The 144,179-nt window shown below is 41.2% G+C and overlaps 5 protein-coding genes across 6 annotated transcripts; 2 read left to right on the plus strand and 3 right to left on the minus strand.

Moving 5' to 3' along the window:
• Window positions 1-59,375: 59,375 nt before the first annotated feature.
• stxbp6l (syntaxin binding protein 6 (amisyn), like) lies at window positions 59,376-69,643 on the minus strand. Of its 2 annotated transcripts, XM_030047143.1 has the most exons (7): window positions 69,512-69,643; window positions 68,183-68,350; window positions 64,901-65,031; window positions 63,890-64,208; window positions 63,702-63,800; window positions 61,171-61,328; window positions 59,376-59,820 (listed from the first exon to the last, which is right to left on the minus strand). In XM_030047143.1, exons 2-7 carry the CDS (start codon window positions 68,334-68,336, stop codon window positions 59,797-59,799), a joined length of 885 nt encoding a protein of 294 aa, XP_029903003.1. In that variant the 5' UTR covers window positions 68,337-68,350; window positions 69,512-69,643; the 3' UTR covers window positions 59,376-59,796. The 2 variants fall into 2 exon arrangements, with proteins under 2 accessions (XP_029903003.1, XP_029903002.1); XM_030047142.1 differs by lacking the exon at window positions 59,376-59,820 and having other exon boundaries at window positions 60,706-61,328.
• A 1,050-nt stretch (window positions 69,644-70,693) lies between these two features.
• On the minus strand, window positions 70,694-91,219 carry ddhd1b (DDHD domain containing 1b). The gene is made up of 13 exons (XM_030047126.1): window positions 90,170-91,219; window positions 89,121-89,297; window positions 88,284-88,412; window positions 87,376-87,523; window positions 87,121-87,230; window positions 85,509-85,615; window positions 80,052-80,308; window positions 79,488-79,563; window positions 78,274-78,423; window positions 77,364-77,428; window positions 76,706-76,884; window positions 74,474-74,740; window positions 70,694-74,253 (listed from the first exon to the last, which is right to left on the minus strand). The coding sequence occupies exons 1-13, from the start codon at window positions 90,912-90,914 to the stop codon at window positions 74,069-74,071; spliced, it is 2,595 nt and encodes an 864-aa protein (XP_029902986.1). The 5' UTR covers window positions 90,915-91,219; the 3' UTR covers window positions 70,694-74,068.
• Window positions 91,220-92,182: 963 nt separating this feature from the next.
• cgrrf1 (cell growth regulator with ring finger domain 1) lies at window positions 92,183-98,018 on the plus strand. Its single transcript, XM_030047140.1, has 6 exons — window positions 92,183-92,372; window positions 93,464-93,600; window positions 94,269-94,446; window positions 95,766-95,913; window positions 96,366-96,473; window positions 97,455-98,018. Exons 1-6 carry the CDS (start codon window positions 92,269-92,271, stop codon window positions 97,776-97,778), a joined length of 999 nt encoding a protein of 332 aa, XP_029903000.1. The 5' UTR covers window positions 92,183-92,268; the 3' UTR covers window positions 97,779-98,018.
• A 1,409-nt stretch (window positions 98,019-99,427) lies between these two features.
• psmc6 (proteasome 26S subunit, ATPase 6) lies at window positions 99,428-107,412 on the minus strand. Its single transcript, XM_030047136.1, has 14 exons — window positions 107,275-107,412; window positions 106,725-106,804; window positions 105,464-105,503; window positions 105,321-105,373; window positions 104,523-104,590; window positions 104,121-104,235; window positions 103,800-103,887; window positions 102,769-102,830; window positions 102,563-102,686; window positions 102,108-102,169; window positions 101,281-101,401; window positions 101,080-101,160; window positions 100,495-100,566; window positions 99,428-99,892 (listed from the first exon to the last, which is right to left on the minus strand). Exons 1-14 carry the CDS (start codon window positions 107,357-107,359, stop codon window positions 99,774-99,776), a joined length of 1,170 nt encoding a protein of 389 aa, XP_029902996.1. The 5' UTR covers window positions 107,360-107,412; the 3' UTR covers window positions 99,428-99,773.
• Window positions 107,413-123,835: 16,423 nt separating this feature from the next.
• LOC115356123 (splicing factor 3A subunit 2-like) lies at window positions 123,836-125,880 on the plus strand. The gene is made up of 2 exons (XM_030047145.1): window positions 123,836-124,275; window positions 125,147-125,880. The coding sequence occupies exons 1-2, from the start codon at window positions 124,135-124,137 to the stop codon at window positions 125,720-125,722; spliced, it is 717 nt and encodes a 238-aa protein (XP_029903005.1). The 5' UTR covers window positions 123,836-124,134; the 3' UTR covers window positions 125,723-125,880.
• Window positions 125,881-144,179: the final 18,299 nt, after the last annotated feature.

Here is a 144,179-nt window from a genome sequence, read left to right on the forward strand (position 1 = left end):
TATATCTCTCATCTCAAATATCTGATATATCTATTAGCAATGTCATTGTTTTGGATGCCTGTGCTCACACCACTGACCTTAACCTAAGTGATCACTCCTTCGCTTTAGCTGAAGCAAGGCAGCACCTGCAGACGTGCGGCCGCAACTGTGACTTCTTTGGCTTTCTTTCTCTTTGATTTTTTTTTTTTTTTTTTTTTTTTTTTTTGTACACCCAAGCGGCCATTTCTTTCATTTGTGATTTTTTTTTTCTTTATTTCATGTCATCAAGTGCCATACATGTACATAAATATATAAATTAGATATATATCTATATATAGAGAGAGAATAATATAACCTTTATCCAGAGATATGAATTCCATGAAATCCCACTTTGGATTATAATGCTATCATCCTCTTTCATTTGATTCGCTGTGGTTTGTATGGAAATGGTGTGTTATTGTCATCTATGATTTAAATTTGCAACAGAAAAACCCACCAGTCTTCATATTCCAGGGCTACTGATCCGATCTGATCTGATCTGGACTCTGATTCCTATCAAATGCAGCATAAATTTGAATTTCAACCCGGACAAGAGGCAATACATTACTGCTGTCGGTGCTACCATTTTCAAGAGGAATGACCGGAGATATGTCACTGTAAAACAAATCTTACAAGCATCTGTAATAAAATGGAAGTCATATGAACTGGAGTTGTGTGTTCCTGTGTGTGGCTATACAGGCGGGTGATCATGTCTAACAGATTTTAAATGGCGAGATGTGAAAGGAAGACTTTTTGATTGTAGGTTGGTCAGTTTTCTTCACTTGAGAGACTGTTATTTTCCAGAAAATGTTCCTTTGTTGTTGAAACTGAAGGTCGCAGGTGGGCACAATTCAAGGCAAACGAAAGGAAAACCAGATGAAAAATACAGGAACTTTATGTGACAGGTGTGTGGCAAAGAAAATAGGCAACAAGTGGCAGAAGTTTTAAGGTAACCCCACAAGGTTTTACCTTCTCTTAATGTTTTGCGCTGCCAACAAGCATCAAGGCCATGCATGTTGCCATGTATGAAACCTGACTGCCATTGAAATCTTTCCATTCAAGGCCAGAACCGTCCTGTCAAGTCCAAAGTCAAGCACAACAAACACAGACACATTTTTCTTGATAACACTGGCACAGACACTGACACAACAGCAAAAGTTTGTCGCCAAAAATTCACCAAAATCCAAATTAATTACTCATTTAGTCTCAGATTTGGTGTTGAAATCTTGTTTTTCAGAAGAAGAGGATTCACCCTGCACACTTAAAAAAAAAAAAAAAATCCAGAATGTGCCATTTTCTTGATCCTAGTGGGCTGACCTGCCTCATTCTGCCTTATTTCAACATATTTATACTTGTTTCCAGAAAAATTCCTGAAACAAGTGAAACTGCATTGGAAACCAGTGGGATTATCTAATCCCGTTGTGGAAAAATACTGAATATGAGGCTATATTTCTAACACATACAGATAGAAATGCCATTGATTTCCTGAACTACTGCTGCACCTTTGCCCCACGCCCATGAGGAATTATTTAGAAAACCCGAAATTTGCTCCATTTCCAGCCGGTAAAAGTTGCAAACGATGATCAGGTAACTCTTCTGTGGTCTGCAGGATAAACGCATCACTGCCGCTGTCGACTGCACATTCCCAATGCCAGACAAGACAAAGACAAATGCGTGAATTCAACACTGGCTACAGATTTAGACTTCCCATGCCGACAGCTACGTGACATTTTTATGCAGCTCGGGCAGCCGCGTTTGTTTTTACTGCATCCTCCCCGGGTTCAGCTCCATCGGAGGCTATAAGGTCACCTGCAAGGTCACTGGGAAAATGCTGAGTACCGCAGCCTCGGCCCACACTTCTCCTGTGACCAACCACGAGGCAGGATCCGTGTGTGTGTGTGTGTGTGTGTGTGTGTGTGTTTGTGTGTGTGTGCATGTAAGACAGGAGGTATTATTTGTGAGACAGGGAAGCGGGAGGGGGCCAGGTAGCGCTGCCAAGATGACTCGGCAACTCCGAGGAGAAAAATCGAAGCGTGAAGGCCCAGATATATCAATCTCAAATTCAGCAGGGATTTTCAGATCCTCCTCCGAAAACAGGCCTCTCCTCTCCTCGCGCCTCCGCCCCCGCCTCCGTCTCTCAGTGTCTCATGCCGCTTGATGGATGTGTTTTTAGGAGTATTTCAGTACGGGTGGCCCAAGAGGGAATCAAACCCTTAAAGCCCTGATGACCTGTAAAAACCTTGTGCCTCCGTTTTTTTTTTGTTTTTTTTTTTTGGGGCGATTCTTTTGTTTTCACCTCAGCTGACGGATTACGCCGCGCACGTTGGTGAGGAAAACCTGACCTAACCATGACCTCTGGGGCGTACGAAACCCTTCAAAAGACATACATTTGAGTCAACCTAAAAATCCTGCCAATCATTTCATCCTTTAAATATGTTTAACCAAGACATTACAAAGACCACAGCGTGGATTTATTACATTATCATCTTAGATTTTTTCCAAAAAGGCTATCAGCTAAAAAATCAGGTAGGGATATACAGCACACAGCCACAAGAGCTCATATCGAGTGTTTTAATTCCATCCTGAGTTTAGCATTTGTCTAACAACTATTTTTTTCCCAACCAAAAACGTACAAAAATGTATTCATGGTAACTTTGCCCAAAGACGAGCTGAGAACATGCAGAGAATTTAAGTCGATTAGCTAGTAGGCTGAGCTAATTGGCCTGCAGGTAGCTGCTTAGTTCAGGTGTGCACCGGGCTGATGAACAAGCGCTCCCTCTGTTTCTAGTTGGTGTAAAAAATGTGTTTGCTTCTTCTGTGGTGCAACCTTAAGCCACTATACTTTGCATTTTGCCTCCAAGTTGTCAGTCACATGAAGCTAAAGAGCCGCTGAGCAAAATTTGAACGCACTGTGAAGCAACAGATCCTTTAAAGTGCACAGATTTAAATGAATTTACAGTAATTCTAGTGAAAGTACAGCAACTTTCAAGTTTCACAGAGCAACTTTTCACATTTTTAAACATGAATAGTTTGTGAATTCTGGATCCCATTTGCCTCAGCTACCAAAGCACATTGTGTGCACATTCATACAAACAATATTTCTCCATATATAACTCAATTCAGCTCAACTGAACTTGATTTATATAGCACTTTAAAAACAACCACAGCTGAAACAAAGTGCTGTCCATAAATCTGTCCATAAATGATAATAAAACAATAAAACAGTAAAAACAGTAGAAAGGATAAAAACAGTAAAACAAATTAAAACAGAGCTACGTCTCATGCTGGGTTGAAAGCCAGTGTACATAAATGATCATAAACGACAAAACAGTAAGATATAACTGACATGTAAGATGTAACTGAGATGTACGCACACACAGACACACACACGCACACACACACACACAACTATTAAATATCATGCATACAAGTAATGCGATTCCACTGTTATCACACCACTGAATGGATGTTATCAGTCATAATAATCCACACAGTTTAGGCACCTTCTGCATCTTCTAGTGTGTCAGAAGCTGCTATCATCTATTCCTGTCATCAATCTGTCCTAATCTGACCCTAGAGCCGGATTAGAAATTGGTTGCGTGATGGTTGTGATGTTAGTCGATCAATGACATGATCCTTCACCACGTCAGGCAAAACATTAACAAACATTGCGTGAAGTTTCCTAACTTTAACCACGACCCTTTCCTAACCTTAACCACGACGACAACCTCCAACTAACCTTAACCAAGTAGCACATGAAAGTTAAATGGTTAACGCTAACATTTGATTGGTTAAGAGCGACTGACGATATGACAGCAGCTCCTGACCCACTCAAAGATGCAGTGGGGCTCTACTAACCCATAACTGCAGGGATAATTACGACCGATAACGTCCATTCATTGGTGTGATAACAATGAAATCATATATTCAAGTGTCCGTTATTGTTCGTGCCTGGTTTTCTTGCTTTGTGTTGTCTCGTTTTTTTTTTTTTTTCCCCTGCCTTTCTCTTCTTTTCTTAACTCGCTTATTGTTTCAAAATAATGTCCACTTGTGGTGAAAAAAGCAATATTTCTGACAATAGATATGATCATGACTGTTGACGAGAAGTCCAATTAGGAGCCATGTAGTCCTTTAATTTAACACCGACCTGGCTGTGTAGTGCCTTGCTCTATCCACTGAGCTTCACGGGGGAATTGAACCCCCAACCCCGGCGGTGTTAGTGCCTTGCTCTGCGGCCTGCACAGCCAACACGCCGCTACCTGCCTGCTCTCAGCGCCGAGCACTGATGCAAATCAAGCGGCTCTCAAACCTGAATACTAATTCCCACGCCTCGCTGAGGGGTTGACGAGAGGTTACTGATTAAAAAGTCACAGATGAATATGGAGGATGAAGACTTATCTCAAGAGAGGGAGACGGTTTTTAGACCTGGCGGATTGGATTATCGGTTTCTAATATTTCCCATTGTAACCTCCACGAGAGGTCCTCTGATAACACGGGACAGGGTCAGACTGGTAACAATACTGGCTGCTAAAAATAGCCCGAGCCTAGGCAGCCACAGTCTGAAACACACAGCCAGTCTGTTTTCACATCCCCTCCCCTCTCTTCACTTCACACACACACACACAGAGAGACACACACACACGCAGCAGCTTTTGTATGCAAAGTACTGAAACTGTTCTGAAGGCTGCAGCAGGCGCAGCGCGTTCATGGTGGCGAGCCTTGTTTTGATGTTAGCATTTTGTTTTTGCGCTGTATACACTTGAGGGTGCTTTTATTTTTCTATATCTGAATATGCATTAGGTTTGGTGCGTCTTATGGGTTGTGCATCCGTGGCTTTGTCCTTGTTTGCTTTCTTTACCGTGCGCTTTAGACGAATTTTCCTCATTTACGGACAACAATACTGTATTTTATTGCATTGTATTCTATTCTATTCTATTCTAGTCGTGTACTAATATCAATGTAGTCCATCACTTGTGGTCCATCTGGCTGTTTTTCACCACAACACTCCACTCAGCTTGCATGTCCACTTTTAGTTCAAATGGCATAAAAATGAAAATTTAAAGCTCCTGCATTTTTACACACTTGTCTTCACTACAGTTTTTCTGTGTGTTTGTGTGTGTGTGTGTGTGTGTGTGTGTGTGTGTGTTTCCTCAGGAGAATACACAAACCAGCAAGAGCCACTCAGACTCATCATAAATATTCATGGCACACCGGCTCAGAGTGTACACTTACGATCAGAGACCTTTATGTCGAACAAGACCCTTCTGAAATCGGCTGTTGACCCCGTGTGGGTTTTTCATTTTGCATATCCAATCAAATCATGGGATGTAATCATTTCAACATATATGAGCAGAGGAGAAGAGGATTCACTGTGCACAAATAGAGGAAACATTATTTGCGTGGATGTAAAATAACCCTAAATTGAATGAAAGTAAAATGTAGCTCAATTAAAATTACTCAGAGCAAGTGAGTTACTTTTTTGGGTAACAATGTAACAACATTACAAAACAACAGTTGCTACATTTGATGTCGCTGATGTAATGATAAAAGGACCAGAAGACGCAGAATTTGAACTGGATTCTTATAATTTACATCACAATGAAATAATTAAAGAATCTGTACTCTAGAAAGGATGCTGGGATGCAAAAATGTACTTTAAAGTAAAAGGGTACAGGCAAATAAGCTAAAGTTTGACTGCATTTTTGTGTATATGGATGGCTAATTCCTACATTTTAATAAAATTTTAACTTGTATTTTGCTCTTGGATGCATCCTTGTGTATCAATTTACAAAGTGTCTGTTTGATTTGATGCAAAAGAGATTCGTAACGTCACATAAATTAGTTTATTTAGACATGAATGTGACAGAGCAGCTGCATTCAAGTCAAGTCAGGTTGTGGAGTGCAGGTTTGCATGTCGTGGCAAAGCAGCAGCCCTAGTGTCTCGCTCACATTTTTGATTGCAAGAACAAGGCACAAATTTGGAGATAATTAATCCAAGTTTCTTATTATAAAAAAAAAAAAGTATGAATAATTATTTTAGCATTATGTTTTAACCCTCACCACTGTGAGTGTTCAAATGGATGGAGGTCCATGAAGACGTTTGAAAACTACAGGTTGGACTACAGGTTGACTTGCAATGAGTCTTAATCACTTGGTTTCCTGGTTCCATGGTGTCAAGCTTACCCTGTGCCATACCATCTACTATCTGTATTTTTCATTTTTCATATTTATTATTTTCATCAGTATATCTTACATTTCTTACATTTCAACACTTAAACATCTCATATTCTCAGGCTACTTTATTGTATATACTTAGCCCTTATTGTCTTTAGTGTATATATTTCGCATATTTAGTCTCTATTGTATATACTTTTAATTTTAATTTTTAATTTTTTGTTTTTATTGATGATGCTGCTGTAACATGTGAATTTCCCAGTCTGGGATCAATAAAGTATACCTATCTATCTATCTATCTATCTATCTATCACTGTACAGCACATACACGCATACACGCAGGTCATTTAATCTCATATTCAGTATGAAAATCTTGTTTTTCCTAAAGAGAGAAAAATCCTCTGTGGCAGCGGATAATCCCACTGACTTTACTTGTTTCAGGAATTTCTGGGAACTGGAATAAATTTGTCGAAAAAAAGGCAGAAGGCAGATCAGCTCAGTAGTATCAGGAAAATTACTTGGACAAATTGGGATTATCTCATCCCACAGGTAGATTTTTTTCACATTCTGAGAAAAACAAGATTTCAATAACCTCACTTTGGCACTGCTGGAAATGAAGGTTCTCCCTCAATGCTTTCTATGAAGATTTAAATAAATCAGTCAATCAACACTGAATATGAGAGTAAATGATTTATGATTTTTGCAGTGTGGTCAAGTTTCAGTCCTGAACCTGTGTGGAAATTGTGGGAGGGGAGAGAGACTGACACACACTCTTCTTTGCTTTAGTAACTGTGGCTGAGGTGCCCCTGAGCAAGGCACTGACCTGCTCCAGTGGCCCAGTGTGTCTGCGACCGTATGAGGGTTGAAGCAGGACGCCGCTGAACCGGAGAGCTCGACGCTGAGTCAAGCCTCCCTCCTCTCTCTCTATCATCCCTCCTGTCACAGTGCGTGGCGTACTCTCTAATAAAGCTGAAATGCCATAAATAAATAATCTTAAAATTCCTCCTTTTTATTAAAAGGATGCTTTCTTTGGCATCACATCTCCCGTCATCATGTGATGCAGAGGCAGGATGGCAGCGTCGGGCTCAAAACAGATCGGCATCTAATTTCCCGGGGCAGAGATATGAAGAGACATCAAAGAGAGCACAAATATCCTCCCATCCACAGCAATTGGTGTGTTTTCCTCTACCTGTCTGTCCCTATCCAGCAGGATGAGAGCGACTCATCCTCTCGTCTGGAGCAGATTAAGGCTTCAAAGCACCCATCCAGCCGAGAGAAACAGAAGCAGAGTCGTCTGATGTTTTGAGTGCCCCCAAGGTTTAGTCACATGTATAAACACTGCATTTCACTGTCCAACAGAAGCCGCAGGGAGGAACAGAGACCAGCGCTGCAGCACCATCGATTCATATTTATGAGAGGGCTTTTATTTGATGGATGTAAGAATAGAACCCAGGTAGAGGGAGCGGGACCTCACCTCATGTGAGAGTTTGAGGCGCACACACACACACACACACACACACACACACCGGGATGTCACGACGTACTGACTCACACTGAAGGTGTGAAATTCCCCACGCTGACGTGCAGGTACAGATTTCTCAACCCATCAGGGTGGATTTGTGTCTTCGAGGCCCGAGCGGGTGACGATGATAGCCAGGTAACATTTGAAAAGTTTCACTCCCAAAAATAATATACACAATGTGGAAAAGAACATCGTGTATAACTTACAAAGTGAATATGGAAGTTGGACCAATGGAAAAAAAAAAAAAAAAAAAACATGAATTAAAATGTCATCTAAAAGCAAAAATTCAGTCTGAAACACAGTTAGAACATGTACCGACAATATGCGTTTATGGCCCCCTTTTTTTTTTTTAGTGGTGAATTTTATTTTTTATTGTATTATCACTTACTTACTTACTTATTAATTTATTAATTAATTTATTATTTGTTTATTCCAATTTCATCCAATTTTAATTTTTATTTATTTATTTATTCATTTATTTATTTTTAATGTTTTGTTTTATTTTTTTATTTTATTTTATTTTTTAATTTAATTTAATTATTTTTTTTTTATTATTATTATTTTATTCATTATTGCAGCTAAATGGAAACAGTGCTCCAGATCATTCCCTACACTTGACCGTCTTGCTGTTGCTGAGTACTGGGACCAATAAACCCCTTAAACTCTGAATTTCCCTTTAAAAATTTCCCTTAAGTAGCCTCAAATTTAGAGTTTTTTTTTTTTTTTTCCATATTGCTCACAATGGAACATCCACATTGTTCTGTATCTGCTGGTTGCAGTGCTTCAGTGAAGCGTCATCACAGGTGTAATGAGTGAAATATTCAAAGTCAAGATGCTGCTGTTTGGCTGCAAAACACCTCGATGGTTTGTGCATTATTTTATACAAAACCACCGACGGAACCGGCAGGACCGAAAAAGTTCAAATCCACTTTACGCGAATTGTAGCTTTTACAACAGTTTAATGGTAGGGTAGGATATTTTACAGTATGTTCCTTTATGTATTTATTCCGTATGTGTTTCTCTCCTTGTTATGCTGCTGCTATGGATTCCTGCTGAGCAAAATTTTGTTGTATGAACAATAATAATAAAAATCTATCTATCTAAAAATAGATACCTCGAGAGATATTTCCAGTGAGGCTACAGTCTGATAGCAGAAGCAGAAGACGTTCCTGCTATCAGACGTTCACTGTTGGTTGTCAAAACTCATTCAGAGAAATGCAGCAAGGCGTTGACTGAAGTGTCTGTAGATGAGGCAGGTGGAGGAGAAGTAAGCACCCTAAAATAAATTACAGCACTTTGTCACAACATAACTTCTGGAATGCACCGAGCATCAGAGACGGATGATGTCTGACAGCGTGTCTGCGATCTGAAGTCGACGTTTCCTCTAAGAGTTTTATTTACAGGAAGCTGACATTTTTCAGGGCTGAGTCATCAGTTTTAACAGACTGTTAGACAGTTTTGTCTGAAGCGGATGGGTGTTATATTCACATGTCCAACACAGGGAAAAGTATTTTGTTATTAACTTTGTTTCTGATGTATCACAAATATGTTTCTAATCAACATTATCTTGCATTTTCTGTAGTGTTAGCCAGTTTTGTTACTTTTAGCCACCAATACTACTTGGTTAATGTTAGGAAAGGGTCGTGGTTAAGGTTAGGGAATGGTTATGGTTAAGGGAAAAAATGACCCCATACAGAGTTTGTGCAACAGCTTGTTATGTTTACAGCGACCTCTAGTGGTTCAGAGGCGCTCCTGTGGGTCGTATGCGCTACTAATTTAGGAAACTGTCGTGTATTTCTATTAGGTCCCGTGGGTCGCATTAAACTGGTGGACTTGCTAGATTAACCTCATAAAGCCTGAGCCATCAAATAATTGCCTGAAAATTTGAATTCTTAGAAACTGGAGTTTTTATTGAAACTTCTGACATTAACAAAAAAGAAAAAAGAAAAAAGAAATTAAATAACACTTGTCATATTGAGTTTTGTCATGTGTTATATTTGATACATCCAGAATTTTTTGCAATTTATTGTGCGCAGCATGTTTTTTAAACAAAGAAAAATATACAGAAAGCAACATTTTTAACCCCTTTAACTCTGAGTTTTGTGCCCTTGAGGCCTAATAAACATATTGAATGGATTTCCTAGATCAAAACACCTTTGTAAAACCTTATTTTGGAACATTTTGAAAGCTGCATTGATTACATTCACACGTGTTATACTTTATGTTGTGCTTGTGCTCATTGTGTGCTGCAAGAATATGTAAAAAAAAAAAAAAAAAAAAAAAAAAAAAAAAAAGCACCACCAGTGGTTACAAACCATATTAGGTACCTTTAATGCTTTTTAAATAGTAAAACTTTACATTACAAGCAAAATCTTGCACTTTATTTTTTTTTACTGCACTACATTCATTTTACAGAAGAGGCTTTTCTGCTGCATTATTAGAGTTAAACTAGCAAACAGGATTTAGGCAGTAAAATTGAAATACTTCTTACATGTGGATGCATCAGTGAATTAACACTGTGAAAGGACCTATTTTTCACAATGACTACTTTTACTTTTCAACCTTAGATTACATTTTCCTGATGATACCTGATGTAAAATTATGAATGCAGGGCTTTTAGACGTACTGGTGTATTTTTCCATGCCGGTGTTGTTACTGTAGTGAAGGATTTGGGTGTTTCATAATGAAAACACATGAAACAAGAGAGAGGAGCCGTTATCTGCCTCATCATGTGCAGGCATGCTGTTCACGGCTGAGGTCTTGATCTGGGCACGGTGCCTATGATATCAAGCCACAGCGAGGTCAAAGGGGCTGGCAGAGAACATGAAGGAGGCAAGGACAATGATGACTCATGCAACCTCGAGGAAATCAAACACTCCGACATCGGCGTGTCACCCGGGCCGCCAGACGGGACGAGCCTTAGACGGCGTCCCGCCCGTCAACAACACGTGTACACACTCTGAAGCAGGCGCTCACTCCTTAGAATAAGCAGCCGGCTCATCACAATCTGCCTTTGAAAGTCCTGTTAACATCCCTTGGAAGTGCTGTCAAAGCAGAGGCGGTGTTTTTTTTTTTTTTTTTTTTTTTTGTTGCTGTCGACACTTTCATTCCAGACATATTTTTGAGTCCTGTGCTGTGGAATTACTGTCTCTCACCCAGCAAGCATCACCTTAAAGACATGATCGCTGGCTAAGTGCTTTAGAGTGGTGCAGAGCGGTGCTGTGATGGCGATAAAGTGATTTTAAGGGATTACTAAAATTTTCCATACATTAACCAGAGAAACTAGGCATGCCACATACATAATCCCATGTAAACCAACTTATTTTGTGCAATTTATCTATACTATTATAGGTTGTATTATAATTTTAAATTAACTTTTGTCAATAGGAGGGACATACGTCCGTGTAGCCATTCGTCTCCAGCGTTTTGCTGTCGCTTAAAAGAGTTCGCCCTGTGCATGGGAAGAAATACTCTTACTGGATTTCCATACATTAGTCAAAGACAGACTCAGTTTGTGTCAGACTTCAAAGTAAGAAATCCAGCAATCTGTACGAAAGCGAGAAACGGGCTCAATTTATAGCTCGTGTGACCCAGAGTGCTCTGTCTGCGGAGAGGTTAGGGAAGAAGTTTGTGCAAATGCTTGTCTCGCTTAACTTCCAAAAATACACGAGAGCAATATTTCCAGAAATAGTGTGTCTCCAGCTGTTTTCAGCCTCCCATGGAGTCCTTAACTGAACTTTTGCTTACCTGCAACAACAGCAGCACTTAGAAACAAGGCTGGAGAGTGAACAGCCACCTCGCTGGAAACACTGACAGCCGATCGCCCAGCAGTCCAAGGCAAAACCTTTTATCACTTGTTCAATTACGAAAAAGCGTGTTTGACAGGTGTTTCCCTCCGACTGAGCCAAAAGCTCACCCTTCAAATGCCTTTCTCTTATTAACTCACTCGTTCGCAAAACAGTGAATCACATATAAATAGAGCATAAATATGAAGCAGGAGGGAGTGTGGAGAGCTTCAGTATCTGTTTGAAACAGAGAGGGAACTTGAGGACATGAATGTGCTGAACTGCGTGACAATTACCACTCAGCGTAGACTCAGATTCCTGTTTAACATTTTCACGCCTTGAAGAATTAAGGCCAAGTCCACACTGAGCAGCGTAAATTTGAAATCTTTATTTCCCCTCCATTTTAGCCGTATATCCACACAAAGCTGACATTTTCCATCCACAAAAACAGAGCTTTTCAAAAACGGTGCCCAAGGTGTGTATGTCTGAAAATCCTTGTACTTATCCTGTGATCTAGCAATTGCTTGTGAATGTGTCCATGTTGTGTTTAGCAGAGTTTATGTAGAGTAGAGGCTGTGTGTGCCCATGCTTGTGCAGTAGTTGTGCATTTTGGGGTGTTTCAGTGTGGACGGCAGGTTTTTGGAAAACGGTGTGAAAACACTTGTGCATTGTAACCAGTGTTGGGACCAATTACTCACAAAACTAATAAGTTACAATTACTAATTACTTCTGTAAAAAAGTAATTTTGATTACTACTCAATTACCGCTGCAGAAGAGTAATTCAATTACTGGGGAAAGTAATTTTTATGATTACTTTTTTTCTTTTCTTAAATCCTCTTATTAATGCACATATTTTTGCGTTGCTGTTGCAGTGTGGACATTGCTGTCAAATTTCATCTATCATTGTCAGTGTTGGCCACGTTACTTTGAAAAAGTAATTCATTACAGTTTAAAGTAGTGATGCCAGCTTGTCCAGGTGGGGAATTGAACCCCCGGTCTTCTGTAGGGCAGGCAGAGATACTATCCGCTCTGCCATCGGAGAACACATATGCTTCTTGTAATTTGTGCTCATTCTCCATGCATGTTGATAAGTTACGAAAAACTGCAAAGTCCGACCGGTTTGAAAATTGGCACACCGCTTTTTCTCTACAAGACGTACATTTTTTTGAATAGGATAATAAAATAATAGTAATTATTAGTAGTAAGTAACGGCGCATTTTATTGTCAGTAACGGTAACGGCGCTGTAACGGGGGAAACAGTAATTTCTTTGATTACTCGTTACTGATAAAAGTAACGCCGTTTCTTTGTAACGCCGTTACTCCCATCATTGATTGTGACATGAGTGGAAGGCCAAAGCAGTGTTTTCAGATTTACCCGGCTTCCTGTGGACATGGACTAAGGCTCTTTTATTAGGATTAGTTAGGCTGAGTTTAGCTTTAACTAAAAATGCCATATACCATCTTCTGAAATTATTATTATTATATTAGCAATGACGCAGTAAGCGATATTCTTTAACCAAACATTCAAGTTTTATTTTACAGATTAAACTCACCAGGACACAGCGTCATCTTTTCCACAGTGATGTGACTCACTCTCTAATCCCTCTTTATGAAATCCCCCCCCTCCGCCCAGACACCCACCAGGTGTAATGACAGAGTAGCTTGTGAATGTATATGCATTGTGTACATTGTAATAGACTGCCTGTAGTTACTGCCTGTAGTTTGGCTAATCAGTTAACATCCAACTGGAATGCACCAACGCGTCTCATATTTGGTCCGTTTTTGCAGCAAAATGCACTGAAAATAATCCCAGGATGTTGGATTAGATTACATTTTAAACCACTTGGCATTTTAAACCACGAGGCAGCAAAGTGACCGAGTGTCAGCTAAATAAATTAACTCTAGCCTTAAAGGTGCACAAGAAGTTTAAATAAAATTTGTAATAATGGATGCAAGAAAGCCAAAACACACTCGTGGTTAAATAAGAGCTAAAACAAAAAGTTGTGCTTTGGGAATTATTTCAATTATTAGTATTATTTTTTGGTATTATTTTTACTTGGATGTTTGTTTGTTTTTTTTCCCTACATCCTACTGTTTCAACAGTAGACAGACGCCATTTTTAATAAATACACTGCGATCAGCTTCCTCCCTCTTGTAGCCGCATTCCTCTGCTCTCTCTTTTGGTTATTGTTCAGTCACTCTTTTCCTTTGTTCAGCTCTATCTTTCCATCCCTCATTTTGCATCTTAAACTGAGAGAAGCTGAACATGTTTAGTGTCACCGAAGCGGCAGATGAGTCCACATTTCTTAGATGGTGTTAGAAAAATGACAAAGTGGTTTCTTATGATGCCATCCACGTAGGGGCGAGAAGTTCACGGTCATTAAAGCTCCTTGTGAGTGACCCTGCTTCACTTTTAATGGAGGAAAACAGGGTCCTGGGAGGGATTCAAACCGGGGATTTTTGCGTCCCCGACGTTAGGGCCCGCTGGCTCCTGCAGCTCCACGCAGCCGAACACACAGCGAGGAGACGTAAGGGTGGCAAGTGATTACAGCTGGAGCTCATCAACCGTCACACCAAGGGTCCATCCCAGTAGCTCTCGTCCCCAGAGTTCATGCTACTTTCTGTCTTCCTGTGGACGGTCTGTGTCTCTGCCCTGATAGCCGCTCAACACACTCCGTCTGCCCTCTACCTGAAAGAACCTTCGAACTTTATTCACTTCAATGCCCTCAACTTTATCTTTCCTCCTCACTACCCCCGTGTTGGTTTAATAAACTCCACGCCTCCAGGCTTGTCTGCACTGTGTTGTCCGGTTGTGTCGGTGTTTTCTCCAGCATCGCAGCGGCAAACGAGCCAAACACAAAACTGCAACAAAGAAAACTTTTTTTTTTTTTTTCTCCAATACAGAGTTGAGAGCGAAGAATTGCACCCCCAAAAATCCAGTATGGTTTCACGTCGCTCAGCCAGTGGTTAGAGTGCGGTCGCTGTCACCGGTTAGAGGTTCATTTCACGCAGGTGAAACCAGGCTAGAAAAATAGGTATGAACTGAAAGCACTGAAGGGCATTTTAGGTAAAAACATCTAAATGGAAAGTGTTATGTGAGCTCACACCTCAATTCACCCCGTCAGAAAGCCTTCTGTGTTACAGCCTGGCCTCGAGGCGCCCGCAACGAGAGAGGTGAGACCCAGCAGAGGCTCGGAGGCGGGGGAAGAGGAAGCCACAAAAGGTGTCACCATCACAGTTCCTATTTGAGAGGATTTCTCCTGAACACGGGCGAATCAAAAGGCCCTGAGCGGCGGCCTGAGCGGGGTCAGACTCTGCATGGACTGACCAAAACACACACTGCCGTTCGGCTTTTCAATATTTTATTTCCTTCTTCCTTTTTTCTTGTGTTTTTTTTTTTTTTGTCTTTTTTTCCACTTCATAGAAACATTTTTTTAATCCTCCTTTGGATTTCATCAGTATGTTGTTATCTTGTTGGCTTCTTTTGCATTTGATTTTTGAATCCACAAACCAGAGACAAACAATTTCTGAAAATAATTTTTGGACATTTGGTAAATAATAACAACCAGTTGGATAATCAGATGGGTGCTTCATTTACTTTATCAGGATAATTAGAACAAAAAGAAGGTTTACCTAAAGTTTAGATGAAGATCACTTTCAGTAGCTTTGTTTCTGTACAGATTTTGTGCGCATTTTAAGTGCATTTTGGAAGATTTGGCAGTGGTAAATGTAAATCAATGCATATTTCCATCAACTACATAATGAAAACTGTAGGCTACTGCATAATCAAAGATGGGCAAACAAAAACGTTCTGAGGCTGGAGAGGTTTGCTGAGCTCCTTGTTCTGGTGTGAGCGATAATAACAGTGCTCACTCTGCTGTACGTGGCTTTTTTAAACATCTCTCCAGTCCACACATCATGTGAACTCCCACCAGCCGCCATGTCTGTTCTCATTCAGAGTGAAGCACGAGTCAAAAGCCCTTGTTCTTTCAATTAAACTGCTCAGTCTTTGCTGCATTTTCTTTGTCAACATGCCAGGTAATCAATATCAGCCAAGCATGAAACCTTTTTACAAGTTTTTGCACAATTCCATATTCAGGTTTTCATATGTGCAGATTTTAAAAATTACATTAATTAGCTGCATGCAAATCCTGCTAATGATTGTGCAACCACTGTAAATATAACAAGGCACTTATATGCTATTTCAAGCTGACAAATTATGCTGTGGCCTGATGAAATGTGCATTTAGAGGATATTTACAGCAGAAAACAGAAAATAATCGACAAGAAGGTGCAGCCAAAGCTCGTATTCTTGTGCAGGTGGGAAGGTGTGACATCCATAATAAAGAGATACGCATTCACGTGCTGTGTTGTCAGAAAACTGAACCATGAAGACAAGGAGTAAACAAACACGCCTGTTGATGAAACTATCCACCAACCATCGCTATTTTCTTGGTGGAACAAGGTGCTCCGAGTTCATCTGCTGTTTTCCTCTGCAGCTATGCCTGCCCTTCTTGTGTGGGAGTTGTGAGAGCTACCACTGCAGGTGAGGAGAGAACAGGTGTGATCTTAGCAGGAAGAGAGCCGCTAATGAGCAGAGGTCTTCGTCTGTCAGGCCACATAACTCACCGAAACGAGAGCGCTGCCTCTGCGCTTCCTCACAGCCTGTAGCAAAACACACACAGGCAGCTCCCTCGACACATGATGGTGCAACAGCAAAGACGTATATTTGTACATCCACTTTGAATACAAAAAATAATTGCACTGAGTTCATCATTCAGTGTCTCTGAAATGTAAAGGATCCAATCTTTAAAATCAACTAAAGATTTAACGGACAAGTTCTCTACTTTGGACACTAGGGCCCTATTTCCAGATTATCTGCACATCATCCTCAGATGTAGAGAGCATCATTTCACCGGTCGCTTCAGCATTCATCCTGATATTGCTTGGCTTTAAAACAGCGATCAGTGGGGCAATCATAAATGGATTTGAAAAACTCGGATAGCGTTGCTTTTCAGAAACAGGAAGCTCAGTGCGTACTCAGAGTTTTCCATGCTTTTTGTCAGTAGTTATGGTAGTTTTATAGTATAGTAGTAGTTATAGTAGTTTTAGCTGCTTCCACGTAGGACTCTGCCAGCCAGGTCAGGGTCTATCACTGCAAAAACTCAAAATCTTACCAAGAATATTTGTCTTATTTCCAGTCAAAATATCTCATTACACTTAAAATAAGACATGATCACCTCATAAGTAACTTGTTTTTAGAAAATTTTAACTTGTTTCAAGTGAATTTTCACTTGAAAATTTGCTTGTTTCATTGGCAATATTTGCCAGTGGAAAAAGTGAGAATTCACTTGAAACAAGTGAAAAATGTCTAAAAACAAGTTATTTCGTAGGTGATCATGTCTTATTTTAAGTGTAATAAGATATTTTGACTAGAAATAAGACAAATATTCTTGGTAAGATTTTGAGTTTCTGCAGTGTAGCTACAGCGCGGAAGGTTACAGTTGGAAAGGTAGTGCTTGGTTGGTGGAAAAAAGTAGTTCTGGTCCAAACAGAGCAGTTCTGTTGATTGAATACTCGGTTTGCGAACCCTGTTTCGGGAGAACCTTGTGAGAGTGCACACCAAGCTCCGTGTTTTGGAAAAGGAGTTTTATCTAAAAAGTCATTTACTATTGTCCCATTGACCTCTGCTGTCGCCAAGAACATCGACATCAGGATCAATACTGAAGCGACTTGAGAAATGATGTTCTCTACGTCTGAGGATGATGCCAAATGATCTGTAAAGTGGGCCTGTAGGTTCCATGCTGTGCAGGTATTTCGCTAATGCTCTATCCACAATGAAATGCAGGAAATGTGAAGGCAAAGTGTCCAGATAGCACTCACTTGTTTTTGTCTCTTCCTCCCTCGTTTCCTTCCCTCCTCCGTCCCCCTTGCATATCATTTATTTCGCCCGTCACCTTGCTCACCCTCATTTCCTCTCATAATCCCGGCTGCACGCCTGCATGATGTGTTCAGCGTCACATGACCTGTCACCCCCCACCTCTGCTCATCCTGATTCATGGGAGGTTCATGTGATGTGTCTACACGGGCGCATCGCAGTGATTTTATGCCACGTTTCGTGATCCAGGACCCGGGTGAACACATGCAAGAGCCACCTCATCCCTGAACGGACAGTCAGTCCCTGATTCAGCCATTAGTCCTGCTGATACTACACACTTATCCATTATACACTTATCTAAACCGCCTTTATGTAGCTTCAACTAAAAAAAAAAAAAAAATCCCTTAGCCCTTAGTGGAATCCCCTTCTATGTGTTTGTAGTTAGATAACACTGAAGGGCTTTTTTTTAGTGGGTTGTTCACTATTTGAAAGAAAAGATCCTACCAAACTTTTGATTGACAGATTGCCGGTGCATAATAGACACAAACTACAGTCCTCCTTCTGACACTGGTTTCTTTATATTTAAAAAATAAACGATTGACTTAAATTTGCATTTGGCAACTGTACGCCTCAACAAGCCCATGTGGCAAGGAGAAATACTTGATTTGAAAATTTCATTACCCAAAAGTCATTGTACAGTTTTATTTATTTATTTTTGTTGTTTAGTTTCAATAGCAGTAGCTGGAATCTGAAATTAAATTGTGCAAAACGAGCGATATCACAGTATCACTATGGCACTTTAAAGAATCTTGGATTGTGAACAAGTGACACAAATTGCCTGGTCCGATTCAGGGTGGGAAAACTCTTGAAAAGGAAGACTAAAAAAAAAAAAAAAAACCTTTGTGATTGAGAGAGAAAAAGGTACAGAACAGAAAATCATTATTACAGCATGTTTCAGCATGCGTGTTATGGCCTGGGGGACTAAGTGGACCCAAGTAGCAAGAAACTGAGAGAGGAAGTTCAAAAAAGGCTTTATTGTCCAAATTACGGGTACAAACAAAAGGTTTCAGCAGGTGGAGAGTAGCAGGAGGCGGTGAAGATTGTGGTCAGAAAATGATTGTCGAAAACTGGATAAACAGCAAAAAAAAAAAAAAAAAAAAACACACTAAGAGGCTTGGGAACTGGCTCTACTGAACAAGACGGAAACAACCAAAATATCCAACCAAAAACCCAGACCATAGCAGTGAGAACCTTCATCAGGTCACATGATGAGGGAAATAAGACACAAAATGAAAAAAAAAAAAAATGAAAAAGAAAAACTACTGGGAAACAATAAGAGACAAAATGAAGGGAAAAAATGTGAACAATTAATGAACACTGCAAACCCATATTGCAAAAGTGATAAATACTTGAAAGTAAAAAAAAAAAAAAAAAATACAACTACAGTATCACAATTTGAAAGGCTGGGATGCTCTGATCTGCTTCTAGTCTGTGATTCAATTTTAAAATTACAGATATATTTTTATCTAAAACACAGCCTAATGCAGCTTTAACCCTCAAGCGACCAACTACTTTTATTCATATCTCAATGGTTATTTCTCTGATCCTTCCAAAACGTCTTGACTTGGAGAATCAGTTTGTCTCCAATAAATGTGTAGCATCGTTTCAGGTCTCTGCCCTCATATGGAGTGTTGGGATTAGTATGTTTAGGGCTCACATAGCAATAAAAGCAATAAATGAATCCTTAGAAGAACTGAAGTTTCTCTAGGGACACAATATCAGGTGACACAGGAAAGTAGAGAATGCGGGGCTTTGGGTGTGTGTGTGTTTTTTTTTTTTTTCCTCCTCATTTCAAAATATGAATGAAACCTGGACATTTCCATTTTTTTATTATAACTAAATATGCTGTAATTGTAATATTAGTGTGTGTGAAATATGTTGGTCACTTCAGGGTTGAGGTCACCATCATCAAGCGTCAAAGAAGGCAAAACACATTCATTTAGGAAATGAGCTCTTTATCTGGAACCTTCTCAAGTGGCCTGTTAGCATCAAGTGAATTCATAAAACCCAAAACTTCGCTGTGTCGCGGTGTGTTCGCTCTCCTGTTGTTCCTCCTGCGTCAGGACAGGATTGCGGCGTCCACGGCACCGCAGGGACGACTCTCCGGTGTCCAGTTACCGCTAATCTGAGAGCCTCACTCCGGGAGCCGCTGCCTGCCCTGCACCTCGGACGGCCTGACCTTTACCGCTCTCAGCCCGCTGGGACGCTGCGGACGAGTGATAGGACCTGAGGAGTTACCCTTTACCTTACATCTTACCTCACATGCTGCATTCACACCGCTTGCAACTTAAAGGGGCAGTTTCACCAAGGAGACGTTCTCCGAGTTCTCCCTTTACAGTGTAGTTTATAGTGCAGTTTCTGTGTGATTTGGTGAGGTTTCCAGTCTGTCTCCCTTCACCCCAAACATAATGTGGATGGATGAGTCTTCAATTATAGGACTGAAAACAAAAATTCATGTGAAAAACTAAACAGCAACTGTATGTATCTGCCCACAAGCAGTATGACTTCAGGACGGGCATTTGGATATATAAATTGCACTCAGGATAGAAAATGTGCAACAAAAGCATGCGACACTTACAGTTTCGATCGGGCATGAAATGAGGACTTTAAATATTTTCAAGATGTAGTTGACTGATTATTCACCAGTTGCATAGGTGGTGAGCATCTACCTTGACATTTCTGCAAATAATCCCCAAGTAAAAATAACTGCCTGTGAAGAAGAAAAGAAAAAGTTGTAGCTGAGGCCAGTATAGTCCAATTAAAAAGTTTTGAGCTTGTGTTTAGTGGTCTGTTTGCCTTTTCATAGTTCTTACTGTATTGTATTTCAGGTATTTTTTCTGTCTCTGGTATTTTATTTTTTAGTTTATGAGGCTCTTTGTAACACTGTGACATATAAAAAAGTTATTACATGCAACAGTAGCCGTTTTTTTTTTTTTTTTTTTTTTGCTTAAATGGAGTCCTATCACACACTCAACACACTGCTTTTTAAAATCCTACCTTTGTTTTTTCATGCACCTTGATTTTTGGCCTTGCCACTTGTATGTGTATGTGCAAACTTGCGTGTCGATGTGCACGAGTGTACACTTCTTACTTCTAACTTCATCAGCACACACCCTGCAAACATACACGCTAAAGAAAAGTTTCTTGGAAGGCCAGGACATTCAGGGAACTTAATCCCTATGAGGCTACACGCTGTTAAGTGGATTAGTAAACACTGCATCTCTATCACTACATATAGTCGCCATGCGCTCCACTACTAATCCTGGCGCTGTGACTCACACACAGTATATGACAGTGTGTGTTACAGTGCATGTAAAGAGAAATGTAAACCAGGCACCGGTTGAATTGTGGTAAATTTAGTCTTTCCCAGTAAGTTTGTTCGTTGCACCAGCAGCTTCATAAAGTGAATTTTAGTATTAAACGTTTCTCTGAGGCAGAGCTGCTCTGCGAGCAGAAATAATCTCACTGGCTGAGTAAAATGTAGATGGACTGAGCCAATTATGTGTCGTAATTTTGTTTACGTTTCAGTTACCTTGGTTGATCCTGGTGTAAAGCAGCAGCTCATCCAACCTAGTGTATCCGCCTTGAACAAGTTCCAATTTGAGGCAGAAAGATACACTGTGCTGACATGCTAGACAGAAAATAGTTCCCGACAAAACTCCTTGTACTCAGTGGCTGCGAGTTATGTCGGGTATTGGTGTCGTTGCTTTAGGAAAGGGCTGTTATTGTTGAGTTTTTCATTTGTTCATTTTTGACGGTTTGAGCGCGGCAGGTCTCAGAAATATGACATGAACATGACTTTTGTAGCAACACATCACATAACCGCATGACTGAATGGGTAAAAATGATGTGTCTGCACCATGTAAACAATGCCAATGTAAAGTTAATTAGGATCTTTAGTTGTGTTGGGGATCAGTGTGACCATCAACCATCAACCATGACTTCTCCCTAACCTTAACCAAGCAATTTTTATGCCAAATCACAAACTCTATGACCATGTACACTCAGTGGCCACTTTATTAGGTGCACCTGCACAGTCTAATCCAATACAATCCAACTGTTGTGCCATAAAGTTTCCTTTCCTGCTGCCTATAATGCTCAGGTTTTCATTCTGTCACAGTAATAGAGGTGTTCATTCACTTCTCTGTTTGGCATTGAGCTCATAGTTAGTGCTGCTGTTGGACTGGACTGCATTTTACTGAGAGCTGTTTCCAGTATTCTGTCCCCCTCATTTATATAAATAGTGAGGACAAAAAATTGGAAACACCTCTCAATATAATATAGTTTAGTACAAGACCTCTGCAAACTACAACCTCAGTAATAAACACAGAATTAAATGTACACATTCTCCACAATGTCAAGACAAAATGAACATTAAAAACTTTCCTGTAAGGTAGGATTTATGGCAGAGCTGTTGCTGCATTAAACTGTACAGACTGTAATCTGGCCAGGAGTGTATCAATATATTAATGAAAAAGAGGCCATGTTTTCAGGCCATGTTGGACCCCCTTGTGGTGCCACAGCTGCATTCTGTTATTGCAGAATGGGTGTGCATATGAAGGTCGTCTTTTTCGAGCTGGGCTGGGTCCAGACTGAGGGATGATAATTCTCCATAAAGCGATGATGGATATAAATAAAAACAAGGAGGGGACACTGCCTTCCTTTGCACACTGAGCTCATCCCAGCCTGCTCTGTCCACTGTGCACGCTGTCATTTTGGTTCTGGCACTCAGCTCTCCTGACTCTAAATCTAAGCGTCCTCTACACTACAGTGTGTGTGTGTGTGTGTGTGCCAGTGCCAGAGAGAGAAAGACGGAGAAAGAGGTGCAGTGGGGTGAGAGAAAAGGGAGACCTGCTGAATCTGAACTTCTGAGTGATGACGCCCATCAAATCCTGGCCTCTTGCTGTTTGTGTTGAAGTGTGTGTGTGTGTGTGTGTGTGAGAATCAGGCCGGTTGTGTAAGGAAACACTGAGTGAACAAAATTTATGAACTGCCCATTCTAATGTTGGGTTGTTGCACCTCACACCTTGTGCAGAGTCCAGCTCTCAGTTTTTAAAGGCTTCAAATGCTGCAAACTGGAACTGATTGGCTGATCTCACTGTAGTAGAGCTAAAATCCCTCCAATCAATACCAAGTACAGCTGTAATGTGTGACTGGACTTGATCCCAAATTAGCCTGTAAAAATGGTGAATTATTGAAAATGCAATCACCTGTTAATTATATTTTTTCTTCTCTTTTTATGAATGTGTAAAAATCTCGCCAAAAAAATCAGGAAACATGGGTGATGCACACATATATCTTATCCAGACATTGGATATGTATTTCCAGAATGAACTTTAAAAAAATCTACTCCTGGAAGAAATGCATTCAGCACAAAACATTGCATATATTTAAAAGTTGTTCATTTTAATGCACTTACAACATTCCTCTAGAACAGCATCTGTATTTCCCTTGGCCACTTTTCTCTTTATACTTAGTAGGGCAATTCTTCATCTTCTCACATGTCAGAAGCTATTCAGTTTGTTTCAACCACTCAAATGATAGCTTTAGCCACATTTGTTTGCTTTTACTAGCTTAGGGTTTGTTAGCTACTTGGTTAAGAATAGGAAAAGGTCTTTGTTCAGGTTAGGAAAGGGTTTATCATGATGGTTAAGTTTAGGAAGGTAATGGTAAGGTTAGGAAAAGATAATGGCTAAGTTTAGGAAAAGGTAATGGTAAGGTTAGGAAAAAGTAATGGCTAAGGTGAGGAAAAGGTAATGGCTAAGGTTAGAAAAGGTTTGTGATGCTAAGTTTAGGAAAAGGTAATGGCTAAGGTGAGGAAAAGGTAATGGCTAAGGTTAGAAAAGGTAATGGCTAAGGTTAGGAAAAAGTAATGGTAAGTTTAGGAAAAAGTAATGGCTAAGGTTAAGAAAAGATAATGGATAAGTTTAGGAAAAGGTAATGGTAAGGTTAGGAAAAGATAATGGATAAGTTTAGGAAAAGGTAATGGTAAGGTTAGGAAAAGTTTTGTTGTGATGCTAAATTTAGGAAAAGGTAATGGTTAAGGTTAGGAAAAGGTAATGGCTAAGGTGAGGAAAAGGTAATGGCTAAGGTTAGGAAAAAGTAATGGTAAGTTTAGGAAAAAGTAATGGCTAAGGTGAGGAAAAGGTAATGGCTAAGGTGAGGAAAAGGTAATGGCTAAGGTTAGGAAAAGGTAATGGCTAAGGTTAGGAAAAAGTAATGGTAAGTTTAGGAAAAAGTAATGGCTAAGGTTAGGAAAAGATAATGGATAAGTTTAGGAAAAGGTAATGGTAAGGTTAGGAAAAGTTTTGTTGTGATTCTAAATTTAGGAAAAGGTAATGGCTAAGGTGAGGAAAAGGTAATGGTTAAGGTTAGGAAAAGGTAATGGTTAATGTAAGGAAAAGGTAATGGCTATGGTTAGAAAAGGGTTTGTCATGATGGTTGAGTTTAGGAAAAGGTAATGTTTAAGGTTAGGAAACATTACGGAACATTCCCCAACATTAGCGAGGTTCTGTTAGCTCGCTAAAAATGAACTGGGACTCGACTCTTTTACCTTTTACCTTTTACCTTCACTCTCCAGAGTGAAGGTAAAATATAAAACATGCTTCACTTTTCAGTATATTTTTTATAATCTCTATTAACTTGTCTTGACTGCCCTGAGGTTGCTGGCGAGGCCCCCAGCAGGGAGCGAGGGCGGTGACAGGAGAGAGCCTGGCCTCCTGGTGCTGACTTATTACCCAGGGGCCAGTTGTGCTGAGATTTATAGGTGATTTCCAGGGCCCCCTCAACATGAAGGCTTGATGAGAATGTACAATCAATAAGATAATGGCACCCGAAACAGCAGGCAGGGTTGAATTTATTGATGCACCGTAACTCCTGTTGGTCCAGGGCGTGACACCGGCTTTGCTTCTCGGCTCCATCATTTAAGACACAGCCACCATTTTAGCGTCAGTGCCTCCATCATGTCTCTCTATCAGCCTCACTAATCCTGCATCCGCGGTCCAAGGCATGTAGTCTCATGTTTGCTCTTAAAATCTTGTTCTTCTTAAAAACAAGTGAAATGCATTTGGCAGTGGGATTAGATAATCCAACTTGTTTTCCGTGCAGTTTCACTTGTTTCAGGATATTTTTATTTATTTATTTATTTTTTATGGGGACAGGTATAAATCTTTTGAAACAAGGCAGATAAACAGAAAAAATGACCCAGAAAAATGTATTAGTATTGAGGAAAAAAAGTGGAATAAGATTGTAACACTGACTATGATACTAAATTATTTATTAAACTGGATTTTTTTTTTTTTTTTTGCAGCGTAATCTAACCTAATATTAAAAAAAAAAAATCCCCTCCAAGAATGGTACATTGTTGCACTCTAGTTTTTTCAGAATAGAGTGAAGTGGAGCTGCTACACGTGCAGTTTCCAATCCCAAAATGCTGCAGTAATGCCGCATTCATTAACGCGCTCTCCTAATCCTACTAAATCATGCTAATCTCTGGCTGTGTGTGAGAAACAAAAATATTGGGGAGTTAATGGATTCATGACACATGCACAGTGGCAGCAGGCAGTGGGGGGGAAAAAGGGCTGCAGGTTTGTGAAAGCACTGTAACCACCTATAGGTTATATCCCATAACAGTCCACGGATGAATCCCCCTCCCCCACCAGTGTGCTGTAGCTTTCCAGCAAAGCGACGTCACCCATGACAAACAGAACGGCCGTCACAGCAGTTTATCCCCCTCTGCACATATAACCCTCTTGACGATGTCAGCGAGGGACAGCGGGCCCCTCTTGGTGGCGGGACTCGGCCGGTGGTGGAGAAGTGCAAGATCATACTGCAAAAAATAAATGTCCATGTCAACAAGTCAACCTGTATCCAGTCATAGTATCTTATTTTTAAGCGCTTTTGGAATCAGACAGCTCCACTTGCTGTTTTAGTGCTGTGTCGGAAATTTGCAACAAGGATCAGATGTACATTTTTAGATTCAATACCTGATTAAGGGACTTGCTAAGGTGGATTTTTTTTTTTTTTTTTTGCAGTGCAGAAGGCTGAGGGGAAGATTAATGTCAAAGCTGGGTGGTGATCCATCACAGGGTGCAGGTCTCCATGGAGACAGGGGTGCGGCCACCCAGCAGCCCACTCAGCCCTGCCTTGTCCCGGCTCTGACGGATGGCCACGGGGGTGTCAGGCCTCCCGCTTGATGGGGCCCCGTCGTCTTGGAGTTTTTCGACAGCCCCGGCCTCGGCGCCGCAGGATGTATTTTTGGCTGCCAAACTCACCGAGGCGCCACTTGGGAGTTACGATGCGGAGGAATCGAAGCGTCCTCACCCTGAGAAGTGATCCGGCCTGACCTGTGAGATGGTTTTACAGCTCTCTGTCTGTCTGGCCTTGTTCTGACTGCCAGCCCAAATCCGTTTTTTGTCACATCCAGATTGTAGCCACACTGATTTTACAAAGTCTGGGCATCAAAAAAAAAAAAAACCCACACAGAATCCAATTTTTATCAAATTAAATCCAAACCACATGTGGAGGAGGTTTGAAATGCGGTTCTAGTCAGATTTGTGCAGATGCATCTCAATCTGGACACTAGCAGGATTTCAAAAAAGTCTCTTACGTCACTCACAACACGACACACAACGATAACATCAGTTCAAAGTGACGGAAGTGCATGATAGCGGCTGCTGTTGCCATGGCAGTGTGAAATATAATTTGTGTATCTTTGTCCGAATACTGAGAGAAAACAATGAGACAGCACACAGGTGTTTCTGTGTACTTTATTTTTTTAAAAATTAGATTTTTAGGATGTGTAAACAATTAAATTAATAAGCAGCTAAATAATCCCAAATTCACAGTCCTTTTCAGTGTTTCCTGTATTTTTTCAGTGGTAGCACGGTGTGGGAGGTGTGTATTTTCAGCAGCGACGATGCCACTGAATGATTGTTAAAAATGTTTTAAAACTATGAGAACAGCATTTGTGACAGTTAACCTTATTTCTTTCTCTATCTGTGACCACACAATTGTCACTATCATGAAAGTATATATCGGGGAGAAAAAAAAAAAAAAAAGGACCGTCCAGCTGAAAGAAGACTCAGTCGACTGAGGGAGTCTGTAACAAATGATCTGCCCCGTTGACTTTCAGCGGGGAGCCCTCCTGGCTGCTGCAGTTCCCTCCAAAGTCACAGTTTTCTCACACAGGTCATCGAGTTCAGCTCACAGAGAGACATGAAGAGATCTGAGATTTGGAGGCAGCTGCTCGGTTGCTTGATGAAAAAATAAAAAAAATAACAAAGCATTTGGTTTGTGGTTAAATTAAAGAAAATGACACAAATCAACTCTAAAGTTTTGACCATGTTGTGGTGTTGATTAGGAAGTGGCATGCCGGCTGCATCTGGTGGAAAATTAAAGGTTCATATTCAAATATAGGTCACCCGAACTGAAAAATGTCTCAATACGGGACATAAAGTATGGAAACTATTAAAATATAATACAGGGAACTTTATATTAGACTGGACAAATGGAGCATCAAAGTAAAGGAAAGTCAGTCACTAATGATAGGCAATAGAAAAGGTTAGGTATGCTTCAAATACAGTTAATATTTACTGTATTTGTTTACTTAATGTATTTACCCACATTGACTTGTGTGCCCTGATTACCTTCTTTTACTTTCACATCATTTGTCCATATTTTAAAGGTGGAAATGAGAGAAAAATGACAAAATTTATCTGGTTGCATTCAAACACCATTTTTCCTCTGTTTCATATTATACAGACACAGAGCACCTGCCACGCTTATAGTTTTTGTTTTTTGAACTACAAATTTATTCCCAGTGATCAGCATACATTTTCCAGGAAAGTCACAGCATACAGATAATTTTTATTATATTTTATTTAGATTATGCAACAATGTGACTGCTCCTTCATTACTTATAAAGTCAGGCACTACGCATAAATTGACAAAAAAGCACAAAAACACCAGATTGAAAAGAATTATTTGAAAAAAGAGGAAGAAACAGTTATGATGACTCCTAATGAGGGATTTCTAGGTGAAAAACTCTGCTGCCTCTTCAGGTCCATGGCTTAATAAACACTGAGATGGCTTTGTTTATGTTGTGTTGTTCCACTTTACGTTTGCTGCGGCGGCGGCGGTGCCGTCAGCGCCGGGCCTTTCACGCGGCGTGACACCGCGCGCCTCGTCCCGCCGACACAGCGGTTTGGAGGTCACTCCTTGACGAGACGGCCTGTCACAGCGTGAAATATTCGCTGTGACATCCCACAGTGCAATGTGCTGACACCTGGAAGTGCACACCGTGCCGCTGCACCCCGGTACCCAGGATGCACCGGGGCCAGCGCTGGAGCTGTCGTGCGGAAGTCAGTCACGGGGAAGAGGAGGATGGTTCACTTTGGGGAACGGGACTCCCCGACACCTTCAGCCCCCCCTCCTCTTCCTCCTCCAGGCGCATTAAGAGCTTTCAGTCGCACTGTCGCCTCACTGCAGCGCTGCCTGTCCCGCTCTGCTGAGGCACGTCTGGAGAGACCGAGATCCTGCGTCTCTTGGGTGGCAACAAACAAAATTTTGTCTGTTTGTTTGTTTGTTTGTTTGTTTGTCTTTGGCTCCAAACCATAGTGGAAGAACTGACTTAATTTTATATGCAGCCTACTCCACCAGCCCAGGCACTGCTCTTTCTGTTTTTTGTTTTGGAGAAAAATAATTCAGATTCAGATTCAGGAATAAAAGTGGGTGTGGCAACATTCACATTTTTCAGACCGGTTCTTTCATTTTTTACTTTGATTTTTTTTTTTTTTTCCATTTCTTGTATTTCCTCAATGTCACAGAACGTAAAACCATTCCCAGCGCCGAGGCCTCACTCAGCCTGCAGCCTCAGCACTGTGCTCTCCATCGCCGAGCCCCACTGATTCTGCACACCAAAATAGTTTTTTGCCAAATTGAGTGCGAGTGGAATTTATTTATTTTTTTTGCCCTTTCATATCTTCAGTATTCCCAGCTGCTGCGGCTGCACAATAAAAGTGAAGGCTGAAGAGCTCTCGTCTGCAGCGGAGCAGAGAATCACAGCTGTGGAGTCAAACAGAAAAAAGGGGAGTATTAATATCCCACTTAAAAAACTCATTCAGAGTCAATGTCACGATTAGCATCCCGATAGAAATACATGCATTAATATTCAAGCGTCGTGCAGATTCACTCTGAGGCAGGTGTGGTGGATTTTCTAAGTATTTTCATAGGATTTCTTGAGATTTTAACTGCAAAAAAGCATTGAAATAAAATATAAGGCTGGTAAAGATGAAGATACAACATAAGGATTCTCAACAAAACTAAAAATAACTTGTAAAAAAGTTTGTTTTTTTTTTAACTTTTGGAGTTCATTCATAATTTAATCATATTATTGATAAATGAATAAATTAATGAAACAAATGTAGTACTTCAAAGTGCTTCACAAGTCAGGTTCTATTTTTTTTTTTTTCAAAAATTTCAAACTAAAAAACAAAGTTGAATAGAATTTATGATTAACAAACAATGAATATAAAATGATAGGTTAAAATAAACAAAATGATAACATCCTCAGTGCCAAAGACATTTAAAACAAAATTTTATATATATCATCGTTTTCCCAAAGATACGATTCAATACTGACACAGTAAAGCGAGTGCCAATTTTTCCTCCATCCATCTCAAGTACAGCAGGTTGGTCATGTGATAGGACTGTATTTTCTTTTCATCGTAAGCAAACAAAACTCAACAACCCATACTGTCGCATTTACTTTTTAAGGTCTGCTTTCGGAGAACAGCCACCTCAAGCCCCGGTTTTGGCGGAATCCCCCTTTAGCACATTGTCCTCGTTTCCTTTCGGTCCGTGCCTCGATCCGGAGACCATTAGGCATATTTGGGATTGGTGTTATTCAAAGCAGAGAGCATGATTGTGTCTGGCCTCTTTAATCATCCCCGGGCCAGCAGCATGTGTGGATTATAGGATTTGCAGCTGCCTCCCTCCTCTCTCATTGTTTTTCAGGTGAAGTAGGCCAGCGGTTTGGGACACCGTGACTAAAGCCGGCCTGGCTGCCACAGCCCAGGGTGAACCCAGAGCGCGCTGCAAAAAGTGGATTCATTTCTTCCACTGCGTCTTAAAGGAACAACACGACAGCCATTTCCACCTACGTCCACTTCCTGAGAACTTTTCCATTTTCTGCTCCGAACATTCACAATCTTTAAGGTCTGACCTGGGGGGGGGGGAATCCTCTGGTGCGTTTTATGTTTTTGTTTTATGTTTGTTTATAAACAGAGGAAGAGGAGCTGGGGAGTTAACATGAGCGGCGACTGAACCGACAAAGAAAAGAGAAATTCAAAGCCCATCCACAGAAAGTCCAAGGAGCAGAGAGTAAAGTCCCGCCCACACTGTTTGATTGACAGGTGATCTCTGGGAAGAGTAGTGCAGAAACACACCAATGACAGCTCAGAACCAAAAATGGAAACAAATGGATCTTGTAGATTAGCACCTTCAAATCTGGAGTTGAAAAAAAAAATGAAATGGGAGAATGAAACCTAAAAACCTAACAGCAACTTCCAAGTTGTCTTATTTACACTGTGTATCGTGTTTGAAATACATATTGTGATGTTCTAAAAACATAAATAAGAGATTTGTTTTAGTAGAGGTTAGATGGTGCAACTGTAATTGCGAAACACAGGTTTATTTTTCACTTTTACTGAGCCAGGCTAATGACTCCCATAGACTTCAAGTCTTTATGCTAAGCTAACATGAAATGCTAACCTGAATCCCTGGACACACAGAGGTCTCAGTCTGGGTAAGTCAGAAAAAGGGTGATTTTGCCAAAAATGCTTATAAAGTATTGCTTTAAAAGCAAAAGGTAAATGTAGGTAAATATTTTTAATCAAACATATGCTTATTCAGCCTTGTGATCATAGTTAGCTCATAGTTAGTTTGTGATAGTAGTTTTCTGAAAAAAAGTGCAACTATGCTGGAGACAGATGAAACTTTCTCACTGCAGTGGCAGAAATTCTCTCTCATTTTGAGAAAAGTATGATTTTTTTCAGACCAAACATGAAAGGCTGCATGGCTCTCAGACATCTCACCGCTGCAAGCCTCAGAAGCAGCTCTACCTTTGGCCTCGGGCACTTCTCAAAAGTTCACGTACTCTCGGGTCAAACGACGTGAACTTTTTAACCCGGTTTTCTGCTGACCCTCCAAAGCACTTCCAATCAGATTACATCCGAATGTGAGCGTCAGTGCACAGAGGTGACGGAGAGACTCCATACGTTTCCTAGTCACTGAAACCTTGCAACGTCTAACTTATATCACGTTTTGCAGAGAAGGAGGACCCAAAACACTGAAGACCAGGCTGGAAACTTAGAAGATTTAATAGAAACTGGAGGTGAGCAAAGGCAAAGACTGTGAACATTGATGACAAAATGAAAAAAAAAACTGAACCGAAAGCAAAACTTAAATACAGACTGAACTGATTGGAAAACTGGACACACCTGGAGAAAGGGGAGGGACACAAGACAGAGGATTTGTTAACAAGGAAACACTGAGGAGGGATCAGGACAATCAGGGATAATGAGTTGAACTCGGGACAGGTGTGGGACGCCGGGCTGGGCCAACGAGACGGACACAGAGAGGGAACAGGAAACCAACATCTGAAGCAAACACGACAAAAAAACACAGAACCATGACAGCTGATCTGATGAGCAAACTGATCTACTCATTTATTCACACGTGCATGATCATATACTGATTTTTAAAGGAACAGGCAGCTTTAATGGGCTTGTAAATTTTGCCCAAGTTAAATTAAAGCTCTAGTCTCACATCACCGTCTTCCTGCCACCTGTGATGATTTGACTGACAGGTGTTTCAGTCACCTCCTTAGCGGCGAGCGCAGAGCAGGACGCCGGTCATGTGTGGCCGCCTTGAAAGACTTGTTAAGACGGACATTTTTTGCAGTGGAAGCCCTGGGAGTGCAGAGACGGCGGGGTTACCCCGGGGAGGGAGGGAGGAGGGGGGGCTACAACAACAGCAGCTCTGTCGACATACATTAGTCTCCAGGTTTCTCCTCCCTGTCTCCCTCTCTCACACACAGATTCTCGCTCTCCTTTTTGTTTTAGTCTCTTGTTTTCTCTTCCCCTCAGAGCAAGAGCCCCTTACATTTCTCCTCAGTATGTTCTAGAGGCAGTGCTGACATAGTTTATGCCTTGCAACTCATTTTTGATATGGTGGTCTGCACTAATGTTGAAAACAGTGGAAATATCTTTAATGGAAAAAATACTACAAATCCTTTACTGAGGTAATAGAGGAGAAGTCATAATGGGGAAAAATGCACCATTAAGACAGTAATAGTCATGCTTTCAAAATGTTACTTCAGTAAAAGTATATACATACATAATAATTTCCCAGTTTGGGATCAATAAAGTTAATCTATCTATCTACATCTCAGCAGTAAAATGCACTTTAGTATGAAAAGTAAAATTGTTAAGGGTAATTAAAATTGATGCATTGCACTCTAATAATGCATCAAATTTGATGATTTGCATGGAAAAGCTTCTTCTGCACAATATTAGTACAATATTTCCCTCTGAAATGTATAAAGTGTCACTAAATGGATGTGCTCAAGTGAAGCGTCTGTGACTCAAAACTGCCCTGAAGTACAATATGTGAGTGACTTTACACCGTTACTTTACACTTCTGGTAAATATAGCACTGCGATGAAAGTTGAGATGCCAGCTATTGTCATAAGTCGCTGCCACCTGCATTGCTTTGCAGAGTCTGGCCTTAAATACCTTTTCAGAGCATCGACATTCAAAACTTCAAACACCACCTGAATTGTTTAATATGAATTTGTACCGTGCCGTGTGTTGATGAATCAGGACACAGCGCCATCCATGAAATGCTTCAAGGGCACGAGAATCTCTCATTGGCCTGCCTCCATCTGAGTTTTTTTTTTTTCATCTCTCTCCCTCTTCCCATCTACTTCCTTTCCTTCTTTTTTTGTTTTCCTACCTCTTGATTCTTCTCCATCTCTCTCTCAGCAGTCGGGAAGCTCTGATTAATGTTTCGCCCTGCCTCGCCTCGGGCTCGGGCTCTGCAGTTTGAGACGGGTCAGGCACAGGTAAAGCACTCAGGTTTATTTTCGCCCCCTGAGGACTTGGCCTCGGGATCTACTGCTGCTGACCCAAAACCACAGAGCTAAGCACCGCCCCCTGTTGTCTGCTTTGGAAAAGGAACCTACCTACAGCGGGCTGTTTATACTTTCAGTGTCTGTGTGTGAGGGGTTTTGCGCATCCGTGCGTGTGTGTGTGTGTGTGTCCTCTGTTTCGCCACATGTGGTGGATCTATTTTTGGTAGGTGCAGCAGCTTGGCCAAATTGACTGTATCACATGGGAGGCCGGTGTTATTCTTCATCCAAATCTTGGCGCAGTTGCAGCCATATGTGGCGATATTCTGTGAGCAAGGCCTGAGCGCATCTCCCATTTGTTGTAACAGTCACCGAAGCCCTTTGTGCGGATGAAATTTCTCATTAGGGACGATACAGTGGAGGGAAAGCTGCAAAACTGAGAGGTAGTTTACTGCGTAACGAGCTGGATTTGCATTCAAATCGACAGCTCTGTCTCCAATAGATGGAAGTTTCCTGTGACCTTGGTACTTAGTTAGGAACATTACTGGGAATCAATTTTGTCCTAAAGCTTCCGTTGGGGATAATCCACAAGAAGGTGGTCTTCTATCTTCTGTGTTTATGTTTCAACGTTGCCCAATCTAAGAGAGGCACCGGTGCAATCTCATTCCCAGGGCATCAAATACAGACGCTTTGTCGCGCTCCTCTGTGTCTGATACCGACACCAGAAGGCACCATTCAGCGTCTGCGCGAAGGTCCTGTGTGTTCGGGATGCACCCGAATCCAAATTCACATCTGGCAAGTAACCAAAAATAGCTTTCTGCCAAATAAATTACCCCTCCGAACATTAATCTTAAAGTTCAGCTTTAAATAAAACATGGAATCTGTTCACAGTCTGAGCTTACTTCGACATCCAGCCCTTTATTTTGAAGTAGCGTTAACCAAGAAGCTGCGTTTGGCTCAGAAAGTGGATGGAGCTAGACCAAAAGAATAGACAATAACATTCACAGTGCACAAAAAAATGTGAATAATATTACGGTTCTTTTGATTTGCAGAATACATAGTTGTTAGAGGGGATTTCCGAAACCCATATAGTTTTAATAAGCAGGTATTTTAAGCCAGCAGACCTTCACTGCATCAGGAAGTAAGTAAGTGAGGTGATGAATGGCACAGTTGAATTTGCATCTGCCGACCCAGGTTTTTTATAGCACCTTATTTATCATATTTAACATATTTTAGCTTATCCTATTTTAATGTGTGGGTATGTGAGTGTGTGTTTGAGCAGAGTGAATGAATGGAAACAGTTTTCTCTTATGAGAGAAAACAGCAAATTTTGCTGTATGTGAACATGCAGTGATAAGACATTTGTTCATTCATTCATTCATAAAGTGATTAGTGAATCTTAGTTAACGTTTGTATCCTTAACCGTGATTGTTTCCTAACCTTAACCATGTAGTCTTGTTGGCTACTGAAATTGACTGAAGCTAGCATTAGCTATTGTCAGTCACATGATGTTGATGCTGGCCACACCATAAGTCTAGATGTTGATATGCAATAGTGTTTTTGGTTCAAAAAATGTTGACATTTAAACAGATTTGTTGGATCGGCTGGGTTACCTCTTTTCTGCTGATGTCCTTATCTGTGGTGACCAGACGTCCCCGGTTTCTGGGTAAACTCCCTGTTTTGGATGACCTGCCCCCGGCAAAAACTGTCCCCGATTTAAGCATATTATGAATGGTATGTCTTGTTGCGCACAGGAAGCCCGAGCGAGCAGAGCACGCTTGCCATGCCCTTTTTTTTTTTTTTTTTTTTTTTTTTTTGGCTTGGTTTGTATTATTGTCACCGAACCTAATTTCCATCAGGCATAGTTACGGCCACTAAGGGTCCTAGCCATGGGGTTCCTGGCATCTCAACTTTCATTGCATCACCCACGAGCAAGCTTGTCACGGTACCGTCTGTCACGTTAGTCAGAGCCCGTCTACGACGAGCCTTGCCACTCTTCATTAACTCCCATTGTATCGAACTTGGTTGCAGTTCCACCGTAATTCCACTGGGGGTGATCGCGGGCGAGTGCAGAATGAATGGGGCTCTATGGAGCTAAACGGCTAAATTTGTCTCTTACTCCTGTTTATGGTTGAAAAATCTCAAATACTATTGTAGTTTCTGAAAGTTCAATATGGATTATAGGTTAAAAGTGAAATTAGCGAGAACTTATATCCTTTCAGTTTCCTACAGGTTGGGCTGTTGTTGGCCATAACACGCTAGCATTTGCTAATGAATGCTGATTGGTCAGTGACGGACATGCGGCTGTTTACGATCAGGGATCCCACCTGATGGCACCTGAAGACCAAGCAAATCTGGAAACACTGCTCTTAAGGAGGACTTTTCTATCAAAGTTAATATTTGTGTATACAGAGAACGTCTAATATAGCGTAGACGGGCTCTGGCCAAAATGTCTCGAGTGTCTCCGTCTGCTCTCCGGAGACGGGCTCTGGAAATCGCCATAAAGCAGCACCTCTCGCGATATGAAATGTGTGACGTCATCACACTTTTTGAACGGCTTTTTAGAACAGATAGGTGAACTTAAAAAATCCAATATTCGGCTGAGTGTATTTTTTTAGCCCCCCCTTTTGAAAACAGTATTCAAATTCCTTGACAAAAAATTATTTCCAGAGAAAAGTGGATTTTTAGGGGTGTATCCCCATAGACTCCCATTCATTCTGCACTCGCCCGCGAGCGCCCTCACATGGACAGAGGCGTGTTTCCGAGAACCGGAAGTTAGACGAGAGTGGCACTTCTCCCCATATTAGAGATTCTCTGCATTAGTTCAGGAGGTTCTAACTGCTGAATGAATGAAAGTAGTAAGTGTAGCATTCTTGATTCTTGATGGAAATAAGCACCCAATTAAGGGTCACGTTCTTGCTTTTTATACCGTAGTTTATTTTAGGTTTATCTGGTTAATATCTGATTGATAGTCGTTAGATGATCAGAAGAATGTGTAAAATATGCATTCTTGGCACATGCTGGTGTTTTTTTGCCTATTTGGTTAAAATAAATTAAACTAACATTGTCCCCATTTCTTTATTTCATCATTATAACATTTATTTATTTATTTATTTATTTATTTACCTCAAACTGGAAATGTCCCCGGATTTCATTTGAGAAATCTGGTCACCTTATCCTTATCAGTATCAACTCACAGGACAGATTAGTGGGTTACTGTTTCACATTGAAAAGTCGCAGGTTCAATCCCCCCAGCAGCTCTGGGCGAGAACAGCAGCTCGACAGCCACGGTGTGAAATGGGACGTAAGTCTGTGCACGAAGGTGGAAAAACTGCAGGGCCACGAGTGTATCGTCTTACTGGCCCGACACTTTATTGTGCAGGGACAAACGGAGTGTGTGTGTGTGTGTGTGTGTGTGTGTGTGTGTGTGTGTGAATAACAAGGAAAAGAGCCAGGCCAGGGAAATGCAAGCCGTGTTGATAGTTGTGGCAGAAGTTACCTGCATGCTTCCAGATGGAGGAGAAAACTGTGAGTCAAAAGAAAAAAAAAAACTGGTGAAGGCCTATTTTTGCATAATGTTGAATTCAAATGACCCCTTTCTCCTCATTTCAGCTTCTTAATGTCTGATTGAGGCATAACAGGCCGGTGTGCAGGCTCCTTTTCCACTTTCTGAAGGTGTTTTATTCACATTCACTGCAAAACGTGAATCAGTGACACTCAGATGGGAGCAGCAGGTGAGGCAGAGGCAAGGGGACTCCTCCATCTGCTCGCCTGAGCTACAGACAAATTAATAAAAATATTTACCCACCATTAAACACACGCCATGTTCAAGTCATTGCAGAGTTCACACTGCAAACATGGACACCTATGAGTCATTTAGTCTCAATCTTTTGTCATGAAACAAATGGAAAATGTTCAAATAAGAGATAATTCCACTTGTTTTAAGGCTGTTTTAATTGCTTGAGGAATCAGAAAGCGTTGGAATCTTAAAAATAAATAAGTAAATAAAATAATGATAATTTGAAGTCAAAATAAAACAGATGGCTCCAATGGCAACAAATGGTAAAATTGGGTCAAAATGACTTGAATTAATGAAATTCTTCTATTTGCACTGGAAGCAAATGGAGTCAGCCCTCCCTACAGGTCGATTTTCTTAAAATTAAATATTTTAGGGATGAAATTACAGAGCTGAATAAATGATTTATTGAAAAAAGAAGAGTCATTGCAAAACCAGTGAATTTTCTTGGACCGATTCGCCATTTAAACCAGTGCCAAAAAAGAAAACATTCCAGAAAATAATATGAATAATTAAATAGAAATTTTGTCTATTACTTTTTCTATTCTAGTGTTTTCTGCAGAGTAAATCCTCCCCTCTCCTGCCTGCCATCGCCATCTCCCCTTCATGACGTGAGATGAATTTAATTGGTGAAGTCAATGGTGGGTCTTACGGCAGCTTTCACATGGATTCACCTGGTCAGTCCCACTGATGGAAGCGGAGCGGGGGGTCTCATATGTGGTGAAGCCAGCGCTATGAGTGACAGCCGCTCCAATCTGCCAGGGGCTGATGGGAAGGAGAGCCAGCCGCTCAGCAGGGGGGGCTGGAAGGGGATGCAGAGCAGCAGGCAGACGCTCACATGACAGGGACAGTATAGCTGGTCAGCGCCAGGGGCTTTTATTTCTGTCATTCTTTCATTATTTTTTAATGCACAGATGTGACACAGTTCAAAAATCCTCCATACACTCGCTCCGCCAGCCGCCGCGTTACATAAGCATCACCGCCATTAAGGCCACAGCATCATATGGGCATTTATTCTAATCTTTGCCCCGATTATTGTCATTTTAGTGAGATTTAATGAAGGAAATCCACCCTTGCGTGCTTTCTCATACTCTGAGCTATATTCTGGGATTGTGGTGTCTACGTCTACTTCAGTAGGTGATTTCCTGGATTTCTCTAAACGCATTTACGCCTTTTGTTATTCACACAGGTTTTAGGAGCAATAGTACTAACATAGTACAGGCAAAAGCACATTTTCCAACTTCAACAGTCCAAAAATAGGTCCAAAATCATCTCACGAGCATTTGCAGCTGATTACAGTTACATTATTCTGTTTTGAATTGCTATTTCTAACAAATGCATGGGCAGATTTGTAAAGTCGATGGAAAAACTGACAGAGAATCAGAAGAAATGAGGCTGCAGAATGAAAGGATTAGCTCAAGAAAGAAGACGTGACATTTACCGATAATGTTTCCGATCACAGAAGCATTTTCTGCCGTTACTGTAACTGCTGAAATATTTTCACATGATGTTACAACACCCATATTTGGCCAGTTATTTATAGCAATAAGCAAAATACAACACCGAACAGCATACTGGGTCAAGAAATGCAATGTCCACCACCAGCAGCTGCTGTTTATTTATTTATTTATTTTTTAAATAAGTGTCATGATGGTTGGATTTTGCCTTTTCAAAGCCACATCTCATCTGGCTGTCCATGCCCAGCAGATGTGACAGCAGCTCCCAGTCTCTAATCAGCAGGAGCACTGAGACCAAACCAGTGGCCAGGACGCCGGCTGCTAAGGGTCGCCTTACATCCCAGATAACACAGCAGGAGATTTACAGTGATGACCAGTGGATTATAGTGCAGATATAAATAGACAAGGAGGAAGCACAATGCAGCCAGGGTGACATATGACGCTGTGAGCGATGAGGGGCTGCGGATGTATCAGTGTGTTGAGCAGGAGATTATCGTTGATGAGCGCTGTGTCTTAGGAGGATAAATTAATAAGCCTGATACCGTCGATGAAAAATATGTTTCATTTTAAAGGGTTTGGGCTCGTGAGGAAATGGCATTTGGAGGTGTTTTGCTGCTAATTTAATGTATTATGGGTTTAACGTGGCAAAGGACGGTTCGAACGTGTGGCAGAACAAACGTGGAAAGTGTCTCAGATATCGGTGCGTAACTGTGACGTTCACAAATTCACAAACCACCGGCGAAAACCATTAAAAACCGGATTCCTGGGAGAGCAGCCATGGTGTCCTGTGAGGAAGATACATGGTTTTTCGGGGTTGAACAAGCAAAAATGCACAGCTGCCATGTTGCCAGTCTATTTGTTTTGAAAGCTGTGAAGTTGTGTGTGTGTGTATGTGTGTGTGGCGGAGGGAAGTCATAAAATGTGTGATGGCATCTTTGGCTGAAACTTTTATGTAGACGTCTGCTGGCACACCAAAGAAAACATGCACCAGAAAGTGAAAGCAACTGGGTTTTGATATGAAATTTGGTTCATTTTGATTTTTCTGGCCATTTATTTTTTTTAAATATGTGTACTTAGTGATATGGAACAACAGTCAGGAAGGTGAATAATCCAGTTTTCATTTTATTGTGACAGTCTTATTCAGGTAATTTGACATGAAATGCACTCAGACAAAAACCAGTGCACATAATCCAACAGTTTTATTATGCACAGCAGCTCCACTGAAGCAGTTAGCAGTTCGGTGCCTTGCTCAAGGGCACCTTGGCCGCTGAGGGCTTCATCCAAATATCAGCTTTTTTTTTTTTTTTTTTTTTTCTTTTTCTTTTTCAGCCACTCAGCAACTTTTCAATTAGCGTCTTGGACCGCCACCACACTAAAGTTAAAAATACATCTGATTGATTGCCGAGGTAATAAAATTTATACATACAGCAATAAAGCGGTAATGAAATTGAGCACCAAGCACCGCTCTCGCTCTCATCCGTATGAGATGTGCTGTGCACTAAATGTACAAAATATAGGGACACTTAAGCTTTTCATTAAGTCCATCAGTAAAATCAATCCAGGTAAAAGCTAGTGGTGGAAAAGGGGCTGCAATTCAATATCAGAAAAGAAGGAATCAGTACCGAGGCATCTAAAAATAAATACATTTGAGTACATAAATACAGTTGAATATTGAGGTACAGTTTCAAAAACACTCTACATCCGTTGTGCAAAAAAATCAGTACCTTATACAGTAACTACACCCCAAACCCAAAGTGTGACCTCTAATGTGAAAAGTGTAAAGTTCCTGGTCAGGTGATGCCAGCGCCCACAGAGAATAACAGGTGGTCATTTAAATTAGGGTTGTGTGTTTAGGCTGCAGGAGTGCGTACCACATGGGGGTTCAGCTAAAAAAAAAAAAAAAAAAAAAACACAGCAGTCGTCCGACAAGAGGCTGAACCAGAATCAACTTTTGCCAGATTGCCAGAAGTCACGCTGCGGCGGCCAATCACGTAAGCCGGCAATCAGGGGAGGATGAGAGGATGGCATTTCTGAGACTTTGTGGTTGGCTTCCCAGCTCATTGTAATAAAGATGAAAGAAAAAGACAGAGAGAGAGAGAGAGCAGCGGTGGTTGAGCGAGCTAGAGAGTGAATGAAGAGAGGGAGTGGCAGTAGCGACACTGATTGGAAAATTCTTCACCTGAGAGAAATTCAACTCAGATTATTTATGTGTCCACGTTTTAGTCTTTGTAATCGAACCAACCAATCTCAAAATTAAGTGAAATGATTTGTAGCTGACTAAGTACATACTAGTTCATAAGTACGTACTAATACTAACCAGCATATACTGACTACTAATCCTCATAGTACAGTTTTTATCAGTTTGTATGATAAATTCAATGTACTGCACAAACTGGTGGCATCATGTTTTCTGCTGCCAGCTTCAAATTTGAAAAACAACTTGCAAGCAAACACCAAATAATGTGTATCTCAACACATTATGGCTAATTTTTTGCTTTCATTAACTTCCACTTATGTTAGCACCTGAGACAGAGACATGTCACCAACAGCTGATACATTTTCATTTTGCTTTATTTTAAAAAAAAAAAACATTTTTTCAAGATATTTGAGCTGTGAGTTCAGGATTCAAGATTCAAGATGCATTATTGTCAATTCTGCAGTTAAGTGCCAGACATACAGAGAATTGGGGAACAAAAAAAAAAAAAACTTTCACTCTGACCTTACCAACGGTGCAAACAGTGCAATAGATTAAATATAAGAAAACGATCAAATAGTGCAAAAATTGCTTTAAAAGCAATACAGAAAACAATATTAAAACAATAAGATAGCGGGGGAAAAAGCAACAAAAACACAAAAACAAAACAGCAGCTTTCATACCACAGTGACTGAGTATTGAGTATTGAGTTGCTCCTCCCTTCCTGCTCCTGTGCAACAAAAACTTTCCAGTAGTCTGCATTTTCGTACTCTTTCAGTGTGAACACAGTACACACTCAAAAGTTGATTTGAATGAGTGTCGTATGAAATATACTATGGTTTTGGGATATGGCTCATGTGTCCAACGTGAGATCTCGTATTTCAACTCGACCAGAGTAATCTGAGCCGCTCGATGGAGGACGTCGAGGGAAGGCAGAGCGTCACTCGCTCATGTCGAAAGCAGCTGCCAACCTTTAGGCCACCGCTGCCACGTTCCTGTTAATCCCCCTCCACAGTCCAGGCCTCGTTAATGCAACGGTTGTCACGGAGATCATGGAAACCTCATCACATCCTGCTACTCTCATCCCATCCTGAGGTTTTACCGTGCAGGTTTTAATTGTGAGGGTCTGAAATGACATGCATGTATGATGTCCAAATTCCATATTTTCCTCCTCGCAAAAAATATCAAGGAAATGTGTGTGTAAAATGTCAAATTATTCTGTCATATCTCCCTCAGGAGGAGCCGCTTTCACTGTAATCAAATACATTTTGTTTTTTGTTGCTCCACAGTCCCAGATTGTCTGAACCAATAGGCTTTTTCAGAGGCTAAATCAGTCGACTATTTTTAGATGCTAGTAAGTTAGCTGATATTTTTGGCCACATGTGAATATGTAAAGACAGGCCAGGAACGCATGGCACGTGAACGACTCACTCCAATATTAGTAAGGTCCAGAACGGCATTAGTATATGTAGAAGTCACCTTGACTTTTCTAAACCCTTTATATTTAAATGAATTTGATTCACGAATTAAATGTAATAAATCAAACTCCATAACTGAATGCATGGACAGGGACCGCCTGCAATACCTTCCCGGACCTCCAGAGGGGGTGCGGACCACTGCTTGAAAAAGCCCCATCCTGGTGAAACCAATTCATGTGATACAACATCACCCTGATTGGCTGTTCAGTTTAGCGAATCGGTGCGTGAGAAGAGAAATAGAATAATTTTCGACTCTTCTTCCACAACCCGTCTTCTTTTGAATGACGAATACAGACTACTGCCACCTGCTGGTATGGAGAGTTATGTCCTCTCTTGCAGACACGGCATGTTTGTGCTCGTCAGTCGCTGGCTGTAGTGTTCATGGTGTGTTCAAGTGCAACTTTTTGGCCCCGGCAGTCGGCCTTTGTCGCTTCGATGTCGGTGTGGTGTGTCCTGGGCCTTTATGGGTTCAATAGGGCTGAGTTTCTTTGAGGAAGAGTTTTACTGAAAAATATTTCCTGCTGAAGAACACCAGCAAGCCGCAGCAATCGACCCTGTAGGAGCACAAACTCACTCAGATACAGTCGGCTTTAGATCTTTGGCAGAAAATAGTTCCTGTCGAAACTCTTTTCCCATGGCGCTCTGGATTATGCCGGACCGTTTTTGACAGTTTGAGCTCCTCGTCTGAATTCCCATCCGGCCCTGCTGTGTTGGGCTGCCGATGGAAAAAAAAGAAGACTGTGAGTGGAAAACTTTGCCAATTAACACAGTATCTGAATAGACAAATTACACTAGAGATAAGTGGGGAAATTACCTTTGAACCTTGTTTAGTTTTGTCAGTACACTTAATCAAATAGTTATAGTTTCTGGATTTTAGACACCAGAATGATCAACATGTTCAGATTTCGACTTTAGGTAAATGCAGTGAAAGAGCATTATTAAAAAAAAAAAAATTGTTACACCTCTTGATGTAATAGTCTAAATAAGTGGAAATACACTAAAAGTAAGAGATCAGCCATCAGTAATCACATTTATTCAAAAGCCAGCACACTGAACCATCCTCATCCCCAATATTTTCACCTCTGCCCCTCCTCAGAGGTGTGTATCTGATATGATTTACTTGATTTACTTTGTGCCTCCACACTCAGATAGATTTTTGTCTGAGCACCACAACCTTATGACCGACCATTTCCACACTGCAACATTTTTTTTAATGCATTTAGGTGTTTATAAATCTAGTCAAAACATCAAGATTTTGTTCTTAAAGTTACTACTTCCATGATTCCCACCTTTTATTTTGTGAATCGCACAACATTGGCTTGTAAAGAAAATGGTTTTGGCTGAATATGAGGGACAAGTTCAAAGAGTCAACATGGTATTTGTAGTGTCAAAAGCTGTTAAACACATGCACATGCACACACACACACACACACACACAGAACAGAACACATTTTTTTTTGTCCTGCCCCTTCTGAAGACCTCATCTGTCATTAGTCCATATAGAGTTTTATATAGTGTGTGTGGGTTGTAATTATATATTCACCACATTTGCTAAAGCCAAACAGACGGGCTCAAAGCGGCGAGGTTTCTCCCAGCCAGAGGAGAGAGAGAGAGAGAGAGAGAGAGAGAGAGAGAGAGAGAGAGAGAGAGAGAGAGAGGAGTGCAGAGTCCCACTGAAACCAATTAATCTGGCCAAATGCAACAGCTATTCAGCTGTCACCTATGTAAACACAAACACTGCCATCAATCAGCGGAGGCTCGCTGCGAGGAGGGGAGGGGCTCGGGCGGCTCACACTGCGCTTTGATCGATGGCCGTGTCACGCGCAGCAAAACGGTGCCTTCACGTATCATCGGAAATATCCTAATTATGAACCGAGCACAAGTAAATGGAGCTGATTGAGAGATCTGAAGTGTAGATGTGTTGGCAAACACTGTAAACACAGTAATGCTGTCCTGCATGCACGCACACACACACACACACACACACACACACACACACGCACGCACACACACACTACACTACACTATGTTACTCTATATTTCCAAAATTTAAGTTTTTTGGGGAGCTAATAAAAGAAAGAAAAACAGTTTCGTGTCAGCTCGACCAACTTGACTAATGTATTTCTTAGTTCATACAGTGGGCTTTGAAGTTATTGTTTTTTTTTGACATACAACCAATAATAATCAACCTACACTGTCTGTTTTGTTCATCTTCTAAACAAATCTTCTCACAAAAGTGAACACTGAGGCTCACAAGAGGCATTTGAAGCCAATACAAATCCCGATGTAGTGATGGCTTCAAGCTTAAAACTGCAAAGAAGACATTGATTTTTTTTCTTTCTGTTTTTAGTTTTATGTACCATGCATGGGATAGAAAAAACGATCTTCCCAGGTTTTTGATGCCGTTGTTGTTGATTGTCCCAGTTACTGTGTCTTTGAGCAAGTAAAAGACTCCAACAAACTTCTCTTTTTTTTTTTGTTTCTGGCTGTCAGAGATAGAAAACTGTTTGCTAAGTTCACTCAAAATCTAACGTACAAGAAGAAAAAGATCATGCAATGAAATTTTTGTGGCCCCACTATTCACATCCCAGGTGTCTCCAAGCTTAAAAATCCTCATCTACCTCTCCTCTTCTTGGCAATTGGTCAATTTAATAATGGAAAATGGGTTTCACCTGATTTCATATCACCGGTGGAAAAAGTCATGTTTCCCTCATATTTTGCACATTCAGCGGCTCATAAATCCCCGAAACGGCATCACCGTCCCACCGGTTTGTCCTGTTTATAAAAGAGTTGTTCTTCATTTGGGGCGCCACACCAAATCGCCGTGCCCTAGTTCAGTTACCTGCCAAATTGCTCGCAGGTAATGTGTTGAAGAGCAGATGCATGGATTGCCAGGTAATGAAGCAGAGAGGCTGACCTGGCGCCCATATGGCCTTGTCTGAGCTGTCCATTTCTCAACGACCTCCCTCTCTCTCTCTCTCTATCTGTGTGTGTGTGTGTGTGTGTGTGTGTGTGTGTGTACCTTGTCCTGTCCATGAACTCTGACTCCTCAAATAAACCGCCACACACACACACACCATCAAAGATACTTACACACACCAATTTCACAAATCAGCTACTGTTAGATTAGGGATGTTCTCTGTAAAGCTGCTTAACACATTGTCATTCACCTCAACCATCCCGGTACCAAACACCTGGGCCCGACGCGATCTTGTTTTAACCCAGAAAACGGATTGGAAAAAAAAAAAAAAAAAAAGGAGCGCCAGGGAAGGTGAGCGACAGACGAATAATAGAAACTTATTAATACGTGGAAATAAGATGGAAAATGGGGACAAGGGGGTTTATGTGCAGGTGTGAGGGGTAAAGAGAGAGCGAGGGTTTGAGGGTGAAGGAGAGATAAAGGAGGGAGATTTACAAAGTGTGTGTTAGAGAAAGAAAGAGAGAGAGAGGGAGAGGGGGAGGTTGTGATGAGGGGAGTAAAGCAACAGAGTTATTATCCTGACAGTGACACTAGTGGGGGGGCGAGGTGTCGGAGTGTGAATGTGACAGAGGGAGAGAGAGGAAGACAGGGAATGAGGGAGAGAGAGAGAGAGGAAAAATGAGGGGAAAAGCAACAGAGTTCCAGATTTGTACAAATTTACACACTTAACATTGAAATCAATGTGCATGGAAAATCCCATTATAAACCACTGTACCTCGGCCATTTGAACTTTGACAGCAATGAGATTCAATAATATAGAAAAACAAACAAAAAAAAAAATTACAATGCTATTTTGTTTGTTTTGTTTTTTGAGTTTTGTATGATATAATTCTGTTGTTGCGTTGCCAAACACAATGCACATAAAGAGCAGCTGCACCTACAGTGGAGCTCAGTTAGTAGGAGAAACAAGTGTGATCTCCCCTTTGTATGCAGGATTTCTCCCTGCATGTTTGTTTAACCCTCCTTTTATCTTCAATATTAATGCAATTTTATTAAATTCAATTCCATTTTCATTCCTTTAATTGTGTTTCATTTCATTCAAAAGATGCTTATCAATTAGGATCATCAATTTAAACCCCTGGAAACTGGTTATAATTTAAAAAAATTGTTACTCAAGATTATGTGTCAGCTGCTTTATATGTCTTGTTGACAAATTACATAGCTCTTTGAATAAAACAGAAGATCAAAGTTCTTGTGGGAATCATGTTTTTCTTTCCTAAATGTCTCATGAACTTTTTTTTTTTTTTTTACAATTATCAGTGGCATGTTATAGTTCCTCGGTGTGCAAAACAGCTAAAACAAATGTTGATATTTCTTATGTTTTAACCAACTAAAAAAAAAAAAAAAAAAAAAAAAAAAAACAGCCTGGGGGCAAACTGACCCCAAAGAAACACTGACGCGTACAAAATGTGTACAAGACATTAAAAACATTTCACCATGTTGATTTGATGTTTCCCAACTTGTCCCCATTAAATTAGGAAAAGTCATTAAATATGAAAAACACCGCATTAATCATGTATTTTAGAGGCATCAAACACTGAATGGGGTCAAATTGGCTCCAACGATAATAGGAGGGTTAACATCACTGCGAATTTTTGAGTTTCTAAAGAAGCTCATGCTCTTTTTTTATGTTTATGGGTTCATATTGAGACCTGACAGCCAGGATTGCCAGTGCCAATAAATTAAGTGTCAGACCAGGATGAAGATGAGGCTGGGAGGAAGATGGTGCCGGGTCGGGTGAAGCTGGACGACTCTGGGTGAAGCAGGGAGGAAGGCCGGTGAGTCCGGTGGAGGCTGAAGGTGACCAGCGGTGTGGACGGGACTGAAATGGAGAAGAGCATATGGTCCCGCTGTGAGCGACCGGCCCTGGCAAACACCTCCACACTCTGAGAAAAAAAGAAAAAAAAAAATCAACAACAACATGGTTCCTCAGAAGGTCAGTCAGTTTATTTGATGCTCAATGAGCACCGAGGGAGAAATTCATCTTTTTGGTCATTTTCCTGCTCTTCTCCCCCTCCCCCATCAGTGAGGTCAGAGGTCAGAGGTCATGGCCAGACATCGCTGGAGGTTAAAGGGGATTTGAGATTCAGTGTCTCGCTCTTCCTGCTGGTGATCAACCAAATTTGTAATGCAATCTCTGTTGACACTCTCTTCTTTTATTATGGAGTTTAAACTGAGCCATGTGGATTATTAACTTCTCATTTTGATTATTCACTTAATGTTAACAAAGGAAATGTTAATGTTAAAATATTAACAAAGCAAATAAAATGTGTTAATTAATAATTTGGTGTCACTAGTTTGATTTTAAGTAATGAATACATTTCTGACTTAATAGATTTGTGAAGAATTGTAGGATGAGAAATTCAATATAAAAACACATTAGTGGAAAATGTAACACCTTGATCTCTGATTTTGCCTTAAATGTCCCATTAAAAGTAGAGAGAACTTTTTTTCTGTATTGTATGACAGTGTGACATACAGGATATTTCCTGCATCTGCTGGTTGGAGCTTCATTAAAGCTTCATCAAACTGATGTTGGGTGAAATATGCAAATCCAAGATGCCGTTATTTTATGACTGCAGCATCACATCCACATGTCCACATGCATCATTTTATACACATTTCTCTGTAAATCAGCAGCATATTTGGTATTTGTGGAAACCTTGGGATCTCCAATAGGAGTTAAAGTAAAGTTCTGTGGGTTTGAACATTGAATTGTAAATCTGAGCCTCAAACTCAGACTGTTTACACTTCACTGTGTAAATCAGAAACCTGCAAAATGGGAAAAAGATTATCATGCCATACATTCCCGAAGGGCTCTGTAGAGCAGGGGCTCTCAGCCGTTCCCCCCTGCTATTCATCAATATAACATGTCAGGGCTAATAGAAAAAAAATCTCACAAACTCTTTTTGAAGATCTGAATCGGCAGTAGGTCATAAAATCAGAATTCTCCATTAAAGTTTCAGAAATCTCATATATATCCCATACAACTTAAATTAGAATAATTACAGTCACTATCTTCTTTTCATAACTGGGCAACAATATAAGCCCTTGAAAAAAACAGCAGGTCAATATAAAAATATAGGGGGAAAAAAAGGTCCAGATCCACAAAAAAGGTTTATCCCAACATTATCCCAAGTTATTGCCATTGTTTTTTAAAATTGTGATTTCTTGCCTCTTTGAATAGCATCCAGCCAGGTCAAAACAAACAAACAAACAAAAAAAAAAAAAAAAAAAAAACACCCCCAAAAAAGGGGAAGTCACCAACCTTAGTGACAGGAACTAAAAGTGATCAAAGCCACATATTGATCATCATCATCATCATCATCATCATGCATGAAGTGGTGGACATCTGACTGTTGAACAGACTTCATCGAAGGCCAAATCAGACGTACAGGAGCAGATTTTCCTGTATGTCTGACTGTTCAGTCTGTTCAGCCAAACTGACATTAAAGGCAGAATGAGTTGGATTTTCCTATAAAACAATAAAATAATCCCTCTCAGTCATCACCGCTGAGCCACTAGCAGTGTGTGTTGGTGTGTGTGTGTGTCTGCAGAGACTGCCTGGGTTTTCTTGTTCCACTGAGCTCAGGACTCTTCTTGGCATCAGCCTTTGTGCAGCGGGCGTGTCGTTCCCAGCCAATCACAGCACATCATGCCAGATCGATAGCACAACATCCAATAGGAAGCTGCAAAAATCACACAGGAAAAAAAAAGGAAATCTAACAAGGGGAAACACACAGCGGACAAAGCTCATTCCACGACGAGAGTGAATCTGGTGCCGGCTTTCACCTGAGCACTGAGGGAGAGGATGACGATGAAGAGCGATGAAGAGTTTATAAAAGTGGACCCCGTCACTGAAACCCCACTTTAGAGCACCAACAGGGTTTACAGCAACGGAGACCCCTGCTTTTAAGAGTGTAAAGTGATGTGTTGTGGCCCCGCTGGATCCTGTTAGCCTGGTGAACTCTGAGTGACACGGCCGCTGTCCTCGGGGACGGAGCAGAGACGTGTCTCGTGCAGACGGATGTGACACTGACAACATACTGTATTCACTGTGCTGACAGCTTGTTCAAAAAGCTTCAGAGATCAGCTAACCGGATTAATCAGAGACAAGCACATGAAAATGTGACAAATTAAGATAATTATCTATTTTGCAATTTAGCCCATATGAGCCGACTGATATGGGTAGATAAAATACACAGCACTATTGCTGCTATCCATGTTACTATCACTACTACTACTATTTCTGCTATTCTTACTACTAATAATACATCTTTTACTACTTGTACTACTTCTGCTATTTGTGTTACTACTACTACAGCTGTACTACTAATAATACTTCTATTTCTACTACTACTATTAATGCCTCTGCAACTAAAACTCCTGCTTTTAACATTATTGCTACAGCCCCTGTTACTACAAATGCTGCCATTACTGTTATTACAGCTATCACTAATACTGCTGCTGCTAAATAAATTGTAAATGGATTGCATTTACACACACACACACACTCTCTCTCTCTCTCTCTCTAGTGGCAGAGGCAAAGTGCCAAGCTGCCTATCAGGGTGGCAGTGGTGAGGTTGGGGGTTCAGTGTCTTGCTCAAGGACACTTTGACACGCTCGCTGGAGGAGCCGGGGATCAAACCAGGAACCTTCTGATTACCAGATGAGCGCTACAACGTCTACTTAAACACTTTTGCTTCTGCTTCTGCTGCGAGCTGACTTCACACCTCACAAGAGCGAGCTCAGTGTTCAGTTCAGATTAAAATGAACCAGTTCCTGTTTAACGTTCATAATTCTGAATTTTGAATTTCACGGGTCCTAGCTGATGTTCGTTTCTTGTTTTTTTTTCTTTTTCTTTTAACAGGCTGCTATCCTTTTCCAGTAGAACCTCCTCTCTCCATCCTTTGCCAGCCCACAATCACTGCGACTGCTCACTTCCCAAACTAAATACTGAACACTGCTGTCGAATCACAGACATAGATTACTGTTGAAAACCAAGAAAAATCAATGCGAGTTTATGTTTTACCACTTATTCAATGTGTCATATAGGAAGAGAACTCAAAACAGATTCGGGTTATCATGGTCTCACCCTTTGTTAATGTTCATTTCCTGTCTTCTCTTTTTTTTTTAGGTTAGCCCTTATTGTATATTTTTAGTTTTTAGCCTTTATAGTCTTTATTGTATATATTTAGCTTTTATTCTATTTTATTTAACTTTATTATATGTTTCTACTGTTGCTGCTGGAACACCAGAATTTCCCTGGTTGGGATCAATAAAGTATATCTATCTACCATCTATCTTCATCACTGACTTGTAAATATTTCCCAAGATGGATTAGATGCTTAACCTCAATGTGTCTTTTCAAATTCGATGCCAATGTTGCTGATGTTATGACTTGTTTTTTCACATCCGGCAGGCACAATTTTCACTAAAATGTACAATTTTTTTTTAGTTGGAATCTGCACTGATTTATTCCTAAAACTCAAATATTCATATTCAAATACTAGTATCATTACTAGTAGTAGCAGTGCTATTATTACGACTAATTCCTCTGTCCAGACTTCCCTGCTGTCCAGATGTTTCAAACCTGAGACCGTCTGGTCACAGGCACGCTTCTCATGCAGTCACGCACAACTTTTCTTCTTGCTGTTTAAGCGTTTCCTTCTATGTTGCACTCATTTTCATTTCTGTCCAGCTGTTTTGACCAGGCACTCTGTGTCTGTGTCTGTTTTACGCTCCATTGAATCTGCTCTGAAGTGAATTGCCCCAAGGGGACAAACAAGTTGTGTCGCGCCACACACATCCTGCTCTGAAACCATAAAGCCCCGCTGCATAAATAATATCATAAAACATTAACACACAGCCATAGTAAGAGCACAAAACGTGGCTGAGTGCTCACAAAACATGCTCTCTGACTAAGGCACCTGCTATTAAAAGTCATTGTGTTCTGCCCTAGATATTAAAGAGAGCGACAGGGGGGCGGCATGTACCGCCAAACAGGTTTAAGCACTGAGACACTGATCAACAAAAACACAGATACACTCTCTTTCCTGTCCCACTTTCATCAACTCCCTATAGTTATGTATGTGTGCGTGTGTGTGTGAGTCTGTGTGTGCCCTTAATCCCACTCCACAGTCCAAACAGCGGCGCTTTTCAGCCTTAGTCCTCCTGTCTTTCCTTTTTAGAGAAAATTAATATTCCCATTTTTATCATTTTGTACAAAATACATCAGTTACAAATGTGGCCATGAGCTGATCGTGTGTTTATTTGTGGCAGGAAGCCGCACCAAAATGTCACTTTCTTTTCACTCTTTACTTTTTAGCAACTTCCTGAATAAATTTGCAAATAAATTTGTTTGTCATGTTCCCGCTCCTACAGGAGACGTGAAGGTTCCTGTCTCCTCCTTGATGAGACTGCAATGCAATATGCATAAACATACAGATGTTCACTGACAGATGTCACCATCATGCAAACCTTAACACTTTACAAAAATGCAAATAAGTGTCACTCTGGGTGAAAAGACTTTTGTAAACACCTACTATGTTTTATGCCTCAAGAAAACTGGTGCAATTTTATGGAAATTTGACCCCATTTATTGAAATGTATATATTTATTTTTATTATTATTTTTTTATTATTATTGGGGATGTTTGACTAGGTAGCCTGGCTCTTTTTTTTTAAAGCAACGTCCTGCTTCACACCCACACAGACACTCATATTTCTACCATGAAACTGTGACACAACACTTTGCTCAGTGGTCGTTTGAACCAGACGAGACGAAGATGATTCTTCTTCGCTTTCCCAGCCCAGATTTTTTTCCCATCTGAATTCAAACTTTGGCAACTATCAGGCTGAAGAAAGAGGACTAGAGCTCTGTGCCTCAGTTCACTTTTATTTAATTCAGTTTTTCTTTGGTTTCATGTATGCTGAAAAAAAGCAATCAAATGCACTTTGCCCTGTTTCTGTGGCTGCAGAGGGGCATAGTAATCCTGACTATTTGAATACCAGCAATATAATGCAGTAATCTGTATTTGTATAGCACTATTCAGACCAAAGTGCTGCAGACTGACAAAGGACAGATCAATGAAACAATAGGGGAAAACAGTCAGACTAAATATAATGGGAAAAAAAATAAAAAGCCATAACCTTCATGTCAGCACTGTAATCGCATGAATAAATAGCAGACAAGGCAACAAGGATGGAAACAAATAAGAGCCAAAGGTCACGCAAAAAAGAGAAGTGATTTAAAAAGTAATATAGAAGCTATATTGTGCCCCTCAGGAGAGTTGCTGGCACTAATCTCGTATCAAATGCTGTGCTCAAGGAGATTTAGAGCAGTGGTGCATTTAAGAGTTAAGTGTCTCTGTTTCGGGAGGGGAAAAATAAAAAAAAAAAAAAAAAAATGAAAAAATAAAACCTACTGATGCAGTGTTATTGAGTGTCTGCTGCCAGATGTCCTTCAGAGTAACCAGGCTGGACAACAATAGCAGTGGAAACAGATCAGAGAAAATCAGCGTCTTTATAGCGGATTAGTGTCGGACCATGACAATAAACTCTCCTCTGTGCTGCACTGTCTCTCTGCGGCACGGTTAGTCATGACAGTACACAAACAAACAGCTCAACTCGGGTTACTCACTGCGCCTCTGCCACAGCCGCGTGTCACGCCGCTGCATGCACACACACGCAGACGGCCCAACGTGGCGTATGTGTGTGCGTGTGTGTGTGTGTGTGATCCGTGCACACGTCTGGAAGGTGTGGAAAGGGATGAAAAAGGAAAACAGGTGTTTCCCAGGTCTTGGGGGAAAAAAAGCTGAAATTGCACAGTGAGATTTGGAATAGCGAGAAAAATACTCTTCTGTTCTGATACACACAAAACACACTCATATACATTTATTTATTTATATTTCCAGTCTCCCATTATGATAAATATTCCATTTGTTGCTATTATGACTAATCTTAAGGTACAAAGTGACGGGGTGTAATCACTTGATGACTGTTTGTATGAATCCTATTGAAGAGCAACATTTTCCAACTAAATCAAGACATCAAAGTGGTAAAAAAAACAAAAAAAAAAAAAAAAAAAATTTGAAAGTGAGTGTGTGCACAAGCCCTGAGTCAATGTGGAGTGATGTGTGCAGGCCCCTGTCTTCTGAATCTGCACCTGAACTCCTGCTGCTCCTCTATGGAAAGAGATTAGTGCCAGGAGAGATTGCATTTCAGTTGCATAAGTCTGAATTGGTCTTGCTCATGCTGAACCTGTGAATTCACCAGCCAAGCCGTGACCGATTCTGCATCGACGCTGTCTGACACGGTTCCAGTGCCTTGGTGCAAAAAAAAAAAAAAAAAAAAATCAGCAAGTTCCTCACCAAAAGGGCAGAAAGAAGACGATTTGAGTCATGTCGGCGATGAATTTTGCTTGTTTACACCCAAGCAGGCAATGAACGCAGTTGCAGATTAGCTACAGATGTGCCTGTGTGGCTGTTATGCTTTGTTTGTTGTTTTGTTTTTGTGATTTTTTTTTTTTTTTTTTTAGTGATATGACATCTGTAATATTACTTTTCATTCTTTTCCTGTAAAATAAAAAATGAAATCAAGTGGTTATTATATTCATATCATATTAAGATTAGCTGAGTTTGCAAGACCAACTGAATGAGGAGCATCTATAAAAAACTAAACGACACTGGAGCACCGGCATTTACCATCGTGATGCTTCAACTATCGGTGTCCACTTGGTGACGATGAGCACAACAAACTGGAAAAATGCTTCTGCAAATGTAAACAACAACACTAAAAAAAAAAACAGATTCTCTATGTGAAAGTGGTATAATAGTGCCAGTGTGTTTTGTGATTGTGATGGCTTTCTCAGTTCAGTGTGAATTGAGAAAACTGAATTTGAAGTTCAGCTTAATTTAAATTATTTCATTATTAAATTTCGAGCCTCTGCATTCTGTTTCAAAACCTATCTTGCACATTCAATTTTTGAATACATCTTTGTTTCAAGTTATAAGAGAAATAATGGACAAATAATGGACATCTTGCATATGTAACACTGGAAACACTGCTCCTTTAACCTGTCCCTGCAGCCCGGCCAGCCAGCGTCTTCCTTCTCAAAAAGGGGTTTGCCACTCAGGTGAGCAGGCCACTTCTATTGATTCTGAGGCTCCACCCACACAAGAAGCAGTGAGGCAGGTACAGGAAGGTGAAAGTGGGCGGTTTTCCACAGGCACTTTTGCGTCTAACCCCATTATGTTAACCAAACATGGCACTGAGGTGAATTAAGGTGAACTGGAAGCTGCAAAAACAGCCTGAACCATCAGCGTCCTGGAGGAACCAGAGGTGCAGTTTATTACTACAGTGCACCAAACTGGAAAACAGAAACAGCGGGACATCAGTGTAGATTTTCCCTTCAAATGTGGGAGGAATTGAGCTCTAGCATGCTGGCAATGTACTTACTGATAGACTCCACCATCACATTTGCTTCTGTTTGATTATCTTTGGTGCTCTCATACGATGTTGTATTGTTTGTTGGCCTGATTTGGACAAGTTAGTTGTGTATTTTAGTAAATGTCCGTTGTCGCCGCACCTTTTCCAAAGGGTTTGAACCCAAGCACTGAAGCCCAGACTTTGTTTTGTGTAGCAAACTGCAGAAACGTAATCAGAGTGTGGTTGTGTCTGTTTCCATACTGTGAAAAGGGCACGTTTATTTTACTCGTACAATGGGAATTCCTGCTCTCCACACCCATTCACACTCTTCAGACAGCCTCCATGTGAGCTCAGCCGCCGAGCCGGAGTGAGCGATGACCCAGGGCTCCGGCCTCGAGGTTAAACCCTAAAGACTGAGCCCGGCTGAGGCTCCGACTCATGATGCTCCTCCACCAGGGGAGGAAGACACCGGCAGGATCAATACAGGATTGATGCTAAGTCACAGCAGCTCTGCAGCCACAATGTCATGACCGGCCCCCTTCCTGCTGATGCATTTACTTTAGCGATTCAAGAAATCCAGCTCCTCTGTCAATATGACACACTGCACACTCACTCGGTGTGACCGTGAATGTTGAAACGTATCGATTGGCCACCATGTGAGGTTATGGCCACATCGCAGTCGCAGGACGTGCAGCCGGGGTTGGCCTGATCGAAAATTTTAATGATGATGACCGCTGTAAACTCATTTTGATGGAAAAGTCTTTTTATTAATGACATCAAAAAGACATTTCAGCAGTTATCATTTTTTACTACAATTGAATCTGTCTTGATAGCTCCCCAGAGCCACAAGGGGTGCAATTGTTCCACCTTTCCTGTATTTTTTATTTATTTTTTTTTTTTTATTGCCAGCTAATTTAGGCTACATGTCAATATATATTTAGTGTTGAGCAGTCGTAAAGTCAGAGTACTAGTGATGTGTTTTTATAGGTGTCACACCCAAATGCTCAGTAACATGCCTAAGGTGCTATAACTAACTTTAGATTAAGTTAAACTATGAAAATTGGACGTTTTATACTCCTGTAAAATCTGTGATTTACTAATGTTCATGTAGATTAACCCAATATGCCCACATTAGATTAACCCTCCTAATTTGTGGAGGCATTTCCCTCATTTCAACTTGCATTACAGATACTGGTGATGTTTAAAGGTTTTTAAAGGTTTCTGCTGCAGACATAGAAACTATGCATCTATAATCTGGGACTGCTCTCATTAAAGTCCAATAAATACTGAATAAAGATGTCCTGTTTGCTCTCCATGTCTCATCCTGACAGACATCGCAGTATACTGTTGATCTTTTTGCAACTTGTTTTTTTTTTTTCAGTATGTTGACACCAGGTAAGCTCTTCATCAAACCAGACTCCCTTAACTTGCTCCAGTGCTTCTCCATAACACGCACTGTTAAACTTTCTAATACATGTACTAGGCAAGCAATCATTCAAAAAAGGTGATTAAAATGACATTTCAGATTATCCTGCTCAAACACCCCCACAAAACTCTACCACACTTTGGGCCCCAGGAGCCGCTTTTACAAAAGCTTATAGCACGCCCCCCATCTGCCTGAGCAGGAACTGCATCCTGACAGGCCTGAGTGTCTGTAGGCATTTTGATTATTGGATGAGATGCAGCTGGTGGGGCTCCGCTGTGGCTCCAGCACACCTGTCTCCACTCAGACGATCAGAGTGAGTGAGAGAGAGAGAGAGAGAGAGGCAACAAGTTAGGGAGCCACAGAATAGGAGGAGGGAGGGAGGGGCAGATGTAATAGATACACTTTCAGTGGTAATATCTTCAGATATACAAACAGCCTGTCAGTGAAAGTGTGTATACATTAGAGGTGTGTTATGCGTGCACACAGAATAGGGCTGAAAGGGGAGAGGGTGGTGTTTATATATTTCAGACAGGCAGTGGTGGCCAATAAATAGCTGTTTATGAAGCACTTTGTCTATACAAACTACAAAAGCAAGGGCTGTGCCTGCTAGATTTCACCCCTCGCAATGTTTAGTTGTCGCCACTAGGAGGCTCTAGCACCTTCCACAAGGCAATTCAAAGTGCTCTAGTAGGTTCGTTATAGGGAGAAAAGAATCATTTAGTCACTTAATTCACATTGTCACTATCTTATTTCTGAAAAACAGTCAATGAGTGATGTTCCAGTTTTTTGACCCTACCAGATAGAGGGAGTCTAACTGAGATTTTATTTTTCTGGTTTCAGTGTAAATTTCACACCTGCAGAAGCCAGGCCTGCCAGAACAGATAACGAGTTAACAGGAAAACCAGTTGATCTGTAAGACCCAGGGCCACACGCTGACTTTTAGAAACACTGAGGTTCAGGTTCAGGTTTACAGCGGCACAATGAAGTTGGTGTTTAGTCAGAGCAGTACAGCCGACAAATTTTAGCCGCTGCCAAAACGCTTGCATTATGCAGAGGCAGCCTGGCGAGCACTGTGAAGTTAAACATATAGAAGTTTCACGCAAAACAAATGTTGAAATCAAAGCTATGACCAACACCAGACAGATGCTAATACATTTGGTTACCATAGTTAATGTTACAAAGCAGTGTGTGTTAACTTCACAGTTAGTCTTTGTAGTGCACTTGACAGTTGCCGGGTGACCGCGATATAAACAAACATACAGTACTTCCAAGGTCATATGGCTTTTGACATTTATTGCGTTTCAAAAAGAGCTCAAATCATAATAGCAATATTCTAAATTACTGATAAGCTCCTTCTCTTTGTTATCTCTTTCACACACCCCTCTTAGTGTGTTACTGCACACACACCGGCTTTCCCCACCCCATCTCTGTAGATATCAGGCTGACAGGCCCTGTGGTGTGTAAAGAGAGAGAGAGCAGTGGTCGAGCGAGCCAGACAATGAATTTAGAGAGAGAGCGGAGGTATTGAGAACAAACGTGTTTCAAAGGTTTTGAATCACTGCAACCACGAGATGTTCCTCATTATACAGTCATAACTGCTGTATGATGTAAAAAATATTAGGCTGATAGGCCCAGGAGTATGTGACATTAGTGGCGGAAACACACACACACACACACATACACACATGACCAAACACACAATCTCCTCCAGGCTGCTGCCTGGCAGAAAGAATAACCATATGAATTTCCTAAAAATTAAAAATACATCTGTAGGGTGCCTTTAAGTAAAAAAGGGGAGTTTTTGAAAAAGACCAACCAAACATCATGTGGTTTCAACAATAAACAGCTTTCATCATCTGCATGTATGTTAAATCAGTGCTGTATTACATCAGTTTGACATATAAGGTGGCAAAAGGGACAGATGTAAAAATGTGTTTGGATTATTGCTTTAAAAGATGGAGGACACCCTGGCAGTGGATGCCTGTTTGTCATTTAATGCATTTGACTGTGTCCAGCTGCCATTTAGATCCTCCATTTCACTGCTTCCTGTACTGATTTTTCATCTTTGTCTATTTTAAGATACAAGGACTCAGGATTTTTTTTACATTTCACCCAAACAAATGTGTAGTTTTCCCTTTTGTCTCTGCATTTAATCACAATTTTCTAGCACACTGCCTCTATGCGGTGGTACTGTGTGCAGACTTAACTCATTAAAAATGTTTTCCTCATGGTTAGCCAGGTCACAGCCAGTGTTTTTCTCTCTTGCCAGAAAGTGACTGTGCTCACGTCTCCAGGTAGGAAAAGGCTGGCAGGAGTCAAAGTGCTGCCTCTGCATTTTCAACTGCAGTCATCATGCATAACACACTTACATCACTATTTATTTTTTCCTGCATGGCAGCTGAGTACATATACAACACACCTTCATAGATTCTGCGGTATCAGAAATCTTAATTGCACACTTACACATTGTGCAAGTTTATTTTTATTCATTTATTTTGCATTTTCCCATCATTAGCAGGCATTTGAACCAGTGAAGCTCCAGTCTCAAACCCTCTCTTATCCCCTAATCTTGCAAGATTAAAGCAAGTTTCGGTGGTCAGTGACAAATTGCTTTTAAAATATCCACTGGTGATCAGCTGTACACGTTATAAAAAATTCATATCAATATTTCTGCTTGACATCTGCAGAAATTTTGACTTTGTTTGGGGAGTCACATCTTCTGCAAAATGGACACAGTGAAGGGAAACTGTGCCTTTTTTGCTGTTTGAGCGCCATCTGCTGGTAAAACCATGCACTTAAAATCCAGGGCAAGCATAAAGCCACACAGATCACTTTTCAGGTCCCATCTTATTTATTTGGGTCAAAGAGAGGAGTGTTAGCACAGTTAATGTTTCAATAACTTACATTTTCATTGTTGTACAAAGCAAAGAACACGGTACAAAGGTGAGAGAAGGTTGGTGGGAATTATTTCAGGAGACAAATCCTCACATCTAAAAAGAAAGTTCCTCGAAAAGCCCAAGAAGCCAGATGAGAAAGATTCACAAGTCAAATTTCAACTTTTAATCTTGTTTCCATGACCATTTCAGTTAATTATCCGATGAATATCCTGCCATGCATCATAAGAATCCCAGGCTAATTAGATTAGACATTAAGGGAACAAACCGCTCCATTTGTTCAAATCAGTCCCAAACAAAATTATTCCAAGAAATGATGCAAAGGTAAATGGATTAAACTGTACAGAGGCCCACATTTCTACCTCCTGAAAGTCAGCCTGACCTTTAATCACAGGTTCACTTGTCTCCGCTCACAATGGAGGAAAAAGACATTAGAAATACCTCACAGACATCCCCGAACCAACAGATGCACCTTCACTCGACTCTCTAAGACACGGACCACTTTAACTTCAAGAAGAAGTTAAAAAAAAAAAAAGACTTAAAAAAAACGCCATGTAGACACAGAGACACAAAGACACAGAACAACAGACAGTTTGACAGGAAACATCAACTTGAACACAGAACAAATGTGAGGATGACAGACGGCACTGAAACGAGAACCGACGCTAACAAACAAGTGACAAAAACGAACAGCACAAAAGTGACATTTAAGTTCTTTTTTCGAACCCAAACACCTCGTGCAGTTAAATCCTACACAAACCAATCAGAGTGCACATGATGGGCGGTACAGTTCACCCTCTCGCCCCGCCCAGAGCCGCACGTTGCACAGATCTGAGGTTATCACATGAAAAAGACACGCATCCTTTAAAAGGATGAAACACACAACACATAAAAGTGCTTGGTAAAAATATTAAAATGACTGCCAGCAGTTGCTATTATAAAGGATTTCCAATGGCAGGAATACAATTAAAAAAACATGCTAAGAACAAATGAAAAATAAGGAGTTCAGTAATTAAATCAATCAGAACAATGTCCAAAAAAATACTCCAATCGAAGCAAAAAAAAAAAAAAAATTAAAAATCAGTTGCTCGAAGCTGCTTTTTAAAAAAAAAAAAAAAAAAAAAAAAATGACAAAAATAAGAACTTTTTTGCCATTTATGGTTAAATAAATCTATGCTATACTATGGAAAATTATCTACCGAGGTGAAAGGGTTATTTATTTTATTTTATTATAATTTTGCTTAACTGCAAATGAACACGTTTTCCTCACTGCCACAGTCTCAGCATCCACCTCCAGGTGCAGGACTCCCTCGGTGGGACTGGGTTCATTTGTGCCTCGACAGGTTGTAGGCCAGAGGTCAAAGGTCAAGGGCTTCACAGCTGTTATCCTCTCCACCGTAGTCAGTTATGAGCGAAACGTTTTACTTATTTTCCAAAGCCTGAGAGCCGGCGCTCCCCGGTCGTCTCCTCAGAAAGCAGGTCTTCATGGACGAGTCGGCCGCTGCGCTCGGGCCGCCTCGGTCGCCGTTAGTGTGCAGATGTTATACGAGTGAACCTGCGACTCGCCGCCCACCGCTCTACTTTGAACGCTTCAGGGCCAGCTGGGTGGGAAACAGGAACAATGTCACCTACACCCCCGTTACCCTTATTAATAATTTCAATTTTTGATGCTTTTCACTGACAGCAGCGGGCATTAAACTACAACAGAAGAATTAAAACAACAATGTCAAGTGCACTCCAGAAAGAAAATGACAATTAACAATTCATATAATGCTGTGAAAACCCCATAACATCAGCTTTGGTTGAGTTTAAAAGGAACAGTTCACCCAAAAATGTAAAGGTTTGTCATCATCTCCCTCTTTGGTGAGTAGAATATGGATGTACAAGGCTAGGGTGCATTTTTTTTTCCTTTTCCCCAAACAAAAGAGGCAATTATAAAGACTTTGCACTACATAACAGGATAAATTTTGGTCTTTTTTCTCAGGAAGTGATCATTTGGCTTTAGGAGACTTGGATCATGCCAGACTTATGTGGAGTAATTTAGTTTTTTGTTGTTTTTGTTGTTTTCACCCTTTTTTGAATTTTTCAGGAGAAGGCTGCTTAAAAACTGCACAGGCTAATTTGGGTATTAAAAAAAAAAAAAAGTCCTGATATGACCTTGGACATAAACACACAGCCCCCTCTGGCCCTCACACTTTCCTTACCTGTAGTTAACAGAGGTGATGAATATGTTTGTGTTTATGGATCAATAACAGATATCTGACCTAATGCCATGTTAATCAATTTGATAATATGTAGGATATTCAGCCTGCTATGGGTCAGAGTGGATCTGGGATATGAAGAGCTGACTCTCTGATGTCATGTTTGTTTGCTATGAAAGGTCAAAGGTAACTTCCTTAGCTTTCCTTATACCAGTAGGAAGCCTGCAAGCCTGGATTAATAGCTTATTTTTTTTATTTTTGGCTTCGGAGAAGGTTGGCTCTCAAGTCCAAGTGAAGTCATGAGTCACTGTTCAAGTCAAAGTCAAGTTGCAAGCCCTTCTTGATTTTTTTTTTAGGCCCATCTAAAGTCATCAAAGTAGTGACATGTGTCCGAGTCAAACCAGGTCACTTCCACGCCTGTGCCTGACTTGCAAAACTGTAATCTGTAATCAGCTGCTTTGGAGCTCAACTTGGCAATTAGTGAATTACCCATTAAAAAGGGAATAGTACAAGGACAACTATTTAATAGAGTAAAAAAATAAATAAATAAAAAAATAAATAAAAAAAAAACATTTTTGCACTCACTGGTTGATGTGAAATGCACTTGACTACACTGTAAAATGGCGCAAATCAAAGTAAGCATGCCAGTAAAGAGCAAACTCCATATTAGAATAAAGTCATGTGACTGGTTAAGCGCCAAGTGGGACTGGATCACACCAGACTTGCTGGGTAAATCACAGAGGCGGTCACCTTGTGAGCGGTGTCTGCAAACTGCTGGGCTCTGTGCATCAGCTCCACGGTCTTGTCTTCAGCGCGGGTCAGCCTGTCCCCGCGCTCCCCCAGGGCCATGTTCACCCTGTGGACTACATTACCCATAGTGCTCCCTGTGTGGCGCTGCCCAGACTGACCTATCCATACACAGAGAGGGAGAAAGGATGTAAAAGAGCATTTCAATCAGTTGATCAGTGTAAAAAATATATCATGCTAAGTTAAGTGTCTGATTTTTATGTTGATTCAGAATGAGCTTTGAGCAACTACAGCCCATTATGTTTGGATCTACATTTTGCAACAACCGCAGTGCATCCCAACGTTTGTAACCTTCCACAGAGCAACACAGAGAGCAGTTTGGAAAGGTGTAAGAAGTGCAACTAGTAGTGTAACGAAAACCCACACTGCAAAAAGTCAAAATCTTAGATTATTTGTCTTATTTCAAGTAAAAATGTCTTATTTCTAGTCAAAATATCTCATTACACTTAAAATAAGACATGATCAGCTCAGAAATAACTTGTCTTTAGACAATTTTCACTTGTTTCAAGTGAAAATCTACTTGAAACAAGTGAAAATTAGCTTGAAACAAGAAACAAATTTTGCCAATGGAACAAGCAAATTTTTACTTGTGACACAAGTGAATAAGTAAAAATTTGCTTGTTCCATTGGCAAAATTTGTTTCTTGTTTCAAGTAAATTTTCACTTGAAACAAGTGAAAATTGTCTAAAGACAAGTAATTTATGAGCGGATCATGACTTATTTTAAGTGTAATGAGATATTTTGATTAGAAATAAGACATTTTTACTTGAAATAAGACAAATAATCTTGGTAAGATTTGGACTTTTTGCAGTGCATAAGAAAGATTTGCATTTGCATTTTTTCTCCACCAGCAGCCAATTGCAAGAAATATTTGGCTGTGCTGTTACTTTTAGTTTTTGAGAGGTGGAAAATCATTGTCATTATTGGACTGATCTGATTCAGAAAACTTTATTGTCTAACACTTAGTGACAGAACACTGTCTTTACTGAGGGGCTCATAAAACATATAAAAACATACACGTGAACACTTGTAAAATCGTATAAAAACACACTCAATTCCCTATTCCCATTTCCCACCATAAAACAGAAACACTGCGCAGAATAATTTTGATTGAATCATTATTTTAACACAGCCTGGTTTGAAAAATTACCATACCATTTCATAACATTTTCATTAATATTTTTAACAATCACAGCCTTAAACAGGCAGGCACCAGCAGCAGGAGGACCAACATGTGAACTGGAAAACCGCCAGTTCAAGACTATATATCCAGCAAACATCCACCCTGCTGAAGTGCCCTTGAGCAAACACTGAAACCCCACCAGCTCCTGAGCCTCACATCTAACGTCTAAGAGGAGCGAGGCGGTATCAGTAAATCTCACACTCTTCACACTAAACTCCCAGGGGGCCTGTGGTTTCAGGCGCAGTGCTGCTGTTGATTTGTGGCTGGGTGGCCTGCTGCAGCCTGGCACCTCTCCCACCCATTACAATCCCCCTGTCAGCGGGTTCAATGGTGCACCGCGCTCCTTCTCAGTCTCAATGCCCAAGGCCTCCAGAAAGGCCAGCTATTGTATCGAGCTCCCCCGATAAAAACAAAGTCCCCTCTCATCTGGCGGCCACATCATAGAGGAGCCATTCTCTGCTGCAGCGGAGAGGTGTAGCACAGCGGAGGACAATAGACAAACACCCAAGAGCTGTGAAAGTGCGAAAATGAGTGAGAGAGAGAGAGAAGCCTAGGATAATATGGCTTGAATAGTCATGGGGCAACTTGTGACCGGAAAGTTGTTTCTAGTCCCTGAAATATGCAGAGAATTTTTTTTGTCTGTGAAAAAGGTAAAACAGGCTTTAATTTTCTATGATTATCCCACATTGTTTTGGAACAGGCACCTGCATCAGGGCAGCTACAGAAATGGAAACTGATTTATTTTGCACACGTAGGCTTTAATGTTCTGGAGGAGCATAAAACAAGGACTACTGCACTGCTGTGTACATTTTGGAAAAAGATCACTACTTAAAGGTTATCACTCCTTATGTCCCCAGTGGTACAACTGAACCCAATTTAAAGATTAAATAGTGAGGAGGATGAACTTCCAGGATGAGGTCAGCGATCCAATGGGTGGAAAGGATGTATAAGGAAATGTAATTTTTGCCCTGGGAGGGCAACCTTTCTACAGGATTGTCTCTCTGAAACACAAACCCTTTTCAGGCTTGTCCATCTCCTTCACTCTTCTTTGGAAAAAATTTCAGATAACAGACACACTGATGAACTCGAGCTACAGGAGGAGGGAGCTGATCAGTGACCCATAAGGGCCTGAGAAAGGATGTGTGTCTAAAATACAGACAATTGTCCAACACCATCGGTCTTAAATGATTTATCTATTAAAACAGGGGCACATTGTTTTGCAGGTAAGAGTAGGCCCAAACATTTTTCAAATGCTTGGTATAAACAATTTCTCTCCAATCATTCCTCTTACCTCGACCCTGGGGACGGCCTTGGTTTGCAACCATCATGTTCTTCATACGATTGAAGAACGCTTTGCATCTGTAGATGACCAAATTCATGGTGCAGGCCTCTGTCAGAAGGACAAGAGGGAGATGAAGTATCAGCTAGGGTAATCAGGTTTGATCTAGTACCAGAAACCTCAGAGTCCTGTTACTCTACCTCCTGTGAGTTTGGACTGACAGTTGATGAATTCGGTCTGTCTGGGAGGGGCGTAGCTCTTCCGTCGTTCCTGCAGGCTCCTCGACCGGGGGGCCGGGCCCGGGGCTTCGCTCGAGCCGGCTTTGGCCTCATGGGCGTCGAGGCTCAGACTCCTCTGCTTGCCCAGTTTGCCAGTCTTGCCCAGGCTCCCGGCCTTGCCTGCCCAGTAGGTCTGGCAGGCGTGGTACAGGATTTGGATAAAGATGCACTTCTCGGGTGCTGAACTGGCCACCCACTGGTCCACAGCATTGTCGAACACGAGGTCGAACTCTGGGCTGTCCTGGAAGAAGGGGGCACAGAGGAGACAGGTTCAACAACACAGCGGGGGAGTGCACAGCAGGGCTGCACAATAACAAACAGCATATACTATACAACAATAAAACAATAATCAATCATGTTTCATAACAGCACAGCCTATTCTACATTCTCTCTCTTCCAGGGCTTCACAACAAAATCAAGACTGGGTTGAAAATGATAGATGTTAATACTAAGGATCTGCTCAGTTCCAATAAATATAAGTTTTTTATTTGCTGTTGGTTTTTTTTGTTTGTTTGTTTGTTCTCTCTGAAATACAATTTAATATCTATTATGATGCTGCATAGAATCCCTAACTTTTTCTGGGGACAGTTCCTGACATAATTTGTCACTAAGAAGAAAAACTTCAATTTGAAATAAATAAATAAATAAATAAATAAATAAATAAAAAATAGCCTGCCCTTCTGCAATTACCACTTAACAGAGATAATTAGAGAAGGATGGACACCCCAACAATCACAGTGAGTGTGGAGGCCTGAGTTTAATCACTGTACAGTTTAAGCATCTAGCTGATCCTCTTGCCTCAAATGACCAATACAAGAGTTCCTACATCACCAAAATTATAAGCTGACAAAAGGAACGCAGAGAGACAACAGATGTAACAGGAGGCATGAAAGACAAATGAAAGGTGAACAAACAGTCTCTTGTTCCTCTGACCTTATTGGGGTTGATGCCGTTGACCTGCCGAAGCTGCTCCACCGTCCACTGGGAGCGCCTGATGAAGGCGGGCGAGCCCCTGAACCGCTTCACCTTGGTGATGACGAGCTGAGGCGGCCTGGTGTTGGTCACTGGGGAAACAAGGAGACACTGGACAAGGTCAGGCTCCTTCCTCAACACTGGGCTCGGGACGTTCAGCAGGTCTGGTGTTACCAAGAGAAAAACACCACAGAGAAGAAATACCACAGACAGCAGGTGCACAGGAGCCACTACAGCCACTAAGGGGGCAGAGAAAAGCGAGACACCTACAGAAATTCAAATGCAAAATCTGAAATAAATAAATAAATGAATAAATAAATAATAGGATAAAGACATTACATTATTGACCACCAATCACATTGATCCCACACAGGATACTGCAACCAATCAACTCTGTAATGTGGCAGATGTTTACAGACAGCAATATCTCACCACACTGATAAACCAATTCAGAACCTGCAAAAATACTATATATCAATCAATCAATCAATCAGTCAAACCTTTATTTAAAGCCTCGAAGATCATTGAGGTTTCCCTCATTTACAATGATGTCGAGGTCGACATACACCGCAAAAAAAAAAGTATATACACAATACAACATGAAAAATACACAATCAGATACATTCAGTGTTAAAATATTTAAAATAAAACATAAAAACAATTGCATACAGGAGCGAGGTAGTTTGCAAGTAGTGACCTAAAATGGCCAGGAAGGATGGAAGAGTCAAACAGGAGTGTGTTCTGCAAAATGTATATATAAAATTTAAAAAATAAAAGGTGAAAATGCAAAAGTTAAAATTCAGGCCAGATGAACACAGATCATTACCAGACATCTGATAAACATTATGGTTCACTGTTGTCCTCAATTATTGATCAGATTACAAGAAGAAGAAACTCTCACATCCAACACTTGATGAGTGTGCAGGCAGAGAGGTAGCATCTTGCCAAAAGAGCTTTGTGTTTTAATTTTTTACACTAATGAGCCATTAACTGAACTCCATCAAGCTTTGGCTCTCCGGTCTGGTCTTACCAACTGATGACACTATGCTGTTATGAGTTATGATGTGGTTTATTAATATTACCTCTAATCTGGTTTCATTGTTGTTTTTAGTTTGTGTTTTCACGGCACACCCTATCATTAAGCCCAATTCCCCTTACAGAACACTTCTGAAATCAAAAGGATATTTCATTTTTTAAGAATAATTCAAAACACTTTTGAGCTGAAACCTGGAATTCAGTGCTAATTAGGGCAGCAATGTTGGTCATGAAGTCCACACTTTAGCACAAATATGTGGGTGTGGTATTTATCTCACTGCTGCTGGGTCACTTTACCCTCCTGCTGTTAAAATGAACAGCCGGTGTTCAGCTGGAGACGCGGCTACGTCCAAGGACAGCTGTCCTCAAAATGTTACCACCGCCACACCAATATAATGACTGATCTGAAGCACTCTGCTCTGTTCTTTTAGACACACACACACACAAGCCCTTTTTTGGCATTTTTCAAAATGACACAGTTGGTGGAGAGACACTTACACTTGGTGCAAAGTTAGGCTTTAAAGGAGCATTGAGTGATTTCCAGCAAAGTTTCCTCTCATGTTCTACCCGCGTCACCGTGTATCTGAGTCAGCCTGTCCCTCGCCAGTTCTGCAGGCCAATTAGCTCATTTTGGTAAATCTGTCACTTGTCGTCACTGGAATCAGAGTTAAGTCAATCGCAGCAACAGAAACTTTTATTTATGCTTCCAAAAGGCAGTGAACATGGCGGCATCTAAGCGTCATGTAGATCAGAAAGGCTCATATACCAAAATCTCTGTCTCATGTGAGATGCACCTTAGTTCAAACGTATTTAAGGAGAATGCAGGATGGCCACCGCTCCATCCCATCCGGCTGATTCTGTGCTAAGGAGCTGGAGACATCAAATATAATCATAAGCATATCATAAGCGTGCAGAAATCTGTTTTATCAGTGTAAACATATTTAAAAACCCCATGAAATGGACTCTTACATTCTTGATTTTATGCAGTTCCTGTTGAAACAGGATGTGTGGGTGGGACAAAGTGCAGGGAAGGATCATTGACAAGTGCAAACCAATAGGATTTCAGTCTGGGAGAGAAACACATTTTTATTTGAAGGGATAAGGTGAATGAGAGAGGATGTGGTTGAAATTTTAATGCATACAAACTAGTGCAGGATGATGATGTCACCACTTAAGATCCTCTGTAGAAGTCAGAGTCATTTCATGGGGACTTTAAGGAAACATAAATTACTTTTTTTTTTTTTTTTTTTTTGAGGTCCCTGCCACTCTATCCAAGCCATGCAGCTCAGCTCAGCTCTATAGGATCCATGTCCAGTCCGCTTGGTTGCATATCCAGTGACAGCGTGAGAGCCTGTGATCCCCTCAGATACCCAGCACTGTGTTCTGTATTCTCCCAAACAAAACAGCTTATGTGATGCACTGCTCAACAATGCTTCTGTTCAGGAGAATGGCAACTGGGTTAAGCCTCCAGAAGGAAACTGGGACGAATTTCTAAAACTGATGGTGGGATGGTGGAAAAAAAAAAAAAAAAAAAGAAGAAGTTTGACAGTGGCAGTGTGACTTAGATGCTACAGGTTTGAATCCCCAGACGGGCAGGCAGGGATAACCTGGCCAGGTTATGTGGATGAGAAAAAGTCATTCACCTACACTACAGCTACTGAAATACCCATGAGCAAAGCATTGAAAAGGGCACTGAGTAATTCATGACTTTGACTTTGGAAGATTAGGATCTCTGGCACAGTTTACACTGGCATGTGAGTCACATTTTCATAATAGAAACAAGTAAGCTAGCCAATTAGAGCAGAGGTCCAACAGAAAATCTAGTGAGGAGCTCATATATCACCTTTTACTTGACATACTTTGCTTGGTTAATTACTTTTATGGGCACCAACAGCGTCTTTACTCATTGAGCAACTGGAGATTCAGAGTACGGCCAGAAACTGAGTACAGAAAGCCAAAAACGAGTCACACAACCCTATCACCATCAAACCCTGTTGATATAGTATTGTTATTTTGTCTTGCAAGGCAGTAAACATTTAATTTATTACTCCTTTAAACCAAAAATGTTCTTGTGGAGAGGCTCGGAGGCCAAGAATAGAGGCCTCTGTTTGCAGTTTGCACACATATTTTTCACCAGGGGAAAAAAAGCATGCATGGTCACTAAATCTGCAGATAAACAAAGGCTGAAAAAAAAAATACAAAAGCTACCTGACAGGCATATGAATGTTGCATAATCCCCAGTGCCTCCAGTGGGCAGGAAGGGCACCCTCTTCCTCTTCCTCCTCCGCACCTCCACTGCCACCAGCATCCGCTCATCACGAGGGATGAAGAGCTCTTTGTTGATGGCAGACTGGATGTTCATTGTAGTCCCGTTACCTAGACAGGTGATGGATGGAGAGGCTCACACAGCGAACCACACAGTCAGGAAGATGATCAATCCAACCAATAGTTTACCACCCCAAAAAAAAACAACTTTGTCTCGGTTGTTAAATCTGTTCACCAACCAGGTGAGCTGCCCTGAAAAGCTACTCTTTGTATCACAGTTTTTACACAGCCTGATTCAAATCACTGATTCAGATGAAGTCACCTGGGGGTCAAATGTTGCTTAATGGTGGGTTTACATTTATCATAAGCTTTATCATAAGGCATGGTAGTTTTATCATCCACATGTCTCTGTGAGGAATTATAGTGTGTCTGCAGTGCTAAACAGTGGCTAAATCACATTTTCATGGTGTTTTTTTCCTGCTATGGTGTAATATTCATAACGTTGAATCACTACAATATTCCTGTTCCAGTGATAATCTGGTTATGGTATTGAATGTTAACTTTACTGCACTATGGAGAGTTTTCTACTTGGAATATGCTCCCCATCAATATTAGATTTTTTTTTTTTTTTTTTTTTTTAAGTGACTAAAACAAAACTTGATGAATTTCTTATAGATATTATTGTGGTTTTTCTGGCTCAGAATTTTTAATTGTTTTTGTTTTTTGCTGTTTGTGGTTGTTTATTTGACTTTTCGTTTTGTTATTGTTATTTTTTGTTGTTATTTAGCTTATTTACTGATGTTTACATTTGGCTGTTTGTGTTATCGATACAGTGTGGTTATATTTAGGAGGATTAGCGACCACTTTCTAATGCTAATGAGGATCTAAATAAAGAATAAAGGTATTTTTAATCTTATATGATGATACTAACAATCCTATGGGATTTTATATTGTATCTGTAGTTAGTCAACAGTGAGTTTGTAGCATGCTTATAGTTTATGGTATATATGCATCACCATAAGACTTTTGTGCTGTGTGATAGGCCTATTTGTGTTTAAGAAGCTATAATGTCTCTCTAAAGTTTATTATAGGATCACTGTGGCTCATTTCCGCAAGGTACAGGCGACCAGGTGAGACGCAGGTGCGCAAATTGACGTATAACTGCTGCAAACAAGATCTAGCCTAATGATGTACAGTGTTACTTTTTGCACATAATACATTCAAAGTTCGTCTTTTCTAAGTCGACATGAGAAGTGATTTGAGGTTAATTACCTGCTCTGGTCTTTTTCTTCTCCAGCCGAAGTACACCGACGCAGGGATGGCTTGGCAGTAAAGGGGGAATAAAGAAAAGAAAAGGACGCCTGTAGTGTTGTGAGTGGAAGCGTTAAAAAGTGAGCGGATAATCCACGGGTTGTGTCATGAGTTTATATGCCAGCACACCGAGCGGCGTGCCTTGCTGTGAAGGCGCAGACAAACCACAATCCATCCTATTTGAAGAGGCTCTGACAGCCACGTGGCCGCGGGACAGGAAGACATTCAGCCCGGGGACACAGAGGGGCCCACTGACCCCAGGGGCCACAGACCACCGGAGCCACTGTATGTCTGTGCTTTAAAATATGACTGTGCTTTTCTGTGTTCATGTGTGCTCTCTGCAGAAATGTACTGAGAGAAGGTTGGTCTGGTTTGGAAGCACAAAATGATGATTCACCACAGCTCAGTAAAGAGGACTGCAGGCTTTATAAATACAAGTACTTTTACTCTGCTGATGTTTTACTGCAGTAGAAGTAGAAGTAGTGCAGTATAAATCTAGAAGACCCTGTAGACTCAGCTGACAAAATGTGGAGTAAGCCTGTAACGTGATGGTTGACTACATTGAAATGAAAAAGTAGAACTAAGTTGATGCAGATTCTTCTCATGTTTGCTGACTGAGCTTTTATTGTGAAAGGTCCCGCAATCTGTCACTGATCACTTGTTCTCTGTAATGGGTCTGATTTAAAATGTAGTGAAGTACAGAACTCAAGCAAAAATGGACTTAGTTAAGAAAATGAGACATTTCCCATAAATCCTTTATCACTGTTCACTATCTTTGTTTTTTGGGGTTTTTTTTTTTTCTAAAAATGTGTCTTAATTCCAAACATGCTTCAGATTCAAATGTCTCAAGAAATTTTAGTATTCCATTTTATTTTAAGGGGAAGTGAGCAAACAATAAGCATAATGGAAAATAACTATTCAATTTGGTTAATAATAATTATGATTTGCTTTTTAAACTGAGGCTGACGAAAAAAATCCATGATATTTTATGACTTGTCCTATACATTTAGCCCATAAAATTCCCAAATTTCCCCAGAATAGAATGACTTTCCAGACCGTCCATGACCTGTGGGAAACCTGTGAATTCCTCTTTGTGTTTACAGAAGTGGACTTTTGAATTAATCAACAGAGAGCGTAAACAGGGAAGTGCAGAGATACATTTTAATGAAAAACTTAAAAGATTTACCAAGGTAAAGCACCACATCATCCAAGAGAGAACAGAACACCGAGGGCAGCAAGGGTGAGCATGACGGCAAATTAACAGTGTCCTCTTGTGCAAGGCAGGATCCGTTCACTTTCACTTCAGTCACTTACAGCAGTGGACTTTCCTCACGAGGTTTTCAAGAATGAAGGCTTGATTCAAGATTATTCATCATAATTATAGGAACAGCTGAACTTCTCTGTTTTAATATTTAAATAGAATCCACAGTGGAAAAAAAATGGCACTTACCATCGTAAAGTAATTGATAATGTAAAATTAAAACATAGTAGTGTATTCCTACATCAAACTAGGCAAATTAACTGATAGCTACCACTTTTACAGTCTGGATCCACTATTTTAGAAACACTACATGATGGACTTCAGGTACTACAACCTCAACTTTTTTGCAAATTGGCTACAAGTCTATAGCAATTTGCAAAAGGAAATCTTCATTTTGAGCTGAAGTGGAAGGGAATCGACCCCGGCCAGAGTCCAAGGCAGTAAAGGGGGAGGGGGGTTTTACAGCAGGATGGATACCCACACATCACAACAGATATGGCACAAGAAATGGTTAGCCTAAACAGTTCCACATAAAAGAGGCATCACTTTCTATGACGTGTAACAGTAAGACATGTAAACAGGGACGGGTGTGGCTAAGGACACAATCACTGGTATGCTGTCTGGCCCTAGAAGGCTTAAAGGTATTCAGATGAATTTACCACCAGCCACTTTGTCACATAATAAACTATCCTTTGCAGGTCCATTTCTATATCTTATTATCTAGTGGGCTAAATAACTGATGAATTTTTGGGTTAAGTTCTAGATGGGAGGCAAAGTTGCTCTGGAGGCAGAAATTATCTCATTTGTTGAGTTAATCGCGTTAGTCAATGATGAGAGCCAAAGAACCGCCATTTAGGCAAAATAATAGCAAATAAAATGAAAAAAAAAAAAAAAACTATGAAAAAAATGCAATCTAACTATATTTGGTTATCTGGTTAGCCCTGCTGAACTCTCAAGTTCAAAGTAGCCATACAAGCCTACAGATGTATGCAAACTTAACATTTAGTCTGCCAGCCATTCAAGATCATCCATGTCTTGATCATGAGTGAAAAATGTGTCTCCCATTTACATTTTCATTCATATTCGGATCAAATTTGCCTCTTCACAACTGAAGTTTTTTCTCCTCTTTGCCTATTGAAGTTTAACTCAACCAATGAGACTGTTTCTCTCTTCAAGAGATGTTTAGAAGTGAAACTAAAGTCTACAAAAAAGTAATTTTCCTGCAAGATAATGATGGCCAGATGCAGTGAGGCACCAAAACAAAGAGGGAATAAAATCTAACAACAAACAGGACAGTAAAATGTCTCACAACAAAACTGTGTTAAAAGAAAAATTGCAAACATAAATCATGGCAGATTTGAATGTTCCCTGGCATTAGGTGTAACGTGCGGAAAAGATTCACTGAAACTTATCTTGTGACTCTGCTTAAAATGTCTGCATGCTATCATCTCCTCAGCTCAGTTAAATCAGAGCAAAGCCCAAATCTATATGTACATGGTGCATATCCGTATCCATATCATGCTTTCTTTGAATCAAAATCCTAAGTGGTTTGACTTCAATTTATCAAAGAAGAAAGTTATAATTTTCAAATGCTTAAAAGATAGAGAAATAAATTTGACAAAGAATATAAAATATTTAGAGATGCAACTCTTTGTGGTCAGAAATAAAACATTATGCATGGGTCCTTCATGCCTCATGGGTACCAAACCTGGGTCAAACAGTACCTGCAAATACTTGGCATTTGTTTTATTCATCAGGACTGACCAGATGGGTGGGGTTTACAGCATCAGTACCAATCAGATAGTATCACCTAATTTGTAACAAGAAATTATATCACTTCTGAATACCTGCTTCTGACTGTTTTAACTTTAGTGTAGTCATTAGTTTTGTCCTGCTCAGCAAACCCCGCCCATCAGGTAAACAAAAACAAACACTAAAAGTTACTTGCAAATTATTAAATGACATCTGTGAACTATTTTATTTTACCTGCTTGACCCTGGGCTGATAGATATGTGATAATGCGTTGAGTTGCCTCAATACAAAATGCAGTAAAATATCAAATCATGTGCGATATGTCAGTGTTCATACAAATAGTTTGTGCCTTAAAGTAATCACAGTTGAATTCAGGCATTCTGCGGTTGTCTCATGATGACAAAAAGCTCCGAGAACAACCCCTGTCTCTTGGCAACGGGCAAACATTTGGCCACCAAGTTTCTAACACCTAAAAGAATAAGGAGCCATAGTGTTATTTCCTTAATTTCTAACAAAAATAGCAGTTTAGTGAATGTAAACAATGACAGCATGACACATGGGATGACTCTACGTACACAAGGTAAAAGTAGAGTTAACACAGGCTGCTTCTGATTATCTGTTACACGTTTCAGTTTTTAGGGTTCAGTTTCTGTGCAGTGCCTTACCACGAGAAAGCAGTCCCCCTGTCGCAAACAGCCCGCCCCTGTGGTGGGACGGCAAACATGATCTCGACGGGGTTCCTGCTCTCTCACCCGAGGCATCGGATTATTGAGAAATCGAAGGAGCAACGTGTTTGTCGACAGGCGAGGCCTGGAACAAGCATTGAGGCTTTCGCTATGGCTACAGTTTCAGGAGCGAGTCGGTCAGGTCGTGGCCGAAAACTGGACGACAGAAGGATGGAAAGGGCTGACGGCAGAGGTGAGGGGGCTGTGGGGTGCTGAGAGGGGTTTTAGGGGGAGTCATCGTTGTAATTGGCAAGAAGAAAGAGAGTCACCAGTCCAGCCACAGCCAACAACAGCAGGTCATTTTGGGCAGGAAAGCAAACAGTCGTCATTAAGGGAGAAAGGACCAGGGAACAAGGGAGGGAGAGGCTTTGGTAAATGAGCACAGATGCTTCTTCAGGTGGGGGGTGGGGTGTGTGTGTGTGTGTGTTGGGGCGGTCCTGAGTGCACATCACGTGTCCGCTCATTCTGGTTCAAAGGACATCAAGGTATGAGTGTGTAAATTGGAAGGGGGTTAGGATCATGAGTTCGAGCATCTGTGTCGGGTCAATTCATTTTCAGTTCAGTCAGTTCCAAAAAGTGGACATATTTGGCTACTGAAAGGTTACTCCAGTCCAATCAGTAAAGACTAATAGAGCGACTGTGCATGAATTAGAAAAAAAATGCTTATATCCAAATTATTGACAGTAAAGGCATTTGGCTTTTTATTAATATTGCAAAAGGAGTGACTAGAAAGTGAATTGACCCCTGTCGTGGTCTGTGGCTGAGTGTGTGTCAGTTGGGTTAGGACGTGTCCGGGTTGTCGTCTGCAGGTTCAGGAGGGTCTTGCTGTCTGTACATGAAGGTGAGGAGGAACAGAGCCACGTCATGGGAGCACCAGTAGCCCGTGTGAGACGTCACCGCCGACCAATAGCGGCTCTCCACCAGGCCCTCCCGCAGCTCGAAGTCGATGCGTCTCTCCAACTCCACTGGAAGATGGAGCAGATACAGGTTAAGAAATTGAAACAGAAACTGCACTAAATTACAAGTATTTTTGATCAGTCATGGTTCTGGCGTTATGTACTGTATAGCATCTACCAAAGTCAGCATCAACCAGTCAAGTCTCTAAGCAGTTGCTCTCGTTTCTAAACCCTGGCATAACAAAATGAAGTGAGGTCAACAAAAAGCAAAAGCTCATCTCCCTCTTACGTGAGGTGCTGTCCATGATGGCCGAGGTAGACTGGGACATCACAGGCTCCTCCTCGCTCCTCTCTTCTTCCTTTTGTTTTTCCTTCTCCTCGCTCTCCGCCACCGACGTCGTCGACGCTCCCTCCTCCCCCGAGCCGGCGTTCTCAACCTCGGAGACTCCGCCCTCGGAGTCCGACGGCTCCTCTTCCACGCTGCCCACCTGACCGCTGGAACGGGAGAAGCGGGAAAAGAGGATTCCTCCGATTCCCTTTCCGATACTTGCAGCACCTGAGGGAGGAGAGCGCTGACGATGATTCATGGATCAGTCATTCATTAATATGAACAATACTTTAAAGTAAGGCTGGGAAGTATATCTATACTATATCAATATCACATGAAACTACATCATCTTGAGATTTTAGATATTCCAATGTCAAGATATGGAATGAACTTTGTCTTTTCCTGGTTTGGCAACAAAATGGAGAAGGTATGCTCTTTATTGAAAACTCTCTACCTGCTTGATCTGCATATCCATATTACTAAATTATAGATTTATCAAAAGTCTCTTGTGTGTGAACATACAATGAAAGCACAAATGGTTATCCCTATGATATCATCACAATGCTGATATCAGGGTATTTGATAAGAATTATCACGATACTGGGTTTTGCCTGAGTGATTTGTACACTCAGTGGGTTTGTAGTTCAACCAATGAACCAAATCTGTATGTTGGTGAGTGAGCATTACCCGACAGAACTGAATGGTCACAATAACAAGATATTAAAACGGGATTATCCACACATTGGATGGAAGCTCCTTCGTAAATACTTTTATTCAATACGGTGCAATGTTTTGACTGCAAATGTTTTTACCTCGGAACACTGCAAACTGGCAATGCTGCTGAATCGAACAAATGCCCACAAGCTGCATTTTTCTAAAGCTCTCAAACAGACCGACTTCATTGTTGTGATCAATGTACTACTGTCAGAAAACCCCAAAAGAACCAAAAAACCTCATCACATGGACAAAATACACTGTGATTTTACCCAAGGATTGCAACTGGGGGTGTATTTAATTTAGGTTTCCGTTCTGTCCCTCTGTTGGTTTTATTTATGGTTCTGATTTGATTTATATAATGTATTCTTAAATAACATCAGGTATCATAAAAACTATGCTGCTGTTTCTCCCGAGCTTTACAGATCATAATTTTGCATGAAATCCACCTTTTCTGATGCAGATCTCACCTCTTTTATGGTCATCTAACCAAGAGGAACTAGCAGAAATGCAAGTCATGTTGATGATGAAGCTTACTTTCCACTTAATCATGAGAAAATAAAATGAATTCACTTCCTCTGAAATTACATAAGGATTCTGTCCTGTATGAACCTGAACCTTCCCTGAAGAGGTTAAAGTATTTCACCATAAGGCAACAGAACCAATCTTATCATTATTAAAAATCAAGAATAGACCTCATTTTATTTTACAGGAAAAGTAGCCCAAGTTGTGCTGTTTTCAGTAGCAGATGAATGAATACAGAGGAAAGAGTTAAGCAGGCAGCAGCAAATCCACAGTTTACTGCAGCAGCATGTCATCAGTTTGGCAGCTTCCTCTGATGCATACAGGAGCAGGAAAAGTAACATCCCGGCCCTGCGCTGTCAGTCCAGGAGACATGAGGTAATTGCACCGTATTGATTTGTTTAGGCTCTGCTTGCTGCTCACTTCTTGCCCTGATACATTATCAGCTATGCAAGCAACTCCTGTCTCCCTTGGCTCAGATCAGGGCTTTACTCACAATCGCTTTGTGGCTGTTGTGGCCGCGGGGTGATGTTTTTTTAAGGCTGACAGATCCAGGACAAGCACCTTTTCACTGCATTTTAATTTATGCAACAATAAAGTTGATCCACCAGGGATTGAAAATGGAGAGAGAATGAAAAAACATCAAAGAGGTAACTGTATTTGACAAGCATCTGGTGACAGATCTGCATAGGGGATGCAGTGCATTCTGGTCGACTGAGACTGCTGTTAGTGGAGAAATTTCTATCTCTACCTCTTCTGTGAAGGATATCTCCCTGTATAAGCAGTGCAACATGAGTGCAGAAGGTTATGGCAGCTCTCGAGAGAAGCTCCAGCTCTTTGAGGGACTGACACCAAAATCTGACATTTATATTGATGTTGCAGATTGCGTGGACACTTTCTGCTATCAGTCTCTATAAAGCTGCAGTCTAAAGTCCATAACCCCCACCATGTCCTCACCCATGATGCTGGCCTTGCCCAGGCTGGTGATGGACTCTCCGTAGTGCCTTCGGGCCTGTGGCGGGGAGGTGCAGGGGCTGGGGATGCTCTCCGAGTCCGACACCGATGCACTTTCCTTCAGGGGGTTCAGCAGCGTGGGCCGGATCTGGTCGTACGGTGTTGGACTAGTGGTGTTATACCTGCAAGGTCAATGAAAAAAATATTTCTTGCTTTCTCCTCAGCCTCTATTTCCTGGCACTTAATCATCGTGCTCTGGAATTGTGTACCCGTCTTCTTCTAATAAATATTTACAGCTTTTCTTCTTGGTTCTTATTGCTTTGTCTCATATATTCCTGTCGTAGATGATCTATCTATTGACTCAGGGGTATTTTTATATCTACTGAGGTTCTGATACTGATGATGGCTGTAAGAAGTGACAGTAGAAGTCACGGATAAGATAACAGGTCAAGACAACAGCACAGTTAGTTATAGACTGAGCAAAAAAAAAAAAAAAAAACATTTCATAAGAGAATAACTTCAAAAGAGAGGGACAGAGATAACTGTGAAAGTAACTTGGTCAAAGCATATACAGTTTTAAAGATTTTTTTTTTGAAGAGTTCATAAACTTTGCCAGTATTTTGTCTATTATGCTCATCTATTATAAAATGGCTTGACTTACCAGTGTATTTGAACAGGTGCAATGTTACTGTAGTGCTTTAAGATGAGGGGCTCCAATCTGTACGCCTGAAAATTTAAAAAAATAAATGTCTTTGACACAAATCTCTTTTTTTCCATAAACTGACAAACTTAATGATTCCCTATGGGGAGGGACAATTTTATAAAATAAGAAAAAAACAATGTGCTCGTTCAACCCAAGTTGGGTTTGGGTGCAGAATAAATAAAAGTAACCACAAAAAAAGATCTGCCATCTGAAAATTAATTTCCCTATAACATACAGTCTGAAGACGATCTACGAAAGAAAACATCGCATTAATAAATTATTGGGAGCTTAATTTTCAGGGACACTTTTATAACAACTGATCTTATGAAACATGGAAATGAAAAAATACATGGTCGCCTGTCGAAAATAAAATCTGTTTGTCTTAATTATTGAAAAGGCGATATGTTTGTGTATATGACATTTTCATTCAACAACAGAAATAAGAGACACACAGACAAACACTTTCTCTTATTCACAACCATACCCCTCAGTTTAATTCCTGTGCTTGTTATTTATGCGTTTTAAATTTTGTGTAACATTGGGGTGGATGTCATTTGTCATCGTTTGGCATTTTAATTTTCTCTCTCTCCCATAATTTCCCCCCCTACTTGCTAAAATAATCCATCTTGTTGCCTCTGCTGTTATTTCTTTTCCAGGCACTTCTCTTACAAGAATATTTTGCTCTACTTCCAGGGCACTGTGGCTCTGAGCCTTCACCTCCACCTCATTTTGCACAGCTGGTGAGAATTTCAGGTTATTATAAAAATGTGAATAAAATGTAATGTAATATGAAAATATGCATATAAACTACCAATAAAGCTACACCGCAGCGAAAGTAACTACAATACTGTGGTTGAAGGTGGCTCACCACAGGGTCGGTGGGGTGGAATATGTTGAACAGACGTTGGCAGATCGATTTGGGCAGGATGTGGTCCTGCGCGCCGTTGTTTCCCGGGCGGATCCCTCGTAACGCCAAGAACACAGCCAGGGGGGAGCCCATGCAGAAGAAATTCTCTACCTGCAACACAGGGGGGGCAATGACCTCTGGGTTAGAGGAGCACTTTATGCCCGTGAGGTCACTGGTTTGAATCCCTGAGCAGCTTAGAAAATCTAGGTAGGAAAGGTTAATGAGAAACACACACCCAGTCTCCTCACTTAGTTGCTACTGTCAAGATCCATTAACCAAGGCACTTAAACCCTAAGTGCTGCGATGTAGCTGCTCAGCGGCCAGCGACCAGCACTGTACTGGGAGGCTCCTTCATATGAATGAGTCCAAGTGTGTGACTGTGGGACAGAGGTCCCCAAAAAGCAGCACACACACTAACTCAACTTCGTCTTTATTAAGGCTTGGTAACATGCACAACTTCAAAAATCACAATATATCTGAATCCTCATATCTTCAGATACCTTGATGGACACTGGTGCTTTCATAAGATATTTACACACACAAGACTTTCAATAATCAATAGTAATGTGGATCAGATGGTCGAGCAGGTAGGGGCAAATAACAGAAGAGGTCTAACAGTCTTATAAGTTCAGAAAACTGTATTCTTTTCCTGTAATGCAGCCTTTAAAACCAGGAAAAGACATCACTTATGTCACATCGGGATATTGCAACATCCAAAAACCCAGATGATATCTAGCATATCGTGATATTGATATAACATTGGTATATTGCCCCTACTCTTGTTAAATACCTAATACTTAAAAAATGTTAGTATCTCAATTGCGTCTGGGCAAAAAAAATTGGTTCTTCGTCTCTCCTTAGTCATCTGAATTGGATCTTTTCCAAGAGTCGGATCAGAGACGACGGCCTGTACAAAGCATGTGCTGCTGACAGTCGGAGGGTTAGGGGTTCAAGCTGCGTCAAGGGCAAATGCTAAACAGGAAGTGCTTGTCAGTAGTCCTTGGTTACAAATACACAGCGACTCACACCTATTCCATGAGACAGGCACATAGGAAGAGGATCCTGATGAAACTCTAGTCCTGAACAAAAGTAAATGTATGATTGCAGGTAAGACTGTGCGGGAGCCTTTTTGCAACTTTGATCTATAAATCCACAGTAAGACATGTCAAAATTACCTTGAATTTCAGTGCTGGTACTGCTACAGAGGTGGAGGTCTGCAAACCCTGGAACTGATCTTCCAAGTCCCTCAACCTGTAAAAGATCAAGTCCTATCACTCAGATTACACAGAATAAATAGAGCTTCAAGAGGACGTCCATTCCAAATTCCAAGATAATGTAATTTATTGAAACATCAGTGCTATGGATATTGCAAATTGTATGAGGTCAAGATTTTACAATTTGCGTTTTTCTGATTTAGCAAAGCAACACTTAAAGTTTGCACTGGGAAATGCATTAAAAAACCTCCTTCTCTGTTTCCACTACTGCCTCTGTGTTTCATGACAGAGATCTACAGACAAATTACAGCTCTTCAGCAATCTCCACAGAGATGACTGGACGTCCCATAGCAATATTAGTCCCATGCGAAAACAGCATTTGTCAAAAAAACTTATTAGGAAGCATTCCTATTACCTATTTAAAAGGGCTGCTAGTGTCGTTGAAATCTTGGAGATATGGGGTAATTTCCGTCTAAAATACTTGTGGGCTTTTCCAAGTGAAATTCCACATTATCATTGTAGTACCTCAGTCTTGTGAGTCTCAGCTGCTCCTGAAGGTGGCGCTCCTCCTGACTCGGCCAGCGGGCTTTCGTCTCCTCCGGGTCTGGTGCCTCCAGATAATGAAAGCGCACGGGGTCCCAGCCCGTCATTATGTCGAAGGTGATGACGCAGCCCAGCGAGTGGGAGACGATGGAAACCTTCCCGTTCTGCTCAAACTCAGGATTCCGCGAGCAGAAGAGTGTGTAGAGACGATTCAGCTCCAGAGTCAGGCCCTTGGTGATCTGCACACACACACACACACACACACACACACACACACACACATACCAACTTCTCGTATCAATGATACTTTAGCTGGTGGTGTGCTCTGTGAGGAACGCTAACTATTTTAATTCCCACACTTCATTGTCATGTTTTCATAGGAAATTTGACTTAATCAAATCATTTCATTTATTTTTACTTTTTTAAATCTCTCCAAAAGGTACTAACAATTGCTAAATTTCTTTAATTGCTTCATACAAGCAATCTCTGCAGGAGAAGTTGAGATAACAAGGTGCCAGTAAGTGTAAATATCTTCTACAACCGTGGTTTTCAAAGCAGACGCTTCCAGCAGTCTGCAGTAAAATGATTAATCGTTTCACTATAAATTTAATGTCATAATTTCACTGGAATTGTCACCCTCAAAAACATTTTGTTTTTAACTCACCACTTTGAAACTATTTGTCATATTGAAGATGTTCACGTATGATATCTAAACAATTTAATACTTCACACAAACCAAAATATCTCCTCATATCAAAACAGTTGAAAATCAGTTGAAATGGGCATCCATAATTAAGTATTATATTGTATCGTATCGTATCGTATCATAAAGTCAGCTTCGGAGTCTAGAACATGAAAAAGTTTGAAAACTCTCTATGTTAACCTTTCACTTTCTTGCTCCAAAACTGAAAAATAAATGAACAATCAAACTGCCATATTCTTCTGTTTTGAGTTGATCTTGTCTTGAGTTTGCAAAGTTATGGGTTTTAAACATATTGCTGAACTATGAGTTGTGAACTGAATGAAGATATTTGAATATTACTGATTATTGTATGTGTTTATGAAATGTGCAAAAACAGGCAACAGAGTTGCCAGGTGTTATTATTTAGTTTTTTTGTTTTGTTTTGTGTCCTTCACTTTAAGGATCTGTTATATAACACTATAGTTGATGTTCTATGTTATATTTAATAATAGGTACTAATCAAAAGAAAGTTTGGGGAGCTCAGTCCCTGTGAGTAAAGTGCAGAGGTAAGACAAAGGTATTGATTATGGTAGGTGGATTGCGAAGTACAATCAGAAAATAAAACTGGTGGCAAATGGCCACTGAGGGATCATTTAATTGGAGCACAGCAGAGCTGCTGAAACAAGCACTTTTGGTTAACAAGGGGACAACAGATGAAGGCTCGGGAGCTTTTTATGCCTTTGAGAGTGTTAAGGGACAGGAAAAGCCTCAGATTACTGGTCTGAGTAAAGAACTTCATTAACCAAAGTCCATGTTGAATGAAAATGAGCAGCTGATTACGCTGGAAGCAAGTTGTGATGAAAGGCAAAATGTGCTGTGAAAGGTAGTTGTGATGTGATGAAATCAAGCGAGAGAGACACTGTGCCCACAAACTATGTGCACGCTCTGGTAACTGCTCAGGTATAACTAATGGATTGAAGTAGGCTGGACCTAATGTGAAAAAATTCACTTTAGGCTGGCACTGCAAACCATGGGTTGAAATTTTAACAAATGCTGCTGACTGTTCCCATACCTCACTGCACATGCTAAACTGACTCAAGCAGCTCTGAAAAATGAGTACAGCTCCAGATAAATCCCTAACAACCCCACCATCTTCTGTCTACACTCGCTCGCTCCTTAAGTCCAGAGGAAAGTCGACTCCTCTGGCAGTGGAGGCAGAGCTGGAAAAAATGCTGGGAGGGGTGAGGTGGGGCCCAGACTGGCCACTGGAGAGACAAATGCTCCTACAAGAATGAGGATTTCTCCTCTGGCGCTGCTCACATGTCATTAGTATATTCACATTAGTCTTCACAAACGCACATCCACTGCCTTTTTACTCATTTTGATGATATTCCTGACATTCAAAATGCTGCTGACGGCACAGAAAAAATGCCTTTGCTTTGCTTTTGGTTATGAATTGTGTGATGATGGCATATGGCATCGCAGGTCTGGACACCCTGTGGCCCCCCATGCTCTGCTTCCTCCCCTTGCTCATATGAATCACGGTATGACACGTAAGCAAACAGAGGGGGATCATGGCCTATAAAAAAGCTTAGTGTGCTCCAAAATTCTCCACTCAGCCACAACATTTGTGCAGCGTCCGTTAGATTTGCCAACAACACAATGCAGGAAAAGCTACAACACAGGTTGCGCCTCATCCCTCCAGGGACCATCTGTAAATATAAAAACATAGTCCATATCTACTGTTAACCAATGTCCTTTGTGTTTACAATAGTGGACTTACACAGATAGTAGCACAGATGAAATGTTTAGGATGTGTGCGTGCATGTGTTTTAGAGTGTGTGTGTGTGTGTGTGAGAGAGAGAGAGAGGGGAGAGAGAGAGCAGGGAGAGAAAGAGGCACAGATAATGCTCAGTAAGGCCTGCACTTCATCCATCACTTCATCCGTCCATCTGTTATATGACTTCTGTTATAACGCCATGCTGATGTGTTGAAGCACAAAAACAAAAACTGGTTTGAGGCTGCAGAAAAATGTCGGCTGAAATAAAATGCTGTGAGTACTTGACCAATCAGAAATGTTCAGCGCTGCAAGCCCTGACACCAGAGTTGCTGTACTGTTGGGGAATGTACTAACACCCAATCAGGGAATTTTCGGGTGGGCAAACAAACGTCTACGGAACCTGATTTAGACCCTGGTCACTGTGGTGGAAACGTAGACAGTTGTTCAAAAGGTTCCTAGTCCCTGGGGAAGATTCCTGCAGTAAAAATGGACGCACTTCACAGCAAAAACAATGACTAAACTATGCAAAGTACTGCAGATAAAAAATAAAAAGGTCTAGGCTCTCCTTGCCTCTGTGAGTCAGCAAAATAGTTTAGAGACACAAAGGAGTGTTAAAAAACAAACCAGATAAAAATCTCACAACAATCAGCTGAACAAGGTGGATGCTTTGCCCTTGGCCTCGATATCTATGATGGCCACAGCAAACAGAGCACGTAGACTTAACCCTCATAGATTATCATGGCAAGACCTTTGAGACATACTGGATCTCCTCCACTAACTGTGACCCAGCAAAACCTGCAACTGTAAGACAAGTAACTGATGAATATTCACAGATTAAGGCAGCCCAGCAGAAGCTAATGATGACTGACCATCATTCTTTACAGCCTGGTGACTGGATCATGGTAAAAAGTTTGGGCAGGCCCTTTCCTGGCAGCGACCTGGATCTATCCCTCCCAAAGTAAGAGTTCCTGTTGCCTGTTCTGGGCCCAGGACCTTCTAGACTGCAGGTAGGAGATAGTAGTCTGTCACGTGTGTGTCGTCTTATGGGAAATCACAATAAACAATAAATGTAGGCTTCAACAAGCTGGACCTGACAGTATTCCCTAGACAGCACTTTTAACAAGATGTGCCCAAAGAAGATGACATCAGTTCTGTGCCACTAGAACCACCACTGGTCCAGAGCAGTCCAGACCAGAAGCAGCTGACTCCAGTCTGGTGTCAGTAGAGGTTAAACTCTCTGACCCTCAGTTGTCTGGGGGCATGTACCCTTAAGCAGTATGTGTACACCAATAGTGAAGTGCCTGTAACCTCTGCACCGGACATGAATACAAATCTAAGGAGGAACACACACACTGAACTGAGTGACAACATAAATGCCGCCTCCCTTTGTTTTCTGACTCGTGCTCACACCTTTGTCCTTTTTTGGACCACATCCTTACAGAATCCTCTACCCCTGAGCAGTAAAGACACAGGCAAAGTGGTTTCTCATGACAAGGAGGAACTCTGCAGTACATGTGAAAGCCTGTAACAGGACAATTGAGTTTCTTTGTGTAAGTCATGTATGCTCTATCTTTGACACTGTGGTGAGAAGTGTAAGCAGGCATACTGATTGGTGCACCTATGATATCACTTTGGCAGATTCCCAGTAAATTCCTTCTCCACTAAGGGTCAACTGTTTGCACCCCTATGTAACCAAGAAAGATCACTCACTGTTGGGATTGCCATTGTTGTTGCAATGACACAATTAAAATTGCTGATAACTTTAATCTTACCTGGCACCAGCGTGACACAAAAATCAATCGTCCACACCAGTCCTTTCTTTGTCTCATAATTAGATCTTCTTGTAATGCCATCCCAGGAAGTTACAATTGTGGCCGTACAAAAATAGCTCTAGTAGAATGTTCTTCTATTACAGATTCAGTAGCACCCATACTGTGGTTTCATGGGGAGGAAATCTGACTCACAATAATTGCGGGGTTTCATACTCGCTCAGATGCTACTAATGCTTGGTTTTATTGGAATTAAGCTGGGCATTTGCGACGGACAGGCAGTTCCACCATTGAAGCTGATTATATAGTCATGTTAAACTCATTTTTGCACAGCATGTACATGGCGTCTGGCACACATCCAACACTAGAGGTGTCACTATCCATAAATGTTTCCTCAGAAGATTAGATTAGCATCGCCCCCTCCTCAGTCAGCATTGACCACTGTCCTCCGGTAATACCCTCTGCTCCTTAAGGCTTAATTCCCACTGCCCCTGCTAATATGTTGATGACTAGTGCACTTTGAGTACTCTTCTGCATTAAGGCCTGCAACACTGGATACAACACTGCTTGAATTTAAGGTGTACAGCCTAACTATTGACAGTGTATGGATACTTTATCGCATGCAATCTAAACTGGCCGCCACTATACTCAGTACTTTTAATTGCATCTCCTGTGCTCATTGATACCAGTGCTTGCATTCTGCCCTTCACTGTCCTGCAAACATACTGCTGAATCAATTTTATGTCTTGAATTGATCACCTTAGCCTCCAGTCTGTGGACTGAAAAAGTTGTTGAACTGCCATTCTGTTGTCTTGAGTTTTCTTCACCAGTATTTAAAGGGATTTGATAGCTCATCTGTGTTTTCTTTCATTGTCTCCTGATTTACAGAAAATGTAATGATTCAAAGTTAGAGTGTGCTATTATTCACTGCTGTGCCACTACCTTGGATTGGGCCAGCTGAGCCAGGATTGAGTCTTGGTTTAATAGATTATTTCTACCTGGGAGAGCTGACTACAGGCCCCTGGGACTCACATCCCTAAAATGCCACCAATGTGACAGGAACAAACTACAGCAGAATTGCTGAAAGAACACAAAAGTAGGTTGTACTTTAGGTGCAAATGACAGAGCAGAGTCTGCATCTATTTCTTTATCTGTACCAGTGCGGAGAACAGAAAGAGAGATGGGAGGGAGCCGTGGCACAGTCTCACCTCATCTCTGTACAGAGGGCTGGTGTAGTACATGATGTCCATAGCGCTGCTGTTCAGCATGTCTCTGAGACCTCTCACTTTGTCTGGTGTGATGGAGTCCACTGTGTCTGTCGGAAGAACACACACAAATACAGACACCACATCAAACAGCCATCAGAACGGAAAAATATTGCTAAAATATTTTGAAAAGAAAAAGAAAAAGTATTTCATCCACAGAACCTGAACAGGGCAGAACGGGCATTCCTATTCAAATCACCATACGGGTCGTTGCCATGGTACCTAGCTAGCTTCTGTAAAAATGATTTTACGAGTATAAATGAAGTCGCTGCCCTGTCACCTGAAAATGGAAAGGGGTCTTGTGTTTCAACCTACCACTATCCATTAAAGTTAACATTCTTCTCCACTAAAGTTTGGCTAAACTAAACAACAGTTTGTAGCATTTAACGAGTTATATACAATAAACAGGTTTGCTAGTTTGCACTGTTGACTGGAGGAGCTAGGTTAACAGAGGACGCACAGTCTCTAGAGGTTAGTTTCATTTGATTTTTGACAGCTATCTGAGAAGTGCTCGTGTAAGATGGGGACACACAGATTCAAATGCTCACAATACTTTTATTCATTTCTACTTTCAGGCAACAGCCACAGCAACACAACATATCTGCACAGTTCTCAATCAAGTGTGACGCACTTTAAGGCCCTACTGACTTGTTACCATAGCAAACAACTATAATCACTCTTTCATTCTGTACCAGTCAAAAGACCGAACAGTCAATGACCTTTCTACTCTATTCAAGTTCTGTGGTTTCATTATTTCTACCTCGTAGCAGGAAAACAGTGTCTCTTATGCCCTCATATACATTTACTATCATATTTTCCATCTTTGGGCTAAATGCCTTTTTCTTATTAAGTATTTAATAGCCCCTGCCAGTACGAGTCTTCCAATAATGAAACAAGTAAAGTAGCCTGTCATGGGAAAATGAAAATCATCAACTGGTATCAAAGTTATTATTCAGCTTGTTTAAGCGATACTTCACCCAAATCCCTGTTCACTGACCAGGAGTCCTACTCTCTCACTGGCTACACTGATGCTTCAGTCCGTGCACTGACTCATGTTTTGGTCTATACAAAAGAGTGAAGCAGGGCCCCAGCCTAATGAACCAGCCAGAGGCAGATTTGTTTCTAATTCGGTGGACATGCAGGTCAGTCACACACAGGTACATGCACATAAGGCGCTTTCCTGAGGTTGTTCATTTTGCAACAATTTGACAAAGGTACATTGGTTTGGGGTTTACTGAACCGACAAATTGAAATTCAAGACTTAGATTACGCTACACCAAGAGTAAAAGAATTTCAAATGGACATTTCTGTACTAGTTTTGCTACTGTTTGTCATAATCTCCTTTCTAACAAAAATGTTTTTGGAAACTGGAAACTGTTTGTGAGACATGTCTGACAAATTTTCTTTCATCAGACATCCAAGACAATTTAGGGTGAGCGAATTATTCGGAATACACAGGTTTTAGGTGAAGTATTCTTTTAAGTTTCCAACAAAGGAGTAACAACTAGGTTTGTTTTAGACTGTCTTTGTCAAAAAGATTAAGAATCCTTGGTACCTCCGTCGAGAGCCAGTTTTGACCTCCACTCCACTGGAAGGAATTCCACGTGCTCGGTGGTGCGATCAGAGAAGTGCTTCTCCTCCATTTTTCTGGCAGCGTCTCTCATCCTGCATCCCAGCCAAGACAGCGAAGCAATAAATACAACAAATACAAAAATACTTCATGCTTACAAAGCGATAATGTCATTCTGGATTCTACTGCACTGCCCTCTTGGCTGCGACTGCTGCCAGTAACACCGTCTAATTAACTCACATGCTTGTGTTCCTGATGATGCGGCCCTGGTCCATCTTCTGACCGATGCCGTGCACCACAAAGACAATGTGGGTTGTTTCGGGCGGGGTGTCCTCGGGTGCTGCCTCCTCCACGTACCCCCGATGGAGACGGGTACCACTGCTGGAGGCTGGGGACAAAGCAGGGTATCAGTATCAGAAGTGATGTGTGTACTAATGGTGTGTCTGTGTTTATTTGGGGCTCTAAGGCCGTCAGAAAAAGGTACAGACAGAGCTACATCTTTTGTCAGGCAAAAAAAAAAGGGACAACTCCGCGCTATGGTCCTGATGTAGAAGTCCCTGATTCTCCATGTCTTTCTACAACTAAATCAGTTAGCTTCCATGATGTACACTCTGTAATCCTTGATGGTTTGTTGGGTATTTTTCAGCAAAGAAAAGTTAAATTTTAAACACACAAAGCTCTTAAAGTTTACTATTATGGTTTAATCTGCTGGAGAAGTGAACATACAAGAAACACAATGTTTCTTGTATGTTCACTTTTCATTTACTGTTTCCTTTTTTTTTTTTTTTTTCAAATTGAGGATGACAAAATCAACAATATTCAATGACTTGTCCAAAGAATTTATTAAAATTCCTCATTTCAAATTTTCAAAACACTCCATGTCCTGTGGGAATTAAAAACAATTTCTGGTATATTTGATTAATGTGCTGATAAACATAATTTATCAAACGTCCAAACACTGACCAGTAGGAATTTTGTCTATTCTCAACTACTTGAGCTGCACTGAAGGTCAGCTTCTGTGTCAGTTTTTTTTATTGATGAACTGTCCCACACCATGTCATTCCTTGAGCATCTGTGGTATTTAACAAAACAAAGCATCTTTGAATAAATCCATCACATTACGTTCTGTCATTTTTCTACATACAGACCTTTGGAGATGCCCAGTTTTTGGGTGACGGTGCGTGCTATCTTGGAGGTGGTGGCATCGCTGTACAGATACACCTCATCCACACTGTGCCAGTCCACATGGCTCCGGCTCAGCTTCAGACTGTGGATTGCTGGAAGAGAGTTGCAGAGTTGTAATTAACACAGAGTGGCATGCCTCATCTCAGCTAATTAAATTATATTCAGTCTCTGGTGATTTTATACTCCCATCACTGATGGTATGTGAATATGTGTGTCTGTATGTATATGTGTGTGTGTGTGTGTGTGTGTGTGTGTGTGTGTGTGTGTGTGTGCATGAAACTGTATTATATTAAGGTCCACTTCTAGAAGAAATGATACAGTATGTTCGCACACTGGGCCTGTTTTGTCTGTGCACCTCCTCTCCTCGCAGGTGAGCTTCTGCACGTCCTATTGTTTCAGCTGTAGTCAGCTAAAACAGGATCACCTGACTTGTTTTGTAGCCTTTTTCTGAATGGCAGGGGTGCCCCCCCCCCCAGCACCCACACACGCACACACACACACCTCTTTACCCTGTCACCCCCACCCCCACCCCCAACCTTTCTCTCTATCTCCCTGTCTCTAATTTCTGTCTCACACACATATCTCTTTGTCTTCCTCTCATAAATAACCCCCCCCCCCCACACACACACCTCTGTCTCAATCTGATCTCTGTCTCACACAAATCTATGCACAAAACACCCACATAAATAAATGAAGACCTCTGACTCTCTGAAACGACTCTGTCTCTCACAAACATCCCATCTCACGCTCTCTGTCTCTGTCAGTCGCTCCCACACACACATGCACACCATCCACCTTACCGTCCTTGCTGTCCACTGTGGTGGTCACCGTCTCCATCTCATAGGTGTCTCTCATCTGTTGCCCCCGGAAACGGGCGAGATGCTCCAGCTCGATGAGGTCGCTCTCGTCCTCCTCCAAGGGAAGCCACGTGCCGTCAATGAACCACTGACCCCTCATCACAGGGATACGGTCTTGTTCTAAGGACACAGCGTCATGTTTATGACACCATTAGAGGATTTGAAAACTTAAGGCTCGGTCTGCTGCACTGTCGGTACATTTTTTTAAAGCACTTTACAAAAAGAGACAAGATAAGAAAGAGAAGCAAAGTGAAAAAAAAGCTGGGAGGATGTCTCTGTCGCACTACATTCTGCTCAAGACATATTTTGTATAAAAATGTCTTCAGCACTGGTAATGACTGTTTTATTTCTATTATTATTAGTTGTAATCATAGTAACAAGAGTGTTAGTTTTATTTGTTGCATTTAAATCATAGTTAACAAGGCAGTTTGATGAGCAACAGCTATGGTCTGGGGGAAGTAGCTGCAGGGCATCAGTGACACAAGCACACACACACACACACACACACTTACTTGCATGCTGCCCAGTACATTTACTGCTGGCCACAGTACATTTACTGAGTAGTTCCAGCAAAGCACTCAGGAATTAAATGTCTGGCTCAAGGGCAAATGAACTGTTATTACTAGCAGTAGCAAGAGAAGTAGCAGTTATAGTAGTAGTAGTAGTAGTAGTAGCAGCAGCAGCAGTAGAAGTAGTATATCTAGTAATAGCAGTAGTAGTGGTAGATTTTACTTATTAATAGTTATAGTGAAAGCATATTAACAGCAACACCTGTAGTAATAATATGTGGTAGCAATAGTGGAAATGGTAGGCTAATACTTTTTTCATTATTATTATTAATTTGTAGCAGTAGTTATAGCAGCAGCACTTGTAATACTAATACTGGTAGCAGTAGCAGCAGGCTAGCAGCAGTGATAGTGGTGGTGGTAGCAGTACGCATTTAGTAGTGGCAGAACTTTACTATTATGGACAAAAGCAAAAGACGTGCTCACGGTTCCAGTACACTGGGTAGCACTCTTTCTCCTTGACATCCACTTCATACAGCCCCCCTCTGACACACACAGCCTCCACACTGATGCTGATGCCATCCAGGTCCGAAACCGAGCCCCGCTCCGCTCCGAGGCGCTGGACCGCCGGCTCCGCCTGGACGCTTCCCCAATCCGCCGCACTCTCCTGCTGGCTCTCGGACCCGGCGGCCTCCCCTTCGGCCTCGGCTGGACCGCTGGGGCGTTTGACCTTGTCGGGATTCAGCTCGCAGAATCTCCGGTAGACAACCTCGATTTTTAACGAGTCGTGTCCGACAAATGGCTTCCACGTCCTCTTGTCGTCTTTGTAAAACCACCGCACCTCCTCCGGCCCCAGCTCGGTGACGACCTCGCCCCTGTGTCTGGAGCCGTTGGACCGGTTCCTTTTCTTGGCGGCGGCGGTGACATTCCCGTCGCTTTCCGTGTAGTTCGGGTCGATATCCAGATACGACGACGCCGAGTATTCCTCCTCCACCAGGCCCAACATCATGCTGTCCTGGGATAGCCGGTGGTGCTCGCCTCGGAGCAGCGGCAGGTGCCTGTCCAAGCCGGGCTGCGCCGGGTCCATCTCCCCGGGAGGGACGGTGTCTCTCATCGGGTCCTCGTCGTAGGACACGAACACATCATTTGCCATATCCCAGTCACTACTGCTGACTGAGTTATTCTCTGAACTCTGTTGGCGAACTGTCGTTTTCTCATTTGAATTGCTCATGACTTGACTTTGGCCCCAGTAGTGTTCAATACATGGAACCCAATCTTAATATAACCGTTATGATGTCCCTACCATCAGGGCTACCATGGATACCAGATTAACGGTTTCTGTCTCCGCACCGACTGGTAACATCTGTACGCCGACTGTGACAAAATACCCCGGCATTATACACTTTAAAAACATGAGCCTAAATAATTGAAGCGATCCATTTTACCCTCCGCTGTCCTATCTTCTCACAGTCCAAGCCCATATTACCCGAACAACTGCTGGAGAAATCAATTGGATGATAGGCTGCCAGCGTTAGGCGTTCCGGCAGTGTCAAGGTAGCGACAGCAAGGTCAAAAAAATAAATAATCTGACTTCCGGTAAATCCGGTTCATAATAAAGGGTAGGTAGGTAGGTAGATACTTTATTCATCCCGCAGGAAATTCACATTTTTTTCAGCAGTATCCACAGATTACAGATTAAGTAAATAAAAAAAAAATAGAAATAAAGAATAAGATCTAAGTATAACAGAATAAGATCTGAGTACAACAGAATAACCTAAGTACAACCCAGTGTGCAAAAAGCAATGTGCAAAAAAAAAAAAAAAAAAAAAAAAAAAACAGAAAAAACCGTGTGCATGGGTGTATAAAATGTGCATAGAGGTAGGTCAATGTGCAAATTTAGAAGAAATATACAGTATACACATGATCAATAGCAGTAAGCAATATAAACACTATAAACAAGGATTATAAAAAGATAGGAATATGAACAATTTAAACAGAAGTATTAACAGTTAAACAGAAGTAATAACAGTTAAGCAGCAGTGGAAAATAACCTCACCTGAGGAACACACGCTCCGACCGAGGTTCAGAGTTAGTGTGAAACCATGAGACCAAGACCGTCGACACAACCTGAAGCCCGGTACTGGGAATTCAGGAACTGTCAGACCTGATCCAGCCTCATGGAATCACCCCTTCCCCTCCAGTCTTTACATATTATCTACCAAAATTACCTAAATTGTCGACAAACGGATTGAAACAGGTTATAAGTAATTCATAACGTCGATGATAAAGTAAAGTGCGCATTTGAGGATATTTTTTTAAGCAAACTTTTGTGTAACTACTGCTGTGTTTTTTTAAATGTACTTACCTCTCAAACCAGAAGATTACAGTTGTTTGTCGGCTTTTATTTTGAAGGTAAACTGAATGAAAGACAGATTTCTGGCCAGCTTGACGCAAAATGCGCAGTTCAGTACATGACTCTCACAGGCTACCGTAGCTCAATCGAGGAAGTGCCTGTCATGGACGTTGTTTACCTGCGGGTGTTATGCTATCGCGACTGGCTCATTCTTGGACATAAATGATAGGAAATGGCAGCCGTATTTCTAGTAACATTATATGAGTACTCCCCTTTGTTCTACATCAGTGTTGTGTCCTTATGTTTTGTTATTACGGCGGCCATGGTGCTCGGCTGGTAAGGAATGTCACATTCTTGCTAACATAGCTAACGTTAGTGTCATAGCAACCACGAACGTCTAGTGTTTTTTCACTGATTTTAGCCAGACTTCACCATCACATTCAAAGTAGCCAAAATGAGATATTTCACATTACACATGGAGCAACTGTTTCTGTCACTGTTATGACTTCAGCAATTAAAATGAAGAAACTAGTAATCCCCATTATGGGTCTATGCATTACATACACTACTCACAAAAAGTTAGGGATATTTAGCTTTTGGGTGAAATTTATGGAAAATATAAAAAGTTCACGCTACAATGATATTATATCATGAAAGTAGGGCATTTAAGTAGAAGCATACACTGGTGATTTCCTCATCTCAAACAATGTCTTGAAACAAAAGTCAACAACAGTGGTGGATATACCACAACAAAAAATGTCAGTGTCAATAACTTGTCATGTGCCCTTGAGCATCAATTACAGCTTGACAGCGACGTCTCATGCTGTTCACAAGTCGACTTATTGTCTGCTGAGGCATGGCATCCCACTCTTCTTGAAGGGCGGCCCTCAGGACATTGAGGTTCTGGGGTACAGAGCTCCGAGCCTCTACACGGCGACTCAGCTGATCCCATAGGTTTTCTATGGGATGCAGGTCTGGAGAAAGTGCAGCCCACTCCATTTGAGGTACCCCAGTCTCCAGCAGCCGTTCCCTAATGATACGACCTCGATGAGCTGGAGCATCAAACACCTGATGTGAATTTTGCTGTTAAACTCCTTGTTAGAGAACAGCAACTTGTGCAAAAAGTACTGAAACATTGAACAGTTGGACATGTGCATTCAAAAGTTTACAGAAGGTCACATTAAGTTCACCTGGAAAGGTTATAATGCATTTTAGGTTCATCCTGAAATTTCACCCGAAAGCCGAATATCCCTAACTTTTTGTGAGTACTGTATGTTTGGTTGATGTAGGCATGATGCAGGCTGATGGCTAAATAGTAAGTTGTGAGATGACCCCCCCATGCCGCTCAGCCTCACCGTGTGTCCTGTAACTAACTTTAAAACAACATATTGCACTATATCTTCTCTCCTGTGCTGCATATCCTGCAGGTTTGGGTTTGACGTGCCAGTGATTCTACGCAGCTCTGATGAGGCAGAGTCTGTCCTGCCAGCTCCAGAGAAGCGAATGGTTCAGGTGACAAATCCGTTTGCCCTGGAGTTGGGATCTGGGACGGCGTCCGTCACTGGTGAGAATGGTCACTGTCGATCATTTTAAACTGTGTGTTGATTGAGAAGAGAAGCAAAGCTGCAGTTGGAGGGTTGCAGTTGCAAAACGGAGCAGGAAGCATGAAGGAGAAGTAAATATATGACATTGTACCCTTCCCTCAAAACTACAATTTAAATTGTCTCAAGCATGGTGTTTCACCTCCACTTACACCAGTGGCCAAGAGGTAGAAGAATGTGATTGTACTGGTCTACTCCTGGACATCTGTACTTGAATGAGAGAGAAAAAAATCATCCCTGGATAAAAATAAACATTAAAAAGCAACAATATTTCTTTTGTGTGTCTCCTGTGGACTTACAGACATAGCCTTCATGTTTCCTGAGCACGCTACATCCATGTGATGTTATGAAATTTACCAATTTATGAACTATGCTCTTTAACAAACATGGTTCCCATTGAAAATATGGGAGCAGTTGTAGTGTCCTTATCTTCCTGATCCTATATTTTACCTCATTGATTTTACAACTTTTTGACTTGTAATCCCCAAAAGCAAGGTGTGCCTGCTCACAATCCCTTTCATAAGCATAAATAAGCAAGGTAGTGCACTTTTACACCGATTGCAGCATCCTGTATATATCCATTGTATCTTTTGTGGTATTGGTAATAATGGTTACCAGTCCTCCTTTCTAGATGGTGTGTTTCTGAGGCCTTGCTGCCTGGAGCCCTGTGTCCTGAGCTGTTTCTGGGGCTGTGGGGTCCATGCCCTGCAGGGGGCGCTACAAGCCCACCAGCATGGCCCCAGGCTCAACACCCCGCAGCGTTTCCAGGAGGCCCTGCACCTCCAGTACAACCACTGCCAGAGCTTCCAGTATCCTTTGTAATACTAGCAAAGATGTGCAGGGAAGGTTACGTGTATGTTATGACATGTAACTCAGTAAAGAAGAGCATGGCATAATTATTGGCAAGGTCAAGGATTCAGAGTCTTAAAGGCGACTGCTGCCCATTTTCAGTAATAAAATCTACTTTTCTCAGTGGATGTGCCTCAGACAGCATACCACCTTTTAATTACAGTACAGTTTCAGTGGGAGTTTGGATTGAATCTCCCACTGAAACTCCCCATCCAACAGACCAACATTCAGAAGCTGGCCGCTGGGTTTTTGTCATTTTCAAACTGCCACAACAAACTCCAACAAACCAGGCTGTCTTAGTAGCAGAAATATGCACGCTTTACAAAATCATGTAAAGTTATTTATTTTGAAATTACGCATCAGAATGATACTTTTCAATGGTACATGTATTTTTGGGTGGTATACTGTCTAAAGAGGAATTTCCCTTTCCTTTTAATACCAGTCCTGCTCTATGTTAATTTTACATGACATTTTAAAGTTTTATTCTGAGGTTCCACTTCATAAGGACCTGTTACTTTTAAAGTTGAAGGTAGAGCTGTTCTGTTGTCTGAAGTAAAGTTTGAGAGTGGAAAATATGAGCTTTCCTTGTTTACTTAGTCTGAATTTTACAATTTTGTTGACTACACGGAAGTTCTTTTATTTTGAAATAAACTCTGCCTGCAACAGTGTGACTGCTGGCTTGCAGGCTGGCTTGATGGCAGCGTTGTCATGGAGACAGGGCTTGCTCTCGGCTAGGTGCATCACGCTTTGAGTTTGTTTGGGCAGCGTGAACTAGCCTTTGGTTTTTTAATAGAGCCACCGACTCCTGGTTAATTCAGCAGCAAAACTGTATTCATGTCCAGTTTTTTTCTCTCTGTCTCTCTTTTTCTCTCTCTCTAGTTATGTTACTGCTAAATGTGTGTTTTCTTGTATGTTGCTGTAATCAGTTTATCTTTTCCTTTTTTCATTTTATGGTAATTTCTTATTTTAATAAAAGCAATTCTAAGGACAGGTGTTGCAAATTAGCATCTGCTACAAACACCATAATATTTGCATTGGATAGCTATTATCTGTTTGTTTATGTACGTTTTATTGGCCCCAATCAAATAAACCTGAAACAAACAAACAAATAAATAAGACAAGAAACTGGCAATTTGAAAACAAACAAGAGCTTGTCTTCAAGCCACCATATGGGGGATTGTGTCATTTTGCCGTAGAATCCGTGATATATTTGTGACTGAGGCTTTACTGCTGACAAAAAGTAGCTCCTTCTGTTACGTCCCTTCATCCAAACGATCAGCATCGGCAGTGAAGACAGAGAGGAGCGTCACACAGAGATGGCGGCAGAACAGGGCATCACAGATTTTGGTCTTCTGCCAAGGGATCGCTACCCATTAGTGGCGGTGCTGACGCTGGCCGAGCCAGAGGCCAGGGAGGCCTACAACATCGTGAGTCCCTGCAACAGATTACACTTGAAAGAAATTATGTTTGTCTCAGTAAAAATCACCTCATCAGTCATAGAAAACCTGCGATTTCCATTATTTGATCCAACATTTTGAGGCTTTTCTTTGCCCTTTATTGGTGACAGTGATACTAGTACCTCTCGTCAGGACAGTGTGAATGAGTATCATTTTTCAGTTGATCCATAGCACTGTGTACTGTAACAGGCCTGCTGGATTGTTCATGTTTCCATTTGAATTTCCTGTATTCTGAATATAACAGACCCTAACTTTCAATAACACTCATCTTAAGCTCTCACTACATTAATGTAATGTATTTGGGTTTTTTTTCCTAGAAGTCCCCGGAGCTTGTCTCACTGTGTGGTTTGTATCTGCTTTTTCTCTCTCTAAACATAAATCGACAAACCTCGACTCATCATCCGCTGATTGTCCTCTTTCAGGTGGCCAGCGTCACAGTTGTCCACGTGCCCGATGACAAATACAGCCTGTCTGCACGGATCCTGTTCCAGCACCTCCTCACGTCACAAGGGAACATGTACGAGCTAAAGGTAGCCAACATCACGCTGTGGTTCATTTCAGAAGTTCTCACGTCACACGGGTTTCATTGGGCAGACGTTTTTACAATTTTCCAAAAACACTTGGCTGTAGTTGACAGAGTTATCAAAGTGGCTAGTTAGGCAGTTAGTAGCACTGAGCAGTAAATCAAAATGTTATCAGCACCACAATATGGCCATGTGCATATCCAAATTGCTGCAGTTTTTTTGGTAAAGGTAAAATGTGTGACAGAACATTGTTGTAAGTAAAGTATTATGGTGCTACAGAGATACAGAGATTTAAGAAAATATATTTGTTTGGTGCAGAACCCAGAAAAAAAATCACACTGCTATCATTTTAATAGCATTTTCAATAAAAATGAGAATTACAATGCAAAAATGGTAATTCCTACTAAAATTATGAAGCATGTTGTGAGTCATATAGGTAACAAGTTCAGTAGGTAATACAGAAGAGAGACATCATGTCAGGCAGTCTTCAAACAACAGTTTGTAATTTCTACTTGATTTGTGCTTGGACAGCGTGATCTGTTGATGTTATATTGATATCATAATATGAGACAAGATATCGTCTGGGATTTTGGATATCCTAATGTTGTGATATGGACAAAGTGTTGTCTTTTCCTGTTTTTGAAAGGGAAGCAGTTTTCTTGACATCATATCCACATTAGTAATGACTGATGGTCAAAATTTCATTGTGTAAATATTTTGTGAAAGTCATTCCTGTAGTATTGTTGCATTATTAATATTGAGGTATTCAGTCAAAAATATTGTGATATTTGATTTTGTCGATATCGTCCAGGGTGATGTACAGCCTGTTTCAGTGTATACTGTAATTCCAAGAATAATAACAGTTTGTTCTCAGAAAAAGCTAACCTTGTTGGATAACTAGCATGCTGACATTCAGTAGCATAGTAATGACATCAAAAGGTCACATACAAGCTCACTAAGACTAAATATATCTGCTGTGTCCTGCAGCCTCTCTTCATGTCAGCTGAGAGCGGGGGGTCGTCTGAGCCTCCTGACCCAAACCAGAGCCCCGAACCCCCAGACGCTCAGGACTGGGCACCCAGCGGAGGCGGAGAGAGTCCCATGACAGAGGAGGAAGAGAGGGATTGGTCAGAAGGAAAGGCCAGAGACTGCGTTGTTTGTCAGAACGCGTCAGTGAACCGAGTCCTGCTGCCCTGCAGACACGCCTGTGTGTGTGACAGCTGTGTGTCGCACTTCCAGCACTGCCCCATTTGCAGGGCTTTTGTTATCGAGTCCTTTGCCCTGTTGCAGAGGCCGGCCACAGGAGAGTGAGCCCGTGTTTTACAGGTTAATGTAGGGGATCATACACAGCCAGCTGGCCATGACTGCAAAACAAGACCAAATAGGGCAGCCCTGACACGAAACATTGATTTTAAATTAATTTCACAACAACGTGAAATAACTTACAAGCTTCTTCTTCTTAAAAAAAAAAAAAAAGAGTAGCTCAACCTGCGATCAAAAGTTTCAAGCCCCTGACTAAATTATCATTAGGATAAATGTCATCTTTCTAACCCAGGGCAGCTGCAGTCGCTAAGGAGTTGTGTTTTGTCCACAAGGTGTCGCCAATTAATTTGATTGGAAAAGAAAGACAGACAAACGTTTTGTTTGTGGAGGAAAGTATTATATTTAGGTCAATGTCAGGTATTATATACGCTTCAGAAACAAGATATATTAGAGTGGCCAATATGAGTATCCAACCAAATGTGTAATGGAATTATCATTTCTAATCAAATTAACTAGCAACACTTTAAAAGTAATGATGATACACAAATAAGTTATAAACCTAGGTGATATTTCAAATATTACTTTTAGCCCAAGAAGAAAATTTTGACTGCAGTGGGCGCGATCATGGATTTGGTTTTGTTCGTACGGGTTAGCCCTAGATGCTACCAGCAGCTCTAGAAAACTACTTTTGGGAGCAGAAGCTTGTTATATTTTAGCTTTAGTAGAATCATTTCTGATAAATACTTCTGGTCAGATCAATACCATTTTTAAGCATTAGTGTCAAGGCAGCCAGCTGGTCATGATCACAAAATGAGCCTCAACAGCTTGAATCAAAGAGCAAACAGAGACTTGTTATCTGTGTTGCAGCAACAGACTGTGTATTGTACGACATTCACTAATTCCAGCTTTTCCGTTGTGTGTGAACGCTAACAGCTTTGGTCAGTTTGAGTTCCCAGCAGGAGCAAAGTGGTTGTTTTCACAGCCGTTTGTAAAGAATGTAGATAGAAGAGTTTTGTTATATTTTCATGTACAGATTATTTATGACTCCACAGAGTGAAATGTCTTAGTTTTTAGAATATGTTTTGCCGCTTTTCAAGACAGATGAAGTATTATATGCACATAAGATCACAATGTTTTATAGGCTGAAACTGATGAAATAGCTTCTGAAACAGCATTTATATTATTATAGAACATTACAACTCTCCACTTGAAAACTCAGACTAAATTGTTTTAGATGGGCTGGCAGAGTGACTTCCACCTACCACATGGTTGTTTACCTGTACATTAAGAATGAGTTTACAATAAATAAGAATGAACAGATGCAATTGTATGCAGCTGTGGTGAAGGACAGACTTGTTTATTGGCTGTGCACGTGGACACGACTGATCGATCATGTTTTAATAAAAAAGTCTAATATCAGTCCAGTATGTTTGTCTGACCCTGCTGGAAATAGTTTTTTTCCTAAGCCATTAATCTACAAATAAAAATAGCATTCACAGTTCTGAGCGGTGAAGTAAAAACTCTTGAGCTCAGCTCTCCTGCTGTTTTCAAAAGAGTTTGACCGAGAAAAGAGTCCAGGAGGAAAATGCTAAATAAATAATAGATGATTTACCCTTTACACTTAAAAGAGTGAAGTCTTAGAAAAAACATGCTGACAGGACATGCTCGTCATATTTGCTGAAAAACACAGGACTGAGTTATGTTCTAGGGTTTTTATTTTTTCAGTAAATGAAGTTATAATTTTATACAAGTGTTCATCTGATGGATGCAAGAAAATGGTCACCACCTTCAATCCTAAGCATTTGTGAGGCCAGTCAGACTAAGAAGTGGGAACATTGGTATACTGCGGTTCTGAATGTATTGCTCGAGGTCACTTTGTTGGCAACTGTAAAGAAACGGTACTATCTTGTATTGTTGCTTCCCACAAACGTACAAAAACAAAGTAACAAATCGTGTTCTTTCCCTGGTCATTAATGCGATACAACACAGCAAAAGCAATGAAAAGTTTCAGTTACAGAAAAGGACTTTTGACACAGAAAGGCATTATACAGGCTTGTAGTCCAGCTTGGACTCCAGCTTCTTTGAATCCGCCACCTTGCGCACAGCTTTCATGAAGTCCTCTTGAGTGACGTACTCCCGGTCAGAGCGGATGGCAAACAGACCTGGTCGAGAAGAAACAACAAAATCCAGATAAGGAGAGCCATTTGTGTGTAAATGCATGATAATATCGCCACATCATCAGTATCAGCCGATACTGGCTTTAAAATTAAATATCCGATGTGGCCTGAAATGAAAATATCTGTCAATATGACATGCGAATACATAAAAAAGGTCAAATTTGTTCTGATTGTGTCTCCTGTCAGGATTGTTTTGAGGAGGACAAATCTTACAGAATTGTTTGAGAGAAAATATTATATAAAAATAACTATGGCATCTTTTACATAACCTACACTGAAGTAGTTTCCTTATTTTGACCAGTGAATGTGTGCATTTTAAAGAGAAATGTATTTTATGTCTGCATTAGTCAGTGGACCATCACAATAAGAGCAGGCATAATAATATATTAATTCCTCCACAGGAGAGACTTGATGTTCTCTGCATTTAGCTGGAAAAAATATGTGCATATATCAGTATTGGCAGAGGAGTTGGAAAATATCAGCATATTGGCAAAAAATCCAAAATCATGCATCGCTACAGTAAATGCATGCTGAGCAAACGGGACAAATCATATCACCAGCTGACTGGTAACGTCTGAGGCTGTTACCTGCTTCTGTGCACACGTTTCTTAGATCAGCTCCGTTGAAACCGTCCGACAGCTTCACAATGGCTTCAAAATCTGAAAACACAACCAAACGCGATCAAAATAAGTATGTAAGTGGAACTGTCTTGCCTGTTATTTGTATTTGCTTGCTCCTTTTTAACCTAACAATATACCAGGATTCATTAGTAGCTAGAGAGCACAGGCATGACTATGATTCTGATCTTTAACAACTTGCACTGCTTGAAGAGAGTGTGAAAATGCTTTCTATAAATGCACCTGCTTCACTGTGGAATACTGTCTTTACATGTACGGATTTTACATAACATCCTTATACAGAGTGCAATGTTAGGTTATGGTTTAATATTCATAAATCACCTACAATTACAAGCAACAAATAGTAAAGAGTGCAAAGATCAGAGCCACCACACCCTGACATGTTTGAATAAAATGCTAGAATCATGTACGAGAGAGAAATACAAGCTACAGAAAGCAGACAGTTAACTTTCTGTATTAAGTGAGAAAGTATCAAAGTTATCAGAGCTACTGGAGGAGGATGGACTGGAGTAGGGCAAGATTTTCGTCACAAACCTATTTCGCCATGCTTGGTGATGGGACTGGAGTGGATCTTCAGGATGTCCAGACGAGCCTGTTCGTTGGGTAGCTCGATGTCTGCGAGGGGAAAAAAAAAAAAATCACTTGACGTCATCATGCAGAGACACATTCTCAGTCTTGCTGCCTGGGAAGTTTTCGCTAAGAAAAGGGGACGAACGAGAGGAAGGAAGGGCTTACGGATTTTGCGGTCTAGCCTGCCAGGACGCAGCAGGGCAGGATCCAGAGTGTCAGGCCTGTTGGTGGCCATGATCATCTTCACTCTGTGCAGGGTGTCAAAGCCGTCCATCTGGTTCAGCAGCTGAGAGGAGAGAGGGGATTAGGCACGAGCAAATTCACTGAGTCAGTCTACGTGTTTTCACTGACACGCTATCCACTGTTTACTCTTACTGCTGCAACTGAGATTATAATATTAGTGTCAGAATGATTTTTCAACTGTGCTGAAACAAATTACACAAGGCCTGGCCTTGTAGCAATAAAACATGCATACGAAGGGATTAGCTGAAATTAATCCTAACCCCCCTCAGTCACATTTAATGTGTCAAGTGTACTGCTCTCTGATGGGAGTTATGCATGTTTGATTTATTCTACCTATGACTTGATAATGCCAAATTTAAAAAAAAAAAAAAAGTCCTTTTACTATTTTTTGCCTAATCTATTTGAGGTTTATTAGGAAAACCTTCCATCGGTGAATCCAACTTGAAATTTAAATTAAAATGTATTTTATGTACTGTAATTAAGAATTCTGGATCTCACAAAGTTTAACATATCACAAATGAAGTGTAATTCTGATTCAAGGATAACCCCCTTCCAGCTCTCCTCATGAAAGTCAATTAGTCCAAAACTGAGTATTAATTTCAACCACTCCTTGCAAAAAACTCTACATTTCAGAACTGACTACGGGGTCTAAATAAAAATCAGTACCAGCAAGAGAGTCCATAATAAGTTTTCAATGGCTTTTTTTCTGTTGCATGATGCAAAAACAAAGACATCTTTGAGAGAATTACCTCCATCAATGTCCTCTGAATCTCTCTGTCAGCAGAGGTTCCCTCAGAAAAACGACGGCCACCTTACAGGGAAAGGACAAAGTTATTACATGCACACTGACAAAGAGACGACACAATACCGGGATGTGATGCACAGAGATGTAGCAGGTAACTGGAAAACGTCGTGGGACGTGCAACAGTAAACATGTCTGTAAAATAGATGCACACTTTGTGTTTTTGGGTGCTTAGACTATTCCTCATGATATTTTCCCTGATTTCATCATGGGAGCTGGACCAGTGCACATTCATTCCTTCCTTTATCCATCACACACACATTATTACACATCATTCATGGGGACACTATTTTACTGTCTTACTATCTATTGTATTTAATAGTTTCCTTCTTGCTTTAGAGGGATTTCACCGCCAACTTAGGACATTGGGAGGGAAAAAACATCACGCCTGGTGCCACTCACCAATGGCGTCGATCTCATCCATGAAGATGATGCATGGCTGATGGTCCCTGGCATAGTTGAACATCTCTCTGATCAACCTGGCGCTCTCACCAATGTATTTGTCCACAATGGAGCTGGACACCACCTGCAGCACACACAGCAAACACATGAAGCTCTGCCTGGGTAACCGCAGGTCACTAAAGCCACATGGTGGCGCTGCTACTCACCTTGAGGAAGTTGCAGTCCAGCTGACTGGCCACCGCTCGGGCAAGGAGAGTCTTCCCAGTGCCTTTTAAAGAAATAGGTTGTTGGTAAATAGTAAATACAAACAATATATGGAATAACAGACTCAGAGACAGTGGAAAATGGTGAATCCATCTTTTTCCAGGCAGAGCAGGCCTACTTGCTTGCTGCTGTTTGTTTTCTTAGGTTTTGACTGTATAGAGAACTTTCTCCTACCAGCTTTAACACTAAACCCCACAATAACATTTTAGTAACAACTTTTAACAAAAGTTAAGATTCATTTTTGGGAAAAAACATCTTTATCTTATTCAAATGAGCATTGTAGGTAAGTGTAAATGTAAGTATGATATATGTGGCCTTGTGCCGAGGTCATTTTCAGATAGGAATACATTTGGTTACTGAATACATGATTCTAGTAGACTAATTTAGCTTAGTTAGGAAGCTGTTAGTAGAAAAAAAATTGAAACAGGACTATTTATTGATTAATATTATTTATAAAGAGACCTTGGAACTAGTAAATCCAAGGATATTTATATAATATGGTTTCATATGCTCATGTAAATGTAGTCTGCAGTATATGAGATTGGAGCGAATATATAGAGTGAGAAAATCTGTAACAGGCGTTTTCCCAACGGGTTTGTTATAGCAGGTCAATATAAAGAAAACATTAGGTTCACTGATAAGGTTAGAGTTTTCTAACATCTGGTAAGCTGAATTTCATTCAGAATAGCTTGACAATTTTTTGACAAAGAGTAAAAAAAAAAAAAAAAATAGACACCTTGTTTATGCAGAATTTAAAAACATGTAATTCAATTTTAAGAATTATTGACTGACTATTAAGGCCTAATATTTGATAAACTGAATTTGTGACATCATAAGACTTTTAAAAGGACCTGAAAACACCCTGGTTTGAGGCTGATGAGACAGCTGTATTTTCCCATAAAAAATCTTGCCCGGTGAAGCTTTCATAATAAACACAACCACACTTAACTAGCGCTTGTATGGACCTACTGACCTGGAGGCCCATAGAGCAGGCAGCCTTTTGGAGGGATGATTCCCACTCTCTGGAAGAGCTCAGGGTTGGTCAGAGGCAGCTCAATCACCTACAGGAACACAAGGAGCCAGTGCATTCATTTAACACTTTAAACACCCACAACTACAATAAAAAATCCACTATCTGGCCTTACGGCCTCTTCCATCGAAGCAATTGTGAGACTGCAACAGCTGCTGGAAATGTTTCAAATAATCTAAAAATTCATTTGAATCTAAGAAGCACGTCACATGATCAAAAAGTGCAGTACTATAGTTTTGCATTTCTAAGGCCCATTAGCTGTACCTCTCTAAGCTCACGAATCTGTTCGGACAAGCCCCCGATCTCTGAGTAGGAGACGCTGCCGGGGTCCTCATGGGACATGTTGTACACCAGGGGGTCGACCTCTCTGGGCAGGTACCTTGGGAAGAAGCAGAGGGAGCACACATGCTGAGCACACGCAAATCAACTGTGGTGTATGGAGCGAAGACATAAGAGACAAACAAATCTAATAAGAGAGCAAACACAGACAGAAAACATGTTCATCTCCAGCTCCACAGCGGGCGCTTTCGGCAGCGACAGCAGGCCTCTTCCCAGAGTATCTCATCTATGTCAATCCATTCTGTGATGCCTCCCTTGTCCATATGGTGCATAATTAGCCTGCAATGATGTACAACCAATTTCATGTGACCATCGCCTCAGGCTTACCTCATGATGGTGAGGGTGGTCATGTCCAAAGCCACTCTGGTGCCTGGCTTGAGCTGAGACTTGTCCAGCTGTGAAGAAACACATTAGGTAAAATACTGTGAACACCAACATCCACATTCACTGAAATGACTGTGCCACCAGGACAGTTTGTGCAGGTTTAGCACTGCTGTTGCCTGAGCTAAAAGCACCATTTTCATCAAGAGGTTTATGCAAATTAAGTTGTGGTGCAAACAAGCCATCAAAAAGAGCACTGTGCAATGAAATAACCTCCTGTATAACCAGCTGAAAGTGCATACTGCAGGCTTCAGCTGTAAAACTAATCCATTAGTATAGCAGGGACTGGCAAAACATCCTTATTATGTTAATATCATGATATAAAACCATATATCATCTGGGATTTTGATCATCATAACACTGAGATATGGTATTATCTTTTCCTTAAAGGCTGCATTACAATACAGGGATGCAATTTTATTAATTTATTAAGTGTTCCATTATTGTGTTATTTCCCTTGAGCATTCTCTGATGTGATGTCTTTCCCTGCCTGGTGATGCCCGGATATTGCTGCAAATCTCAATGTGAATTTTTTTATGCTACTTTTAAAAGGAGTAAAATAATATGTGGGTTTAGGTGTTAGCAAATTGGGTGAATAGCATCCTCTAGAAGTAATTATAGTAACAAAATAATAAGAATGAAATGATTTAAGTATGTATAACCATAACAAGCACAAGCAGAGAAATCTGGATCTTGCAGATAACAGAGGAAATATTGTTTTCCACATATCAGTTCAGCACCTACCTGTCTGCGGCATCCAACCACGTAGCGCGGCCCATTGGTGGCTTTAACAATAACTGCAATGTAAAGAAATGCAAAATGAGCGCTGCACAACTTGGCTGAGTTTATTTAAAATGGACAAGGGAAATTTCTTCTGATGAACTTACATTTCTCCTCAGTCAGCTGTTTGAGCACTTCACCGACAATCTGGAAGGAACAAGCCACTGAGTTAACAGATTAAATAATAATAACAATAATAATAATCCACCCACCCTCAGCTCTTCTCCCTGCTAGCTGTCTTGTGGTTTAATGGCTTCACCACTCAAACAGCACCTTCAAACAGCGGCCACTCAACCTCTTCCATCACTGACTGAAAGCCCATCTTCCCAATGAGGATGACATGTTACCTTGTACTACAGCTGGGCAATATATCAATATCTAATCAATATCATGAGATAGATATCATGACAGATATCGTGTGAGACTACAAATATCATAATATGGTAATAAGGCATAAGTGTTGTCTTTTCCTGGTTTTCAAGGTTGCATTATAATAAAAATATGCAATAACCTAAACTTATTTGATTGTTGTTGCTGTTTTATTATTTGTCTCCATCTGCTTGGTCATTAAATCCACATTTCTAATGACTGTTGATCAGAAATCTTGTGTACATATTTGATGAAAACACCAGCAGTCACCACTACAATTTAGTCACAATATCAATATCGAGGTGTTTGGTCAAAGAAATCTTGATATTTGATTTTGCCCATATCGCATTGTTCTACCTTGAACCAAATGAATCTCAACGACACTCGTCCCTTAATTTCTCTCTAAAGCCCTTTCATCTCATGATATTATTTATTTCCCAGTACTTTTTTTTTTTTTTCACGTTCTAGAGCAACAGCAACACTTTCAGTCAGGCTGTCCAGCTCCTTCCTAATGGTTGTCTTGTGGATGATCAGTATCAGAATCAGAAATATTTCATATTGACTCCCCAAGGGGAAACTGGGTTGGCTTCAGTTCATCAAATTCTCAAGAAAATACATTGCAAGCACAAGTGAAATTGTAAGAAACAGAAACAAAATGAGAAATACAACAAGTATGTGCATTAAGTATAAATAAGCGCATTAATCCTACTTGTAGCATATAACAGTAAATCCATAACGTATAAATACATTCAGTAATCCTACAAAACTATTACAACAATACATACAGAGATAAGAAATGGAGCATATGTAAAAAGTACACCTACAAGCACCATATATACACAGGGACACTGCACTGTTTAACTCGTGTAAAGTCCTAAAGGTTAACATTATCGCACAGTTACATTGTGCATCAGTAAGTGTGATTAAGAGCATCATCTAACAAATTGGGATTTTAGACTCAACATGCAGGAAACAGGGATTATTCAGGTGAGTCCTTACCTGGCCGACACTTTGCAGAGCCTTGAGGTCATTTTCTGATTTCTCGTACTGCTTGGTTTGTTCTCGGAGCTGCTCTCTCACTAGAAAACAACCACAAAAATGACATTAACACTAAATTTAAGGGGTTTCCAACACAAAACGCGTAAAGGAAGTGAACCAGCTAATATTGACGTTAGCATGAGGTTAGCAGTTCAGGCTGTCAAAGCGACGCGACAGTTAGCAGCGGTGCTTTTTTATGCCAAAGTGACGATGAAAACAGTTTAAAACGTATAAGTCATATGTGTACATCATAGTTAATTTCCTTAACTGACGTCTCTTAACCAAGTAAACAGCTAAACCTGCTGCAGTTTGTGAGGTAGCTCGTGGTTAGCTAGGCTAGCGCTGCTAACCGGCTGACATCCATTCATTTGAACGGTGAAGCTCCCTGCATGACAAAGCAGTAGCTAGCCGGCTAGCTAAGCTCCCGTTAGCTGCCCTGTTCTCTGCGCTGACAAGTAAAATCGTTAAAAACATATTTTTTTCTACCGCCGTGCTGTCAGTAACTTCTTACGTTCTTTTAACCGCCCGTCAATCTCTTTATGTTCGAGTAGTTTTTTCCTGTAGTCTTGCAGTCCCTTCTCTCTAGTGTCCGCCATGTTGCTGCAGTGGATGATGGGAAACTGTGGCGTCACAACTTTGTTTTGCTTGAATCCCCCCCCCCAACACACACACACACACACACACACACACACACACACACACACACACACCAAAAAAAAAAAAAAAAAAAAAAAAAAAAAATTTATATATATATATATATATATATATATATATATATATATATATATATATATATATATATATATAAACACTAATGAAAAATACAAAACTATAATAGCCCTGGTCCCGGTTGCACCACTTATTAAATAAAGTCTGATTTAATTCCATTGTGGTCGTTCATGGCTTCAAATTATATTACTTTTTTTTTTTTTTCTTTTAAAATTGTGCCTGTTATGGGATAAGAAGAGGTTCATGTGGGTCGCTTAATTTCACAATTAAAAAAAAAAAAAAAAAAAAAAAATAGACTGTACAAGTATTTTCAGTTGGTTCACTCTCATCACTGTTATCCTCCACATATATTGCAGATCATTTCAAAATTCAACACGAAGTCAACAACAACAGCAAAAATCATCCTGTACTGGGCAAAATTTGACCAAATGGGTGTCTCTATAGGCTACCATTAATTAAAAAGGTGGAGGAGCCCTGATTCCTGATTTACACCATATTTTGTTCTGCGCTTCAAAAAAAAAAAAAAAAAAAAAAAAAAAAAAAATCCAAAGACACTCTTAATGTGTCAAGGATTTTTCCCCAGATATACACATTTCAGACATATGCTCAATATATTTTGTACAAAGAAACAGGAGTACGAATTTAAAAAAAAAAAAATACATTTTAAAAAACCTAATAAAAACTATAATTGGGAAAATAGACTCATTAATAGCTATAAAATCATTAGAGAATAATAATACAACACATAAGTTATTCCCTTGAATTATTATACAGTACAGATTGTTGTTACTTTTTTAGTGTTTTTAAGTTTGATAGACTTTATATATTATTTAAATTCACATAAAAAAAAAAAAAAAATTGATCCTACTTTGTTGGTTGTAAGTCGTGAAGGCATTGGAGACGTAACCCTGCTCCTGTGGACGTTTAATTTTGGAAGGAAACTCGTTAAAGACTTTTTAAAAGATGAAAATGTTGTGTTCGTGTTTAGGGAAACTGTCCCTTTTACGGTGCGCTGCCCTGACCTGCCACGTTTATCCACTAAATGGCGCACTTTGACCAAATTTACCACTGTTATAACAGGATGAGGAGACAGTCTGTCATGGACTGGCATCTTTTAACTGGACTACTATTTATTTATTTATTTATTTATTTATTAGCTCATAGTTAGTGGTGCTGTTGGACTGGACTGCATTTTATTAACAGGTGTTTCCACTATTCTGCCCCCCCTTGTGTATATAAATAGGGAGGACAAAAAAATTGGAAACACCTCTCAGTATAATGTAGTCCAGTACAAGACCTCTGCAAACTACAACCTCAATAATAAACACAGAATTAAATTTACACATTCTCCACAGTTTCAACATAAAACTGAACGTTATAAACTTTGTTAAAAGGTAGAATTTATATAAGGCAGAGCTGCTGCACTGAACTGCATTAGACTGTACAGGTGGACCTGATAAAGTGGACGCTGAGTGGATATGTAAATATGCTACATTAATTTGAGAGTCACGTTCAATATAGAGCTGCCTCGGCTAACTGAGCAGCTTTTTATCCATTTTTGAAGTCACTAATTTCATGCCGCTCACTGTATTTTGCTGTGCTGCATTTTAAATGCCATGAATTTTCTAGCTACATTTTACATATCGCCTGTCAAACAAAATGCAGACCTGCCCTGCAGACACTGCTTCAGAGAGTAGAAACAGAAGCCAGGACTGTGGCCTGTGTTCAGGAAAAGTAAATGAACTGGCTGTGACTTGAAATACTGATTATTTAGCCGTGATAATGACTTAGTTAACATTAGTCAAAAAGAAATGTATGTCTATAAAGCTTGTTGGACATCCAGCTGGCAAAAGAAACATCAAGTTAGTAGTTACAAGATAAGCAGGATGAGCATTTTTAGTTTTTGGTTTGTTTAGGATTATAATTTCAATCAAACCCTATAATTTGAGTTTCATGACATTTTATCTTTATAACGCTAAGTGATAGTTCTATAGGGCATACCACATGGTGCCTTTTATATTGTATGGAAAAAATGGGTTTTTATTTATGTATTTATTTATTTATGTAAGTAACTGAGTGATATTTACCCACAGCACCATTTAAATTTCATTAGGCTAACTTTAACTTTGCTCAGTGCCATACTAAGTAACAAAGCTCCAACCCAGCTTCGCCCTGGATACACACAAAGACATTAACATTTACAACACTGCATTACAAGCGGTGCATCCAAAAACTTTGCTTATTCCTCAGCTACTCTCCAACTCGGCCATAATTAAAGGAAACAAGTGTAGAAAGACAGGAAACGAGAGAAAAGCTCAGTGGGATGCAAGCTGTCATCACTAATTTGGATGCAACCAGTGAGCATTTTAAGAGATTCGAGAAAGCCTAATTAATAGTGTGGATGCTTTTTTAAAATCTTCATAAACAAAAATTGCTTGATGGTGTTAAAATCTTAACGTTTGCCAGCTTTGAGTGGCACAAAGAGTTAAAATGAATAATAGAATAATCACCCAGGGGTTCACGCTGTGTCTGATTTATTGGGCCGGTAATGTTGGCCAGTGTCGATGCCACGGAGGGGAGGAAGTGATTTTACTCAGCCTCAGACGTGACAGCGTGTGAAACCTGCCTCCCTCTTTCCTGGAGGGGCCGCTCACCAACACGAGCAATTTAATTAGTTTGGGTTTTAATATAGAAGTCCTCTGGTGGTATGAAAGCAATTTGAGACAGTTCCCCACCTTTTAAAGAATAAAACTCTGGAGGAAAGACATTATAGTTGTAATTAATTATTAAAATTTTTCTGGGCATGAAAATTTCCCAGACTGGGTAATGGCTACTGGCAGCTTCAGTCCACAAAGAGCACTGAAAACCTCCTGGAGCTGAAGTTTAGTTCATGGTTCTGATAATATATGATAATATTGTACACCATGGTTTTCTTCTTTCTTTTCTTTTTTTGGTATCATGGCAACATCAGTGTAATAAATCAAATGAAGAGCTATAGTTTTGAAGTTACGCTGTATAGTTGACTTTCAAAATTTGCTTGTTCAGGTCATCGTCTCATACATGCAAAGTTTGCGTCAAACCAGTCTTCTCCAAACCTGATTTTCGCCGTGCTGAGGAAGCCCATCCGCAGTGATTTTGCATTAAAGGCTCTGATAAGAAACATATTTTGCTTTGTGATATGTGTTAAATATTAAATTGTTAAGATGTCAAACTTGGACATTGAGGAATATCCTTACAGTGGTGTCACTGAGATGCAATTTTCAAATAATCACGCATACATTACTCATTGATTTATTTGCGTTGTACCAATTTCTACTGAGTTAAACTATAATAAAACTATTCCTCATTTTGCTGACCTCACTTTGAAAATCAATGGCTTAGCCTATTCCCTGCAGAAAGTAGTGCATCCTTTACTTTACTTTATAGGAAACTATGGGCCAAAATGTTAGTTGTTGTACTAATTCCTCACATCCCTTTAATTTGGATTATGCTGTAGTAAATTAGAGATTAAGTGATTTGCACAAAAGTATGAAATGATATGATAGACTTTCAAGTTTCTGCATCACCGCTCTCACACCTTCTAAATCTGTGTAACTCTCTTGGGCTCAACTGTTGATTGCTTTTTTTTTTTTTCCACATTTCTCCAATAAGCATACACAAAGTTATGAGTCAATCTTTAAATTTACTCCACGTCTTAGTCAGAGATTTAGATTGTTATGGAGAGATGTTGTACTTTCAATCAGTGTTGAATATCTAATCCATACTCGGTGTATTTTGTTATGATTAACAGTGACGGAAAGACAATCCAGGCAATGTTTTTCCTCACTGTATGACACACGGGGGGATTGAGTTTTAATCTCATCTTTAAAATGTCCGCGGGGGAATTTAACGTTTGTGCAGCGTCAGCCAAATTAGTGGAATGTCTCTTTATGCAAATACTAACTTAAACAGCTCTGATACACTAATATAACCAATAAGACCAATTAACACATCTTGGAGCAGCCTTGCATTTTAATGTTATATTTAGATCCATGCGGTCAATCGCCACTTTTATACAACATCTATAGTCTCACTGTACTAACATCTGGTGCCACAGCTGCAAGCAAAGATTTGCTTCATCAGTGACTCACAGAAGACATGAGAGCCTGTGTTTACTGTGCACGCCGACACAGCAAATGGCCGTAGGCACAATTAGACTGACACATCACATGAGATCCTGTTTAAGCTCCGATCTGTAATGTGGTGGCCTCTGCTGAAGCATGATACCCCGCCACTGGTGTTGTTTACTGTGGCGCAAATTAATTGGACTGAAGACCTTTACTTCACTGGACTAAATGTGCAAGCAGCTTCTCTTTTTTTTTTGCTGAAGTAATTTGTGTAACCTTAAGAAAGTTCCTAATGGCTTATTTTCATCTACTGCACAAGTTAGACTCTTAAAAGGCCATGCCAGTGATTTTGCAAAAAATTTCCAATCATTTTTCCCTCCTGTTTCTCCAGCTGTTGGTCTCTGTTCATTCCACTATGATATGAAAATGAACTTTCAGAGACTTCACCGAAATAAAGTCTTCCATATTAGTTTTCCAAAAAGCAGCAGCACTGTTGTGTTTTGATGATTTGAAACTGCGGTGGCGTGAAACGGTCCCTCCGCCAGGGAAAATAGTCCCCGGGGAAACCTTTGAGTTACACAGCCAATTATCACTTCTGTGGTTTATGAATGGCGACGACTTTGTGAACCGCAGAAGCAGAACATTATAAGGCGGCTGTTTCAACCAGTTATCCAAATTTGAAAATCAAGGGATTGTGATTATAGGTTGTGAAATCTTTGGTATGCCCACGTGATTTCCAAAATGATTTGTTGCCGTGTAAAATGTAGGGAAATTGTGGTAAAAATGGGGCAAGCACTCACAATCACTGGTGTGGTCCTTTAAGAGCTATAATGTGAATATACACTCAATTTGACAGTTCAGTTAAAGCTCTGATTGGCTCTTCAGGTGTCCATGTCTGTCATGACTGAAAGCGTTCAGACACTAAAACCATATTCATGTTTTGATGAGGAGACGAGGACATTTGATCAGTTTTGGGACGGCACCGCTGCAAATCAATAAAAAAAAATCCCTTGTAAATAATTGCTCAGAATCTTTATTTATGGTGTTTTCCCCCTAAACCCGTGCTCCCCTCATGCTTTTTGTTTGATTTCCCCTGGGAGGAGACGTGTGCATCATTTTTTTTTCTCCCCAGAGCAGAGTCATAAACCACCGTATATTTTACACTCCACTGCAGCTTCTTCTTTTTCCCGTCCTGTGACTTGGAAAAATGAATCTTACTTGACAGCGTGTCGCCTGAGTTTGTTTGTTTTTTTTTTTTATCTGTCATAGCCAACTTTTTAAACGTTATATGTATTACCTGCAGTGTGAGTGTGAGGCTGTTTTCTTGCTTTTTGTATGATTTATATAAGCGTTTGCTGTAATATAATGCATAGTTGTGGTGCAGTCCCTTTCAAGATCCATCATATTAGATTATAGTATCTAAGCTGATATTCTTACACCATTTTACACCTTTATACGGCGACTGCCACATGGAGATTATATTGTAAATTACATATCATGATTATACATCTACTCTATAATTATGTTTTCTGCTTTATAGATATTTTGCAGATCTATTTCATGATGCATGTAGTCTATGCAAATGTTTAAGGTGAAAGGTTTGTACATATTCTATACATATTTTGTAACATATTTTACTTTCTATTGCTCTTTTAGGGTATGCAAAGGTAGTTTTTCTTGTATTCTGTGTATTGAGCTACTTTATGTATTTTGTGTTTATTTTTCTAAAGGTATATATTTCTCTCTTCCAGTGTTGTGAGGTATATTTTGTGTAGTCGACTATTATTCCTGTGCAACATCTGGACAACCTGCTGCTGTAACAGAAGAATTTCCCAATTTGGGGTCAATAAATTACATCTATCTAGAAATATCTATCATATTATTGTAGTTCTTTTTTAAATTTGAGTTGACCTAGTTTTTTTTAAGCGAACTTAAAGTGAACCACCTGTAAATGAACTCCGCCTCCTCTGTGTTCACATTGTAAACAGGCTTTAAAGAGGACTCACTTCTGTTTTCACGCCATGCCATTTTTTTTTTTCACGCCATGCCATTTTTTTCCATCTGTGTGTGTGTGTGTGTGTGTGTGTGTGGGGTTATCAGTTACCATGGTTACCATATGTGCTGCTTATGTATGGCAGCACACACGTTTTGTAGGCAAACTACAAAACGTGTGCGGAGCCACTTTTGCGAGCGCACGAAAAGGCTGGTCACGGTTCACCGGGCTTCGAGTTTGTTTGGCGTGTTCACGTCGGGCCGGAATTTGCTGAGTCATTGGTCTGAGTCCACTTGAGGAGCCGAGGTGTGAAAACACACTCACATCACCTGGGAATTCAGCTCAGTGTAAACTCCAGTTAGCAGAGGCGTGCATTTGTGACCCATGTGAGGCGCAACAAGACGGATGTGCTCTCTATTCCTAACAACCCTAACCCTAACTTTAACCTGTGATTATATGACAAATTATCTATAAATCACCCATTTCTTTAGATTGGACAATGATTTATTCCCTATTCAGTCACATCCTGGAAGGTTCCTCACTCCCTTACCTTCACAGAAGCAAACCCTTACCTTAACCTTAACCATCTCTAACTTAATTCCCTTCATCCTTGCCACTTAATGTCATGTTTTACCTTAATATTAACCATGCAACTCAAACGTAGCCATCTGGTTTGAGGGCCCAATTACAGCTGCACGCCATGGTGTAATACAGGTTGGAAAAGCAGTTCTTTAGCCAGTAATCCTGTGGAAAAAAACATGGTAATGTCATCACTATATGCTAAATCTAAGTAAGTAAGAAGTTGTTGTGGTTGGTGGGTGGGGGGTTGCATCATCATCATCATCACACCCTCACCATCTCCGACTTAAAAAGGCCCCCCACTGTCATGATTCCTCCCCGTCTTCTCTCAAAATGATGAACGAGCCGCTTTGTTGTGTGCAGCGCCGTCAATCTCAATACCTGATGAGGCTGTGACATGAAAAGGAAGCCAAGCGCAGATCCACGCGGGGCTGTGCTGGGCTGCTGTAAATTTAATCTCAGCTGGTAACTGTGAACAGCGATGCCGAGGCGAACCCGGCGTGTTCAAAGGGGGTCAGTCAGACGCCACAGTCAATTTGAGGACACAGACCGTGAAGCACGCCGCTGTCCCTGTGTGTTCTTTCAGGCAGGAGTGACATCACCCAATATGGAAAAAAAAAAAAAAAAACACCACCAAACCAAAAAAGATCAACACAGACTGCAGAAATTATTCAACTTTATGCGTATATAAACACCTCATTTTCTCACATTTCATGCATCATGGCCGGGCTTCTTACTGTTTCTCAAGTGCAGAAACTCCACTTTGATCTGGAATAAATATCAAGTTTGTCTGTGCACCCCACAGCCGCAAGTTTTAATATATCTCCATCTGTTTTGCATAGTGCTTTATATCTGGCTGCAGCGTGGAGCAACAGTATGGCAGAGAGAGAATTTATTTAGTTTCCAAGAAGGTATCTGCTCAAGGACAAGCACGTGATGGATGATTTGGAGGATGTTCAAAATCTGCAGAAAAGGAGAGTTAATCACCCCGGCCACTGTACTGACACCCCGTAATGAGAAAACTCAGCCAGGCAAACAAATACAAAGGATTTACACACAGCAGAGCGCCAAGCACAATATTCATCATATCAATGGCAATTTAATTTCACTGCTGTCAGATAAAAGTCTAGTAACTGTGGTGGTGTTCCTCTGTTTTTGGGCTTTTTTTTTTAATATGAGTTGACAGTTTTTGTGGTCACTCAACAGTACAAGCTGGAGGAGTTTTATGTTTCATGACTCTTGAACCTTAAAATCCAGCTGTGTAATTTCAAGACTGCATGGGTGTCAGTGAATAAATGAAGATTACTTCCTTCCTTCCTTAATCCTCCGTTTTTTTTTCTGATACATGGTGTTTATCTGGCGGTGGCAATTTGCTCTCAGTCCACGGGATATGAAGCATGGATCTGGGCGTGGGGACCCGAGAATACAATATATCTGTCTGCAACAGGATGTTTTTATTATTCCAAAACTCAGAGCAAGTGCATCATCCATATGAATCAGCTGAGCTGCTGGCCCGGAGCTTTTCCCATTATCGATCCAATCTCAAGCTAACGTGTGTGGGGGAACATTTCCATTTCCAAATTACCTGTGGAGGTCGGCAGTTGTCTGCATGCCCGTTGCTTTGCAGCACCCCTTACAGGTGCTTTTCATCAGAGTGATCGCTGTGTAGGCTCGCTCACTGCACCAACCTGAGATTGGTGCCTTGCTCAAGAGCACCGTGGCAGTAATGAAGGGCACCATAGACGGCACCAGCCATTCTTGTGTCATCCAGGTGCAGCTGGATTACACTCTCCTGTTGGAGGCAGGGATCAATCCAGCAACCTTTCCTTTTGCTCACATTAGTTAAACAAGGTAGAAATTAAATTAATGTAGTAGTAATAGTAGTAGTAGTAGTAGCAGTTGTAGTAGGCTATTATCTGCCGGTTGGACCTGATAATCCCTTTTGTTTCCAGCTTGCTTCCATAATTTACCTGAATCAAGTGTCATTTTCTTGATGCTGCTGGGCTGATCTGCCTTATTCTGCCTTGTTTCAACAGATTTATACTTCAAATCCCGAAACAAGTGAAACTGCTTTGTGTGAAATACTGGTGCCCCTCAAGGAGCTGTACTCCCCACATTTCTCTCCTCCCTATACACTCACTGTCTTTCAGTACAAGCTGCCCTGTTGCCTCTTAAATAAATTTTCTGATGGCACCTGTGTCGCTGGATGCATCACTGCAGGAGCTATCCGGGAGCAGTAATTTCTCACTTTGCAGCATGGAGTGTCAGGCAGTCATTCCTTTTAAGTATTGGCAAATTGAAGGACCTTGCTGTGGATTTTCATAGCTGGTGCAGTGGGAGGAGGGGATGGGGGGGTATAACTGTTATCCCTACCTGCATCTGTGGACCAGAGGTGGAAGAAGTGGACTCAGGGTACATCTGGACTGCAAGGCTATTCATCTTCCAATCCTCCGCAGATGCTGGTGTCATCGGCCGACAAATTGTCTTTCAGTTGCTGAAGCTTCGGTGAAGATCCTGATTCCGTATGAAACAAGACGACCTGAGGAAGCCATCGACACCAAGCATGTAAAGCAAGGGGACTAAATATTACTTCAAACTTTGGCTAAATTATGGCGAGGGAAAACCTGGCAGGGGGCATTTAACCTCACCCCACTATGACCCCACTATGGGTTTACACTGTATTTAAGCTCTATTTGCATTATATGAGGACCTCATGTCATTAATTAATTGCCATCCCATCTCAATCTCATATTCAGATGCCGATTTAGACCAATTAATGACCAGGCTGGTGGAAATTGGTTTCAGCAGAGGCGCAGAGAGAAAGCCTGCTTGCACAGACATCAGTACAGGATGCAATACAGGGCCCAGCATCACAATACAGTGAACACATAGAATATTAAAGGTATTTCACAGCATTACATAGCCCCAATATTAAATATGTATAATCTTAGACACAACATAGACACATAACAGGGTAGAAAGCAGACAGGAAGCGGTGGTGGTGATTCTGTGGGAGGTTTTCATGTGGGATAATGAAATCCTGGTATTCTGGGCGCAATGGCACAAGGTCAAGACTCTACAATTTATCGCTTTCTGATTTAATGGCTAAAGGCAAACCAGAACAGGACTCATGTATAATGTATTATCTACTTTTTTTTTTTCTATTCGTGTATCTGTATATTTGTATTTGCATATTGTTATTTACATTGCATGTGTTTTCTGTTACCTTCCCAGGGACTACTTCTGTAAATTAGCATTCTTAGCACTGCATAGCATTTGCACCTTGAATTTCACAACGACGTTCATCAATGCGCTCCTTCCTTATCGAAAAAATAAATAAAATAAACGTGATAAATGAATTTAGCAACCTACAATTTGGATTTTGTGCTTAACAAGTACGCAGAGCCTTCCTCTACAGATTTCACTACCGCCTCTATTTATCGTGACCTTGGAGAGAGAGAGAAATTGCACAACTAGGGGCCTTTTCCTTCATCAAAATATGGGAATGTTTATTTTATGAATTGCAGACATGGCTGATTCACTTTGAGCCGATGCCTCACATGATCCTTGAAATTATCATAATCACTGGGTGTCACCAGGTAATATCAGTCCTGTCCAAACAGAGCTATAGAGTGGTAATAGTAGCAGTACATGTATATAAATCCCTAATTATACTGCATTTCATTCAGTGCTCTAGGTTTATTTAAAAAAATAAATAAATCTGCCAGTGTTATGCTTCCAGCTGGGGCTCAAAGCAGAAGTTGTCTAAACTCCCTGATCTCGTCTCGAACCCCACAGACTCCCATACTGTGAAGCTGCTGTGACAGACACTAATGAACCACTGGAGACATGTAGAGCAGCGGATCTGAGGCGGGGAGACGCGCCACAGGCTGCAGACGGAGGAGGTGAATTTCTGTTTACCACCTTGGAGGATTTAGGCCATTTGCAAGGTCATTTAAAAGAGGAACAGTGGGATGACTAAGAGCAGTTCTAAGCTCCTCCTGACAAATGCGATCTCAGAGGAAAGTTTCACGTCTCATGATTTTGCTCTTTCACGTCAATATCGCAATTTCCTCATTAGAGAGAAAGAGGAGCTCGAGCAAGAGACGGATGACATTCTGCAAATATCATAAATGGGGACTGAATTCATGGTAATGTTATGAGCCATAGTCCACTGATCTAATAGAGTGCCTCTCGTAAAAGGCAGCCTATGATCAGTTATGGCCATGTTAAGATGAAAATGTAAATGGGAAGGGGGAATAAAAAGTCCTGGGAAGCACACCAGAGTTAAAGTGAACTAGGAAAGAAAGAAAAACCTTTGAAAAACAACATCACATCAGGAATGCAAAGCCATCTCAGGCCTGTTATCTCTCTGTGTTCTTTATGATAAGATAAAACCTCAATAATTTCTCAGGGGTCATTCAAACAACAAAGGAAGGGATACAGATAAGAATACATTGACGGTAAACACTGAGAGGCCACTTTATTTCCCTGTTTACAAAAAGCTCAGTTAGTTATGTCACATGGAAATAAAGCACAATAAAGCACGCAGAGTGCAGACGTCCTAGAGTTTAAGGAGACTGCGCTTTGACTGCATTTCTTTTTTTTTTCTTTTTTTTTTTAATTAATTTATTCTCTGGCCGGCTGCAGCAGTTGGGAGGTTAGAGGAGAATCACAGCACCTATACAGGCCAACAGAGCTGGCTGCATGTGTGCAAATAACAGCTCAGTTTCTTGGCATTGTGCTGAATTACATCCCAGAAAGCAGAGCCTCTTCAACCTCAAAGCAGATGGGCTACAGCAGCAGAGGACTCCAGGCGCCTCTCCAGTCAGAGTAGACAAATGCTGCCTGGCTTTTATTATTAAAATACTGATGGCACGGAGAGAATTTGGTGTAAAAAGCATAAGTCCGTGGATCTGTCTTCCCTGGTAGCTATGATCCAGGCTGCTGGTGGGGTAATGGTGTGTGAAATGTTTTCTTGGCTCATATTCCTCCTCTTAGTACCAAATATTGCTGACCAGGTGCATCACTTCATGGCTTCAGTCCACCCTTTGGACAAATGGAAACTATCCAATGGCACAATGTGCTGTGTGCATTGCACAGTCTCCAACTCAACAAGTCATTTAGTCTCAGATTAAGGTTTTTTTTTTTTTTGCAGGTGGAAAACTCTGCTGTTTCCGGTGCCGTTTCACTTGTTTCAGGATTTTTTAAACGTAATGCACCTCCATGAGCCGTAAGTGAAACTCACTCACTCCAGGAGTCACAGTTAGCTATAGGTGTGCTCCATTTGGACGTGCCGGGCGGTCTCTTTTTATGTAGCAGAAAGGGCAGAGCAAGACATTTAAAAAGATATGGGAGGCTATTCATCAAAACCAATCTGATAAAACATATTTGTGCTTCTGCAAGCATTGTGATGGTAATCCAATGACAATTTCACTATGATTTATGCTATTAATCATGGTCATCAGTTCAGGTCGGCAAAACCAGACTATGCCGAGTTTTGCATAAGTGCCAGGAAATGCATCCACCCCTGTTTATGCATTTCTTGGCAAGGATGTAAATACATCCACTCTATAAAATTGGGTAAGTTTAGGCAGGAGTTTCCTCAGGTTAAGGTCACAGTAAACAGACGTAGATACATTTTACCGCAGGGGTGCATTTCTAAGATACAGCAAAACCTGTGCTATTAAGTTAACTGCATGCACAGCTGTTCATTTCTCTGATCAGTTATCTGTTCAGTTCATTATTTATCCCTCTCTTTTCTCACAACATTGTAATTCCAAACTGTATTGCACTGAACTTTGTGTCTGTCAGTTCACCTCCTAATCCACTTTCCCTGGTACAGCAGATGCCCGCATGTTCAGTCAGTGTTCCCTGCAGGTGTGCCTTGACTCACCATGATGAGCAGAAGCTGTTTTTTATTTCACTTTTCAGAGCATAGGAGCAACTAAAGAGAGCTGCACCATACCTACATCATAAGGACATCAGTGTCCTTGTTAATAAATATGTTGAAACAAGGCAGAATGAGGCAGATCAGTCCACTGAGGTTAAGAAAATGACATTTGATTCAAGGAAATTCTGAAAACAAGTTGATTAATATTGGAAACAGTTGGGATTATCTTATCCCACAGGCAGATTTTTTCAACAAGAAACAGAAGATACAACATTTTAAGACTTTAAGACTAAATGATTTGTTAAGATGGAGTTTCTTTTTTTTTTTTTTTCAGTGCACAGAGCGCACATCATCTCAAGACGTTACTCCAGAGGCCTGCTCAGTCTCTAAATGATGATGAGATGATGAGGTGGAACGGGGTGTTTTCAGCATGAATGTGCCTGCAAAAAAAAAAAAAAAAAAAAAAAAAAATCTGCAGAAACACATCAGCAGCAGCTAATGAAGTGGCCAATGAATATAAATACATTGCTCTCATGCTTATATTGACCACCTTTTGGGTTGAAAGATTTTTGCCATGTTAACTATTTACTGGTAAACTAATTGCAATTTTACAGCATATACCCAGGGTGGGACACATGAAGTCTCCACATTATTCCGTTTGCAGTGTGGATTCTTAGCCATGCACATCATGAAATTTCCAGTTGAGGTAGGAAATGTACAGAAATGTGATCTGAAATATGTATCATGTACCGGTGATATATACAGTTCATGTAATGCAGATCAGAGTGTGGTGAGAGCAGCAGCAGTCTTGAGCACAGAGACAGTGCAGACATTCAGCCTCCAGTGTCCACCTGGCTGTCTGAGGCTGAGCTCGCTGCTGCAGGGGGCTGGAGGGCAGGCCAGTCCAATTTGCTGTGGATATAAACTCCCCAAGACCTTATAGGACTGTGCCAGCTGCACATTTCGCCCCCGCTGGCTGGGGTCGGTGGCTTATTGCTCCATCAGAGGACCACGGCCGACTCCTGTGTGCGTTTACTGATGTCCAGCTGCCGGTTGCTCTGCACCACAGAATGAGGCCACGTCCACACAGCAGCGATTATTTTGAAAACGCAAATTATTTCGACTTTGGCCACCTGTCCTCCTGAAAAAGGCATTTTTGGTGGCTGAGTAAGGTCTCAAGAGTTGGATTTTAAAAAAAAAGAAGAAGAAGAAGAAGAAGCACTGTACTGTAGAAAGTGAAGATGGTGCACTTTGATAATACTGACACTGCAGCAGTTATTTTTCTTCTTTGCAAATGCTCATTTTGGCCTGCAAAAACTCATTTTCCACATTTTGTGTTCACTGTAACTTTCAGTAGGAGCTCTGCCTCCTTGTCTGTCCATATAAATGACTCATTCTTGTTTTTGTTATTCAACTTCGTTCTCTGCGCATGTTTAGACATTATTAGGATATCTTTAATTGCATTTGTAACTCAGCGATGTCAACCACCCGCTCCAATCATTCCTCACCATCTTTTCTCATAAAATGGTGTTTTTGCATAATTATGTGTCTGGATAATTTTTTAAATTTCTCTTCTGCAGAGACCTGCACTTGCTCTCATCAATGAAGAGACAATTGAGAGCTTATCAGAAAATTTTGGCAGGCTGCAGGATCATTTTGTCAACTTCAGTCCATTATTATTTACCATAGGTTATGTACATCAGTGTGCACAGTGGGTGTTGAGAAAGCTCTGTGTTGATAGGCACTGCATGTTGCAAAGCTCCTTCAAAAGCCACAGCCAGACTGTGTCACGGAAACAGCTTGACAAACATTGAAATCATCGATCATAGACCCTCTGCAGTCGACTGAGAGGTTTGAGTCAAGAATTAATTGTTTTTGTGTGTGTGTTTTGAATTTTTTTAGACAGCCAGACCAAATGTAGTCTGTTTCTCCCACGTAAGTTATGAGAGCTTGATTTATCCTGAACCACCTGTCTGGAAAAAATGCACTGTCTCATTATTCCGAGACGGTAACTCAGGCTGGCCAGTAAGTAAAATCATTATGCAGCCTTCTTATTTCTATAGATTTTAAATGGTCAAAATATTCTCCTGTGACTCTTTTGCATTTGATTAGTCTTGATTGTGGTACCCATTTTCCCCCTCGGGAATCAGTAAAGTATTTCTGATTCTGATTTTGATGATAGCTTTGAATATTATTATTATTATTATTAACATGCTCTATCAACTCTGAAGCTTTCTCATTGCCAGAAAGACGGCATGAAAGACACAGTAAGACAGCAAATCTAGTCAAATTGTCTTTCGTTTTTTCAATTTGTCAGCCCTGGTCATGCAGGAGAGAGGGACGGAGTGAGGGAAGGAAAAATAAAGAGAGGTCTATTTGCAGGCCCGGTTCTAGGTGTTGGTTATCACCGGTTGGTGGTGAAAGGAAAGCCAGAAGGCAGCCACAAGTCCCCAATAAACAAGTCCCATTGGAGGAAAACAAACAAACAAACACAAAAATCCTCCTGTCTTCCCCAGGTTGACTCCACCTCGAGAACTGATGAGCTGACAGAATAACCCCGCGGGCTCTCTCTGCCACAAGGAAATGAGAGACTGCATGACAAAGAAAAATAAGACAAAACGCTCAGTTCTGAATGCAGCACAGACAGATACGCTAGAGAGGATGCTCATATTTTTTTTTTTCGGTTTGATGCAAAATTTAATGACATATGTAATATTCATCCCCCTTGTCTGCTCTGTGGGCCCACAAGTGCATAACTGGAATAATATCAGGCATATCAATTGAGCTCAGCATGATGGTAAGAGGCTGTTGCTAAGGCTGAGCCGCAAAACAGATTCAACATCAAATAAACTTTCATGGGCTCGGTGTCGCTGTGATCACGCATTTCAAGGACTACAAAGGACCAAGCCACTAACAGGTTGGCTCTTGACAGGATATGACCATGCTAATTACAAGCCGAATCTGTTTATGTTAATTGTTATGGTCTGCTTTCAAACACAAGGCTGCGTGATGAGATATTTGCTGATAATGGATGCTGACCTTTGCTTGATTTGCTCAGTTAACGGCTCACCTGAGCAAACGCCACTCCAGCTCTGCCACCCCCATCTGCTGTTGCTCAAACACTTTTATTTTATTAATCTAGTCGAGATGCCGAGGTTTCTAAAGATACCAGATATGTCCTGCTGAATTACAGAGAAATGTGCATAAAACGATGTGCACGATTTTCTCTATTTGATGTAATGACGCAGCCATCAAACATCTTGGCTTTGAATATTTCACTCAGCGTAAGTGTGATGTGGCTTCAGTGAAGAGCTGCAGCCAGAAGGTATATAATAAGTTTGTGGCACTGTTATGAAATATGAAATAAAACTTGTCTCTCTGAGCTTTGAAGCTCCTTAAGGGGAAATTTAAGGGGACACCAACTGATAAATAGTTGTGGTTGTCAGCAGGCTTTTTTCTATCCTAGATTACTCTACTTTTTGGTGATTTATGGGGTATTCAGAGGTACTTTTCTGAGGTATTTTATCATTATGGTGTATTCTGAGGTATTTTTCTGTGGTATTTTTGTCCTTATGGGGTACTCTGTGTCATAGTTTTGTGTTGCTTGTGTTTTGTTTGGTTCTGTTTCATGTGTTTCTGTCATGGTTTTGTTGTATCTGTTTCCTGAGTTTCTTTTGCCTAGTTCCTTTCAGTTATTTCACCTGTGTCTTGTTTGCTCCTCCCTGTGCCACACCTGTCCTGTGTCTGTTAATCATCCCTGATTGTTCTGATCCCTCCCAGTGTTTCCCTCAGCCTATCCTCTGTGTTCTCCTGTCTTGTGCTCCAGCCCCTTCCCCAGGTGTGTCTTGTTTGATGATTAGTTCTTGTCTATTTAAGTCCTGTTTGAGTTCTGTTCTTCGTCGGTTCATTGTGCTGTATTGTCCTGTTCTGTGCTGTATTGCATTCTGTTTCCTGCTCCCTGCCTTAGTTCCTTGTGTTCTTTGTAGTGATTAAATCTTGTTTTTTTTCATTGAGCATTTTTTGCCTGCGGCTCCTGCTTTTGGGTCCTCCACCTTCCAGCCCCGTGACAGAATGAACCGACCACTTAAGGACCCAGCGGAGCAATATTGTTCGTTTGGAGAAGGCACTCTGGACTCTCATCAGCAGTGGCTTGGAGAACTGGCTGACTGCAACCGGTCGGTGGCGGCTAAAATCTCCCTGATTTCACAGCAGGTCGCGCAGATCACCTCCTCCGTCAGGACGATGGTTGCGGCCCGGGCTCCGGCTGCTCCTGTGAGTGCTCTTCTCGGGGGTGTCGGCCACTTGCAGGCTAGCCGCAATCCAGCCACCAGCCTCAACATCCCAGCAGCCTCAGCCACCAGCCTCATCAGCCCAGTAAGTCCAGCCACCAGTCTCAGCAGCCCTATAAGACCAGTCAATAGCCTCAGCAGCCTTGCAAGCCCAGCTACCAGCTCTAGTAGTCTAGCAAGCCCTGTTCCCTGTGTTCGACTGGCTGACCCGGTCCCAGTCCCTGTCCCAGTTCCCCGAGTTCGACTGGCTGACCCGGTCCCAGTCCCTGTCCCAGTTCCCCGAGTTCTACTGGCTGATCCTGTCCCAGTTCCCCGAGCTGGACCGGCTGCCCCGGCACCAGTCCCTGTTCCTGTCCCAGTTCCCAGAGTCCAACTGGCTGCTCCAGTCCCAGTTTCCCGAGCCGGACCGGCTTCCCCGGCACCAATCCCTGTTCCAGTACCAGTTCCCCATGCCCGACTGGCTGTCCTGGTTCCTGCCCCAGTTCCCAGAGTCCGACTGGTTGCCCCGGCCCCAGTCCCTGTCCAAGTTCCTCGAGTGGACACTGCCGCTGCCTGGCGGTCCCGAGTCCACACCGCCGCTGCCGCTGCCCGGCAGTCCCAAGTCCACGCTGCCGCTGCTGCTGCCGCTGCCCGGCGGTCCCGAGTCCACGCTGCCGCTGCTGCTGCCGCTGCCCGGCGGTCCCGAGTCCACGCTGCCGCTGCTGCTGCCGCTGCCCGGCAGTCCCGAGTCCACGCTGCCACTGCCGCTGCCCGGCGGTCCCGAGTCCACGCTGCCACTGCCCGGCGGTCCCGAGTCCGCGCTGCCGCTGCTGCTGCCTCTGCCGCTGCCGCTGCCCGGCGGTCCCGGGTCCACGCTGCCGCTGCCACTGCCCGGCGGTCCCGAGTCCACGCTGCCGCTGCCCGGCGGTCCCGAGTCCACGCTGCCACTGCTCGGCTTCCGGGGATCTGCGTTGCGGGACTGCGTAGTTGGCCTGCAGTCTGGTGCCGCCCGCACTGCCGCCATTCCGGGAGGTTCCGCCTTGGCCGCCCGCGCTCTGGCCGTCCGCCCGAGCGCCGCCCCGTGCCTGGTTCCCGGCGCCAGGGGCGTCCGCCCGAGCGCCGCCCCGTGCCTGGTTCCCGGCGCCAGGGCCGTCCGCCCGAGCGTCGCCCCGTGCCTGGTTCTTGGCGCCCTGGCCGTCCACCAGAGCATTACCCTGTCCTTGGTTCCCTGCGCCCCGGTTGTCCGCCCAAGTGCCGTCCCATCCTTGGTTCCCAGCGCCCCGGCCGTCCGCCCAAGCACCGCCCCGCCCTTGGTCACCTGCCCTCCAGCCTTCCACCAGATTCCGGCTCTGAGCCCTGTGCTTTGGCCTCCTCCTCCCCCCGTCTTATGACGGCCATCCATCCCCGTGCCCCAGAGACTGTTTTTGGGACGTCAGGAGCCGTCCCTTGAGGGGGGGGTACTGTCATAGTTTTGTGTTGCTTGTGTTTTGTTTGGTTCTGTTTCATGTGTTTCTGTCATGGTTTTGTTGTATCTGTTTCCTGAGTTTCTTTTGCCTAGTTCCTTTCAGTTATTTCACCTGTGTCTTGTTTGCTCCTCCCTGTGCCACACCTGTCCTGTGTCTGTTAATCATCCCTGATTGTTCTGATCCCTCCCAGTGTTTCCCTCAGCCTATCCTGTGTTCTCCTGTCTTGTGCTCCAGCCCCTTCCCCAGGTGTGTCTTGTTTGATGATTAGTTCTTGTCTATTTAAGTCCTGTTTGAGTTCTGTTCTTCGTCGGTTCATTGTGCTGTATTGTCCTGTTCTGTGCTGTATTGCATTCTGTTTCCTGCTCCCTGCCTTAGTTCCTTGTGTTCTTTGTAGTGATTAAATCTTGTTTTTTTTCATTGAGCATTTTTTGCCTGCGGCTCCTGCTTTTGGGTCCTCCACCTTCCAGCCCCGTGACACTCTGAGTTATTTTATCCTTATGGGGTATTCTGGGGTATTTCTTCTGAGGTATTTTTGATCTTATGGGGTATTCTGAGGTATTTTTGATGTTATGGGGAATTCTGAGGTATTTCTGCCAAGGTATTTTGTCCTTATGGGGTAGTTGGAGGTATTTTGGCCTTGATGTATGGAATATCTTTAAGTAGTTGGCCTATGGGTAATTTAAACAGAGCGAGCAGGTAAAGGCAGTCAAAGTTCAGTTTCTAGGCCTTACTTTCCCTGATGAGAAAACCGACTCGCAGTAATTCATTCAACACCAACACACTGAATCACACTGAGGAAAGAGATAAAACACAGGAACATAAACTAACTTTACAGACCTGCTTGTTCCCGCTCAGGGTTGCAGGAAGAGCTGGAGCCTTTCCCAGAAACGCCCCCTGGACAGGTCGCCAGTGCAGCAGAGGGCTAACACACACACACACACACACACATTCACACGTATGGGCAATTTCCATCCACCCATCCATTTTCCACGCCTGGTTACACCAAATCAGGGTCGTGAAGAGGCTGCTGCTGGGCAGAGGGCTGGGAAACACCCTGGTCAGGCGAAGAATCCATCGCAGAGTTAATGCACATCGATGTTCAAACAAAGTGCCCTTATTCACGCCTATGGACAGTTTAGAGCCTTTAGTCCGTCTAACATGAAAGGTAATCCATGAAAACAGAGGAAGAACATGCAAACTCATGTAAAGAAAGAGACAGGGAGATTAATGCTCAGATCAGGAACATGCAGAGCTGGAAGTAGGTAATTACATTGACTCATGTCACTGTAAATGTACTTGTACATTTAGAATATTTTTTAAAATGTCAGTCATTTTACTTTTACTTAAATACATTTTTGTCTGAGTATTGTAATTCCCTACATTTTAAATCATATCCAATTACAGAGAACAAATGATCAATGACTGTTTGTGGAACCTTTCACAATTAAAGCTGAGTCAGAGAAAAAGAAATCTGCTTTTACTTTGTTTGTTCTACTTTTGAAAAACTGCAGATGATCAATGGAAACGAGGACCGCTCAACTCAACTGGCAAAAATGTTAAATAAGTGTGGAGAGTAAAATGTTAACAGCTAACTTTAAACTCGGTAGGTTCAAACAATTAATTGAATGATTGAGTGAGGAACATCCTGTGCTGAAAACCAGACAATGAAGTCTGTTGACAGTCTGAGTCACCATGTTGTTAATGACATCAAGTGGTGAACTCGATTTTTTTCAACTAAAAAGCTGTTATCTTTAATTTTTTTTTCTCTCCTATCAAGTCGAAGATCTGACTAAAAATTTAATTCAGAATAAAACCCAGCCCCTCTGTTCCTTGCTATGTACAATATATCAAGAAGTGAATTGTGAATGACACATTCAAACTGTATTTCTCACCTGGTTTCTTTCAATAAAGGATTGACAGATACCACATAAAAGGAAACCTTGACTTCTGCTGAATACTGACAAAGAGGTTAATCCAGTACATGTCATGTGTAGGAGTTTTTTTTTTTTTTTAAGCCAGCTGGATTCCTGTAGATATTGTGTGAAAGTGTCACAGTGGCATTTGAGCTGCAGCTATGTTTGCCCTTGAGCAAACCACTTCGCCTGCTTCTCTCGCTCACTTATTATAAGCCACTCCGGATGAGGGTATTAGTTAAATATGAATGGAACACAATGTGTTGATGTATTTTACGTTCACACCAAGCATGTCTGGTGACAATACACGATATAGACAAAAGTATTAGGCCACACCTCTTAATCATTTAATTCAAGTGCTTCATTCAGTCCCATTCAGCGGCTCGTTCTAAAGAGCTCACTGAATTCCAGCGTGATGCTGTAATAGTAATGCAATAGGATGCCATCGCTGCAACAAGTCATTCGTGAAATTTCTTCCTTTCTAGATATTCCACCATCAGATCTAAGTGGTGTTATTGCAAAGTGGAAGCATTTAGGAACCACAGCAACTCAGCCACCAGGGGGCAGCACCATGTAAAGTTACAGTGCGGGTTGCCGAGTGCTGAGGGTCATAGTGCGTAAAAGTGGCCGACGCTCTGCTGCCTCAGTAACTGCAGAGCTCCAAACCTCCTCTGGCATCAACATCAGCACAGAAACTGAGCGCCGGGAGCTTCATGGTATGGGTTTCCACGCAAGCTTACATCACCAAGGACAACTCCAAGCGTTGGGTGGAGCAGTGGAAACGTGTTCTGTGGAGCAACCAATCAGGCTTCTCTATGTGTCAGTCTGATGGACAAGTCTGGATTTGGGGAACGCCAGGAGAACGTTCCCTGCCTGACCGCATTGTGCCGACTGTGCAGTTTGCTGGAGGAGGGATAACGCTGTCGGCTGGTGTTTTCTGGGCTCGGCCTCGGCCCCTCAGTTCCAGTGAAGGGAAATCTTATTGCTTCAGCTCACCGAGACATTTTGGACAATTCTCTGCTTCCAGCTTTGTGGGACCAGTTTGGGGAAGGAAGGCCCTTTCCTGTCCCAGCATGACTGAGCCCCAGTGCACAAAGCAGCTCCATAAAGGCGTGGCCGGCTGAGTTTGGTGTGGATGAGCCCCGACCTCAACCCCATCCAACACCTTTGGGATCAACTAGAACGGAGACTGTGAGCCGGGCCCTCTGGTCCAACATCAGTGTCTGACCTCACTAATGCTCCTCTGGATGAACGGGCAGAAACTCCCACAGACACACTCCAAAATCCTGTAGAAAGCCTCCCAGAAGAGAAGAAGCTGTTCTAGCTGCAAAGGAGGGACCAACTCCATATTAATGCCTATGGATTTAGAATGGGATGTCAGAACAGCTCCTGTAGGTGTAATGTGCAGGCAGCCTAGTACTTTTGACCATATATTGTACATCCAAGGTTTCCAGTAAAGATACAGTATTTACAGCTTAGACGGGTACGACAGCTGAATTTCAAAAGATGACGCCTTATACCCTCAGCTCTAAAGAGAAGGATTGGGCTACATCTCTCACAGCAGCTGCCATCCTGCCAAAAATCATTTCATTCTTTTCATCGCCGCATACATACTCATGCACAAGTGGGGAGAAAAACACAGCAAATGGGTTCATAATTGTCCCTTGCTCTTGGATGGATGGTCCAAATGATGTTTGTGAAGATTTCCAACATTGCAAACAAATCAACCATGTGTCCTCAGCATTGTCCGTCTCCCAACTGGCTGTGGTGAAACAGCCGTTAACAGCGCCGCCTCGGCTTTACTATAAAACGAGTGCCGTGGTCTCTGTCTGTGTGACGTGAGCGCCTAAAAGGGGTGAATGGGAGTGAGCTGCAGCCTGTGTTGCTAAGCTCTCGCTGCCTCCTCACACAGTGTTTTTTCACTCTGAGATCTGGGCTGAATTGCAAGTACAAAGGAACGGAACAGCACTAGAAAAAAAAAAAAAAACAGTCTACATCACTCCAGATCTGTCCTTTCCACATGCAGGTTAATGACTGCCATTACAAAACAAAATCTTGGAGGGAAACAGCAAATGGAGGGAAATCCTCCTGAGAGTCCAACTTGAATTAAACAGCCTGGAGGATAAAATGAGTCACTTTGATCCCTAAATTAAAAAAATATATTTTTATAAAAATATTTAAAAAATTTGGGGCAAAAGTACACCTTAGTGCTTCCTGAAATTCACTGTTACAGATGTCACAGATGATCAGAGAAAATACATGCCTTTAGGAGATAAGGTTCTTTTAGTTGCTGGTTTGAATCCTCAGATTGACTGAAATCATATTTGGAGGGAGAGAATGACTGAAGGTTTCCTGCCCTTGAGCAAAGAGTTAATTGCCCAAATCAACTCTTTGAAACCCAGGAGCTTGTAGCTGGGCTTTTATTTTGAAAGGTTTCATTTTACTGTACATGTAATGAGCATCATTTTCCCAATCACTTCAGTATTGATCCTGATATTGCCCTGAAATTACCCTTTGAAAAGACTTTTTGAAAGTACTTTTATTTTTTTCTTTTTAGAGTTTTGGGTTTATTTATTAATTTATTTATTTATTGGCATTTTTGGGGATATTTTTTTTTTTTTTTTTTTTTTTTACAAATTCTTTATCTTGATAATTTGCTCATGACATTTTTCCTTTGTTTTTGAAAGAAAAGAGGGAATTCTGGGGTCTAGAAACGTCAAAAACAACATTAGGGGTCAAAGAGTTTTGCTGGGAACAATTTCCTGCCAAAGAACACCTCCAAACTGTATTCATCCATCCAGAGGGACTATGACCTCACTAGCATCGATACAGTTTGCTTAAAGAAGGAAACTATCTTTATAAATATGAATAAAGTCTGATTGATCAATTGATGGGAAAACATGAGGATGCTGCACTTTACTGATGTGACATTTCATGATTTCTTGGTTCAAATTCTGCAGCCGTTTGGAGCTCACAAGATGCAAAAAGCCTGATGCAGCTCATAATTAGTTTTTTAAAAAAAGGTTAATTCAGGCTGGCAGTTCACAGTTTCCCAGTGCAGTGTGGAGCTGGAGGTTCGGTGACATTTGGGCTCCAGGAATCAGATAGGAGGTGCATATTTATAGGTGACACAGGGGACGCAACAGTCAGCTGTCAAGTGATGCGGCCGCATGCCAGAGTCCCCCAGCTGCTTAATAGGTGAGGCGAGCGTCCCTGTCAGCGTGTGCTCATACACCAGGTAGCTTCATATCTAAGCAATCTGACTGGTCGCACACGAGCTGCAGCTGTGGTAATTCCCATGAAACACGGCTGGCTGGGGTTTATTGGTTGCCATGCCAACTCTGACAGTTGCTCTTTAGCTCCCTGATGGGAACCAGAGAGCTTTGGAGCAACTGTCCGTGTTTACTTGTTTTTCACCTTCACCGGCAAGGATGGAGGGAGGTCATGTTTCTGACCCTGTTTTGACACCGACTCTGTTTGTCTGTTTGCAAGCGAGCTACTTCAACAAGCAGTAGACTCGGGCTGCATCTTACAATTCAATATCACTTTATTACTTTCTCAAATAGCATGATTATACTGAGTACTCGCAAGGCAAAGGCTGCAAAAACAACCCCCAAAAATTGTACAAATAACATAGTTATCCTGTTATTCTATCAAATGTTTAATAAATCACCCCCACCAGCAGAAATATTAATTTGAGACTTCCAACAGCTTTCAGAATAATAAGTCGGTGCCACACGAAAAAGCTGAATTACATATCGTTGTGCTTTGTGCAATGTTAGATATAAATATTGCACATGGCCACAAACATCACAATATTCAATATTGCCAAATATAGATCAAGTCAACGAGTTACGAATGGATTTCAAGGAATTTTGGTGCTTAGATGCTTAGATATTCCTTGTTCCAGTGATCAGCTAATTAGACTTCAGCAGTGATCTGGATCTCACGTGTACTGGCTTTCGGATTTTTTTTTTCTTTATTTCTTTCTAAGCCATGACTTTTATGCTGCTTTCATGAGCTTGTGGGAAAATCAGACATCCAGGAATCCCAAGTCAGCTGCTGAACAAACAATGCAATCACGTGCTGTTTTTGCATAAAATCATATTGAGAAAAAACATAAACAAACATTTTTGTTAAAGTTAAAGAGGCAGCAGCTCTTTGAGTCTTGAGAGTTGTTTAGGGTTGACCTTGACAGAGTGTCTTCTGGTTTATTTTTCTGCATATTTACCACCTGGAGAAAAGCCTGGTCACCAGGAGAAAACTGCTGCCATTTTAAGTTTCTGCAATGCAAAAACACATTCAGTTTTTTCTATTTTAAAATTTGGGTCGTAGCACGAATCGAGTGAAAAACGTTGTGCTGCGTAGGTGAGGTGACGGGTGGTACAACCAGCACGATTTTGCTTCTGCAGATCAGCATTAGCATCCCATATCAAGCGAGAGCCGTGTTAGTTTTCGGATATCTCTAGGTAGCTATTATCAGCAAATGTTAGCTAACATTTCCTAACATTAACCATGGCCTTTTCCTAACCTTAACCAAGTAGTTTTGGTGGCTAATGAAGCCAACAAAGCTAACAAAAGCGGCTAAAGTAGCAAACAAGCTAACTGCAGCGGTCGTTGGAAAATGTGCTGCTTCTCAGAAATTTGAATGCATTTCCACATGAAGAGGTTTATTTAAGTAATCATATTGTTAATAATGTTTTGTGAGCGTTGTCAAACGCGCTGTCAAACCTGTGAATTACTCTGAATAGACAACATGCCTTGCTCACATTATCAGTTACTGATTGGAAAGGAAATGCGTGTATCACTAGAAGCTGCAAATGGTATTTGCAAATGAAGACTATCGGCACGACATTAAAAAATTACCAACTCCTCAAGTCAGAAGGCGTACACAGTTGTGTTTGTATGAACGTTACTCATTTTTGTACTGATACTATGTTGTTGTTTGTACACTCATTTTGCATTAATTTTTGTGTTTGTGAGATTTATTTTATTTCATTTTTTCAGGGTGTTTGCTGGTCAAAAGAAGACAATAAATACTGGTCAAAGGTCAGTCGGAGCGTGGTTTATCCTACCAGAAGAAAAACTTTGGTTAACATTAGCTTGTGTTCCTATATGCACGAATGTTAACAATGACATGATATTGATACCAGCTCCACTACACTGAATATAAGTCTAAATGTGCATGCTTGCTGGTAACTACCATATAAAAGCACAGTAACACCTTGCTGATGCTATTTACTGTAATTACTTCTGTGCCTTGGTGATACTCAGTGGCACCTGCACCTCATACCTGTTGCATTACCGTCATATCCATAATTACAGGTATCTGGCTCTCGACTGCCTGCTCTCCTCCCTGCTGGAGTGCAGCGCCATCTCAGAGGAATCTGCACAGAAATAAACTCATAATCATTTTGTGTGTGGTGGAGACGGAGAGCTGTGGACGCAGAGGAGATTACAAATTTGCATCTCTTCACCTGGTGGCGCTGGATCAGCTCGGTGAAAAATGCAAAAAAAAAAGTCTTACTGTGAATCTGATTTGTATTAAACTGTAAACTGTGTGAAATTATGGGGCAGATAGGAGCAAAGAGCTAAGTGCTTTTGCAAGCTGGGATTGTCTTAAAAGGCCACTTCACTGCAAAACAAAGCTGGTATATCAACACACACCTCACTCGTATCACACAGTTGAATCTGGTGAGTGAATTTTAAAAAGTCTGAATTTTGTCCTTGTGTTAAATAGCCCAATAGAATGAAGTAGGTGAGAAAAAATGTGTATACATATATAATAAATAAAATAAAAATGCAAATACTGCCGGGGATTTATGGAGCTTTAAACTAAATGAGAATGAGGTACTGCTTAAGAATACAAGCCAAAAACAAACCAAAAAAAAGTTTCAAAATAATACCTGATGGACTAGCAAGACTATAGAACATGTATTTTATCCTATGAATGACATCGAAGGTAGAAGGAAAAATACGGGACATTTCAGGGTACTGAAAAAGTTTCATGGACAGTGAGTCTGCTGAAAAATATAAGAAACACAGTAAAACTTTCTATATCCTGCAAGAGGCAGTTCGTTTGTATTTTAACAAACTGGTCTGCAATACATAATTCATTCTATGAGCCTCTTTAAAGCTTAAAATTTAGCTGCTAGAGGTGTTATGTTTGCATATGTTGTTCTTTATCTGTCAGGGTGTATTGGGTATTATTATTAATAAGTAATAAGTTAATAAGTCTATTTTCAGTTTTTACAGTAGCTTCCTCGGGTTATTTCACACATTAATACACAACAGTTGTACAATTAAGTGCAAAGAAAACTGTAAAGATAATCTTAAAAAAAAAAAATATATATATATATCATATACATGGGCTTTTTAATTTGGCTTTGATAATTCTGTGTGCCACTTCTTCTCATTTCTTTTCTTGTATTTGTTTGCAGGAGCTGCACGTCTACTTTTGTTTATTTCTTCTTCTCTGGAACATTCATCAAATCTTCATGCGCGCTCCGTTTCAAACGTGGCAGGTTGATTGGCACTCGGGCGCTGACGAGGGGACTCCTGCCCTTCCTCCCAGCACCGCTCGCCACAAATATCCCTATTCTGCTGATAATTGAAGTCATTATAGTTATGATAATCAGGACGATATTGCCTTCCTCCGGACCGAGGCAGTTCGTTCCCAGTCAGCACTCCAGACTGTAATAATGAGCGTGAAGCCGGCCTTCGTGGGCCAAGCAAGGAAACTGGTGCATTATGGGGAATTCAAATTAGAAGATGTGCTATTTAATTTTGGTTTGAGCATTATATGCACGTTTAAATTAATATTCCCTGCATTTTCACACCAGTTGGGGCTGTTAGATGTTTAAAGATGTTAGATGTTAGTGCCCTTGGAAATCTGACGGACAGATGGATCGCCCTCGGCCCGGCGATCAGCTGATTAGCGATTCTGATCTGGGATTTTCCCCCCCTTTCCATGACTGTCACTTTTCACCCGTTAACTGTGACGCTGCGTTCATGTGCTGCTGGGAACGTCTGACATTCAGGACTTCAAAGTCAGCTGCCAGAGAGATATTTCATCCATGTGAAGCCATGAAGCCACAGAGTCCAACAACAAGCAAACATGAACAGTCAGAGTGCAGATCCTCAGCAGTTCTTCCAGAAAACAAACTTCAGTATCTCCAATATTTTAATTTATATTAAAAAACGCTGGTTCATTTAGTGAATTTGCTCGGTTTGAGAGAGACAGAGATTGCTTTCCCGCTCCAACCCATCCCAACAGTTTGTTTATGAATTCACTAAATAAATTTGTAATGTGCTTACTGGGAATTGGGGTCATGGCATTTCCTGTAATAGACAACCATGTAAACTTTGAATTTGAGGGGAAAAAAAGAAAGAAAGCTCAATTTTCGGTGGATTAAAATGTTGTTTTAGTGTGGACAGAGGGGCAAAATGGAGGAAAAAAAGGAAGATACTTGTTCAAATTTCTCCAGATTAGTGTGCACTGGGCCCTTTAGTCTTATATTTGCAGTTTTCTTAAAACAAGTAAAAACAAAAACAAAAACAAAGAATAGATAAATAAATCTGCCAGTGGATTGCAATAATCCCACTTGTTTGTGATGCGAATCAGCTTGACACTCTTGAATCCAGTGTCATTTCCTTCATACTAGATCTACTGATCTGCCACTGACAGATTATTTCACTTTTCACTGAGAAAAACAAGATTGTAATACTCAATATGAGACTAAAAGAGCAAACAAACAGTTGCAATGTGCAGATCCTCAGCAATTTCACAGCTCTCACACAAAACAAACCACGGTATATTCAATATTTTAATTCATATTACAAAACAGTGGTTCATTTAGTGAATTTGCTCGGGTTGAGAGAGAAAGAGAGAGAGATTGCTCTCATGCTCCAACCCATCCCAGCAGTGTGTTTATGAATCCACTGGATGTATTTCTAATGTGTTTACTGGGAATTAGGGTCATGTAAACTTTCAATTTGAGTCAGAAAAACAACAACATGAAAACACAGACTTCCTATTAATAGCCTCCGCAGTGAGGACGAGCCCACGGAGCAGGGCTGCCCTAATCCAGGATGAGTTTTCCGGACCGGAGCGTCGCTGCGCTGGACGTTCGCCCCAACACCTTCAACAAGACGAGAGCCGGACTGTCTGAAACTGTTACGCCGTGCCCGTTCTCACATCAGTTCACGAGTCCGTCTGCACAGCGAGGCCGGCCGTAATGTGTTACACACCGTGGGCCTGCTGCAGGAGGCTGTGACACTCAGCACACACACCTCTGTCAGACGCACTGGAACACAGAGGATAACTAATGGGCTGCCTGTTAGTGAAGTCCCAAAGTTGTGATGATAAATGACAGCGCCGTGAGAAGTTCATTCGGCCCTGGAACTCCTTGATGGGGCGTTGAGTGAAAATTACATTTGCATAATGCTAAAAATAGACCTCCGTGCAGAGAATATCAAAAAAAAGAAAAAAAGGGTCCTCGGCTCTCCTCAGGCACGAGGTTCACTCAGGAGGCCGAGGAAATGATCCGAGGAAAATCAGTCTGTCAGCGTCAGTCACACACAACTGTACTGCTGACTCTACTTTCATCTCTTTGCCTTTATTCACATAGTTTCTAATATGAATTATTTCTGTTTATACCTTCATTATCTGCAATAAGCCTCACAGTTACGCTGTGAGACAACGGTTCATGCTATTATTTTGATTTGAAATAACTTTCACTTTCAGAATGCCTCACATGCAGCTGTGCAGGAAGCAGGCGCAGGACATTTATAAGATGAGCCTGGGCATTTTGCTGCCTGCTGGTTCCCACTGAGCGACACGGGAAGACGTGCAGGGAAACATGGCTCTGCTTCTCTGGAATAAACAAGTGACAACAAACTTTGGCGTCTTGCTTTATCTTCCTTGAACTGAAGGCTTACACACTCAATCATGCGTTGAGTGACTGGCACGACACTTTGGCCTCTGAACTCTTTTAAAAGTAAGTTCAGAGACTGATCTTTATATATGTGTACATATATACATATATACAGTTTTGACCTACATAATAAATCCACTGCTGTAAGATACTATACACTCAAAATCTGCAAACTAACAGAGGTCAAAATCAGTAAACCAGTCACTACAGTGTAATTTCAAAATGCTTCACGAGGAGGAATCACAAACACGCTGCATGTCATGTTGCTTGAATGCACACAGCCAAGTTACACTGAATGTGATATCACTGCAAAAAAAAAAAAGTCCATCTCAATTTATTTAATGCATATTAATAATGAGAAATCCAATTCCATGCACACTGGCATTCTCACAGTTTCTGAAAAGTTTTCCTTCCACTCTAAAATGGGAAAATGCCTACATTTCTGTGAGAGGCATGTGCAAAACAACACTCGCAGGCTATTATTCTGCCTATAATGTTGATTGTTTTGCTTCTTTCTTATTACATGATGTAATAATACAACAAAATAACACACAGGAATAACACAGCTGAAGGATCAAATGACAATCATCCATAATACTTTCAGGAAACCCTCCCTTTCCCCCATTTTTGCTGCTACTCTACAACCCAAAACTGGCATTCAACCAGCAAATGTTTTTGAAAAACTTTCAGTGGATGAAAATGCTGTTTTTGCATGGATAGAAAGGCAAAATAGAGAAAAAAAATATGCTTTTACAGATTTTCCCAGATTAGTGTGTTGTTGTACTTGGCCCTTAACTCATACGTGGTGTCAAAATCTAATTTCTCTAATTAAAGCACATCAAAAAATATATAAATAAATCTGCCAGTAGTTTGAATTAATAATTGTTTTTGATGCTAATCAGCTTGACACTCAATCAAAGTGTCATTTCCTTAATGCAAGCGGGCTGATGTACCATTTCACTTGTTTTATGACCGGTTAACACAGAACTTTTTTTTCCCCAGTGGATACGGTTTACAGTGAATTTATAAAAAGTGCTGTCCAATCATTCCTTCACTGTTACTTTTCAAAGTTGTCAGCGTTCATTTACCCCTGAAAAGTGTTCAAATGAATTCCTACAAACCCAACAACGCTGTAACTAATTAGTTCAAATCACGGCTGACAGTTTTTCTGTGAATGCAGTCGTGCTGACCTTGCAGCAGCATGTGTGGACGTTTGTACGGCTCAGTCATCAGCGTGCCTCTCCGATCCCTCCGAGGCAAATTCCTGCACATTCATTCATTGCACTTGAAGCTAAACTGATTCTGAATCTGAGCTCTCTCAAAGTGACACATTTACTCTCCTGGCATAAAAAGTAATTATTATTGGAATAAACTAAAGGGGGATGTGATCCACAGTGAATAAATTCATATGTATTCATATTCTTATGGTGTACCACGACATAATTGACATTTATGAACAACTCATCCAGAGCTGAGAAGGCAGAGAATTGAAATGCAATTGATGTTGGTTTTATGGACTCATGCAGGCTGTGTTTGTGCTGTTACGTTCGGCTCTGAGCTGGATACTGCAGTTTCATTCCCAGAAACCCGTCACAGTTCGTGGCTTTACATGGTGCGACTTCATGAGTCTGGTGACATAACAGCGGCAATTTGCAACCTGCAACGAACCTGCAGGTTTCACTGTGTGAGTCCGTGAGTCAGAATCACCTTTTTCTCTTTTCTAATTCATTTCCTGCAGAGCTGTACTTTGCTGTGGCAGATTACAGCAGTACGAGAAACCAAGCAGGTCAGACTTTGCCATGTTATGTCATGCTATGTTATTGGAATTGCGTATTTCATCGCTGATCCATTGCATGTTGGCTTAAGATATGAAAAAGGGAGAAGACGCTGCTGAGCTGCTGTTGAGCCCTCTCGAGTTGTTGTCAGGATATTTCTATGATCACTTTAGGGTTAGAGTTAGAGTTAGGATAATTAGGAGGAGGGTTGGGTGGGAAAAGTACTAGAAACTCCTACTCAAGTAGAAGTGCTGCTAATTTGATCAGATTTTACTTAAGTGGACGTAAGTGTTCTGGTATTAAAATCTACTGATGCAAAAGTAAAACGTAGCTCAATCAAAATGCACTCAGAGTAAAAGAGAGCAGTGTTACATGGGATCTTTCTGATGCAGTTTTATAAAGTCAAGCGTGAGGACAGAGTCCAGCAGCACTGGGGGAAGAAAGGCCAAGTAATTTATCAATAACACCAACTCGTTTTGGCAAAGCCTCCCTCAGGGTCATGACATATAAACAGAGAGGCGTGCAAAATCGAAATTCAGTTCTTTACGCTGGAAAATTTCACAACATGAAGTGCACCAACAATCCAGATCACTCCTCTCCGCTTCACCGGCTGACCCACAACTGGAAAACAGTTTACGCCTGTGAACTTGTCGTACATTTGATGATTGGTATCATAATGACGTTTTATGTTAAACACTTACTCTTACTGCTCCATTCCTCCAGAAACATTTCCAAGGGTTGTCATTGCCGCACTTTCAAACCTTCAGTTAAATTACACAAAGGACAGATACATCAGACCCTGTGTTTTGCTAAAAGGATGGAACATTAGTGTTATCCCCCCTTTAAATAAGTGTGATAAAGTTTGGCTGTCGGGAGAAGTTTTCCGTTTTTCAATCTCAGGCACGCAGAAGACAAATTAGGGAGGACCACAGAGGGCAAAGTCATAATAAAAAAAAAAAAAACAGTGTGTGTCCCTGTTTGGTGGAGTAATTACAGATGCTGGAGATTTTTAGGGTAATTGCTTTGGTTAACAACCAAGCTGTTCATCCAGACTACAAGCAGTAAACCTCAGCGCATCCTCTCAAATGACCCGGCTTACTGTGCCAAGACATACTGTGAAAACCAAAAATCATATAAGCAATATCTGGTAAGTCAGCATTAAAGATTATGATCAGTGTGACATTGAAAATTAGCCAGCAGTTGATATTACGGTCCGTTTAGTGCATAATTAACATGAAGAAATAATGAAGCTGGTCGGTAACAAGACATTTATGAAGTCATTATTAAATACTTACACATCAACCATGACTGAAAAATATTTAATAACGATATATGAACACAATTTATGCTCAATAACTAATTAATTAAAGGTTAATAACAAGTTAATTAGTGAACTATGATGTTTACTTTCAAAGTGATTATTAGAAGAGGCTCATCTTACTGAATTATACTGAAACTCCTCAGCCTTATGGATAATATTCAACTCTTATTCAGCTCCAGTGAATAAACTTTATGTCTGTATATTTGACAAGCAGAGGTGGGTCAATTAATAATAACTTGGATGTGTGGGGTTTACTATGCCAACCAAACCGGGCATCAGATAACTTGTCAACTGCAGAAAAAAAAACGTGCAAAATTTTACTCTTCTGAGCACAAACATGCAGGTAGAATGATTTTTGTCCAAAGTGCATCTATGAGTTGCTTTGGCTCTCGTCATATCTGCTATTAGAAAGCTGCTCCCCACCTTGATCTAGTGTTTACCTGTCTGACGTGGAGGTGGGTTTAGGGAAAGCGCCTGGGAGTCGCTGGTGAGCGGGAGGCAGCCGGGGGAGCCCAGGGGAATCTGGACGGGGGGGCTAATGAAATCTTTATCAAGGACATTCACAGCGAGAGCCCGCCAGGGGCTAATTAGCCACAGTCTGATACTCAACTCGTCGACTGGAAAAAGAGAAAAAGGGGTCCATCGATTAATAAATCATACAAGCCAACTGTTCATAGAAGTTTAAAGGTTCAAAAGGAGCTCATTTAATAATAATGGATGCCGTGGTCTTTGTGGAATAGAGGCCTGGGGGGCCGTGCTGCGCTTCAGAAGTTATTCCCTATTGATAATGAAATAAATACTGGTGTATAATGTGTGGTTGGGGTGAATCAGTTTGTTTTAGTGAAAGCCAGGAGGAGGGAGAGTGATTGACAACCCGTCAATAATGGCTTCAGAGGAATTTCTTCATCTCTAAAATAGTGCTCAGATTAATCACCTGCAATCTGCCACTGTGCTAAAAATACCGTCATCACACTGGATTCTTAAGAGTGCTGGCCATTTTCCACATGAAAAGGATGATCATTTTCCCCGTGTTTTTGCTGTTCCACTGTTTTCTGTCTGTGTAATCGTTCCTGCATTGATATGAGCGGGGTTTGTATCTCCATGGAAACACATTGGATTGTAGCAGCGGCCAAACCGGTAATGAAGGTCTGGTCACTGATTCTGCCGGGTGGAAAACATATGAAGTGTTTTCTTCCAAATTTAGAAAGCCACCCTTTAACAAACACACACACACACACACACACACACACACACACACACAAACACACACCTCCTCCTAGAAAACCAGGGACATAAGAAAGAAAATAACAGTCATTTCTAAAGGATGGGACCTGGAGCACGCTCAACCATTTCACACCCTCGATGCTCTGTATTTTAGAGATATTTTCGCCCCCGAAATGGATGTAACATCTTGGAAGAGAATCTTATCTTGCTGTAGTCTTTATCACGGGACAATACCTGGATCATCCCTCGATAATGCATTTATTACCCAAAATCACATCCTTAGGGCGAGAAAGGGGATATCATCGCATCAGTGAGATAAAATGTTCATCTCCTGCAGGTGTACACAGTGTAACACACAAAAGTGTTTATTGTGCACATGGAAATTCAGTTAATAAGTTTGCCAGTACAGAAAACGCAGGTTGCCTACTTCATAATGGAGGACATGAAAAAAAAAAAAAAAAGAAAAGAAAAAGAAGAGGAACAAGAAGCACAAACAAGGCACGCTGACCTTGTGGATTGTGCGGCTGTAGAGCGGCGGCCCCTCTGAGTCATTCAGGTTTGTGGAAAAACCAGCCGTCTTTTCAGAGACAGCTTCAAGACACAGACGGTTACAGTAGAAATCGCACAATATACATCCAAGGTAAATCAGAAGTTAGAGAGGTGGGATGAGAGCAGAGAGAAGACATGAAAAACCTTCTCCCTCGATCAATAAAGGTAAAAAAAAAAAATCCCCGTCTGTGCTTATTTCAGCTCCACGATACATTTACATGAATGAATAATTGATCTCACATTTGAACGGGAGGGTAATGCAGTTATATGTCATGCTGGCGTGAGTAAATATTGCTATTGCTCCAGGTATTTTGGTCCCATTAATGCTGTTTCACTTAAAAATATAATCTTGCCGTATTGGACGCCCTCCAAAGATGTGCTTCAGCAAAATGAACTGGATGGGCAATTTCCTGGTGAGCCATCTGGATCATTTTATCCACTTAAAAGTTGTGGCCAGAGTGTTCACAATCTTTTCGACTTGTTTTCCCACGACTGCCCGCTTTAATACAGGAAAAACCCGAGCGGTAAATATCATTAGCATGTGAAGTGTGCGTGCTAAATTTCAGTAATGATGCAGAAATGGGAGCCATAATGGACGACAAAAGGGCCCTGCAAGGCCTCCACTCCGCCGTGTTCGAGGTTTGCATCTGCATTACGTTGTGAATTTCATTTTGAGCTTCGTGGTTGGGACAGTTTTGCATGTTTTTGTGGCGATTCTGTCAATACTGGTGCTTTGTGCAAAACCTGACTGGGTTAAACATTTAGTATCATATGCCAAACACATTTCATGGGTAAATACTTGCGGGGGCTGATGCATAATCCGTTCGTGCCCGGCTCTGAGATCCCTCTTCATTTTATGGACTGTAATGTTCAGGAGAGTTTATGATTTTCAGCTGAAAACTAATTGATAAGATGAAGTCATAATTTCTTTTTCTACTCTCTGGTGTGGATGTAGATGCCAGGAATGTGAAAGTAATGGAAATAATTATCATTCTCTCTAGTGGAAAAACACAAAAAGTATATTGCAATGAAATTATTTTCACTGCCAGTTAATTTATATATTTTTTTTTTTTTTTTTTTTTTTTTTTTTTTTGCATCACATCACAATTTCATATAAGTTATATTAGGTGGAAAACCACGGCAGTTCAACCAGAACCTTATGCATAATTGATTACGTTTACATGCACTTTAATATTCCTAATGAGACATTCACATGGAATGTATAACAAGCTTTTCATATACTTTTATACACTGATATAGTCTAACCTGCTGTGGCATGCATATGGTCTATTGGACAATTTGCATATGGACAATTTGGCTAATTCTCTCTCTCCCTATGGCTTCCACATGTTTTAAATATGGTTGCTTTCATCAGATTAAAGATTCAAGAGCCAAAATATGAATATGAAGGTGAACCACGAAGGCCAGCCACATATAAAGTTGCTTTTTTGTTTGTTTTTTTCTCACTTTTGCACACAAAAGAAGCTTTTTTGGCCTGTTGTCTGCTGATATCTCCTCTCATCCTGCAATTTTTGACATTTGATTGTCTAATTCACCTAGAGCAACAGCTGGGTGAGGTTTACCTGCATTCAATTGTGCAAAATGTGCTGTATCATTGCAAACAGATGTCAGAAAATTACATTGAAACAGTGACACTTATTGATTTGTCCCCTGTAAGACTCCACATATCTGGTTGTGGTTATTATCTTCATGTAGAAACAAGCACATGAAATAATTTGACTTCGGTCTGTTCTTGAGAGAGGCCTGTTCAGTTGGATTCAGTTGAGATGTACACCCGTCAGCTGGGATGAAGTCAGATGGCACTCAGGAGCGGGTACGCCGCCTTCATGCTCACACGGGCGGCAGGAAGTGCAAATACAGCTCATCAATCTGGAAAATCTGAAGCCATCGCACGCCCATTTTCTCCGACTGAGAGCGAGACCGTCTCCCGAGTGTTTCTGTCACGCTGACCCTGAACTCCCTCTCATCTTCTCATCTCCAATTTGGCCATCTGTCCGCATCCACGCCGGCGCAATCGATAGAGAGAGAGAGAGAACACTGCTGGTCTGGGAGTGCTTGTTTTCAGACGGTTCGAGGGGCGGTGGGAGCTCCTCAGTAATGACAGAGATTCTCCACACAGGAACCCTAAATTGCTTCGCATCGACTTCAATTTGTACATCTCACTTCACCGCTGCAGCCACGTTTCGCGCCCCGCTGCACGTGCTGTTGTCATCTCTTGGTGGCTGTATTGGTGTTACAGTGTTGAGTGTAATTGCACAGTCTAATGTAGTCCAGCCTCTTTGTATGTGGGGTTCAGGTCTGCTTTTTCATTGTTGTTTACTGGGAAACCTCATGGGTTATCAATCAGCTTCTTCACCGAGAAGAGCAGCCTCAGTGTCTTAACATGGAGATAACATGCTCCGTGCATGAAAGGTGAGAGAAATGCATGTAATCACCATGAAAGTAGTACTCACAGGAGACGTTTTAGATTTTGCAAAGTGGTTGCTGCAAACCTTTGAACATGTGAAAATGGTATTAAATACAATTTGTTCTGTTGTGCATCACCACTGATGGCTGTCTTTGTGTCCACAACGCACACAGGTACATTTCAAGGTTTATGGTATTATCTAAAAATTCTTTGAATGTTCACTGCTCTTGAAAAAC

This window comes from Myripristis murdjan, chromosome 24, assembly GCF_902150065.1.
Source record: "Myripristis murdjan chromosome 24, fMyrMur1.1, whole genome shotgun sequence".
NCBI lineage: Eukaryota > Metazoa > Chordata > Actinopteri > Holocentriformes > Holocentridae > Myripristis > Myripristis murdjan.

Coding starts and splice junctions, on each gene's coding strand:
- stxbp6l (XM_030047142.1), bottom strand. CDS start 68,336: ATGAACATCCAGTCTGCCATCAACAAAGAGCTCTTCATCCCTCGTGAT. Junction 64,209..64,900: donor ACGGCATCAACCCCAATAAG/GTCAGAGGAACA, acceptor CCCTTCTTCCAG/GACAGCCCAGAGTTCGACCT. Junction 63,801..63,889: donor TCAGTCCAAACTCACAGGAG/GTAGAGTAACAG, acceptor TCCTTCTGACAG/AGGCCTGCACCATGAATTTG.
- ddhd1b (XM_030047126.1), bottom strand. CDS start 90,914: ATGAGCAATTCAAATGAGAAAACGACAGTTCGCCAACAGAGTTCAGAG. Junction 80,309..85,508: donor GCCCTCTGTACAGAGATGAG/GTGAGACTGTGC, acceptor GTGTGTGTGCAG/ATCACCAAGGGCCTGACTCT. Junction 79,564..80,051: donor CTGAGACTCACAAGACTGAG/GTACTACAATGA, acceptor GATCTTTTACAG/GTTGAGGGACTTGGAAGATC.
- cgrrf1 (XM_030047140.1), top strand. CDS start 92,269: ATGGCAGCCGTATTTCTAGTAACATTATATGAGTACTCCCCTTTGTTC. Junction 93,601..94,268: donor TGGGACGGCGTCCGTCACTG/GTGAGAATGGTC, acceptor CCTCCTTTCTAG/ATGGTGTGTTTCTGAGGCCT. Junction 95,914..96,365: donor CCAGGGAGGCCTACAACATC/GTGAGTCCCTGC, acceptor GTCCTCTTTCAG/GTGGCCAGCGTCACAGTTGT.
- psmc6 (XM_030047136.1), bottom strand. CDS start 107,359: ATGGCGGACACTAGAGAGAAGGGACTGCAAGACTACAGGAAAAAACTA. Junction 101,402..102,107: donor TTCAGAGGACATTGATGGAG/GTAATTCTCTCA, acceptor CTCTCCTCTCAG/CTGCTGAACCAGATGGACGG. Junction 101,161..101,280: donor CAGGCTAGACCGCAAAATCC/GTAAGCCCTTCC, acceptor TTCCCCTCGCAG/ACATCGAGCTACCCAACGAA.
- LOC115356123 (XM_030047145.1), top strand. CDS start 124,135: ATGAACCGACCACTTAAGGACCCAGCGGAGCAATATTGTTCGTTTGGA. Junction 124,276..125,146: donor TCTCCCTGATTTCACAGCAG/GTCGCGCAGATC, acceptor GGCGGTCCCGAG/TCCGCGCTGCCGCTGCTGCT.